We start from the raw sequence: 115,418 nt of genomic DNA, 5'->3' as shown, positions 1-115,418 counted from the left end.
CTTAAGTATGAGCAGGGACTCATACTCTATTTTGTTTGTTTTTAATCCTTACATGTTTTTTATTTTGTTTTGTGTCCATGATAGACTGCAAATTCCCCAAAGAATGTATATTTTTGTAATATCGTCACTTGTAATATAACAATTTTTTTGTGCTTCAGTTGCCTCATCTGTAAAGTGAAGATAGTAAGGGCACCTTACAGATGAGGATTAGAGGATTAAATGAATTAGTAGAGGATTAAGTGAATTAGTACTTATGTTTAGTAGAATGCCTAGCATTTAGGAAGCCTCAACAAGCAGCACATTAAGAGGCCCTGAAAGAGGTTATCAGGTTGCTTCACAGGATGTTGTGAGCAAGAAAAGAAGTGTTTAAGACATCTAGGATTGTACTGGATACAGATTTGGGTAAAGAAAAAGCTAATCAATTGTTCTTTGATGTGAACAATTTGGTTAACGTGTATTGACCTTCTACTTTTATATGTTTGTGCAGGTGGGTTTAAACTTTGCAGTGATAAGATTGATGGTAAATACTTAAACCATGTCTTTAAGAAGAACATCAAGTATGAGAAAAAAAAGAACAAAACCATCTACAGAGCATCAACATTCTACTCTCTGTAGGTTTCATCACAACAATGCCAAATGACAGGTTACCACATTTAGTTGGACAAGCTGTTTTGCAGGAGGACATCATATCTAAATGGGTGCCATAGACATTATAATTTATAAATTTGTTGTGACAATTTACTAGTACTTGGCAGTAAAGTGTCTTTTTATTGGAAAATCAGTCTACAGTTGTACCACCCTGAATGCACCCGATCTAATCTGATCTCAGAAACTAAGCATGGTCGGGCCTGGTTAGTATTTGGATGGGAGAAAATCAGCTCAACAATTTTAAGACAATAGGACAGTGATTTGCAACTGGTGTTCCACAAGAATTTTTAAAACATGCAATACCTGACTATTTAGTCAGAGGCACTGACCTCTTTTCTCTTAGATTGTCAGATTTAAAAAATGACAACAGCCCTGGCTGGTATGTCTCAGTGGATTGAGCGCTGGCTTGTGAACTGAAGGGTTACCAGTTCAATTCCCAGTCAGGGCATGTGCCTGGGTTTTGGGCCAACACCCCAGTTGGGGACATGTGAGAGGCAACTGATTGATGTAACTCTCACACGTTGATGTTTCTCTCCCTTTCTTTCTCCCTCTCTTCCCCTTTCTCTAAAAACAGATAGAAATTTTTCTTTAAAATACTCCCTCAAAGGAAGTATTTTTAAAAAATGACAATAGCCCATACAACAGTAGCTGTCTAGTGTAAATGAATCAAAATTATACCTATTTTTTCTTGTCAGATTGGCAATATATATATATTTTTTGGTGTGCTGCAGAATTTTAGTAATTAGTTTGTGTGCCATGAGATGAAAAAGGTTGAAAATTACTACAATAAGAAATAGAAGAAGGGTCACTTCTACTTTGAAGAAAGCTTTATTTATGGGCAGCAATGGTTTGCTTTTAGGGAAGAAATTGAAAAACAGAAATAGAGTGATATTAACACAACTGAAAAAAAATTAAAGAGTATCGAGAAGTGACCCAAAAACAAACAAAAAACCCCCATGAGATATACATTCTTAATATTTAAAAGCCTGTTTTCAAAAACATTCTGAAATTTTAAAACCTTGTTATTAGAGTATAACATAAAAATTCATTTTCACAAAGTGAATCTAAACAACTCCCAAATAAAAAAAAATAGGACATTACCAACCCACAAAAGCACCTCATATCCCCTTTCTAGTTATTTACCTACTCATGCCCCTGAGGGTAAAACAGTATGCTGACCTCTAACTCCATAGATTAGGCTTGCCAGGTATTATACTTTATATAAATAGAATCTTGAATCTGGCTTCTTTTGCTCAATTTTATGCTTTTGTAATTCATTTATATTGTCACAAATAGTTGTAGTTTGTTCCTTTTCATTGCTTCATATCATTTCATTATTTGAATATATCATAATTTATCCATTCTACTGATAATGAGCATTACAATTTCCACTCTAGGTCTATTTTTAATAGTACTACTGTGAATATTCTTGTACATGTCTGTAATGAATGTGTACAATTTTCTGCTGAATACATACCTAAGACTAGGATTGCTGGGTCATAGAGTTTGCATGTGTTCTGCTGTAGTTGATATTGCCAAATGCTATGTCTTTTTTTTTTTAAAGAAAAACACAGCTTTATAGAGTTATAATTCACATACTATACAATTCACTTATTTAAAGTGTACAATTCAATGTTTTTTAGTATGGTCACGGTAGGTGCAACCATCACCAGTCAATTTTTTAGAACATTTTCATCACCTCAGAAAGAAACCCTGTGCCCCTTACATGTTGCCCTCCTTCCAATTTCCCTCCCCCCACTTCCCTATTCCTAAGCAACTACTAATTTGCTTTCTGTCACTATAGATTTGCCTATTCTGGATATTCCATATAAATATGTCTGGCTTCTTTCATTTAGTATGCTTTCAATGTTCATCCATGTCGTAACATGTGTCAATATTTCATTTGTTTTTATGGCTGAATAATATTCATTGTATGAATATACCACATTTTGTTTATCCCATTCATCCACTGATAAACATTTGTGTTGTTTGCACCTTTTGGCTTTTGTGAATAGTCCTACTATTCATGTACAGTTCTTGTTTGAACACCTGTTTTCAATTGTTTGGGGTATGTATCTGGAAATGGGATTGCTGGGTCCTATGGTGATTCTATGTTTATCTTATCAAAGAAATGCCAAACTGTTTTCCACAGTGGCTGCACCATTTTACATTCCCCCTAGCAATGTATGTGGGTTCCAAGTTCTCCATACCCTTGCCAATACTTCTTCCTTAAAAATGATTTTAAAAAATTATTATAGCCAACCTATAAATAATGTAGAGTGGTATCTTATTGTGGTTTTGATCTGTTTTTCCCTGGTGACTTCTTATATTGATTGAGAATTTTGTCATAGACTTGTTGACCATTTGATATCTTCTTTGGAGATCTATCTATTCAAGTCCTTTGATGCCCATCTTTTAATTGGGTTTTTGAAATGTAAGATCTTTATGTATTCTGGGTACTAAACCCTTATCAGATAGGTGATTGCAAATATGTTCTCAGCTTGGTGGGGGTTGTCTTCTCGCTTTCTTGAGGTTCTATGATGCATAAAAGCTTTTAATTGTGATGCAGTCCAATTTATTTTTTATTTTGTTGCTTGTGCTTTTGGTCTTACAGCTAAAATAACCATTGCCAAAGTCAAGGTTGTAAAGATTTACCTGTATGTTTCTCAGAGTTTTATAGTTTTAGATCTTATATTTATATTTAGGGCTTTGATCCATTGTGAGTTACTTTTTATGATGTGAAGGGTCAAATTTCATCCCTTTGTATGTGGTCTAGCCAGTTGTGGCAACACCATTTGTTGAAGAGACTCTTCTTTCTCCATTGAATAATCTTGGCACCCTTGTCAAAAATCAATTAACCATAGACATATGGGTTTATTTCTGGACTCTCAATTCTATTCCATTGATATGTTTATCCTTATGCCAGTACCACAGTATTTTGATTACTATAACCTTGTAGTAAATTTAGAAATCAGGAAGCTTCATCTTTTAACCAAGATTTGAAGAAAATACCAAAATATCCAATTTAAAAAGCAAGGTGTTATATCTTGGAGCTAATTTGAAGCCAGAGAGAGTATCACCATAAAAACTGTTTAAATTTCCAAGCATCTCTTCTATTCATAGTCAGCAAAAATTCAGTTCTCAATATGAGGTGAATTTTATATTTTTTTAATGGTAGCTCGAGATAGTGCAGTCTAACTAAAGTAAAACTGATTAAGAATATAAAGTCTAGGAGAGCAACACCTTCTCTGTCTTGTTTACCGGTATTCCCTTTGTCTAAAATGACATTCTCACATCTCACATCTAATTTTTTTCTTTCAATCTTACTCACCCTCATCACTTCCTTGGGGAGGCCTTTTCTGGTCCCACCCCACCCCTGACTTAGATGAACTCTGCTGTTATACATTTTCATAGCATCCCTCATAGAGCTTTCTGTGATGGCAATTACTCTAATTATCTGTGTCCTATTTCTTTAGTGTTTCATTCCCCCTATAGATTGCAAACCCATAAAAAAATTCTTGTTCAGTGCTGAATCTCCAGTGCCTAACAAAGTGCCTGGAATACAATGGATGGATATATGCATGCACAAATCCCATAATGTATAAAAACTACTTACCCGATGTATACTGTATACAATATACTTCATAACAAATAGTTTACCTAGTAGATGTGCAAATGGTTAAAGGCACAAATTAAGAGTTGAACATCTTGAGACTGAATCCCAGTTTTTCCATTTAATGTATGAGGAACCTTAGACAAGTCCCTTAACCTCTTTTTTACTAGCTTCCTATCTGTAAAAATGGGCAAAATATTAGTACCTACCTCATGAAGTTCGTAATAAAGATGAAATAAAATTATCCACATAAAGTATTTAGCATAGAGCCTGGCACACATTAAGTGTTCAACAGATGCTATCTATAACTATGATAATTATTAACTTTATAACACAAGTCTTAGATAGATGGCAGATATTACTGTGACCCCCACAAAATTAACTCCAATTTCCCCTGAAGTCAGGGCTACTGGGACAAGGTAAACCCAGGTCTCATCTGCACCCCACTCACAACACGGCCAAACATAAATCAAGCCAGAGCCATGGTTAAGCAATATTCTTTCTTTAATTCCCCTTTGCAAATGGAAGCCCCTGAGCTTGTCCCCACCCCTACCACTATTCCACACCCTGGGCCCCAGATGCAATGCCCCAGCCTCAACCTGGTAGGAGGAAGAGAGGAACACCCCCTTCCCCAGGATGGTCCATTAAAAAAATCCTAGTCATTTAAGAAATGAGGCTGAGGACAGGAGGAGGGAGCTGGAAGACAAGGCCCAGGGAAGGCCAGACTGGAGATGTTGGGGTTGTGAGGACCCTTGAGAAGGGTTTGCAAGCACATCCCTAAGCTCAGGGCCAGCATGGCTGAGGGAAAGGAGACAGACAGATAGTCTGACCCTTCAAGGTCCTGTCTGCCTGGTTATGAACACTGACACCACCACCACCACCACAGGCCTCCGGGTGGAGCATTTTCCAGTTACTCTGGGAAAGGGTTTGCTAAGCATCCCCTCTGGCCCCTGATCTGGGGCATCCCTGGGGTCCCCCTGAGACCAAACCTGGGAGAAGGAGGGACTCTAGGAACATGCAAAGGGGGGGAACAGAGACCCCCACCCCACCCCGCTGCTCTACACAATGGTGGCTCCAGCTGCATCTGGGCTCCGAGGGTCCTTCACACCGATGATGAAGTTGTTGGTTCTCCGGCTGCCATGAACCCAGGATAAGACATCTACCTTCTCCACGTGGTGACCCCTGGCTTCCAGGAACTCAATCTCTTCTTCTGTGAACTCACCTGAAAACCGTCCCCCAACATATACACATTCAGAGTGTTTAGAGCACTAGCTCAGGAGTACCTTGTTCAGAACTGAGTCCTGGTCCTGGATGCTCCACTGAGGAGCTGTATGACCTTGGGCAAATTGCTTTACTTCTCTGAGCCTCAGTCTCTTCATACATAAAATGGGGGATTATACGAGAACCTACTACATGAAGTTGTTGCAGCGATTAAAGGAGAAAATAAACAGAAAGCACAGAGCTCAGAGCCTTGCATACGGTAAATGAGCAATAATATGCATTCACTCTTAATATTGGAAAAGGGGTTATAGGGTCTCATCTCCACCTGTCTAGGCCAAGCTGCCATCCTAAGTTGCTAGGATAACTGCAGGCCCACTAACTGGTCTTTCTGTTTTCAGTCCTGCCTTCCTTACAGCCTGTTTACCCAGCAGTCAAAGAGTCTTTTTAAACCATTAGACCACATCACTTCCCACCACTCAGAGCTCTCTAAAAGCTCTGGTGACTCTAAAATAAAATCCAAAGTCCTTACCAAGACCTGTAAGGCCCAGCATCTTCTGGGACCTCACTACCTCTTTGAACTCCTCACTTCCTTCTACTCTCTCCCGTAACTCTGCTCTGACCTCCTTGCTGTCCCTCAAGGAGGCCAAACTCCTACCTCAGGACTTTGCACTTGCTTTCTCTCTGCCTGGAATGCTCTCCTCCTAGAGAGTCACAAAACTGCCTCCCTCCTGTCATTCTAATCTTCAAGAACTTCCCCATCACTGTCTGCAACATCAGCCCCTGTTATCTTTACCTTGTTTTGTTTCCTTTCAAAATACTTACTGCTAATGTATCTGTTTGTTTATTTATTGTGTCTTCCTCCACTAGATTATAAACTTTTTAAAGGTAGGAATGTTGTGTTGTGCACTATTGATCCTCAATGCCTAGAACAGGGTGAGGACACAGTAAATGTTAAACAAGTATTTACTGGGTTAATGAACAAATCCCCATCCTCCTGCATAAATTCAGGCCTACATCTCCTGCTGGGCCATTATCCCAGGTGCTTTCTGTATTTCCCCAACCTAAATTCTCCTTCCTTCCAACCACCTTTCCCATATGAAACAAACCAGGTCCTATCCCTCCCCTACTCAACTGGATCAAGTTCATGCTTCTTTAACGTGGGCCTCCATGATAAGCCCTGTGATCTCACCTCCCAATGCTCCTCAACAAAAATATGGTCTTGGGGATAAATGGTGATGGAAAAAAGAAAATAAATTTTAAAAATACATGGTCTTATTTCCCCAACTGGCGTGATTCACAATATTGAATAGCACTAAATCACTGAGCCCTGTGGTTCACTGTCAGTCTGTCTGATGATAGCAAGGACTGTGTTTCAGTCAGTCTCTAACATTTCTGATCTTCCTCAACAGATCAAGCAGCCCTCAGAGCCTTCTGAGGGCAACAATATCTAACTAATAAAACCTAAAAAGACTGGACTTTTTATAGTATTTATTGTCTGTGGCAAATGATGCCATTTTTTCCATTTGGGATTATGATACAAGATTTGCTTTTAAAGATACATTTAGGTTAAATATATTTATAGACACGTTATGTAAATAATGGGTTAGATGATGTATAAATGTGGCAAAAGTCATGAAGGTGATGGATAAATTCTGAAATTTGGGAAACAGTGTCTCTAGTCCAGCTAGCCTCTTTGGCTGCTCTCTGAGCCATACTTTCTGGCTTTTGCCCAGGCTGTTCTCCTGTCCAGAATGTTCTTTACCTCCACATGCCAACCTCCTGCTCATACTTAAGGCCCAGCCAGTTGTCACCTCTTCTACAAAGCCTCCCAAAGTCGTGAGGTGGATGAACATTCCCTCCACCAAGTCTCTGCTCCTCATGTCCTGTCTTACACTGTAAGGCCCTCAAGGGAGGGCTAGGATGAGCCTCCTCACCCACAAGTAACGTAACATAAAGCCTCACATTTCATAGAGAGTAGAAGATATTGGTTGAGCAGAATTCATTCTTAAGGACTTAGCGTCATCATCCATCAGTTGGGATCCAACGTGTCACCAGCCAACCTCAGGGTGTGACTGCTGGGGATCTAGCTGGTGAGGCTGCTAACATGCTTCAGTCCAGGAGATCTCTAGAGCCACGCAGTAAAGAGCTGAGTCTTTGGTATCAGCTCTTTGGTACCAGCTGTATGAGTATGTTCTCCCCTCAATTCTGCCACTTACTCGTTGATCTTTGACTAGTTTATAACCTCTGTGGGCACTAGTTTCTTTCCCTGTAAAACTGGGATAATAACTCTGAGCAGGCAAGAACCAGGTCTCATTCAATGTGTATCTCCTTTGGACTTGGATAATACACGGTCTGTTGTAATGAAAACTCCTCGGAGGTGCACGTAATTTTCCATTTACAAAGTTAAGCTGTGTCCAAAATTAAGCACCTCTCCTCCTTAGAGGAAAGCCTGTCTCCTTACCATAATCTGTAAGGTCCATGATCTGACCCCTGCCTACCTCTCTGATCTCATCTCATCCTCACTCACCTTTATTTCCTTTCTACTCCTAAAACACACCAAGCCCATTCCTGCCCTGAATTCTTTGTATTTGTTCCCTTGGCCTACAAAGCTTGCTCCAGTTCTTTGCCTCATGGGCTCTTTCTCACTCTTCAGATCACAGCTTAAATGTTACCAAAGAGAAGCCTTCCTCAATCATTGAGCCAGTCCTATACATACATTATCTTGATTTAATGCTCTACAGAGCATCTATTTTGCTTTCTCATATTGTTTATTATTTATTTTCCTGCCTGCCTGTAAATGCAGTGTTTCCAGTACCTGGGATAATGCCTGGCACACAGGAGATATTCACTACAAACTGATAAATGAATGGTTTGCAGAATGAATAACTGATAAAACTAAGGCTCAGAGTGGAGCTATAAATTCCCCAAGGCCACACAGCCAGGAAATGGCAGGACAGTTCTAACCCCCCAGATCTTTTATTATTAGGAGTTAGTTGGAGGAAACCAAACTTTCAATGGCAGGGAGTTGGTGCTGGTTGAGGCAGGGGCACCCTTAGGAGGAGCCTCTTTCTTCACCAGGGCCTGTGCCCACCCCATGGGAACACTCACTGTCCACCTGCAGGAGGTTGGACTGCAGGTCCGGGTGCAGGCGGCCTCGGGCTAGGCTGTCACTCAGGTTCCGGTTCAAAGTCAGGACATTCAGCAGAACCTGTGGGAAGCCGAAGGACACAAGTCAGGGCTACCCCAGAGACGGGCGTTCAGGACTCCACAGTCCTTACCCTTGATACAGACTCTTTAGTCTTTAGATTCCTTGCACCAGAAGTATCATCCGAGCTTCTCAACAGCCCCAGAAGACAGGTAGGCCTTTGAATACTGGCCCCATTTCACAGAGGACAAACCGAGGGCTGGAGAATAAAAGTGATTCACTCCCAAGTTTAGAGAACCAGGGAAGAGGCATCACTGCCACCCAGTCTCCTTTAATCTAGCCCAGGGCTGACCTCTCTTCTCCCCGGCCAGGGCAGGGTTAATGGCCTGGGATGGTGTAGGTTACAATGTGGGTACTTTTAGCTTATTGGTTTGCAGTATGGATACGTTCTGGAACCAACTGCCTGCCCCTTCTTACTAAACTGGACATAACTCCTTACCCTCTCTGGGCCTCAGTTTCTTCATATATGAAATAGAAGTCAGGAAGGTTAAAAGGGTCAACATGCGTAATGCCATGCCCAGCACTGTAAGAACACTGTACATGTTAGCTATTGTTATCTCCTTTTTACAGATAAGGAGGGGGGTTCAGAGAGGTTAAGTGAATTCTCTGACATCACACAGTTGGAAATTAGTAGTCCTTGGGTTAGGACTCATGGGCATCTGATTCCAAAGCTCATGTTAGTTAACGCACCACCTGCCAAATTAGTGCCTGGCACATATATCTGGTGCTCAAGACATTTATGGAATCGTTGCAAGGAATTTTGGAGAGTAGCAGACCCTTCCTCTCAAAATCAGACCCTAAAGAAGGGTGCTTGTCTATTCAGATGCTGAGTGGAACATGATGAGACTCGAGATGGACATAACCCAAGCAGCCCAGATGCTGTATCACCTTTCAGTTCTACTGGCCCTGCAATTTCTGCAACCTGGGAAGAAAGGGGACTTCAGGGCTGCATTTTCACTAAGAAACTCAGCACAGTCCATGTCCCTAGTGTCCAGGAGGAGCCTGGCACAAGGAAGCCCAGCCATGTGTACTGTGAGTAAAGGGTGAAAATAAGCAACACCCAAGGGCATCTGCAGCCCAGGCCACAGCTTGGCTCCTGGCCACAAAAGTCCCGTCATGGAGAAAACCTCACCTGGGTCAGGCTGCTGAGGCCCCGGGCAGCTCCATTGGCCCCCAGGGCGAGGTAGGTTCCACAGAGACCCTCTGCTGGCCGGACCACAGTGGGCAGCAGAAAAGACAGTGGCCGCTTCCCTGGCTGTACCGAATTCTCCTGTTGTCAGAAGGCAGAGACCACAAAGGGGATGAGAGGTGGGGCGAGACAGGATAAAGACTACTCCACCACTCTTCCAACCTCTCTCCTTCTCCTGCATCTTCCACAGGCCCAGTTTTCATGGGAGATTGGTCTGTCCTCAGGTCACAGTTTGCTATATGTGAAATGGGCAGGGTCCTCAGATAACTGGGGTGGACAGTGAACACACTAAGTTCTGGGGCTACCCTGGGTGGCAGGGGAGGGGCCAAGCCAAAAAAGATGGCTATGGGAAAGAACAGGATAACCTCCAGCCTGGTCATCTCTGTCTTTGCCCTGCCAGGGGCCCAGCCAGCAGGGTGTTAGAGTGCTGGCCTCCAACTACACAGTAATTCCTATCTCCTTCCTCCTTTGGGGCCCAGCAGTAGGGCAGAGCCCCGTCAGCTTAGTATCACAGTCATAGACCATTAGTGCTAAAAAGTGCGCAAAGCATAAAATCAGAGGCCAATATCCTCATTGTACAGGTGAAGAAACTGAAGCCCAGAAAAGGGACAAGATTTTCCCCAGGTCACACAGCGAGATAGTGACAGAATGGGGCAAGATTTCTTCGCACCCACCAGGCTCCAGGCCCCAGACTTGGGCTACTTTTCTTTATAATAGAAGTTCCTAGAGGTAGTAGGGAGGGACTGTAGTATATCCTCCCCAGCCTTGGGGTCCCCAGGGTGGGAGGGAAGCAAGACCCTACCAGGCTGGGCGCAGAGTGGTTAGCAGTTCTGTTGGGCCAGGAGAAGTCCAGCATCTGGCTGTTGAGCAGGATCCCAGAGGGGGTGATGAGGCCACTGCCAAAGGGCCGGTTCAGGGAGCTGGGGGCCAAGATTGGGGCCAGGTGAACCCTGAGTCCACCCTCACTCCTGCCCAGCCCCCACCTCCTTCCTGGTCTAGATGATCTCTTGTGCTAGGTTCTGAGTCTGAGCGGGCATACCTGACCATGGCCACAATGAAGTCGTCAGGGCCCATGATCAGCACCTGGGCCGCTGTGGGAGCCCCATCCAGCTCATAAACAGGCAGCAGTGGGGCAGGGGCTGCCTGGGAGTCATTGATGTGGCCCCGGAGGTAGGCAGCCTCTACCTTGCTGAAAAGATATGGAGTAGGAGATGAACACACAGCAAGTTCTCATTACATTCCACCTACCACTTTTTCTGATGTCTGTGCAATTATTTGACTAATATCTGCCTCCCTTATTGGACTATTAGGTCCATGAGAACAGATTATTTATTCTTAGCACATAGGTAACATTCAGGAACGGGTTGTTAAACTGAATGAATTTATGTAGGTGTTATTCAGATTCTCTTCTAGAGCTAACTTTTAATTTATTTAGTGCTTAAATCAAGAGTCTTTTAGTTACCTGACTTTACTCATTTAATGCTTTCTATGAAAGTACCTGGGCCACAGTGGATGCTCAGAAAATATTTGTTTTGACATGAACTGAATTCACTTAACCTAACATTTGTAGTCCAGAAATTAAGTTTCATTAAGGGTTTATTACGTGTGTGTGTGTGTGTGTGTGTGTGTGTGTGTGGTAGGGGGTGGTTGTATACAGGAATCTTTACTTGCTATTAGAATTTTTTTTGAAGACAGAAAGACTCAACACATAGTAAGCCCTTAATAAATATTTATTAGATGAGTTAGTTGAATGGATTTAATATAAGGTATGTGTGTTTGTTTTAGAGCTGAATTTGCATTCATCCTGAAATCAAATTATGAAATTATGAAAATACAAATTTTTATTAACTATATTTTTAATTTCTGATTTTTTCCTTAGCTAGCCTTTAAGTCAGTTATAGTAGAAGTAAAATAGTACCCTGGCTGGCATAGCTCAGTGGATTGAGCGCGGGCTGCGAACCAAAGTATCACAGGTTTGATTCCCAGTCAGGGCACATGCCTGGGTTGCAGGCCATGGCCCCCAGCAACCGCACATTGATGTTTCTCTCTCTTTCTTTCTCCCTCCCTTCCCTCTCTAAAAATAAATAAATAAAATCTTTAAAAAAAAGTAAAATAGTAACTATTCCTACCCCTATTGCCAATTAATAATAATGATGATATTTTAAAAATATTCATGATATGACTTCTGGCCAAGATGGAGGCGTAGGTAGACACACTGTGCCTCCTCATACAACCAAAAGAAGGACAACAACAATTTAAAAACAAAAAACAACCAGAACTGACAGAAAATCAAACCATAGGGAAGTCCGACAACCAAGGAGTTAAAGAAGACACACTCATCCAGACTGGTAGGAGGGGAGGAGTTGGCAGCCGAGGCTGAGTGTACCCAGCCAGGTGGTGGATTGTGGAGCGGGGCGCTGCATGCAAGGCAGCTGGCAGACCTGGCGGTCCCACATTCACGCGCAGATAAACCAGGTGAAACTGGGGAGCGAGACAGACCATGCAACCGAGGGTCCCAGCGAGGGGAAATAAAGCCTCAAACCACTGATTGAAAACACCTGTGGGAGTTGAGGTGCTGGGAGAAACTCCCAGCCTCACAGGAGAGTTCGCTGGAGAGACCCGCATGGTCCTAGAATGTACACAAACCTACCCGTCTGGGACCAGAAGGGCTCAGTTTGCTTGTGGGAAGTGGGGGAAGTGACTGAAATCTGGCAGAGTGGAGCAAGCGCCATTGTTCCCTCTCGGACCCCTCCCCCACATATAACGTCACTATGCAGCAACGTGGGTGGCCCTGCCCTGGTGAATACCGAAGGTTCCGCCCCTCACTATGTAACAGGCATGTCAAGACAAAAAAAAAATGCCTAAACAAAAGAGCAGATCAAAGCTCCAGAAAAAACACAACTAAGTGACAAAGAGGTAGCCAACCTATCAGATGCATAGTTCAAAACACTGGTAATTAAGATGCTCAGAAAATTGGTTGAATTTGGTCACAAATTAGATGAAAAAATGAAGGCTACACTAAGTGAAATAAAGGAAAATGTATAGGGAACCAATAGTGATGGGAAGGAAACTGGGACTCAAATCAATGGTGTGGACCAGAAGGAAGAAAGAAACATCCAATCAGAAAAGAATGAAGAAACAAGAATTCGAAAAAATGAGGAGAGGCTTAGGAACCTCGAGGACATCTTTAAATGTTCCAACATCTGAGTTATAGGGGTACCAGAAGGAGAAGAGGAAGAGCAACAAGTGGGAAAGTTATTTGAACAAATAATAAAGGAGAACTTCCCCAATCTGGCAAAGGAAATAGACTTCCAGGAAGTCCAAGAAGCTCAGAGAGTCCCAAAGAAGTTTGACCCAAGGAGGAACACACCAAGACACATCATAATTACATTAGCCAAGATGAAAGATAAGGAGAGAATCTTAAAAGCAGCAAGACAAAAGGAGAGAGTTACTTACAAAGGAGTTCCCATAAGACTGTCAGCTGACTTCTCAAAAGAGACCTTACAGGCAAGAAGGGGTTGGAAAGAAGTATTCCATGTCATGAAAGGCAAGGACCTACATCCAAGATTGCTCTATCCAGCAAAGCTTTCATTTAGAATGGAGGGACAGATAAAGTACTTCTCAGATAATGTCAAGTTAAAGGAGTTCATCATCACAAAGCCCTTATCTTATGAAATGTTAAAGGGACTTATCTAAGAAAAAGAAGATAAAAAACATGTATAGTAAAATGACAGCAAACTCACAATTATTAACAACCACACCTAAAGCAACAACAAAAACAAACTAAGCAAACAACTAGAACAGTAACAAAAACACAGAAATGGAGATCACATGGAGGGCTATGAACAGGGGAGGGGGAGAAGGGGAAAAAAGGTACAGAGAATAAGTAGCATAGATGGTAGGTAGAAAATAGATGGGGAAGGTAAGAATAGTAAGGGAAATGTAGAAGCTAAAGAACTTATGACACATGGACATGAACTAAAGGGGGGGAATGTGGGTGGGAGGGGGTGTGGAGGGTAGAGGGGAGTGAAGGGGGGAAATGGAACAACGGTAATAGCATAATCAATAAAATATATTTAAAAAAATATTTATGATGTGTCAGACAACATGTTCAGTGCTTTGCATGTATGATCTTGCTTGGTCCTCACCACGACTTCATGATGTTGGCACCATTATTGTCGGGCCTCCTTGTAGAAGCTGAGATTTAGAGGGTTTAAGACTACATAGCTAGTGGATGGAGAATTTGGGATTTGAACTGAATCAGTCTGACAAGAGTCCACAATCTTACTACTATGTTAAGCTGCTAATGTAGATATATTATAATCAAAACCACTACCACCTCCAATATTTTCTTGGAGACTCTGTTCAATGTCATTAGGTTTCCTTTTTCCACTCAAAAGGGGAAACAGATGAGTCTATATATATATAGATATATATATCCTTCTATGGTCAAGAAATTTTGAGAGCCATGTAAAATGGAGCAACTCATTATACAGATGGGAAAACTGAGGTATAAGGAGAGGCACCCATAATCACATTGTGAATTGGAGTTAAGCTGAAGTTGACTTGGGACTTCCAGCCTATTGTTCCACTGGCTGCTTTTCACCTAATCCTTTCCCCATACCCTCCACCACATCACCAGTCCCCAGGGTCCTGCCACGGGACCCACCTTAGCATGTCATCCATGCTCTCAGTGATGGTAGAATCATAGATGGGGTCTCCCAGTCTGCTGGCCAGGGCTAATGCAATCTTCAGGGTCTGAAAACAGAGCAGAGGTACAGCAGAGGCTTCCAGGCCCCTCATAGAACCCACACCCAGAATCCTTATGCATGAAAAAATGTAGAGAAGATTTAGTTCTACCCCATGGCAGCACCCCATCCCCCCACTCCCAGTGTCCCCACCCCCGGTGTCCCTACTGCAGGGTAGCAGGGAGGGGTTGGCCTTACCTCTGCCACCCAGTGAAGAGCCTGTTCCCGGGATACATGGCTGGTGAGATTGAAGCCCTCGAGGATGTTGAGAGCACTGATGAGGGCAGGGCCTGTGTGTGGGGGTGGGGGACTGAGAACCAGGTGGCCTGAAAGGACAGGAAATGACCAGATGGCAGGGGACGGGTTAAGGCATCTCACATCCCACCATCTCACAGACTGAAACCACTGCACTGAACTCCCGCATCATATAGGGGAAAAGCTTGACAGACAAAGGGACCCACCCAAGTTCACATGGCAAGTCAAGGACAGGGCCAGGACTCCAACCCAGAACACTGTTCTTCAGTTTCCTCTTCCATATGAGGAAACTAGGGCTCAAGAGGACTGCCCAGGGCCACAATGCAGGCCATTGGCAGAGCATGTTCAGATGTTTGGATTCCTGGTCTACCATGCATCTCCTTTCAGCTCCTCCCACAGGCCAGGATACTATTCAGGGCCCCTGATGGTCCTACCCCTGAAACTCCTTGGCAGCAGTAACCTCTCAAGGTCCTTTGATTTGGACATCAAAGGAATAATAATACCTGACATAACTAATTAACTCATTTAGCCTTCAGAATGAGTACTGCTATCACCCCCATTTTGCAGGTGAGAAAACTGAGGCACAGAGAGGCAGCTGGTCCAATGTTATAGGAGACAAGTAGAACCCAGAGTACTCATGGTGCTGGCATTGCCAAGAGAACCCAGGCTGGGGAGGGGAAATAGAAAATCAAATTCAGTGCCCATTCTGATCAGAGCAACTTCCAACATCATCTCATCAAATCTGCATGGCCATCCTGAAAGGTAGGCACTATTATCTCCATTTTAAGGAGAGAACCAAGGCTTGGAGTGGGAAGTGACTAGTTCGAGGTGAATGGCATTGCTGGTACTTAGACCAAGGTCTTCCTGGCTCTCTAGCTATGCTCTTCCTCTGCTCCATATACCACTGCTTCTGGTAGGAACCAGGCTGGAGATTAAGGCTGGGAAACCTGAACTCAGAGGCGGCCTCTGATGGGGCTTGAGGTAATCTTGGCCTCCTAGAGGAAAGAGAACCTGCAAACCTCCTTAGGGACCTAGGAACCCACTACTTTGGGTTCAGCAAACATGAACTTCACCCATGTCATAAACTTGGCTTTCCAGTTCTGTCATTGGTTTTGAGTTTGACAGGTTTAGTTCTATTCCTTCCCTGGGTCCTCAGTTTCCTTTTGGCACAATTAGGGGACAGGTATATGACTGTCTTGAAAAGTTTGTTATAACCAGAAGCTTAGATGAACCTTGGTCTTATGACTTCTTACGAATTGGGTCAAGGCAACACAAAGCCCAAATCAAGAAAACCTGTGCCAGGACCCCAACTTCTAGGCCGGAACCTTTGGCCATATCCTGAATACTTGGGGTAACTGACTCCATGACTGCTTCAGAAGGTAGGCTGGCTCTGATCTGCTTCATTAGTTAGCTGCCTGGGAGCTCAATGCCTCAGTTTCTCTCCTGTGAAATGGGGAGGAGTTGTTTGGCCAAAAGCATATAGTTATGGACTGGGAGGCTTCTCCTGATGGGGGCCCTGGGAGCTGGGGGAGAGGTCACCTCTGTACACGCCACACACAGGCTTCTCCACGAGGGCACTGTAGTTGCTGAAGTCCTCCTCAGTTATAACACCCCCTGCGTGCTGAGCCTGGAAGGGAGAAAACGGCCCCACCACCACGGTAAGCCACATATCACAGAGTGAGCATGTGGATTTGGCCTACGATGAAAGTTTGGATCAGAGACGGATCAGATGTTTATAATTTTTGTGCCTTCTGCAACTCCCATCATGGCCTTTAGGAACCACACCAGCCCTAAGTATCCCAGAAAAAGGGGAAAAAGCACTAACATTGAACAACTAATACGTGCAAGAAATTGTGCTGGGGACATTCTATGAATGACCTTCTTAGTTCAGTACTCAAGGCCCCTAGTGATCTGGCGCCTGCCTACATCTCTGCTTCATGTTCTGCTGTTCCCCAGTGACCTGCAGCTCCTGAACTCATGATTCCATGTCTCTGCACATACTGCCCTCTTTGCCTAAGAAAAACGAAGCTTTTCTACTTACAGCAGCACTTGCCTGAGAGATATCAAAACTGAATTCTGCATTTCACTACAACCAACTAGAGCCACCATGAAACCATGGATGACCCTGGTAGGAATGATGTAACTGAGCACTCTGTGGCCCAGTGAACCAGTCTCGTACAAACCGGTGGGCTCATTTCCTATTGTCCAGCATGCGAATTTTCAACCCTAAATTCGCATAACACTAGGAATCCTCTCCTTTTTTGGTACTTGAAACCTCTGACTTCTAATCCACCCTAAGTGAACTATACATTGAATTTCTTGGCTGGTGTGTGTTCCTTTGTCTGACAAGTAACACACTCAACTTTGGATTTTTTTTCTTTTAAAGCTCTCATGGTCTTTGTTAGTCTCCTTCATCCCCCTCTCAGCCTCCAGGAAAGGATACACAACCCAGGTCTGGCTAATAGCATTTCTTTTCATGGCACAGTGATTGGTTTGGGAATAGTCATGAGACCTTGACAAGCCAATGAGACATAACCTTGAGGCTTTTGCTGGAACTACTGGAATGAGAAATGCTCTTTCTGTAGAATGGCTTGCTGGAAAGGTGGCTGATGGGGAGCAGGTGTGGAAAGGATCCAACAGAGAATGAACTGGAACAGGGAAAAGTAGAGTCATGAGACAGAATGAGAGACAGACCAAGTCTCGACAATGTGGATGGAGCCCCAGGATCCAGCAGACCTAAGGCCAGTACTCTGCTGGACTTCCTAGTTAAGTCCATTTGAGATGGGCTTCTATCACTACATCCATACCTCCAGTGCCCAGCACAGGGCCTGGCACAGAGTGGGCACTTCATAAATGTAGAATGAATGATGGACCTATTCAATTCCCACAACTGTATTCAGAGATAGGTATAATCACCCCCATTGCACAATTGAGAGAACCACTGAGTTGGTCTGTGCATCCTTACCTTGAATGTAATTTTCCATTGGGAATTTTCAAATCTTGACAACACTTCTCAGAATCCATTACTGCCTCAGACTGAGACTCTTTTGGGTTGGTTGGTAGGCCCCTATGTTAATCCCCCCAGTCCCAATGGAGGAGGCACTTCCCTCAGTCCCCAGAAAACCCAAGGGCAGGGTGGGATTGTGGGCCCAGGGAAGCGGAAGCTGATCCTGGGTCTCTGTCAGGCCAGGGAGGGACAGGCCAGGCCCCTGAACAGGTTGGCGCCAGCCCTGGGGAGCCCAAAGTTATGACTCCCAATCAAGACAGAGTGTTTCCATCCCTAGCAGGTTCTTCCTGATGCATCCCAATCAAGCCTCCCACTCCAACAACCAGTGATCTGGTTCCTAGTATCAGAGGTTAGTTTTGCCTATTCTAGAATTTCAAGTAAAAAGAATCCCAGTAAATATATTTAGAGAGAAAGGGAAGGAAGGAAGGAAGGAAGGAAGGAAGGGAGGAAGGGAGGAAGGGAGGGAGGGAGGGAGGGAGGGAGGGAGGGGATATTCTTACAGTAAGGTCCTCTAGGGTAGAGGGGATCCCCACATGCTCACCTCAGCCACCATCTCCAGCGTGAGGTTACCACCAGCATAGAAGGCGGCAGGGCCATAGGTGCCAAGTACATCCAGTACCATGGCCAGGTCAGGCCGATGCATCAGCGAACCAGGTAGGGGTGGGCGGCCAGATGGCAGGAACATCGAGTGGAAGCGCTCGGACGCATCAGGTGGCAGCTGTTCTGCCAGGGCGTGTGCTGTGGGCAGGGACAGGAGGCTGGGCAGGGGGTACTAGGGCTGAACCCAATGGCTGAGATGTGTAATAGGTGGGGTAGATGAAGACTGAGTGGTCCTAAGAGCTTTGGTCCCCCAGGAGCCTGTTATGGGGGAGTTAGGGACATATATGGGCCCTTTACAGATTTCTTCATTTCAGTCTGCCTCCTGATGAGGGCTGGGGGTAATTCTGGGGAGCAAACTAGAAGAGAAGTGCTTTCTGGTTTGGGCTCCAACTTTCCTCTCCCCTCTCCATCAACCTCATGCCTTCCCCCCCACCCCCAGGCCCCACTGACCTAGATCATGGGTCACGTTGAAGCCATCTTGGGCCACAGCTGCTGCGAAGGCCAGGACTTGGTACCATGGCAGCCTGGGGGGGCCGGAGAGCAGGGGGTGGAGGAGGTCCTGGGGGGAGGAGGAGGGGTCCTGGGGGAAGGGGGGTTCCTGGGAAGGAGAGTCCTGGCAAGGGAAGGGGATATTAGGAGGGGGAATTTGGAGGGGAAGAATCCAGGAAGGTAGGAAGCCACCAAAGGAGGGGTATAGGCAGGGGGCCCCTGGTCCCCAGGGGGAAGGTCTTTACCTGCCATAGAGCTGGTGAGCTTCATGTAACCCCTTCACCATTCCGGGAACCCCCACCAAGAGCCCAGGCTGGGCGAGGCGGGCAGGCGAGGGAGAGAGGAGACCAGGTCACTGGAAGGGGGGGGCTGGGCTGAACTCTGCAGAGCCCCAAGCCAGGGATGGGGGCTGGCACAGGGGAGAGACACAGGCCAAGTATCCCAGAGGAGGGAGAAGCTGTCCCAGCAGGCATCTTCCCTCCCATCTCCCTGACTTCCTATCAGCAAATGCAGAAAGGCCTCCTTTATCTATCATAGTTGAGGGACTTATAAATTAAGCAAACCCTTTTAAGAGCCAGGACATAACCAATTTAGATGGAAACCTGTCTACAGTGGATTATGTCTATTCCTGCTTTTTAAAATAGTGGGCAAGGGACCTTCATATTACCTTTTCTTATCACACCACCATTATGGTGAGCTGTGATAATTCAGGAGTGTGTTGGGCTTTTACCTCTGCACTAAGTATCTATTTTTCCAAGTTATCCCATTTCTGCCTTTGCTCTCAGTGGAGAGTGGGTTTTCCTCCAGCAGTTCCTCTCTAATCTTCCAATATGTCATGGGCTGGGACAGTTACAGCCAACAGGCTCAGAGTTGGATGTGTGAATGCGAGTGAGGCAACTTTGACATCACAGGCTGCTGAGCTGTCTTTTTTCTCCTTTCTATGTGCCAGCTAGGGAAGGCTGCCAGGGAAGTTAAGATGTTACTATAGTGCCTATCATCCACCACTCAGATTTTTTTTGTTCATTATTTTATTTGAGGGGTTGCCTGTCTCCCTCACGGCCTAAGAGCATCCCACTCAACTCATTCTCTCACCTCTGTAGCAAATACTCAGCAAAGTAATGCTTGGGTTAGCGGAAGGGCAGTAAAGGGAGACTCCCCCCATACTCTTTTCTCCTCAGGGTCCCCACCTTGGTTTCCCAGGATCTCTGCAAGGCCTCTTCCCTGAGAGCTCCTGGTGCAGACTCCCGGAAATCAATCAGGTGGCTCTCGTTTCGTCGGATGTCATGTACCAGCATCACGCCCCCACTGGAACAAACACAAAAAGGGCAAGGTGATGAAAAGATGTCACCCCGTTGAACAATTAACCTGCCACCCCTCGACCCCCAATGGTGATGGGTGTAGGCTGTTTGTCATCAGGAGTCAGGTGTTTGAGCCCCCACCCCAACAGGGACTCAGAGGCTTAGCCACACCACAAGGGTAAGGAGTGAAATCAAGGCAGAGATCCAGAGTTCATGGACCTCTTTCAGCTTGTCATTGGAGACTTTAATCCCAGATTAGGAAAAACCCAGAGAGTGGGAGAGCAGGATGTTCTGCCCCACCCCCACCCCAGACCACAGCTGGACCCCTGCCAGCTTCCTGCACCTGCCTCCTTGGTATGCCTCCACTCCCTCTTCCAGGACTGAATTATGTAAGAGCAGATTGTGCAAAACCAAAAGGGGCATTTCTTTAAAAGGGTCTAGAGGATTGGTTTTATAGGAACCAAGACATGGACTTTGTCAGCTTCTCCCTTTTCTGTGGCTTGCTTCCATCTGAGATGGTGGTTGCATCTGAGAAGGCTGGCCTATAGCCAAGTACCATAATAAAGAAAGCAGGACAGACAAACAATAGGGAGTGGTAACAACTGTGGCAAAGTATACAGGCACAGAATGGGATGCTGCTTCTATTCAGGTCCAGATAATTGCAGCCATGTGGAACTGTGGGCCTAGTGTACCAGGTCTCCTCAGGTTCAAGAGATGTTGGAAATTCTCAACTTTTTAATAAAAGGAAAATGTGTTTTTAAAAATCTAACTCTGCAAACCAAACCAGTCTGTGTTCTGGGTGTGGCCCATGGTTGGCTGTTTTGTCATCTCTGTTTTAAGAATTTGTAGCCTGGGGTGTATTTTTGGAGGATGGAGGGTCCATAGCTTTCGTCATGCTCACAGGGATTTGTGCACCTAAAATTTTAAGTATCAACTGCCTTAATTAATGAAAGTATACCCCCACCTGTGCACCTTACCTTATAATTTACAAAATCCTTTTCCAAGTTAACAAAAAAAAAGCTTTTGAAAACACCTCCTCTCACTCCATGTAAGGAGGAGATGAACTTGGGTGTAGAAAGGGCAAATGCAAGGAGTTGGGGCCCATCGGTCTCTCTGCTGAAACTTGGAGGCCCCTCTATATGAGGTCTACAGACCAGGACACGGAATTAGGCCCGGGGGCCCCCAACCTCCACAGCAGGGAGTTCCTTACCCGCCCAGGCCAGAACTGTGCGGAGCCACGATCCCCAAACACAGGGCTGCTGCCACCGCTGCATCCACAGAAGATCCCTGTTTACTGAGCACCTCGATGCCCAGTGATGTGCAACGGGCGGCATCGGTCACCACGGCACCCTGGTGGAAGATCTGGGAGAGGAAAGGGGACTAGGTGGGGACAGTAGGAGCCCCCTGCTTCCCTAGGGTACCTCCATTAAACCAAGAACTTCCACGGGGTGGGGGGTGCTGGTAGCAGCCCTGTCCTCTTGTCTCCTTAATTCTCCCCTATTTCCCATCTCTTCCCTTACTACCTCAAGTGCCTCTTACCTGCTCAGGTCCCATCCTTGCTCTGCCCCTTCATGCCCACAGCCCCTTCCTGTAGGACCTTCCTCTCCCAAGTCACCACCCTCCCCCTTTTCCAATTCCTGGCCCACTTCCACCACTCACCCATTCCCTAATTCCTATGGTCTCCTCAAGCAATTTCTCACCTGAGGATCCCCGAAATAGATCTGCATGATGAGCGCCACAGTGACACCCGTGGCAAAGGTGAGGCAGGCTGTGACTATGACCGTGAGCCCGTCCTGACGGCAGGAGCACTCCGCCGCTGCTGCTGAGAACGGATCTTTGCGCGTCTCCCGCAAAGGCGACCCGTCCTGGCTGCCCATCTCCGAGGATGAGGACGGCAGCCTCTGCAGTCGCGCTGACTTCAGGAAGGAGTCTGGGTCTGCGGGTGGCCATGGGTCGGTCTGGACGCTTCTTACCCCGCCCTGCCCGCCCTCCAGGCGGGGCTATTTCCCCCGTGCCTCCTCTCCCCATTCCCATCAAAACCCCACTAGACAGCACCGCCTTTCAGCGTGTCCCCTACCCAGGGCTGGCGGGGGTGTCAGTCACGGCTGGGAAGAGAAAGGGACCATCAGCTGGGAAGCAAGGGTGCTGGTTTAGTTGTAAACCAGCACCCTTGCTGGTTTACAAGCCAAAGTTTCCTTGACCCAGAGCTGAGAACACTTCCTGGAGAGGCGGGAGTTGGACCCTCCCTTGGAAACCAGATACCTTCTGCCTTCTCTGCAAGGAGGCTGCTACCTAAACTGAGTGTAGGGACCCTGGCTCCCAACCCTGCTTCTATCATTCATTCATTCATTCAACAAATATGGAAGGTATTCTATGTTTTGGCCCCATGCTGCATGCTAGGGGACAGGTACAGACAGTTCCTGACCTCTGAGGTTCACAGACTAGTGGGGGGGAAAGGCAATAATCAGGTAAACAAAGGAGTATATAATACAAGTTGTGACAGGTGCTATGAAGAGAAAGGATGAAACAAAACAATAGTAGTGTGTTGGGGGCTGCTTAGCTGGGAAAATCAGCCATGGCTCCAAAGCAGAAGTGATTTTAAGCTGAGAACTAAGGGATGAGAAGGAGCTAACCATATGTACAGCAAGCGGTGAGTAGGTAGTGTTCCAGAAACAAAGAACATTAGGTGTGAAGGCCCTAAGGTAGGAATGAAATGGCTCATTAGAAAAAAATAACCAAGCCCTGGGTGGTTCCAGTGTATTGGGCAGTGGGGTGGAAGCTAGGCCAGATCACTTGGGACTTCTTGGCTTAGTGAGAAGCTTGGATTTACCCTAAGAGCAATGGGAGGCCACTGAAGAGTTTTAAGTGAAGACGTGAAACCATCTGTTTTATGTTTTAAAAAGATTCCTCTGGCTGCTACCTGGAGAATGGATCTGAGGATGTAGGAGTGGAGGCAGGGAGACCTGCAAGCCACTTACTTGCTGAGTGTCTTCAAGTTACTTGAAGTTAAGTCACTTCAAGTTAAGAGCCTCACTTTCCTCATTAGGGAATTAACCCCTAATTGGCTGGACGGGTATAAAGATTCCGTGAAGTGATGTCTACCCGATGCCCTGTAGCTGCTCACTCAAAGTTATTTCCATTCTTTTTCAACCTTGGTCATAGCTGGGAGACCCTCTTCGGTCCCATAGCTCCCTCCTCTGGGTGCTATCAGCCTTGAACCTAGGCCTCTAAATGGCCTAAAGGTCCTGGGTATTTGCAAACAGCAAAGAAATAGCTTGGTACCTTGACCTTAGTACCTTGCTATACTTACAATGTGTTTTTAAAAGTTCATTCATTTATGCCCTGGCTGTTGTGGCTCAGCAGATTGCGCACCAGCCTGTGAACCAAAAGGTCGCCAGTTCAATTCCCAGTCAGGGTACATGCCTGGGTTGTGGGCCAGGTCCCTGGTTGGGGGCATGTGAGAGGCTACTGTTCCTCTCTCACATGACGATGTTTCTCTCCCTTTCCGTCTCCTTACCTTCCTCTCTCTCTAAAAGTAAATAAGTAAAATCTTTTTTTAAAAAAGTTCATTCATTCAATAAGCATTTTTTGATCACCTGCTACTGTGCACTAATAATATACTCTCTTTAAAAGTCTGTGGGACAATATTAAATATTGACTACTATATTTTCCTATTTAAAATTGGTTTACCACTACCAACAACATAAAAATCTAAGCTCCTTGACCTGGTATTCAAGGCCGAGCATAATCTACATTCTCTTATGTAAATTAGAAACCACATACATATACTGATAATTTTTAGAAATTATTTATCGTGGTTACTTTTGGGAAAAGGTCCTGAAGGTGGGAATGAGATGGGGTGGGAGAATATTTTGTTTGAAATTTTTACTATTTATACATATATTTCTTTCATTTTTAAAAAATCAATATGTAGTTTTTAAATAAAAAGGAAAAATTTCAAGGTGATAGCAATGGAAAAGGAAATTTTAAATTTTCCTCACTATTCCTTGTTTATTCATTCATATATTTATTTTTACCTTGAACATGTAATTTGTTTTTTGTTTTTTTAAAAATATTTTCTTTTTATTTATTTAATTTTAGAGAAAGGGGGAGGGAGAAAGAGAGGGAAGAGAAACATCAGTGTGTGATTGCCTCTCCTGTGATCCACACTGGGGACCTGGCCTGCAACACAGGCATGTGCCCTGACTGGGAATCAAACCAGCGACCCTTTGGTTCGCAGCCTACGCTCAATCCACTGAGGTACACTAGCCAGGGCATTGAACATATAATTTGTTTTTAAATTTTTATTTAAAAAGAAGATTGTCTTCCAGAAGCGTCCTTCAGTTCATCAAGTTTGTGTCTAATGCTCAGCACCAGCACCACCAAGTCTGTAAACAAAACTGGAATTCATTCACCAAACAGGTGTTAAACACCCACTGTGGGCACAGAACTCTCTTTGGCCCTTAGAGGTTTCAAAAGAATTGCAGGAAAGGGTTTTGAACTTATATTTACTGACACTGACTATGTACCAGGCACTTCACACACATTTCCTTATTTTAGTGTTCCCATAATGTTATGAGACAGGCCCACTCTCCATTGTAAAGAGGAGGAAACCTCTGGGGCTGAGAAAGGTGTTACTGCCAGATTAAGATATTAAGTAAATAAATGGCAGGACCAAGAGTCTGTGTAACTCAAAAACCTCCTTCCCATTCCTCCTTATGTTATCAAGAACCATTTCCCACCCTCAAAAACCAACCTTCCAAGCTAATTCTAGTAGATATTTCCAGTACTTGTTCTTAAATCTGTTTTCTCCAGTCAGATAGATATGAGAAGCCAGGAGAGGAAGGTATTATCAGAGCTGGATCCATTCAAGAATTTTTGTCCCACCAATTATTAAGTTATTCATTTATTCAACAAAATATGTATTGAGTACCCTACTGTGTAAGTACTGGAGCAATAACACCGCTGATTTTACTAATATGTCAGAGCAACAGCAGGACACTGGGAAAAGGTAAGTTTGGGATGAGAATAAATAACTCTTTTGGGAGCAAGGTGAGTTTAATTTTAGCTATTCTGAATTTGTGAAACACCAGCAGGAGTTGTCTGGAGGCAGCTGACCTAGTAGGCATCTAATTTGTGTTCACTTAGATACCATTCCCCATTCAGTTTTCCTTAGAGAATACTATCCTTCCCTCTCATACCTCATTCCCTCATTCCTGACTAGAGTAAGTATAAGACCTAGCCCTAGCCAATCAGAACAGGCACCTCTATACAGTGATTGGTTCAGGGACAGCCATATGACCAACACCAGGCCAATTAGATTCAACCTTTGTTCTTTTGCTGGAACTACTGGGAAAGAGTTTGCTGGAACTACAGGCTTTCTTTCTATCTAGGCTACTGAGATAAAATGTAAGCCTGTTGCTGCTGGGGGCAACTTGCTCCCACAAAATGAGGATGGGAGGCTTTCTGAAGATGAAGCCCATATATGGGAAAGCCAAATAAAAGATGGAGAAAAAAGCCCATTCCTTTTTAGGAACCTCAATGCAGCTATGCCTGAAGCCCCATAACCCTAAACTTTTCAGTTATGCTACCCAATAAAATTCTCTTTTCAGATATAGCTCAGTTTTAACTGAGTTTATGCCAAAAGAACCCTGAATAGAGTCTACTTGGTAAGTCTGGAGCTCAGGAGAGAGATCTTGGCTGGAGACTGAGGTCCTCTCTGGCTTGCTTGGAAAATCACTAAAGATAGTTAAACCAGGGAGTGACATGAGAAGTGCAGGGTAGTAGATGGATTGAGATTGGCTGGGAGGCAGGGAGAGGCAGGAGGCAGGAGGAATAGTTAGAAGCCTATGGGTAACACAGGTAAGAGAGAATGGCAGGTTAGTCTACAGTGGTGATGACAGGGATGGTATGATGGAATTTGAAAGATACTTAGGAGGGGGACAGAGAACATCTGATCACCATTTGGAAGTGAGAGAAAGGGACTGGATGATAGGTAGCTCCTGGGAGATTGGATGGACGGCAGTATCATTGAGAATGACACTGGAAGAAGAGCAGGTGTACAGAAAAGAGATGAGTTCAGCATAGAACATGCTGAAGGTGAGGCAGGTGCCTGGGAGAGAGAAGAACACTTGGGCCTGGAGCTCAGAAAAGAGGGAAGAAAGTAATACTCCAGACTTGGGGTGGTTATCACCTAGCTCTGTTTTCCACAGGGTCTGCTCTGGGGTACCTGGCACTCGGTTCTAGGACATGACAGGCTGGAGGGTCCTAGAGAAGAGGACAAGGCAGTGCCACTAGGTGGCACCACCAGGTTGAGAACATAGGAGGCCATGTTAGCCAGCAGGCTGGTCCAGCTGGGCCAAAGGAGGCTTTGAGCTAGGAAGAAGTGCTGGGAGACATGGCATTGAAATGCCTAACAGACATGATGGCAAGGTCCTTGGAACCTTAGTGCACAACCCTGGCCTAAAATGCAGGTTCCCAGAAATTTAGGTGACTGGGATCTCCGCTGGATTTTTGTACAGATTAGGGCAGAGTCTGTTTTAACTCCCCACAGTACTCCCTGAGGTTTTAGAACTCCTTCTGCTGCCTTCTTTTATCCTGAGATCTTCTTTCTCATTCATTTATTCATTCAACAATTTTTATTGGTGCTTAGTACTGTGCTGAATAGTGGAGAAAGGATGGTGAACAAAATAGTCATGATTCCGTCTTCAGGGTTTACAGGCATTGAGTAATTACATGATCACACAAATAAATAATACAGTTTCTGATAAGTACAATTATATGGGGCCAGGAGAAAACATATCATGGGTTTCTAATCCCCAGGCTGGGAGAGATAGGCATTCCCAGTTAAACTGGAAGAGGAAGCTAAGGAAGCTAAGGGTAGGTGTACCCATTTTTTCACAGTGAGTCAGGGCAATCTGGGACCAGAACCGGCACTCCTGCTCCTGAATAAAGGACCTGGTTCAGGATGGTATCTACCAGAATACATCTTCCCACTCTCCTTCCTGCTGCCTCCTGGTTCCAGGGTTACTCCCTTTGAAAAAAAAAGTTTTGACCTGCAGCTTGACTTCTCATGCCCACAAGGCTCCCTCGCTATTGTCATCACATACCCTCCAGACAGGATATAGTCTATCAGGTTGGCAGGGGCTGGTGGTCAAGGCCAGATAATCAGCAAGTTATAGAGGGGGAAAATCTGGGGGACTGTAAGACTGGGAGTAGCTACAGAAGGACCAAGCTATAGAGGGCTGAGCCATAGAAGCAGGTTCTGACGGGCTGGTAAGGGCTAGGACTCAAGTGCAGGCACTGGGAGGAAGAGAGAGTGAAGCAGAAGGATGCTCTAATGCCAGGAAGTGACGTTGAGGGAAAGAGGGATGGGGGATGGAGGATGAAGAAGGGATGGAGAGGACAGAGCTGGGCCACATGGATAGCAGAGAGAGCACTAGGGAAGAAATGCTCTGAAAGCCTTTGGCCCTCAGGGTCTCCCTACTCCTAACCCTTGCAGTCCCTGCAGAGGCTAAGAAGAACACAGTAAAATTCTGAAGCCTGCTTCCAGGGTACCTTACTAACATCCCAGCCCGATCCATGGCTCTGGTACTGGTGAGGTAATCCACAGGGCAGCAAAGGCACTCTAGTCCCCAAGGACTTTGAGAGGTCATTCAGTTCATCCCCCTGTCTCCCAATACCCAGCAAATACAGAAGGAATCATATTCTCTTTACCCCTCTCTGGACATGGAGAGATTCTCAGCTTCTTCCCATGGTCTCTCCTTCCCACAGCCCCTAACTGTGGGGAAGTTCTTCTCAAGACCTAGCCTCTATTAATCCTGCTGCAACCTCTGACTTGATTTCTCCTATCCTGTTCTCTGTGACTAGAGAAAAGCCTCTTGTGGGTGATCACAGCTATTCCTCAGGATCTCCCCTCCAACACTCCTTATTAGTTGGTTCTTTCCAAAAGGTAACCCCCATCCCTCCTACTGCAGTCTCTGGCATCATTCTTCCTTGTCGCATCCTAGGACTCCAAGGCAGGAATGCATTCCCAACCCCTGCATTCTCAGATAATCAACAGAGAAAGGGGAAAAGAGAAAGGTTCAGGAGGAAGGAAATGAATTAAGGAGATGGAGGCTAGAGGTAATGCTCCGCGTAGATGGAGGACCAGGGACGTCCCAGGGGGCAGGAACGGGGTCAGCAGGACTCACCTGTATCGGGGTCTCCCAGGAAGGCGTCCTCGTCCTTGCGGCCCCTCAAAGGGACCGCGGGCGCGGGTTCGTCCTCTGGCAGCCGGGGGAAGCTGGTGATGCTCATGTAGTCCACGGGCGAGTAGGCGCCCAGGGAGCTCTCCTGACTGGCCTGGTTCTCCGCCGCCATCCTCGCCCGCGCCCCCCCAGCAGCGCAGCGCCTGCCGGAAGTGGTGCGGCGGGGGCCCGGGTAGGGCGGGGCCTGATCTCCGGGCCGCCGGGAGGGGGCGCCTCACCCCCACCCTAACGTCTGTCAGGGTCGGACTCGCTTCCTCCTGCTTAGTGCTGTCAGCCTGCAGTGGGTGCGCAGGTGGGGATGGGGTTATAGATGCAGAGGCAGGAGGGCAAGACCGGGTTGCGAAGTCTGGGAATGGGGGGGGGGGCGGGGGGGGAAGAGCACACTACTAGCGTCACCTTAGTAGTTCGGGACACCTTATGCAGCCCAGGGGCCAAATTCCTTCTTCCAGTGTCAGCTAGAATCCTCCTCAGACCTCAGATTCCTCCCTCCGCCCACAGACTCTTCTACAGACTGCAAACCTCTTCGTGACTCCAGATACCCCTCAGATCCCAAACTCCCGCTCAGGCCCCAGACGTCTTCTTGAATTCCAAGATCCTCCTATCTCAGACTCCTGCGACCCCAGATTCCTCTTTCAACCTCAGACTCTGCCTTCACCCCTCAACCCCCAACTCCTCCCCACTCCTGCTTCATCATCAGACTGCTTCTTCACCTGGAGATCCCTCCTTGGACATCTCAGAAGTCAGATCCCTCAGTGGACCCCTGTTCGTCTCCTCACTTCTGAGAAGTTTGTCACTTCTCAGACTCCTCTTTCAAGCCCAACTCCTGTGACTCTTGACCTAAACTTGAGTGTGTGTTAGGATCCTTAAGAGCAGATCCCTAGATCCCACTCTAGAGATCATGATTTAGTATGCTGGGGTGCGGTCTCTGGAACCTGAATATTTACCATCATTTTAAGAGTTTTTTATGTGGTTCTAGAAAGGATGCTTTAAGAAAGAAAAAATGGGCAGGGTGGTATGGCAGGAATGGGGTGGGGTGGGAAGAGTGGGGAGTGGGTTCCTGCAGTTTAGGTGTCTGTGTTCTATTTCCTGTGTACCACTTACAAACCGTGTGATCTTGGGCATGACACTCAATCTCCTTGAGTATATCAGTTTCCTCATCTGAAAACTGGAGAGAATAATAGTATCCATCTCAGGAGGTTGTTGTGAGGATTAAATAACATGTAGAAAACTCTTAATATAGGTCTCAGCCCTACTTAATAAGTGCCATTATTATCATTATTTGCATATCCTTAATCTCGTGGATTCTCATTTCATCCAACCCTATCCATCTTCCCATTCTTGGGAATTCCAACTATGCTATAGACTGTACTACTTCCCCATCTCCAAAGGTGATGGATTCAGTCTTTTTGTTTTTAAGATTATGTATGCATGCATTTTTAGAGAGAGGGGAAGTGTGAGAGAAAGAGAGGGAGAAAAGCATCTGTCAGTTGTCTCTCACGCACCCCAACCAGGGACCTGGCCCGAAACCCAGGCACGTCCTGGGCGTGTACCCTGATCAACAGGCAACCTTTTGGTTTGCGGGATGACGCCCAATCCATTGAGCTACACCAGTGAGAGCAACGAGTTCAGTCTTTATAAAGCCTCTTGTCCAAACTTTCTTTGTACACTTCACAGGCAGAGGGAGAGGGCTGGTCAAGCCCCTGGTACATCCCCTCTTCCAACCCCAGGAGAGTTTGAAAATCTGCTACGGGGTCCAGATCATGCAGTGCCACCTGTTGACAGGAGGGGGCAGCAGTGTGTTGGAAACAGCTCAAGCATTTGGGAGAAGAGAGTTGCGGAAAAGAGAGAGGAAGAGGACTGCCCAGAGCTGTGTGTCTAGGATGGGTAGATGACTACCGATACCTGGGACTGTGTGCCCATTGCTTGTGCCTTCCTCCCTACAGAGAGGCTAGCATTTTCTCAGTGAGATCCGCTGGGTTTATTATGCTTCAGTGAAATATGATCCCCCCAAAAGGGCCTATCCCTACTAAATGAGGTCTTATCTCTTTCATTGGTGTCCCTTCTCCTCAGTGGGGTTTGAGTCTTCTCAGTGGTGTCAATATCTCTTTAGTAAAGTCTATATCTTCTGTACTTCCTAGAGGGAAGTCCATTTCCCCTCAGTAGGGTCAGTGACCTTCAATGCCATTCATGTCCTATTATGAGGGTCCACAGAACTTCAGTGACATATGAGACCCCTCAGTAAGGACTGTGCTCCCTTAGTGGAGTCCATGTTCCTTCAGTGAAGTGTGTGCCCATTTGGTGTAGTTAATGTCTCCTCATTGAAGTTTCTGTCTCCTCTCTGGGGTCCATGTTCACTCCATGAGGTCTGAGACCCTACCCTCAGAATTGAGTAGGCTCTGATCATAGATTCCACCATGGAAATTTTTTTTTTTTTCAGTTTAGGGTGTGCTGGGCTTGTGGTTAGCTGTGCAAAGAGGAAAGGTGCAGGTGAGAAGGGAGGCTGGGCTTGATGTGGTCACAAGCCCTGTGCAGGCTTCAGGAGATAGGGCGTATCTGCTCTGGGCCTCAGAATCACTCCTGGAGTTAAATAATTAAGGTTTCTTCTTGCATTGACAGCCATTCTTTGAACTGACGGGTAGGGTTGGCCTTTCTTGGTGGTGAGTGCAGGTGGGGGATGGAAGGTCCTGCCTGGCCCCTCCTTTCTGGATTGGAAGGACAGAGGAAAGTCAGAAGTAACTGAACCCAAGCGTGGCAGATGGGAGTGGTTTCTTTGTAAAGTAAAGAGACTGGGAAGGAAGGAAGGGTATGAGTGCTTCCTCCTAGTTGCACAGATATTGGTACAGTGTTTCATAAGCCTTAGCTTCAGCCTGATGAGGGGGGTAAAAAGACTTGGAGTTGGGAGACTTAGGCTTGGCCTTGACTTGGTCGTTGTTTGCTTAGTGACCTTGCACAATTTTCCTCTTTTCCCTGTGCAATAGGAGGCAGCTTTATTAGCAAAGGCTTGAATACACCTCCTACTCTTCAATGAATCTTTTAGAGCTGGATGGAAATTTGAGGAGGCAGGGAGAGTGAAGACATATCCTCAGGGGTGGGAGAAAATCTGAGCTGGCACAAACAAGCACTAAATCTCGTGGGAGGAATTCCTGCCCCCCCACCCCAGGACAGAGGGGAGGAGTTCACTCGGAATGGAGGGATAGTTCTTTGAGGGAAAGGGTCACCAGAAGGCACCCAGAAAGAACTCTACTCTACCTGGCTTTCCAACTCCGTGGGGTGACAGGCTTGTGCAATAAGACCAAGGAGTGGCTCCACGATAGACTTGACTCAACCCTTCTTGTTAGCTAAGTGCTTTCCCGCTCCAACCCGGCCTTAACCCAACCTCTTATTAGTCATTCCAAGACCCCACCCCCACTCCGCTCTCTCGGTGAGTCCGCCTCCTCTCCTGTCACACCCGGCCCTGCCACTTCTACTTTTATTCCAGGGCCCTTCCGCGAATCAGCTCCTCCCCTACCCCCCAAGAAGTACTCGCCTTTTCCCAGTCTGGTCTGACCCTCGGACGGTATGGCTCCGCCCCACCCTCCAGGCCCCACCCCCTCCCTAAGGCCCCACCCACGGCGGCCTGTTTTTTTTTTCTCCCCCAGAACTCCCCAGGCGACCGCAAAGGCGGTTGCAGTGCTCAGACTTGACGTTATGGGGCTTCCAGAGGAGCGGGGCCGGAGCGGCAGTAGCAGTGGGGGCCGGGAGGAGCCTGGGTCGCGGACCGGGGTGCGGAGTTGGTCTCCGCCGCCCGAGATCAGCCGTTCCGCGCACGTCCCCTCGCTGCAGCGCTACCGCGAGCTGCACCGACGCTCTGTGGAGGAGCCGCGAGGTGAGGCCGGGCCCGGGCGTGCCTGCGGACGTCAGTGAGCAGAGGAGTGGGGGCCCCCCAAGGAAGTGAGGAATGGGGGGACATTCCGTGGGGAAAATGGGAGTTCCGTGAGGAGATAGAAGTTTCCTGGGGGTGTTGAGGGTTCCCTTGGGAAGTTGCGGGGTCCCTGAGGAGACAGATGCAGGTTGTGTGAGAGAAGAGTTGCGGAGGAGATGGACGAGGGTGGGGTTCAGGAGGAGATGGAGGTTCTATGCGGAGGGTTCTGGGAGGAGATGAGGGTTCCCTAGGAGATGGGCAGTTCCCGGGCGGCTTCGGGGTTCCGTGAGACGTGGTTTCTGTAAGGGAGTTGGGGGTTCCTGGGAGGAGAGTGAAAGTTTCATGAGAAGAGAAGGAGGATTCCCAGGGTGAAAAGAGGGGTTCCTAGGGGCGAGGGGGCACCCGGAGGACGGGAGGACCCCGAGGGGAACACGCCTTGCCCCCTTCCACACCAACTCAGCCCATGCCCCTGGACACCTTTAACGAGTGAGTGAGTCTCCGTGGTTGAGGGGCAGGCACTTGTCTGGCTCCCACCCTGCGGTTCCCACAATGAGTAATTAAGTCCCAGATCTACTTTTCATATTTTGGACAGATGACAATTACCCAATAGATGACTAAACAAGTCACATTTCAGTTGAGGTTGTTGTCTTCTTAATGCGCTGGAATAGTAATCACTCCGGAATCCTGCTAGGCGGTTCCTTGTCCTTAAGAACGTGTGAGGAACCCTGACTGGTGTGGCTCAGGGGGGTTGTCGTCGGTTCCGCAGACGAACGGTCTCCGCTGCGATCCGCGGTTAGGCCGGGCCGTGTGCCTGGGTTGCAGCCAGGTCCTGGCTGGGGCGCGTGGCAGAGGTGACTGATCAATGTTTCTCTTGCACATCGAGGTTCCTCTCTCTGCCTCTCTTTCTCCCTCCCTTCCCCTCCCTCTAAAAACAAACAAACAAACAAACAAACAAACACCCAAAAGACCCCAAAACCTTCGGGAAAAAGTGTGAAGAAAATTCCCTGCCCTTACCCTTCAGCCTGGGTAAGAGGTCAGAACTGTTGGAAGGCAGCGTGATGTTTGGCAGTGGGACAAGCATGGGCCAGGAATCCAACCCAGAAAAATCTAGATTTAGATTCTGGCTCTACCACTTATTTACTGGGTGGCCTTAGCAGATTTTTAAACTTGTCTGAGATTCCTTTTCCTTATCTGTAAGGTAGGGATAATAATACTTGTCTCGTGGTTTTGTATGATGACAAAAATGGGTAATAAATAAAGTGTGCATTGCAGAGTGTCTGGTGCACAGTGGACATTCAACAGATGATGGTTAGTTTGATAACAATAATGACATGGATGAAATTACTGAGTAACGCAAGACGGGACTGAGTCAAGTGTGAAGCCGTTGACTGCAGCAGGCAGTGACCACGTTTGAGTCCTCAGACTTTTCACTTCTCTTCCTCTCTGTATGTCTCCCATCGGAACTCATCATTTTTCCAGGGGTGGTCTATAACTGTCGCAATAGTAACTCCTACTCTATACATTTAGTTCTGTACCAGGATCTCACTTACGCTCTGGCTCCAAATTTCATAGGTCTGTAGACCATTTTATTCACACACTTTTGTTATACCACATTTAACAGGACTGTGACTGGGATTTACCAATTTTCCCTGCCAAATCCAATCTCCTACCTAATTTTCTAATATCTGTCAATGGCTCTATCCCAAACCGTAAATCTCTCATCATCCTCTCCTCTAATAAGGTTCATCTATATGCTATATTTATTTATAGGTTGCCTACTGCTCACTAACCACAAATCCTGTTTGATTTGATGTAGAAACTATTATCATCCACTTTTACAGAGAAGGAAAATGAAGCTTAGAGAGCTTAACTAACTTGGATAAGGTGAAAAATCTACTTCGCGGTAGAGCTGGGATTTGAACCAAGGTAGTCTTCTATTTTTTTAATTTATTGGGGTAACATTGGTTAATAAAATTATATAGGTTTCAGGTGTAGAACTCTATAATATATCACCTGTATATTGTATTGTGTGTTCACTACCCCAGGTCAAGTCTTCTTTCATCACCATTTATCCTTCCTTTACCCTCATCTCCCTCATCTACCGCCTGCCAACCTCCTTTTCCTCTGGTAATCACCATACTGTTGTCTGTCAATGAGTTTTTTTTTCTTAATCCTTTTACCTTTTTTCACTCAACCCTCCAACTCCCTCCCCTGTGACAGCTGTTAGTCTGTTCTCTGTATGTATGAAACTGTTCTATTTTGTTTGACTGTATATTTTGTTCATTAGATTCCATATATAAGTGAAATCATATGGTACTTGTCTTTCTCTGGCTGGCTAATTTCATTTAGCATAATACTTTCCAGGTCCATCCATGCTGTTACAAAAAAGAAGATTTTCCTTCTTTTTTTATGGCTGAGTAGTATTCTATTGCGTAAATGTACTACAGCTTTTTTATCTACTCATCTACTGATGGGCACTTGGGCTGCTTCCACCTATTGGCTGTCGTAAATAACACTGCAATGAACATAAGGTTACATATATTCTTTCTTTTAAAAATTGTTTCTTTATCTATTGATTTTAAAGAAAGAGAGGAAGTGGGGAGGGGGGAGAGAGAGAAACATCGATTTGTTGTTCCATTTATTTATGCATTCATTGTTTGGTTGTATGTACCCTGACTGGGGATCAAACCCACAACCTTGGTATATCAGGAGGATTCTCTAACCAACTGAGTTACTTGGCCAGGGCTTATATTCTTTCTAATTAGTGTTTCATGTTTCTTCAGCTATATTCCCAGAAGTGGAATTACTGGGTCATAAGGCAGTTCCATTTTTAATGTTCTTGAGATAGTTTCATACTGTTTCCACAGTGGCTGCACCGATCAGCATTCGCATCACTAGTGCACAAGGGGTCTCTTTTCTTCACATTCTTGCCAACACTTGTTGTTTGTGGATTTATTGATGATAGACATTCTGACAAGTATGAGGTAGTAATCTCATTGTGGTTTAACTTGCATTTCTCTGATGATTAGCGACATTCAGCATCTTTCCATATGTCTATTGGCCATCTGTATGTCCTCTTTGGAGAAGTGTCTATTCAGATCCTTTGCCATTTTTTAATTGGATTGTTTGTATTTTTGGTGTTGAGTTGTATAAGTTCTTTATTAACTTTGGATATTAACCCCTTATCACATGTATTATTGGTGAATATGTTCTCCTATGCAAGGGTTGTCTCTTCATTTTGTTGATGGTTCCCTTTGCTGTACAAAAACTTTTCAGTTTGATGTAGTTCCATTTGTTTATTTTTTCTTTTGTTTCTCTTGCCCAAGGAGATAAATCAGAAAAAAATATTGCCCTGAGAACTGTCCAAGATGTTACTGCCTATGTTTTCTTCTAGGATTTTTATTATTTCAAGCCTAACATTTAAGTCTTTAATCCATTTTGAGTTTATTCTTGTGTATGGTGTAAGAAGATGATCTAGTTTCATTTTTTTTTGCATGTATCTGTCCAGTTTTCCCAACACCATCTATTGAATAGACTATCTTCATCCCATTGTATATTCTTGCCTCCTTTGTCAAATATTAACCATAAAGGCATAGATTGATTTCTGGGCTCTCTATTTTGTTCCATTGAGCTATATGTCTGTTTTTATGCCAGTAGCATGCTGTTTTAATTGTTATAGCCTTGTAGTATAGTTTGAAAACAGGTAGCATGATTCCTCCAACTTTATTCTTCTTTCTCAAGATTTCTGTGGTTATTCAGGGTCTTTGCAGTTCTATATAAATTTTTAGAATGTTTGTTCTAGTTCTGTGAAATATGCCATTGGTATCTTGATAGGAATTGTGTTGAATCTAGAGATTGCTTTGGGTAGTATAGACATTTTAATGATGTTAATTCTTCTTATCCATGAACACAGTATATGCTTTCACTTATTTGTGTCTTCTTCAATTTCTTTCTTCAGTGTCTTATAATTTTCTGAGTACAGGTCTTTTACATCCTTGTAAACCAAGGTAGTCTTTATCGAAGAACTTATGCTCCTTAGTAGCAATGCTATTCCTCTTCCCTGACTCCACAGTCGGTCTTTCACCAGATTCTGTTAAATACTATTTCCAAATGTCTCTCAAATTACCTTTATTTTCATTCCCACAAACCCTTTTAGCTCAAGGAAGCAGTGTCCTAACAGGTTCTCTTCCCTAGTCTCACCCACTTTAAATATCTGATATATTTATGTAAACACTATTAGATCAATATTCTGAAAACACTGCTTTCTTATGACACTTGGAAAACTTTCAACAGTTTCCTATTTCCTACAGTTTCAAATTAAAATTCTGCTTTTTTTTTGTAAACACGAGGAATTTTATTTCATTTTTTTGCTGACATACTATGAGGCAAAACAAAATTGACACCATACAAAATAACTTTATAAAATATCATTCACATCACATTTTATCTAAAATTCTGCCTTTTGTTCAAGGTCTCTGGATGTCTAGCCCAACTCCACCTCCTGAACTATATCTCCCACTATCCGCTACCACACCTCTCATTCTAGACAGGTCATTCTCACTGATACACTGAATACACCGAAGTTCCTGTCCCCTCTCCTTGCTTTTGCCCATTTCCTTCTGTTCCTCTAGTCAAAACTCCACCGATTCTACAAAGCATTCCTTGATCATCTGAGTCCATGTTCATCTTTTCCTCTCCTGAACTTCTTCAGTACTCAGAATGTATACCAATGAAACATCCAGACTTCCAGCCTCCCTCAAGAAAAACCCCAAAACAACTGAAAAACAAAACTAAGTGATTGTAAAACTCAGTTTTCTTCACTTCTTGTTGATGGACACAAATATGGCTCATAAAAATAGTTTTACATACTCTATGTATACTATTATCACTGAAAATATTTTTGAGTATATACACATACTCAATGTAGTTGTAACAAATGAACTTCAGAATCAGATCTGGTTTTGCATTCTGGTTTCTAGCTGTTTAGTTCTTGGGAGAGTTTCCTATGTTTCCTGAGATTAAGTTTTCTCATGTATAAAATTGGGATAATTAGTGATTATTTCATAGGGTCATATAAAGATTAAGTGAGATTAGCCTAGTCCCTGGTACATGAATGGCATTTACTAAAATGCTAGTTCTCACTTACTTTCTTGTTAAAGGCCACTTAGTATTGTATTACTATTGTATTACTGATAGTATTAACTAGTTTTCACCAGGTGTTTTTTTTTTTCATTGTTGGCTTTTGGGTTGTTTCCAGTTTCACTAGTATATATAGTTGTCTAAACATCTCTTTGGTAATCACTTTCTTTTCCTTTGGGATTATTTTCTTGGCGTGTGTTCCCCTAAGTTGAGTTAGCAGATGAAAGGGTGTACAAATTTGTATGGCTTTTCTCAGCCATTGCCCTGATATCCACTAAGATAGTGCAAATTTCTTACAGTAACATTATCATAAAATTATCTGTTTTTTAAGGGCATTCAGACATTTGGTTTATTTTTTTAAATCTTTGCTAGTTTTTTTTTTAAGATTTTATTTATTTTTAGAAGGGGGAAGGGAGAGAGAGAGGAAAAGAAACATCAATGTGTGGTTGCTTCTTGTATGCCCCCTACTGGGGACCTGGCCCGCAACCCAGGCATGTACCCTAAATTGGGAATCAAACGCATGACCCTTTGGTTTGCAGGCAGACACTCAATATACTGAGCCACACCAGCCAGGGCTAATCTTTGTTAGTTTTTATAGGTATATAATGGCATTTTGGAATGATTTAATTTGGATTTTTTTAATTGATTGCAAAGGGTACACCATGTGATTTAGCTTTCAATTATATTGGCTTGTATGTTCAAAAGTATTTATGTTTTAGTGTTATCTCTCCAACTACGTTGTATAAGCTAAACCATATAAGGTTGAGCAAGTCACTTTGCCTCTATGAATTTAGTTTGTTATCACTAAAATGAAGGGTGATTATCTCTACAGTTCCTTCCATTGTTATGGTTCTAAGTGTCTTTCTCTCCTCACTCCTGAACCGGTACTGAGAATATCCTAAGTGCTCTGCAATTGCATATTTTACCTGTTGATTACATTTTCTCCAGAGGTTCAGGAAAATATTTTAAGGTTGTGAATCTTATCATGTCTCTCTCCTGCTTAAAGTCCTACAGTGGCTTTCCTTTGCTCTTAGGATGAATACCAAGTTCCTTATTGTGCCCAGAAGTTGCATGATCTGCTCAGTTTATGCATCAATTCTTGCTATTCTTTCTCTTATTTTCAGTGTTTCAGCCTTAAAGAGTTCATTTTAATGTACACCTTTGGTTACTTCCTATTCCGTAGTACTTTCTTTTCTGTTGAGGGAGTAAAGAAAAACTCATATTCATCTTTCAGATTTTAGCAAAAATATCTTCCTCAGGGAAGTTTAAATGTTGGCTTAGTAACTGTATAAACTTTGGCAAGTTATTTAACTTCTGAGCCTTGATTTTCAAATTAATAAAATGAGAATGAAAATAAAGCCTACCTCCTAGGATTGTGGTAAGGACTAAATGAAAAAATACCTGTAAAGGGCTTAAAGCAACATCTGGCACAGAGGAGGTAACACTTGGGCAGGTAGTAGTAGAAGAAAGAGCTGCTCACTAAATAATTGTTGAGAGTGAATGAACAAATTAAGAAAAAGACATGGTCATGGGAGGCTTTATGGGTAAAGGATTTCTACTTTCACTAATTAATTCATTTAAAAATTGCCTATCCTGGCCTTGACTGATGTGGCTCAGTGGGTTGAGCATTGTCCCACAAACTGAAAGGTTGAAGGTTCGATTCCCGATCAGGCACCTGCTTCTGTGTGAGCCAGGCCCCTGGTTGGGGGTGTGCAAGGTCCCTGGTTGGTGGAGTGTGAGAGGTAACCAATTGAAGTTTCTCTCCTTTTCTTTCTCCCTCCCTTCTCTTCTCTATGAAAATAAATAAAATATTTTAAAAGTGCCTACCCTGTACTGGGCATTGTGATAGGCTCTGGGTAACTGCAATTTGAATAGAGGGTAAAAAATGGAGTGGGAAGTTTGAGGAGAGAAGGAAGATATTTGAGCCAAGATTCAGCTCATGAGAACAGGATGTGGACTAGGAGAATGGTGGATGATAAGATTAGACAGGCAGAGGAGAAAACCCAGGTAAGTAGGTCCTAGAGTACAAGGCAGGGAAGTTGTGACTTAATTCTGTGCATAGACTGGTCAGCCATCTGAGGATAAATATGTCTGAGAAGGTTAATGATGTTGGGCTTCCCTTTCTGTTGCAGAGTTCTGGGGAGACATTGCCAAGGAATTTTACTGGAAGACTCCATGTCCTGGCCCATTCCTCAAGTACAACTTTGATGTGACTAAAGGGAAAATATTCACTGAGTGGATGAAAGGGGCAACTACCAACATCTGCTACAACGTATTGGATCGAATTGTCCATGAGAAGAAACTTGGTGATAAAATTGCTTTTTACTGGTAAAAAAATTTATCTTATAGTCTGTGGTAGATAAAAAGTCATCCTTCACATTATATAGTGTTTTGTAGTTCCAAAATGCCATAAAATCCATGAATTCATTACAACAACCTGGTAGAGTAGGCCAAATATAGTTAGTTTAACATCTCAGGTGAGAAAAAAATACCTCAAGGAAGTTAAATGACTTCTATAAAATCCCGTAAATAGCATGTGACAGAACTGATATTCAAAACCAAGTGTTCTTACTTCTAGTCTAGTTTTCTTGGCTTATAGTTGGAGAGGAAAGAGGGGAAAGGGTAAATGGAAGAGAACAGGACTGAGTAGCTTTCTTTCTCATTCTTGCTTTGGGAGAAAAATTGGTACTGGATTTTTCACTACCATCACAACTGTTATTATCATTACCTTTTACTGAACCATATGCCAGACACTTTGCTTACGTTCTTAACAAATATTATCTCATTTGATGCTCCCAACAACCAAGAATGTACTATTTATTTTCCTTATTTTACATATGTAGAAACTTAAATTTTGTGATATTAAGTGACTTATCCAAAGTCATACAGCTAGCAAGAAGTAGGACTAAGATTCAAACCCATGTAGTATAATTCCAGAGCTTACATTCTTTTTTAAAAAAATTTAAAGATTTGATTTACTTATTTTCAGAGAGAGGAAAAGGGAAGGAGAGAGAGAAGGAGAGAAACATCAATGTACAAGAGAAATATCAGTCGGTTGCCTCTTCCACACCCCTAACCTGGGACCTGGCCTGCAACACAGGCATGTGCCCTGATAGGGAATTGAACCCATGATCTTTCAGTTTGCAGGCTGGCACCCAATCCACTGAGCCACATTAGCTGGGGCCAGAGCTTACACTTTTGACTGCGATACTGCTATTCTTCTAATTCTTTACATCAGCCTCTCAACAGCCTTGCAAAATAGGTATTCTTAGCTCCATTTTATAGGTGATGAAATGAATCATAGAATGGTTACACAGTGAATAAGGTCATAAAGTAAGTGATAGAGCCAGGATTGAAAACCAAGTCTGTCTCACTCCTTGCTTGTAAAACTAGGCCATGGTGCCTCCCCAGCAGGAATTTTCTAAGACCCCCTCTTCCTGACAACATAGCTGTACGAGAGGTATTAATATACTGAACCCAAATAGGACCTTGAAGTTTCAGTAACTGGGGTGTTACTTCTGCCACCACCTGTGAGCACTCTGAGAATGATCTATTTTTAAGTGAGCCATTTGGATGAGCAGATTGGATGTTTCATTGAAGAATTAAATGGGTACTTAGTAAAAATTTGACCAGGTTATGTGATATATTGAGAAAAGCCCTAACCTGAGAGATAGGAAATTTAGATTCTTATTCTAACTCTGTCATTCACTTGCTGTGTAACTACAGGCAACTCTCTGAGAGTCAGTTTCCTCTTCCATAAAATAGGGATAATAATTCCACCCTTGTATTTCTCCTTAGATTGTTAATGAGAACCAAATAAGATAATGTGAAAACACTTATTTATTTATTGGAAAACTCTGTACAAATGTGAGTGGGTGTATATTACATTGCCATTGCTCAATTTGGGGTCACTATGCCACTGAAACTCATGGTCTGTATGCCTGTTTAGATATTCTTTAGCTCCTGCCAACATTTGGGCCCACCTCTTAGGTTCCTTAAACATCAGAAAATCTCTAATTATCTGCACAGGACATACTTGTGTGTGAATTTTTCCTCCTGGTTTGAAATAATTCAGGTGCATGGTGAAAGACTGAGAAAACACAGACCAGAGCTGGAGATTGCTCCAAAATCATGAGGCCTTTCTTCCTAGTTTCCCACCATCCATACCTGAACAGGCTCCAGAGAGCCTCTGTTCCCCATTTATAAAATGAGGAGAGTAAACTAGATCTGTGTTTTCCAAAGAATGTTTCAGAAACTACTGACTACTGGAGATATTAGTATAATGTCTTAATTCTTACTTCATGAAACAAATGAGTCTGAGAAACACACATACTAAATTGCCTTTCGTGGGATTCCCAATCTATATTAACATAGTAAACTCTCCAAGAAGTCCTACAGTAAACACATCTGATTGATTTTGCTTAACATGGGACTTCCAAATTTATTTGAATGCCAAACAGATTTTTTGCAGCATGCTATTAACATCATAAGAAGAAATATTCCACCCTGGCTGATGTGGCTCAGTGGACTGAGTGCTGACCTGTGAAGTAAAAGGCTGCCAGTTTGATTTCCAGTTAGGGACATGCTTGGGTTGGGGGCCAGCTCCCCTGTTGGGGGCCTGCAAGAGGCAACTGATTGATGTTTCTCTCATACATCAATGTTTCTCTCCCTGTCTTTCTCCCTTCCTTCCCCTCTCTTTAAAAATAAATAAATAAAATCTTTTTTAAAAAGAAGAAGAAATATTCCATGAAAAACCAATTTGGGAAGTACTAGATTAGGTAATCTCTAAATTTACTTCCAGTGCAAAATTCTGCAACTCCATAATAGGACATCTTCACTCCATTTTTACATTGGTCATTCAACCAACAGGAACTGTTAAAGTCATTGGGTACTTAGACCTATTTTGGTGGATACAGGGTTAGAGGAGTGGGAGACAAGTCCCATATGGGCCATAATCACTCAATACTTCTATGTTTACAGTAAAGCAAAAGCAAACTACAAATAAATCACATTTGTTATAAGAAAGTAAAATACAAATACGCAAGATATGTGGTTATTTCCCCTTGTTACCGCCACATTTTATATAATATGCTTATACTGCTATTTCTTCATCTTATTTTTAGAAAGTATTGACTTCCCATTATGATAGATGAAAATTTAATTCTTGTATACCCTTCCAACTTTTTTCATCTTCCCAATATAACTATAGCTCTGTTTTTAAGTTAATTTAAAATCAGTGTTTACATAAGAGTAACATTATGATTGGATTACCTTTTAATACATATTTTTGTTTTTTTCTGAAGTTAAAAATTGCCTGCCATTTTTCTTGTACAATTTGTTTTTATCATATCTTCAATAGTTTTCAAACTCTCCATCATATCCTTTATATTCTGTGAATTCTTCCTTTTTCCCCAAAGTCCTTTGCCATAGAGCCCACCTTCTTCCTGCTCTAGTTTTTATTAATGTTTTTTAAGCTAGTTACTATGGCTACTTTATTTTATTTTTAATTATATTTTATTAATTATACTATTACAGTTGTCCCAATTTTTCCCCCTTAGCCCTCCCTCCACCCAGCACCCCCATTACTTCAGGCAATCCCCATACCATTGTTCATGTCCATGGGTCATGGGTATAAGTTCTTTGTATACTCCATTTCCTATACTGTATTTTACATCTACATGTCTATTCTGTAACTACCTATTTGTACTTCTTAATCTCCTCCCCTCTTCACAGATTCTGCCATACATCCCTCCCATCTTGCAACCATCAAAACGCTCTCCATGTCTGTGATTCTGTCTCTGTTCTTGTTTGCTTAGTTTGTCTTTTAAATTAAATTGTTGATAGATACATATTTGTTGCCATTAGTTGTTCATAGTTTTGATCTTTTTTTTTCTTAAAGGAGTCCTTTTAACATTTCACATAATAATGGTGAGGTGATGGTGAATTCCTTTAGTGTTTTCTTGTCTGTGAAGCTCTTTATCCACTTTCGATTCTAAATGATATCTTTGCTGAGTAGAGCAATCGTGGCTGTAAGTCCCTATTTTTCATGACATTGAATATTTCTTGCCAATCCCTTCTAGCCTGCAAAGTTTCTTTTGATAAATTAGCTGACAGTCGTATGGGAATTCCTCTGTAGGTGACTAGCTTCCTTTCTTTTGCTGCTTTTAAGATTTTCTCTTCTTTAATCTTTTGCATTTTAATTATGTCGTGTCTTGGAGTGGGTCTCTTTGCATCCATCTTGATTGGGACTCTCTGTGCTTCCTGGGCTTGCATGTCTATTTCCTTCACAAAATTAGGAAAGTTTTCTTTTATTCTTTTTTTCAAATAGATTTCCAATTTCTTGCTTTTTCTCTTCTCCTTCTGGCATCCCTATGATGTGAATGTTGGAACGTTTGAAGTTATCCCAGAGACTGCTTATACTATCCTCAATTTTTTTATTCTTTTTTCTTGTTGTTCTGATTGGTTGATTTTGCTTCCTTATGTTCCAAATCATTGATTTTATTCTGGGCTTCATCCACTCTACTGTTGTCTCCCTGTAAATTGTTATTTATTTTAATTAGTGTACCCTTTGTTTCTGACTGGATCTTTTTTATGCTATTGAAGTCCTCACTAAGTTCCTTGTAGCATCCTTATAACCAGTGTTTTGAACTCTGCATCTGATACATTGCTTCACTCCATTTTGTTTAGTTCTTTTTCTGGAGTTTTGATTTGTTATTTCATTTGGGCCATGCTTCTTTATCTCCTTGTTTTGGCTGCTTCCCTGTGTTTGTTTCTATGTATTGGGTAGAACTGCTATGACTCTTTGTCTTGGTAGCATAGTAGTAGATGTGTCCTGTAGATTCCAGTGGCACAGCTGCCCCTATCAGCTTGCTGTGTATTTGAGGGTGTACCCTTTGTGTGGGCTGAGTATACCCTTCTCTTGCAGTTGAGCCTTGATTACTGTTGGCAGGTCGATGGGAGGGATTTACCCTGGCCATTCAGCTGTACTGACTGACTGTGACCATTGACACCTACCTCCGCTCTCCATGGAGGATCAGCTGTGCAGGGTGGTGGTGCTCCAATATGGTCTGTAGCTGTCCTCTGGGTGCCTAGTCTCTGGGGTTTCCTGGGTGGTGCATGCCAAGGTCAGCCCCCACATGGGTTTTGCCCAGAGCCACCCTACCTGAGCTGTAAAGCTATCTGAGATGGCTGCTACTTGTGTTGCACTTGGAGATTCCGAGGTAAAGCCAAGTTGTGAACCTAGGCTGGCTACTGCTAGTATGGGACCTGGGGCCACTTAGCAAGAGGTACAGGGGCTGGAGGCTCAGTGAGGCTGGCTGTTGCTTTTTTGAGAAGATTTAGGAAGTTGTGAAGCATGAGCAAAAAACAGCCATTCATATGGAAAAACAGCTTGGTTGTACCCCTAAGTTGGGTGGGATGGAGTCTCTGGGGATCTCCAGGGCAGGGCAAACAGTGTTAGCCAGGTTGATGAAATCTCAGGTATGGTAGAACCTCCTGGCTCTGTGGCTCTGTTGGGGGAGGGTTCAGAAAAGGGAAAATGGTCTGCCTTTTTGTCTGGGAGAAGGCTTTCCCCCAGCCCTTGCTTGATGACAGATACTTCTGTTTCTCCCTATATGCCACTAGTGCTTTTCAAGCTGCTACCCTGGTGCTGGAGCTTAGAAGGAGTGAGTCTGATTAAGTCCATGTGGGGGTTCTGTAGCAGGAGCTGCTTGGGACTTTAGAAATTTCTTGCACCAACTCATTCCCTGCTAATTTTTTTAGCCAGAAGTCATGGGGACTTATCTTCCTGGCACTGGAACCCTGGGCTAGGGGGCCTGGTGTGTGGCTGGGACTCCTCACTTCCAAGATAACCCTCACAAATTTTTATCCACTACATGGGGATATGGGACCAGTCTGTTCCACATCTTTGCCCCTCCTACCATTCTGGATGGATGTGATTTCTTTAATTCCGTAGTTGTCAGACTTCCATTCAACTCAATTTCTGATGGTTCTGAGTGATGGTTGTTCTATATTTTAATTGTAATGTTGATGTGGTTGTATGAGGAGGCAAAACATGTTTACCTATGCCACCATCTTGACCAGAGTTGATGTTTTTTAAAATGACATCTCTTCAACAGTTTGCTCCTGTTGATATACTTCTTATGGAGCCACAGTGTGACTTTCTTTTCAATCTAAACTATGTCATTTAGATAGCTGTAGTGCCATTAGCAAACCACATTTGTAGCTCATTCCTTGTTTGGGGCCATGTCTTATACATATACTGAAATAATCCATAAAGGAAATAGTGTTCTTAGGAAAGTACTCAGCCAAAATAGCCAAAATAGAACCATATTAAGGAAGAATTTGGCATTTTTTTTGGCTTGACACATTGTAAATATTAACAGAATAATAGTATTTTTAGAACTTGAAGCAATGATTTAGAGTCCATCTAGGCCAACTCTCTTTACAGATGGATAGATTAAGGCCAGAAAAGATAAGTGATTTGCTTAAGGGTCATATACTGCTTAGAGACAGAGCTGAGACTAATATGCAGATGTTCTCACTCCTAGTTAACTACTCTTTTCACAGTACGATAATATTTCCTTATTCTAGTTGTCTAACACTTGGCTTTGACAATGAAAACAGAAGTTAGTCATATTAGACATTAATTTAAATTAATTTTTAAAAAAATATCAGATAAAATGTGTTATTAGGTTTAAATTGCCCAGACCTTGGTCTCATGGAATTTACTTCTACTTGAGAAGAATAGGCCTATATAAAAGAGCCTGAGAGCAATTGTATGGGCCAAATTGCAAAAATCCATATATACAAATAGTTGACATACGGGAGAAAGCATGTAGGGAGGCAATATAACAAAACTTAGAAGGGTGGACTTGGGTGTCAAACTAACTTAATTTGAGTCTTTTTTCTGCCATTAACTGTATGATTGTGTCCAAGTTACTTAACCTAGGCCAGCCTCAGTTTTCTCAGCTGTAAATGTGGATAAAAATAGTTTTCATTTCATGGAGTTGTCAATTGAATAGGATAAAAAATAAAAAACCATGTGTCCAACTCCTGGTACATTGAAAGTACTCTGTAAGATTTTCATCTTAATTTCATCTCAAATTAATTTGAGACAGTGATAAGTCTCTCTAGAGTAAAGGGTTTATGCAGAGAATAATTTATTCATTTAATAAATACTTAATGAGAACTTTCTGTGTACCAGGCACTATTCTGAGCAAACAAACAGAATCCCAGCCTTCATGAAGGTTGTACTCCAGTTTGAGGATACAGACAATGAAAAACAAACCAATAAATATATGACAAGTAGTGATAAGTGCTATAGAAAAATACAGAGCAGCATAAGAGAAAAGAGATTGGCAGTGAATAGTGGGGATTGATAAGGGAAGAACTTTGATAAAGGTGACATATGAGCAGAGGTCTGAAGGAAATGGAGTATGGCATGCATATAGTTAGATTGGGAAGGGGAAATATTCCAAATATGTGGAAGAGCAAGTGTAAAGGCTCAGAGGTGGGAGTATGCTTTTGCTTGGTGTGTTTGAAGGGTAGCTTGGAAGTTTGCGTAGCTGAAGCAGTGTGAGCTAGAGAAAAAGAGAGTAGTAGGGGATGAGGTCAGCAGGACACTAGATCGTGTGGAATCTTTAAAGTCAATATAGACTTTTGGGTTTTATTCATAGTGAAATGGGGACCACTGTAGGATCTTGAGCATAGGTGAGACAGTGATTTGACTTATATTTAGAATCTGTCTTTTATGTTGAGAATAAACTGTCTTGAGGCTAGAAGAGCAAGAATAGATTTTTTTTTGTATTGATAATACAAGGGGAAGAGTAGAAGCAGGAGACCAATTAGGAGGCTACTATAGAAATTCAAGTCACTGTCTCCAAGCTGGTATTAGGGTTGGGAGAAAGGGATTAAGAGAGGTTCCGGCCAAGATGGAGGCATAGGAAGAAACACTTCACTTCTGTGCATAACCAAAAGAAGGATAACAGAATCAGCATGTGAAAGGGCACAATCCACTTATGGGAAGCAAGGGAAGTGACAGAAAGTGGGGCGAGAGCTGAGCAAGGCACTGTTCCCTCTCTGATCCCTCCCCCGCAACACAGTACCACAAGGCAGAGACTTGGGTTACCCTGCCCTAATACCTTAGTCTCTGTCCCTTACAACATAACAGGTACAGTGAGACAAAGAAATATGGCCCAAATGAAAGAACAGATCAAAACTCCAGGAAAACAACTAAGCAACAAGGAGATAACTTATTAGATGCAGAGTTCCAAACATTGGTAATCTGGATGCTCATAGAAATGATTGAGTTTGATCGCAAAATGAAGAGAGAAATGAAGGCTATGCAAAGTAAAATAAAGGAAAATATACAGGGAACCAATAGTGAAGGGAAGGAAACTGGGACTCAAATCAACAATTTGGAACAAAAGGAAGAAATGAACATCCAATTGGAACAGAATGAAGAAATAAGAATTTTAAAAAATGAAGAGAGGCTAAGGAACCTCTGGGACAACTTTAAATGTTCCAATACCCAAATCATAGGAGTGCCAGAAGGAGAAGAAGAAGAGAAAGAAATTGAAAACTTATTTGAACAAACACTGCAGGAGAACTTACCCAATCTGGCAAAGGAACTAGACATGCAAGTCCAGGAAGTTCAGAGAGTCCCAAAGAAGTTGGATCCAAGAAGAAACACACCAAGACACATCATAATTAAGTTACCCAAGATGAAAGATAAGGAGAGACTCTTAAAAGCAGCAAGAGGAAAGGAGAGAGTTACCTACAAAGGAGTTCCCATAAGACAATCAGCTGATTTCTTGAAAGAAATCTTAGAGGCAAGAAGGGGCTAGAAAGAAGTATTCAAAGTGATGAAAGGCAAGGACCTCCATCCAAGATTATCCAGCAAAGTTGTCATTTAGCATGGAAGGGCAGATAAAGTGCTTCCCAGATAAGGTCAAGTTAAAGGAGTTCACCATCACCAAGCCCTTATTATATGAAATGTTAAAGGGACTTATCTAAGAAAAAGAAGAAGACCAAAAATATGAACAGTAAAATGACAACAAACTCACAATTATCAACAACTGAACCTAAGAACAAAACAAAAACTAAGCAAAGAAGTAGAACAGGAACAGAATCACAGAAATGGAAATCACATGGAAGGTTATCAGTGAGGAGGGAGAGGGGGAAAATGCGGGGGCGGGGGAAGATACAGGGAATAAGAAGCATCATTGGCAGGCACAAAATAGACGGGGAGGTTAAGAACAGTATAGGAAATGGAGAAGCCAAAGAACTTATATGTACAACTCATGGACATAAACTAAGGGTGGGAGGAATGCTGGTGGGTGGGGAGGTGCAAGGTGGAGGGGGATAAAGGGGAGAAAAAACTAGGACAACTGTAATAGCATAATCAATAAAATATACTTAGAAAAAAAGAAATCCAGGTGGGCAATGATGGTAATTTAGACTGTCATAGTAGTAGCTTGAAGGTTATTAATCTAAATCTGTATCTATTTTGGATGAAGAACCCATGGAAGTTTCTAACTTGGATTGTATGTGGCGAAGAGTGATAGAAAGAGGAATCAAAGTTGTTTTCAACAGTAGATGAAGTCCAGGAATGGGAGATCTTGATTATTTTTTGGAGACCTCAGAAAAGATTTTATGCAGAGAATGGTGTGGTTATAGCTGGGCTTAAGAAGATCAGTCTGCATACATATGGAAGTGGGAGTGTGAAGTCAAAAACCTGGGAGTTTGTTATTCAGGGTAGATTTGCCTGAACTGGGATACTGCTGGTGGGAATGGAATAGAAAGATGAAATCTTAGAGTAATTTACAGGAATGAAACCAACAAACTGGATATGTAGATGGTGGGGTGACAGGGAGAAAATGAGAGAGGAGAGTCAAGGGTCCCTTGAGTCTATATAATGCTTTGCCTCTTTCAAAGGCACAGTCATCTGATCCAAGGGCTAAATTTGCCCTCCAAATAAGACTTTGGTTTTAGCCTCTCTCTTGCACTTTCTTCCCCCAGTATGGCAGGTAGAAGTGTTAGTGGGGATTTGTGTGTATATGTGTGAGAAGGTGGTCAGTGAAAAAGTTATTGGAATAGTTATCCAGGGAGAGATAATTAGTGAAGGATATTGGGGTAGCTTAAGGAGTGGGGACTGGCTAGTTGAAGACACACCAGTGGGGGTCTGAGGGATTAATTAAAGGATTTATGGGGAGAGGGTGGAAAGAGCAGTTAATGGCTGTTAATAGCTGTTCAATATCTATATTTTTCCAGGAGATGATTCCAATCTCCAAAGCCCAAGAAATTTAGTACATAGTTCATTCCTTTTTTCTGTTTGCTTCTGGTTGCCTGTGGCTGTCATCATTGTCAAGTGAAATTATTGCTGTCTGTCCACAGCTTTGAATATTAAGCAATCCTCCCTTAGAAACTGAAACTTAAGTAAAGCAGTTGACTTTAGGAGTGACTTTATGATAGAGGCTCTGCTGTCAGGATCTCTGTATGCTCCTGACTATGAATTACAGAGTGTGATATTTAGAGCTCTCCAGATCCCTGTGGTGTATGTGTGAGTGTGTGTATTTAAGAAGGTGGGGATAGTTGGGAAGGTAAGGCAAACCCACGTTCTGACAAGGATTAGATTGTCAGGGTAACATGGAAATCCAGAGTCCTTGAGTATATTGTCCTAGCATTCATGTACAAGGACTCTTTAATTATCTAGGTTCATCCTAAAGTTTATTTCAGTGATACGGGAATGGAGGGACATTTTTGTTCTCCATCTTTATCTTTGCTGATTTTACAACAGTGTACATACTGATTAAAATATACTTTATAAGGAAATACCCTCAAATCAAACCATTCTCTTCCCACCTCTGAGCCTTCCTTTTTGTGAGAGTGGTAGGAGATGAACTATAGATTCTCTGTGAAGTTTCTTCTGGCTCTAATACTTCAGGATTCTGTAATTGTTTCTGAAGAGGAAGTGGTTTTAGAGTTCTGTTGCAACCAGTAGTGACTGTGGTGATTCGGTAGGTAGGCTTGGCTTCTGCTGAGATGGTGAAAGAAAGGGAGGTGTTTAGAAGGTTTGCAGTGAAGGAGCTGAGTAGGAAAGTCTGGTCCCCTTTTCTGGGGAAATGCTGTTGCTGGTAGCATAAGCACCTGAAGCTAATGGGAGATATGTAGGGAAATAACTCTTCCTGGGAACAGTCTTTCTTCACTTGAATCAGATATGCAGATTGTGGAGGAGGGCTGACGGATTTCATGTTTAAGTTGGATCTCTAAGCTGCTTCTCTCACTTCTCCTTGAGTTTCATGACCCTTGATGCCTTAAAGAACCTCTCCCTAAAGTATTGAAAATGAGATAAGCAGGCTGTGCTATCCAAATTAATACTTGTTTTTCAGGAGTACGTGGGATATAAATAGTAAATGTGTAGTAGTAATAACAATAATGTTACATATTAATATTATTATATATACTAACATTTGTAATAATAAATGTGTAATAAATGGAGACTGACTTGGAACTTGATTCAGTGTCCTGAGCTTCATGTCAGATACCTGAGTTTGTGTCTAGGCTGACTTTTCATACCAGTGTGTTCAGTAAATATTTAATGAGGAGAATGGCTTCAGATAATGCCCTTTGCTGAACTTTCTTTTTCCCACCTGTAAACTGTGTGTGGGTGGGGACTGGTGAACAGGATACTTGCTCAAGTTGTTTCTCACACTGACTTTCAGAATTTCTGTCACAAATGTAGGGAACTTGCAGTAACAAGGCAGCTACCGAGATGTTGGAGGAAGGGGAGGAACTCAGTACTGGCTTCCTGTCCTTTGAAGAGAGCAGGTAGTTGGGTGGGAGCAAGGGCTCTTGCCTTAGGGCGAACTCACAAGAACTCACATTTACAGCAGTAAATAGAGAAGGCATGGAGCTGGGGATGGGCCTTCCCCATTTTCCTGGATTTGGTATGTGAGAGACTGGGCACTGGTAATGATCCCCAGTGTTTGATACCTTGAACCACTGAGTATTTGAGATTCTCAATTCCTGTCTTTTGAGGTCATTTAGTCCACTTCCTGTACAAAGCAGGAATCATGGTCCCAATTATCTCTATTTCCCAACAATCCCCAAAATGGATCATTCTGGTTCTGGACAACTATCAAGACTACCGAGTTTACTCACTACCTGTCCCATTGTTGGGTAGCTCTGTTATAAAGTTCTTAGATATATTCCCTCTCCATAACTTTCTCCCCACTCTGTCATCTCTTTGCTTGGTCTTAGTTCTATGTTCTGGAGCAGAGTAATCCTATTTTTTTCCATAGACATTCCTTCAGGTATTTTAGGACAGTTATTATATCCCTTTGCCAGGCTGACAGTAGAATTATAGAAATTTAAATATATAAGATGCCTTGAAGATCATCTAGTAACTTTTTAAAAAGCATTATAATCCTTTTATTTAAATACAATATTATATGTATAGTGATTAAGAGAGTAGACTTGGACTCTGCTTGGGTTTTAATCCTTACCCTTATCAGTTGGGCAAGTTGACTCATCTCTTTAAACCTTACTTTTTCCATCTGTAAAATGAATGTAATAACAGTTCTTATGACGTAGACCATTGTGAAGAATAATTGGAATAATCTGTATAAAGGGATATAAATACAGATTTAAATCTGTATTAGTGCTTGGCAAATAGTGCGTTAGCTCTTTTTATCATTATGCCAAAGCCCCACCCCTAAACCAGGTAAGAGCAGAGCCAGTCTGGTTGAAGCATGGATGGGAGAACCAGAGCCACATTCTGTTGGCTTCTTCACTGTGGTCGCCTTGATGTATGTGTGTGGAACCTCTAGGGATTTGCAAAACTCAGTTTGAAACCTACTGATCTAGTTCAGTGATCTTGTTTTATGAATGAGGTAATACTGAATCAACATTCCAGGTTCCTTGTATGATGTAGTCTCCAGAACAACTCATTCATCCATGTCAGCTTCCTCTAGACATACTATAGTTGGCCAATATCTCTCATTAAGTATTAGAGATGTGGTCTGCCTTGCACAGGGAACTATTAACATTTTTTGCTCCGACTTTACATATTTAGATTACATTAGCCCCATTGACAGCCACACTCTACCACTCAATTTACATTCTCCCATAATACCTAAAACTTTATATTCTAATAATAAAATCTGGTGTGTCTCTCTGTGTTGTACTTGTATATTAGTTACCTTGTTTTTTTGAACCTGGTTCACAACAGCACTTAATAGATGAGGAACTTGATGCTTAGAGAGTGGAAGTGACTTGCCTAGAGTCAAATAGCAGATGTAACTTGTTCTGGACAGAAGAACACCTACATTTCTTGTTGTAGATGCTGCGTTTTCTACTTATACAGCCTTAGCTTCTTTGACAGCTTTTCACTTGTTTAGCCAACAGTTAATTTAGAGCAAACCTCAAAGAAATATTATTCTTTCCTTAGCTGAGATATGCTGGTTCATGCATTCATTAAACTCTTTTTTAAACTGAATATCTACTATATATAGTCTGAATACTACCTTGAAAATAGTGGTGGGAGCACAGGACAATAGCAAGAGAACCAGTAAGGAGGCACTCCCAGTAGTTTAGGCAAGATATGAAAATGAAGATAATGTAGAGGTCATGAAAAGTCCTCAGCTTTTGGAATATTTTGAAAGCAGAACCAATAGGATTTTCTAATGAACTTGATATGGGGTATAGAGAATGGAGTCAAGAATATCTCAAAAGGTATTTTTTTTGTGCAACTGGAAAAATGGAATTTTCATTAGTACAGTTGGAGGAAAACCCAGGGGGAAAACTTTAGGGAAGGACCAGGAATTTGTGTTTCATACACAGAGATGTAAAATTGCAGCTATAACAAGTGCTAGGGAGCCAATAAAGAATTTCAAGTAGAGGTTTGACATATCAGGCTTAGCTTTTTAATAAATCATGTACATACATAGAAGCTTAGCCTGAGTCTCTGCAGGCAGAGTTCCTAACCACTGCTTTGTGACCTTCAGCATCTGATAATATCCTTCTGAGCCTCAGTTTCCCAACCTTTCAAATGGGTATAACAAATCTTGTCCTGCCAATCTTAAAAGATTGCTTCAAGGACTAGCTGAGATGAAAGATGAGAACACACACTGAAAAGAGTTACTACTGAGGTGGTTCTAATACATGTATCACATATGTCCAAGGGCATCGTTAGGCAGAGGGATTCAAGACTGGCAGCCACATATGACTTTCCTGTCCTTTCCAAAATGCCCTTCTTTCCTCTGATGAACTCTTGGCCTCTTTTCTCAAACTGGGCTCAAAATTCATCCTTTCTAGGAAGTAGCTTATCATTGACCACATTGACATTATGTTTTTTTTGCATTCCTTTGGTGATTTCCTACTCCTGCATTTTCTTGTTCCTGATCACTTTCTCCCAAGATTGCCTTTAGGTGGTAAGTGGCTTAGATACCACTAATTAAAGATTTCGAGCTTATGGCAGTAAGGATTAGCCTTTCATTCCCTTCCTTTTGTGATTTAGCGAGCAGTTGGCATTGATTATTGGGTGGCTGCTCTGGCAAAGATTATCCATTTCAGTTCCTCCATAGCTTGGGATTTTAATAGGTAAAAAGTTTTGAGATGGAGAAAGGGCCTTGAGTCTAGGCGCCTGTCTGGATTTTTAACCTACAAAAGAAAACTTAAACTAAGTATTTAGGACACTTTATATGAGCCCTCCCTAATATATTTATCAATCTTTAATGTTTTGAAACATTTCTTAAATTTATGGAAAAGTTACAAGTACAGCTCTTTCTCAGTTACTGGAGCCTGTGATTAGGTGCAGATGGGAGAGTGGTGTCAACACACAAGTGGCCTAGAGCTGGGTTTGTGGCAAAACCTAAGTGACTCCCACCCCCACCCCACCCAGAGACCCTGCAAATCCCGCCTGGACCCCAAGAGCTGAAGCTGATTGTCAAATTTTGAACAAATGTGAGGTGTGGAGGATCAACATTACTCTGGCCAATATCATAAGGCTGCCCAGGAGCTGCTGGTGCATGCCTTCATTTGAAGGCAACACACTGCTGCAGTGACTCATCTGCATCTGGGTACTGGTCAAGGGCAAGATGAGCTGGATTACATCCTGGTCCAATAGATAAGGACTTTTTGGAGAGGTCTTCTAACTTCACTTGCCCAAGTTTATTCATCATGCCTGAGTGCTGATCTGCAAGCTCAATATCAGTGCCTGCAAACAGGGAGTCATTATCCAGTTCTCCATTGTCCTCCTGGATTCCCAGAAGCACATTTATGATGCTCTCCACCTCCACTTTCCTTACAAGGAGGCCTCGTGAAGAAGAATAATGTCAGGAAGTGCCCTGGCTCATGTGGCTCAGTGGACTGAGCGCCAGCCTGCAAACTAAAAGGTTCGATTCCCAGTCAGGTCACATGTCTGGGTTGCAGGCCAGGTCCCCAGCTGGGGGTATGCGAGAGGCAACCACACATTGATGTTTCTCTGGATCAACACACACACAAAAAATGAAGAAGAAGACAAGTTGCAAGTACCATAGAAATAACTTTTTCCTTAGAGTAAGATGTAGACCCCTGAATACTTTAGTGTGTGTTTCCAGCAGACTTTCTTATGTGGCCATAATACAACTATTAAAATCAGGAAATCAATATTGAGACACCCAACCTTATAATCCTCATACTCTATTGAAGTTTTTGCCAGTTGTCCCAATAATGTCTGCTATATCAAAAGGATCCTGTCAAATCACACATGACATGTATTTATCATACCTTTTTAGTCTTCCTCAATCTAGAACAGTCCTTTAGTCTTTTTTATTGTATTTTTTCCATTATCATTTATCCCCCTTACACTCCCCCCCCCCACACACACACACAATCACTGCACTGTTGTCCGTGTCCATGAGTCCTTTTTCTTTTTCGTTCAATCCCTTCCCCCCAGTCCTCCCCCCATAGTGGTCATCCTGCTCTCATCTGTGAGTCTGTCTCTGTTTTGCTTGATAGTTCGGTTTGTTCATTAGGTTCCACATATGAATGAAATCATGTAGTATTTGTCTTTCTCAGTCTCTTAGTCTTGACTTGACTTTTATGGCCTTAACATTCTATCTTTTCAATCTTATAGCCAACAAAATACAGCATAAGTTCTAAACTGAATTGGTTACTGTTTTGTTTTATATCAATGATTGAGATTTTAAAAAATTTAATCTTTATTGTATTTCTTTCCATTACCATTTAGTCTCCTAATACTCCCCTCCCCCCATCAATCACCATACTGTTGTCTATGTCCATGAGATTTTTAAAAATTTTTCATGAATATTATATCTGGGACCCCCAAAGAGTTGCCAATGTAAATTTTTATGAAGAAAGAGTATTTTGAAACTGTAAGTATCAACTGATATCACTACTGCAGGCCAGGACCCTGATGGGGGCATGCAAGAGGCAGCTGATCAATGATGCATCTTTTGCGTGTTGATGTTTCTCTCCTCGTCTTTCTCTCTCCCTTCCCCTTTCTCTAAACATAAATAAATAAAATCTTTAAAAAATAGGAAATCCCGCAAAATAAAAGAAGAACATCCAGCATGTAACAATACAAAGTATAGTCCTTTATGTCAAATAAACTAGCTTTATAAAAATACCCTCACTGCTAGATGAAAATATTATTTAGGATTGGTGTTGGCTTGTAGACTGGCTTATGCTTTTCCACTTCTGAATCTAAACTAACGTTGTTCCCCTCCTCCTGAATTGGTTTGTGCCTTATCTGGGCCAGTCTAAATCCTGCTTATTCTTTTTTTTTAAGATGTTATTTATTTCACTTTTAAAGTAATAAGTTGGGACGTGTGCAAGAGGCAACTGTTCAATGTTTCTCTCTCACATAGATGTTTCTCTCTTCTCTTTCTCTCTAAAATTAATAAGCATGTCCTCGGGTGAGGACTATAAATAAATAAATAAATAAATAAATAAATAAATAAATATATCCTGAAGTTATTCACCCTGAAACACATAACATAGAATTATTTTTGCAGGAAACTTTTCTATAACATATTAACACCATATTGTTTCTGAGTATGATTTTTGACTGAGGCTTGTTTTTGAAACCAGTGTTTGTTTCTTTTTGACTACGATATTTTAATACATGCAAATTTATCCAAATGGGCAGTAACACAGACCTCTTGTTGAACTTAGTTTCAGCTTCTGTTAAGGATTCCTGTCTTATCTATTTTAAGTCAGATAACCCAAACTGACAGAGCCTAATTTTGTTTGGCTAGGCATGCTCAATAGACAATCCAGTAGCTCCTAGCAGCAGGTTTTTGTTGTTAGATTTTTCTTCTTTTTTGCATTAAAATACAAATAACATAAAATTTACCATCCTAACCATTTTTTAAAAGATTTTATTTACTTATTTTTAGACAGCAGAAGGGAGAGAGAAAGAGAGGGAGAGAAGTGTCAATGTGTGGTTGCCTCTAGTATGCCCTCCCCTGGGGACCTGGCCAGCAACCTAGGCATGTGCTCTGACTGGGAATCAAACTGGTGACCCTTTGGTTTGCAGGCTGGTGCTCAATCCACTGAGCCACACCAGCCAGGGCCATCCTAACCATTTTTAAGGGTACAGTTCAGTGGTATTAAGTGCATTCACATTGTTGTGCAGCTATCACCACCATCTATCTCCAGAATTCTTTTCATCTTGTAAATCTGAAACACAATACCTATTAAAGAATAACTCCTTATTCTCCTCTCCCACCCCAGCTCCAGGCAACTGCCACTCTTCTTGTCTCTATGACTTTGATTGCTCTAAGTACCTTAAATAATTGGAACTGTACAGTATTTGTCTTTTTTGTGACTGGCTTATTTTGCTTAGCCTGTATCCTCAAGGTTCATCTATATTGTAGAATGTGTCAGAATTTCTTTCTGTTTTAAGGCTGAGTAATATTTCATTGTATATTTATACCATATTTTCCCTACCCATTCATTAGTTGATAGACACTTGGGTTGCTTATATGTTTTAGCTATTGTGAATAATGTTGCTATGAACATGAGTGTACAAATATCTCTTTGAGACCCTACTTTCAGTTCTTTTGGGTATGTACCCAGAAGTGAGATTACTGGATCATGTGGTAATTCTATTTTTAATTTTTTCAGGAATATTGTTTTCCACAGCAGCTGTACTACTTTTACAGTCCAACCAACAGTGCACGAGAATTCAGATTTCTTTTTTCTTTATTTTATTTTAATTGTTGTTGCAGTATAATTTTCTATCTTTTAGTCCCATCCCAACCCACCCATCCAGCCCTCCCCTCCTCCCTCCTATTTCCACCCCCCTCCATTTACAGGAACGAGTATAAAGGACACATCGATTTCTTTACATTCTCATCAACACTTGCTGTTTTCTGTTGTTGTTTTTTTTATAATAATCATCCTAATGTAGGTGAGGTGGTATCGCTTGACTTGAAATTCCCCAATGAGTAGTAGTGCTGAACATCTTCTCATATTTTCTTTGGGGAAGTGTCTATTCAAGTCCTTTGCCCATTTTGATTTGGGTTGTTTTGGGTTTTGTTGTTGTTGTTGAATTCTAGAAATTCTCCATATATTCTATATATTAATCCCTATGAGATAATATAATTTTTAAATATCTTGTCCCATTCTGTGGGTTGCATTTTTTGTGTGGGTTGTTTCTTTTGATGTACAAAATTTTTAAATTTTCATTACTTCCAATTTGTCTATTTTTTTCTTTTGTCATCTATGTTTGACACTATATGCAAGAAAGCATTGCAAAATCCAATATTGTGAAGCTTTTGCCCTATGTTTCCCTTTAAGAGTTTTATTATTTTAGGTTTTACATTTAGGTCCTTGTCCACTTGGAGTTAATTTTTGTATATGATGTTAGGTAAGGATCCAGCTTACAAATAGCCATGCCCTGTGGAGAATCTACTAGCTTTCAGCAGCAAGTTTAAAAAAATAATTTTATAGATATGTGCCAGGCACTGTACTAAGTGCTTAGGATATAGCAATCTACAAGGGAAGTCTGGTCTTTATCCTCATGGTGCTCACAGTCTGGTGGGGCAAGATTTTTGCCTATCAGTTGAAATTTTATTTAGGAAAGAAATGTTGGGGTAATGTTTTTCCTTATTTCGGGGAGTGCGGTCATGTCTCTAGGAGCAAATGCATGAATAAGTGCTCCTAGCACTGTTGATGACTGTGAAAGTAGACATTTGTGGGATTTCTTGCCTTAGCTTTTGGGCCTTTCAGGAAGTTCTTAGGATATTGAAGAGATCGTGGTAGTTATGATCATGACCACAAGCTAAAGCTCAAAGTGGATGTCAGTCTCCTCTGCTTTTCACAGTACTCCTAGAGATTCTTAGGAGACAGGCTTCCCCCTGTTCATTCAAGTACACTCTAAATTGGCAGAGTGGAACAAACGTAACATGAAAGTCAGACACTTGGGACCTAGTTACAAATTTGTCCATAACCATCCTGTGTGGCCTTGGAAAGCTACTCCCTCTGATTTTTTACATCTTTAAATTGGGGATAATTATACCTGCATTACCTGCTGTGAAGTAGCTGTGAGGATCATATGAGGGAGTATCATCTAAAGCAGTTTTATACTGTTCTCATGTAAGGAATTAGCAGGATTTTTATTTGACCTACACAAACCCACATGAGGCAGGCACATCAGGTTTCATTACTTTTATTTGGTCTCTGCTTCAGCTAAATTTGTTCTTTTTCTTTTTTTTAACCCACATAAGTAAAACTTCTTTTCTCTGAAACTGGCTTTTAGGGTCCATTTTCCTGCCTATGAAAGGCAGAAATGAGAATCAAGGAGTCTAAGATACATTAGAGATTACCTGGTCTAACACCACCCACCTTCCTCCTCCTCTTGACTCCCTCTTTTCACCTTATACTTTACAAAGAAGGAAACTGAGGGTCAGAGAGAGGTGGAAATTTGTGCAAATTCACACATTGAATTAGGGATCAAAAATAAGTCTAGGTCTGGCGACTCTAGATAATTACCTGAGGATCTTCTTAATAATCCAGATCCTTGGACTTCACCCAACCTATTGAATCAGAATCTCCAAAGGATAAAACTTCGGTCTTGTATTTTTGTAACCTCCTCACATGCTTCTGATGTGGTAGGCAATGATGTGGTGACAGGGTGGCTTTGAAAATTATTTAGAACAGTGGTCTTAAACTTTAAAAAATTGTATACCTAAAAGAGTTTTGAAAAATTATGTAACTCTTCACACATTTTGAAGTTTATACTTAAACATTGTATTATAAGATTAAATAATTGCAATGTGCAATGGGTTTTATATTCTGTATATGTACATATTTTGCATATATTTTTCAAAACCTTGGAATTGACCCTGGTTGGTGTGGCTCAGTTGGTTGGGTATCACCTGCAAACCAAAAGGTCACCAGTTCGATCACTAGTCAGGGCACATGCCTGGGTTGCTGGTTTGGTCCCTGGTTGGGGCTCATGCAAGAGGCTACCAATCTATGTTTCTCTCACATCAATGATTCTCTCTCTGTCTTTCTTTCTCCCTTCCCCTCTCTCTAGAATCAGTAAAAGAGAAAAACCTTGGAACTGCAAGTCTAGCTCATATAATTTATAGAAAATGTCCACCATATAACCTACTGTATTTTTCGGACAATAAGATGCACCTTTTCTTTTTCTCCACACCCCCTCTCCCAAATTTGGGAGGAATAATGGTTGTTAATGCTGCTTTTGAGTTCTGTTTACATTTACATTGGTGAAATATTATGTTATTTATGTTATTAAATATTTTACCACATTTTTTGCTTCACAAATTTTTTCCCTATTTTCCTCTTCTAAAACCTAGGTATATCTTATGGTCCGAAAATATGGTAATTTGCACAGCCAGTTCTTACTGTCAATGTAATCAACCAATCAAATTTACTTCTGTTAGAAAATACCTGACTTCTTTTTCTTTTTTTAGGTTTTATTTATTTATTCTCAGGGAGAGGGGAAGGGAGAGAGAAAGAGAGGGAGAGAAACATCGATGTACAAGAGATATATTAATCAGTTGCCTCTTGTACAGCCCCAGCTGGGGACCTGGCCGCCAAGCCAGGCATGTGCCCTGACTGGGAATCAAACTGGCAACTTTTAGGTTCACAGGTCAGTGCTCAATCCACTGTGCCACACCAGCCAGGGCTTCTTTTTCAATTAAAATAAATATGTTAATATATGACCCTGCAAATACTATTATATTTATCTTCTGAATTATAATTCTAATAAGGCAAATAGTGTTGCCATGAGTTTGTCATCTGAATGGAGATGTTACTCCTTTAAATACTTATTTCTTACAGAAGCTCTATGATTTACTTTCTTGGGGATCTCCTTGTGAAGTTATACATTCTCAAATTGTCCCTTTGTTTGGCACTCTGCATAAGAGAGAGATGGCATTTTTTTAATAAAGTGGGGGAAAGGTATTTGTAAAAGAGGAGTGGGAAAGGAGACCCAACTCAGACATATCAATGTTAGGGGAGATTACATATGGAAATTCAGAATCTGGACATTAATTCTCTTAAAACGTTTTCTGTTCATGTACCCACAGGAATAGAATACCCTAGCTTGAAAACATAATGATTTAAACTATACCATCTACCTAAATACAAAGAGACATTGCAATGAGTATTTTTGAGTGTGTCCGTTATACTTGAGAGACCTGATGTTCATGGAAAATGGTGCCCCTGGTTGTTGTTCCCTCTTTCCTTTTCTGCTCCAGGCATATATATTCCTGCTTTAGGCAGCATTCCAAATGCTATGATAGAGGATCTGAGAGGGCTGCCTTCATTCACTCATTTTGGGTATGGCTAACAAGGGGCACATGATAGTAGGAACGAATGTGTTGATTTCCTTTCTGTAACAGACATGAATGCAGTGGGAGAGGGGTTAGCTTCTGTACTGGCCCAGGTCTGCCTTCTCAACAGGGTATAGGTGCAGAATCCAACTGGCACTAAAGCTACCTTGGCTGAGGGTCACAGGCACAAAGTCCCTGGATCAAGGCCTGAAAATAGCTGGCAGGAGGACAGGGTACAATAATAGCCCACATTGCAAAGCAGGAGTCCCATAGCCCGGGCCGAATATCCTAGGGCTTCTTCTAGTCTCTCCCATGGCATAGAGTCCAGAACTAAGCCCATTGTTGGGGATCAAGAAACACTTTTTTATATATCCTCAAATCCCATTCCACAAGTTTTACATTCTTTTCTTCTCTGTGTCTACCATTTCCTCCCACTGGTCTTGCATCTATTTGTTTGTATGTTCAATAATCTCTCCTTTCCTTGTTATGTTTTTTTAAGATTTTATTTATTTATTATTTTCAGAAAGAGGGGAAGGAAGGGAGAAAGAGAGGGAGAGAAACATCAATGTGTGAGAGAAACACTGATCATTTGCCTTCTGCATGCTCCCAACTGGGTACCTGGCCAGCAACCCAGGCATGTGGCCTGATCAGGAGTCAAACTGGCAACCTTTCATTTTTAGAGACAATGCCAAACCCACTGAGTCACTTCAGTCAAGGCCCTCCTTTTCTTCTATGTTTCCTCACTCTGATTAGCCTGGATCTGGCTGATCATATGAGCAGAGAAATTTGTTAATTTATTCATCTTTTATCCATTAATTTCATTAAGTACTGGGTATGTGTCAAACTTTATGCTAGGCACTGAAAAGGAAACACATAGAAAAGCTATCTTGTCTACATTTAAGGAACTCACAATCCAGTAAGGGAAACAGATGCATACATATGACTGTAATGCTAAAAATAAAATAGGTAGGTGCCAAGTATTTAGGCAAATAAGGAGAGACGGTATGAATGAATGAATGAACAGTATGAATGACTGAATAAATGAATAAATAGGTAGTGCTAAGAGACAGTCTTTCTGGAAAGGAAGATTTGTAAAGATGTCTATTTTATTCCCAAATTAATCTGTATGTTTATTGCAAGTCCAATAAAAAATTGTATGTCTTTAACCTTGAGCTATAATTCATCCATTACAATTACCCATTTAAAGGGCACAATTCAGCCCTTTAAATGGGTACTGAGTGGACTGAGTGCTGGCCTGTGAACCAAAGGGTCACTGGTTTGATTCCCAGTCGGGGCACATGCCTGGGTTGCAGGCCAATTGATATCTCTCTCACATATCGATGTTTTCTCTCTCTTTCTTTCTCCTTCCTTTCCCTCTCTCTATGAATAAATAAGTAAATAAAGTCTTTAAAAAATAATAAAGTGCACATTTCAATGATTATTTGGTATATTAAGAGTTGTACAACCAATCAATTTTAGAACAATTTCACCACCCCAAAAAGAAACCTCACAGTCATTAGCAGTCACTCTTCCTTTTTCTCCAACTTTCAGCACCTCAGCCCTAGGCAACCACTGATCTACTTTCTCTTTCTATAACTTTGACTATTTTGGATATTTCATGTAGGTGGAATCATATAATATGTGGTCTTTTGTGACTAGTTTCTTCTACTTAGCATAATCTTTACAAGGTTTATCTATGTTGTATCATGTATAGTACTTCATTCCTTCTTATGTTGAATGTTAATCTATTGTATGAATATACTACATTTTATTTATCTATTCTTCAATTGATGGACAATTTGGGTGCTTTCACTTTTTCATATCATGAGTTAGAATAATTCTGATGTGAACATTTGTGTACAAATTTTTGTATGGATGTATGTTTTCAATTTTGTTGAGTGACTACAGCTACACTAAAATCCATCCTTGCTGGACTTCAGCCTCAAAGTTCTCAGGACTCCTACATTTGTATTTTCTTCCTTATGCTAATTCTGGCTTTGGAAACAACACCCCCCTTTTGGGGGCCATGTAATTTAGGAGGAGAGTGCCATGAATTGGAGACATATAGATTCTAGAACTAGTTACCTTTAATATTTAAAATAATTATCCCTGGCTGGTGTGGCTCATTTGTTTGGAGTGTCATCCCATAGACTGAAAGGTTGCAGGTTCAATTCTCTGTCAGGGCACACACCTAGGTTGCAGATTCAATCTCCAGTTGGGGTGCATTACAAGAAGGCAACCAATCAATACTTCTCTCACTTTGATGTTTCTCCCTCTCTTTCTCCCCCCTCCTCTCTCTCTAAGATAAAATAAATGAAAATTAAAATAATTTTTTAGAAGATTAAATAATTAATTAATTAAAAATAAAGCAACAACAAAATGTCCTTGGGTGAGAAGTAAAAAAATGTTAGATAATTAAAGTTAAATAAAATTTAAAATGGAGTTCCTCTGCTACATTTTACATTTCAAGTGTTCAATAGCTACATGTGGCTTTAGAATAATGCTGCTATTAATGTGCTAAGTAACCTCCAGTTCATCACTTTTCTTCTGTGTATATAGGTTTCTCATCTGTAAATAAGGATGGTGGACATCAAAAGCTCCATCTTCCTCTGGCACTCTAAGTATTTGTGATTCAGCCTTTGGGGTGTGCCTCCTCCTACCTCTTCTCCCTCTCCCTCCTCTCTTGGCGAGGGCAGGAGTACCCAGAGGGAATGTTAGGCAGTTAATTGGTCAGCTTATGTTGTTCCCACTCCCTGCACCCTTGGTGAAAGGGAAAGTGACTTGAGGGTGTACTTATATTTGAGTGCCTCACATTTGTGCAGTGCTTTATGGATCATAGAATACATTATTTCACATTATTTCCTGATTTTACAGAATCAAAGAATCTCTTAGTTGGAAGGGCCTAAAGATCATCTTGAACTTCAGTGAACATGAATTACATGGGTTGCTTATAAAACTGAAATTCCAAGGGCTCCATTCCTGGAAAATAATCTAGTAGCTGTCAGCGTTTCCCAGGCCCATCCTGCACAATCCTGTGCTGCAACTGTGTGGGGCTGGGCCTTCAAACTTGTGTTAGTAACACTGTCTGATCACAATTTGATATGCACTCATTTTGCTTGTCCAAACCATGTCGTGAAGTCTGCTCTTTAATATCCCTGCAAATCCCAAATTCTGCATGATATCTCTAGAGTTAGGGAGCTCCTGAAGGACTATCTTCCACCATTAGACAGCTCTGACAGAAAGGCTTTTCTTATTTGACTTACCTCTTACATATATAGTTATATAACACAAGTTTTTTTTTCTCCCATAATAATCCTCAGGCTCTTTCATTTAGGAAATATTTATTAGGCACCCACTATATACAAGGTCTCAAGGCTCTAGGTATTATTCAGCAGTAAACAAGACCAACTTGGTCTCTGCCTTCAGAAAACTTACCATCTAGTATGGGAGATAGATAGCCAAAAAAAAAAAAAAGTAAAAATTATGGCTTGAGAAAAATGCTATGAAAAAATCAACAGAATGTTGTGATGAAGAATAAGAGTATGGTGATGAAGGACTGATGCTACTTAGGGTGGCTGGGGGAAGCTTCCCTAGGGGAGTGACATTTAAACTGATAGCTGAAACATGAGCTAGAACAAACTGCTCAAAGAGTTGGGGAAAGCTGGTAAAAAGCACATGGCATGCTTTATCAGTCAGAAGGCTAATGTGTTTAGAGCTCATTAAGCAAAATGAAACGACAGAGGTGAGTTAGAGAGGATACAAGGATAGTAAAAGTTTGGGGTTTTTTGACATGCAATGGAAGCTGCTAAAGGGTTTTAAGCAGGAGATGATATAGTTTGGTTTAATTTTTAGTAGATAATTCTGGATGATGTATATGTATTAGAAGGGGGTAAGAGTAAAGTGGGAGACCAATTTGGGGCCATTGTTGTTATCCAGGCAATAGATGACAGCGGCTTGAACTAGGGTGAGGCAACAGACATACAGATATTTGAGACTTACCATGTCTCTCAGTATCCTCTCTTCTTCATGCTGCACAGCTCAGTCCAGTGTTCCTCTCATAACAAGTTTGACTTCTCTTCTTATCTGGGTGTTTCTCCTCTGCAAGGCCTATCTCACCAGGTTAGATCCTGCCCTCTGAAGTTTCTGTCAAGAACCCAGTTTTCCCTGCACATTTTTCCCTTGGCTCTTTCCTCCTATCTCGTGCCTTACTTTTCTGTTAGTCTAGGGAACTATAATCTCTACTCCAATAACAGTCTATTATGTAGAGAGGGGGACCCCCAGTCTTCCCTGTCATTAATCAGTGATCACTTTTTCAGTGATTTCACTATGAACCTTAAGTACTTATTGTGCCAACTGTGCTCAGAGGGGACAGAGGATAAGAAGACATGATGATCCCTGCCCTGGAAGAGGATATAGTGGGAAAGATAAAGTCCCAGTAAATGTAATGCAAGGTGGAACTGATGGATCACAGGGAAAGTGAGATAAAGGGCCTTGGGAGGAAGAAAGAACTTTCAGCTTTGTGGGGAGTGAGGAAAAAGAGGGAGTAGGGACTTCATGAAACATGTTCATTTGGATTACCTAAAACTTGAGGGAAGTAGGGACAAGGAGTGACTTTTATATGGAGTGTTCAAGGATGGCCTCACTGAGAAGCCAACATTTGAGCCATAACTCAAAGATAGGGAATAAGCCATACAGCTATCTGGTGGAAGAATGCTCCAAATAGAGGGCAAAAGCTCTGAGGTTAAGCGTGCTTGGTGTTTGTGCCAAACAGGAGGCCATGTGGCTGGAGCAGATTGAAGAGGAGAGGAAGAGAGAATAGGAGTATATGAGGACAGAGAGGTAATGAGGGTCTAGGTTATACAGGAACTAGTAGGCAATTGGGAGGACTACTCAAAATGGTGTGGGAAGATATTTGAGTAGAAGAGTGACATGGTCGGACTTATCTAATGGTGATTTTGGACTAGGATGGTAGAAGTATTTATGAAGAGATGTAGTCTATCTAATTCTAAATATATTTTGAGTCAATAATAGATTACAGTAAATTTGGAGACTGTGAGGGTAAGATAAGCAGAGAAGGCCCTGGAGGAAGATGAGAAGACTGTATACCTTGGGCTATCTCATACCATATAGCTTCCAGATAAAAGGGAAGTTACCGTATTTTTGGACCATAAGACACACCTAGGTTTTAAAGGAGGAAAATAGGGAAAAAATTTGAGGCAAAAAATGTGCTAAAATATTTAGTAACATAAATAACATAATATTTCACCAATGTAAATGTAAACAGAACTCAACAGCAGCATTAACAACCATTATTCCTCCCAAATTTGGGGGGGGGGCAGTGCATCTTATAGTCCAAAAAATATGGTAGTTTGGTCTACAGCAAGGGCTCCCAATTGGTAGCCTGCCAGCCAAATCTCTTATTAATAGCTTTTAAAAAGATTTTATTTATTTTTAGAGAGAAGAGAAGGGAGGGAGAGAGAGGGAGAGATACATCGATGTGCTAGAGAAATATTGATCGGTTGCTTCTCACACACTCCCAACCAGGAACCTGGCCTGCAACCCAGGCATGTACCCTGACTAGAAATCTAACCAGCAACCTTTCAATTTGTTGTATAATGCCTATCCCCCTGAGCCACACCAGTCAGGGCTCTTATTAATACTTTTGTTTGATCACAGTGTTTAAACTTTTAAAAAATTAGTTGTTAACACTTAAAAATTCAGAACTGGATTCCAGGCATCTCTTAAAAACTCGGGGGCGGGGGTGGTGGTGGGGAGGCAACACTGAGCCTTATTCCCAGAGGGAAAAAGTTGACAGGCACTAAGTGTAAGTACTAGATGCCTCCTTCTTCAGTTTTCCAGTCCCTGCCTCTCTTCCTCCCCCCCGCCCGCCCCCTCCCCAAGTTTAACTGTCATCGTGCATGCACTGCTGTTTTCTTACAGAAAAGCTAGGAGGAAAGTGAACTATTTCTTGCTGCTATCAAAATTTTTCTTTTATATGGTCCACTTCACATATTTACGTTACCTGCCCAGACCTTGTTGATTTTTGAGTTTGCAACTCCCAGTGTAGAGGAAAGAGGCCCAGACCCTCAGTCCTAGTGCCTGTTCTGCCTTAGTCTACCATGTGACCTCGAACACAAAAAAATGGCCTCTTTGGATCTCCTTAGAGTTAGGAGACTAAATTGAATGTTATTTGAAAAATTCTAACACCCTGGAGGGCTTGTGAAGTTTCAGTAGGCCAGTACCCTCCCAAACAGCAAGGGAGCCCAGCCTAGTATATATGTCAGAGAAAGAAGACACTGGAAGGAACTGGTGCCTATATTAATAATGTATAACTTGAGCCCAGAGCCAGGGAGAGGAATGTACACTGTGGTGTGCGTGTAACTAGAAGTGCGCTCAAATAAGCTGTTCTTGTATAGGTTGGTGCTTATCTGTTCCTGTGTACTCTATGTACCAGGCTCTATTTTAGGTGCAAGGGATGTAGCAATGAACAAGACAGACAAGGTCTCTGTTATCATGGAGCTTATATTCCAGTGAAGGACACAGAGCTTATATTCCAGTGAAAGATCAGATAATATATAAGTAAATAAAATACATACGATAATTTCAAATAATGAAGAAAGTGAAACAGAAAGATTTAATAGTTTCTGGAGGGGCAAGCTGTGCACAGAGGCGGGTACATAAATGTGGTGCACGTACTTGCACAGGGGCCCATGTTTGAATCCTGGGTCCACATATTTATGCTTATTTGTGCCTATATGTGTATTGGGTTGGCCAAAACGTTTGTTTTTTTCCCCATAAAATGGCTCTAGTAGTGCTTATTTGTCTTTAACTTCATTCCAAACAATTTTGTTAGATTGTATTGTGACAGCTGTCATATCAGTGTGCATTAAAAAAAACATCAAATTGGTGAATTTTTGTGTAGCCATTTTAATAGTAAAGATAGAAGAAAATGTGCAACATATTTGACATATTATGCTTTATCATTTCAAGAAAGATAAAAACACAACTGACATGCAAAAAATGATTTGTGCAGTGATGAAGAAGGTGCTGTGACTTATTGAATGTGTCAAAAGTGTTTTGTGAAGTTTTGTGCTGGAGATTTCTTGTTGGACAATGCTTCATGGCTGTGTAGACCCGTTGAAGTTGATAAGGAGCAAATCGAGGCATTAACTGAGAACAATCAATGTTATACCACACAGGAGCTAGCTGACATACTCAAAATATCCAAATCAATAAAATTATTTGCAAAAATGAAAAATGTGTCTTTTATTTTACAGAAAAAACTAATTGGATTTTTTGGCCAACTCAATACACAGGCAGTATTTATTTATTTATTTATTTATTTATTTATTTATTTATTTATAGATTGTATTTCTTTATTTTTGGACAGAGGGGAAGGAGGGAAAAAGAGGGAGAGAAACATCCATATGTGAGAGAAACATCAGTTGGTTGCCTCTTGTATGCCCCAATGGGGAACCTGGCCTGCAACCCAGTCATGTGCCCTGACAGGGAATCAAACCAGTGACCTCTTGGTTCACAAGCCTACGCTCAATCCACTGAGCCACACCAGCCAGGGCCATGGGCAGCTTTTATACCTGGGGTATTTTTATATTATATGTGATATTACGCATGTCGGTTTACACAGGTGAGCTGGTATGTGGTATGCATGTGGAAATGTGTGCATGGGTATGTGGTATATGTCTACATTTAGCCATAACTGGAGATGTTCTGAAGTTCCTATGGCACTCATCAGTGGGTCAGTTAAGGAAATGGCTTTTTTGCCTCTGGCATTCAGGGCCATTTGCCAGCTTCCTCTCTCCCTGTTCCTTCCCACTTTAGAAAGCTCTCTCTGTTTGGCTCTTCTCCACCCTAGAGGAGCTAAGCCAGGGAGAGGATAGTAACTGACTCATCAAGCCAGGAGGTGGGAAGAGGCTGATAATCCAAAGGCCTGGCTTCTCTGCTAGCCTCTGTCCTTGACAGTATGAGGGGAAGAGCCTGGACTTGAAATCAGAAGACCTGAGAATCTATTCTTGGCTCTACCAGTTAATTATTGTGTGACCTTGGCCAAGCTATTACATCTCTCTAGGTTTCAGTTACCTCCTTCATAAGTACTCTGGGTAATGTAGTGTTTAGGAAGAGCTATGTGGTGCTGTTGCATTCTGAGCAGGGGCAATGGCGTGAGCAGAAGTATGGAGGTGGGCCTTTGTGTGTAAAGGAAGCCAGGAGAAACCCGCTTAGAATAAAATTCAAACTTCTTACCATTACCTGGAAGGCCCTATGTGATCTGGCTGCTTTCTGCCTCTTATTCTTACCCTCCTTCTTGTTCACTATGCTTCAGCTAAACTGCCTTCCTTTCTGTTCTTTGTATATAGTCCAAGCTCTTTACCACCTCAGTACCTTTCCAAATTTCATTGTTCTCTCTGCCAGGATACTCTTCCCAAGAATGCATATAGCTGCTTACTTCTCATTACTCAGGTCTTAGCTCAAATATCACCTCCCTGGAGAGAGGCTTTCTCTGCCTATCTTAGTATCATCCTCTATTGTTTATCAATATTTAAAATGCACATATCCTTTGATCCAATAATTTTACTTCTAGTTAATCATCCTACAGATGTATTTAAAAGTGAGTACAATGACAAATTAATAAAGATATTCATCGAGCATTTATTAGTTAGATAAATTATGGTACATACAAATGGTAGAACATTATAAGGATGACAAAAAAATGAAACAGCACAGTAAATCTTGATGGAGAATGATATCAATGTATATTGTTAAGTTATTTATTTATTTAGATTTTATTTATTTATTTTTAGAGAGGGAAGGGAGGGAGAAAGAGAGAGAGAGAGAAACATCAATGTGTGGCTGCTGGGGACCATGGCCTGCAACCCAGGCATGTGCCCTGACTGGGAATCGAACCTGCGATGCTTTGGTTTGCAGCCCACACTCAATCCACTGAGCTACGCCAGCCAGGGCTATATTGTTAAGCTTTTTAAAAAGCAAGGCGATTGAGCTCTATACTTAAGACTTGTGCAGTTTATTGGATGTATATTGTACTCAATAAAAGATAAGATATAGAATAGTGTGTACTATATGCCATCATTGTATAGAAAACAGTGAGAATTACACATAAATATATGCATGTTTATGCTTGTAAAAAGCATAATTTATACTTGTCTGATATGTTTGTCCTTTAGTTATACAGCTTTCCCACATCTACCCGCCCTGTGCTTGGTTGGCATCTGTGAGGTGCTTATTTTTCTTTTGAACATCATTAAAATTCAATTTTTTTAAATTCAACTTTTAGATTTCCATCTTTAGTGATATCCCAAGGACCTTATGAAAGTTGCTGAAATTGTAGCCTTCTTCCAAAGTAATCATCTTGGTCACATCATGCTAATTAAATTTCCCTATCTATCCCTTCCTTCCTACAAGGAATGGCCTTATCTCCATATTGACTATTTCTGGAAAGTTATACAACATAGGGTAACAGTGGTTGCCAGTAGGCAGAATGACTGGGGTATGGGAAGGGAACTTCTCATCACATATCTTTTTATGAAGTACCATTTATATTTCTTATTCAAAAAATAAAATTGAAAAATTAAAACCACTGAGGGGGAATATTTTTGTAGTTAAATCTTCACATATAATCATGAAAGTTCCTTAAGATATCTTTTTAAAATGTATTTCTCAAGTAATATTTAGCATAATCTGAATTGTCTTGGTTGTATTTGTTACTTGGATATTTCTTGCACAATCATAGGAATATAAGCTTCATGTTGTCAGGAATCTTGCTTATCTTATCCATCAGTGCCTTATTTCTACATGTGTATATAGTACATAATAGTCATTGAATAAGCAAACGAACAGATGTAAGAATGATCAAAGAAAACCAGCAGAGGCCCAGGGAGGAGTGGGAGGCAAGGCTGAGCAGGACAGAAATCAGCTGACAGAGGCTGGTCATTCTCAAACTTTAAATTGATGTCAGAATCATGTGTGATTCTTTTTACCAGCTTATAATAAAGAAGTAGATTCTTGGACCCTGTGATTCTGATTCAGTAGATCTGAGTAGGGGCTCAGGAATCTACATTTTAACAAATTCCCTAGGTGACTTGTGTGCGAGTGTTCTGGAGACCCCACTTTATATCTGTGATATAATTTCTCCTTAATACATCCCTAGGATGGAAGATAAGGGACCATCATCCCATTTATCAACCTAAATGAGGCTCAGAGATTAACAATACATTTTTCAATGACACACAGCTTGTGTATAAAGTATACTTTGAAAGGCCAAAGTATCTGACCAGTCAGTTCAAGCTGTAGTGGTAGATGGCTCAGCCTCACAGGACATTCCCAGGCCTTGGTGTTGCTGAATGGGTTTTATGACTGTTCCTATTTTTTATTTGGAAAAGAGATTATATTTCCTAATGACTTTTTTTCTGATGTATTTCAGGGAAGGCAATGAGCCAGAGGAGACCTCCCAGATCACATACCATGAACTTCTGGTCCAAGTGTGTCAGTTCAGCAATGTTCTCCGAAAACAGGGTGAGTGAAGAGGTGGGGGGAGGGGACTGAAGGGCCTGACCTTGGGGCATCTGAGGACTTGGGAGAAGCAGACAAGGGATGGACAGAATCTGGTACTGGGACTAGAAGAGGTCAGCTGGAGGGGTGGTGGTGGCGATAGCTGGATGAGAGGGAGGGAGTAGCAGCACAGAAGATCCATGGTCTATGTCCTTTATGTGCAGGCATTCGGAAGGGCGACCGAGTGGCCATCTACATGCCCATGATACCGAAGCTTGTGGTAGCAATGCTGGCATGTGCTCGTCTTGGGGCTCTGCATTCCATTGTGGTAGGAATTTGGGCTGGGAAAGGGGCCTGTTGGGGAATGGGGCTCTGAAGAAGTAGATTGGGTCTGGGTAAGAGGATCTTAAGAACCAGACTAAGGAGTTAAAATGTTGTTTTCTTTTTTTAAATCCTCACCCAAGGACATGCTTAGAGAGGGGAAGGGAGTGAGAGAGGAAGAGAAACATCCATGTGGAGAACAACATCTATTGGTTGCCTCTTGCACGCTTCCCGACCAGGAACCAAACCTACAACCTAGGCATGTCCCCTCTCTGGGAATTGAACCCGAGAACTTTCAGTCTATAGAATGATGCTCCAACCAACTGAGCCACACCAACCAGGGCTAAAATGTTTTTGTTATAGGTTATCAGTTATCCAGTTTCTTCTAGCACCCTAACTTATAGACCCTAAAGGTTTTATTAGTGACTCCTTTCTTTGTTCACTTAATCCCTGGGCCCTCACTCCCTTGGTCTTTTTTTTTTTTTTAATTGATTGGTTTAAGGCAGGGGGTGGGGGAGCAAAGGGACACACACACACACACACACAGAGGAAAACAGACAGATACTGATTTGTTGTCCCATATTTATATGCTTTCATTGGTTGCTTCTTGTATGTGCCCTGACTGGGGATCAAACCTGTAACCTTGGTGTATAGGGATGATGTTCTAACCAACTGAGCTATCCAGCCAGTGCTCCCTCAGTCTTTCTTTCCTTCCCTAGTTTGCAGGCTTCTCTGCAGAGTCTCTATGTGAGCGGATCCTAGATTCCAATTGCAGCCTTCTCATCACTGCAGGTGACTAATTTTCTCACTGCTTCTCCAGAACCCCTACACTCCCAAGTCTTTGTTTCAACTAGCTAGTTGGAGTTTGGGACTGCTCAGTGTGGAGGGTAGGGGCTGCTCAGTTTGGAGGGTAGGGACTGCCTACTGTGTAGCTCCTGGTTCTACCTCAGCCAACCCTCTGTCTGCTCAGATCAGATGGAAGAGTTAAGAGGCCCACTCAGGAAGGACTTTATGGATATTGTGCTCACTAGGGATAAGGGGCAAGGAGTGTGGTGCCTTCCTAAGGCCTGGAATGTCTGTTGCTCCCCAAAGATGCCTTCTACAGGGGGGAAAAGCTTGTGAACCTGAAGGAACTGGCTGATGAGGCCCTGGAGAAGTGTCGGGAGAAGTAAGTATGTTTGGCTGGTTGGCTACTACTCTGAGTCAACGAGGCCTTTTCCCAGTGCCGTTTTCCCTTTGTCCCACCTACCCTAGATGGACAAAAGTTATCTTTTGAGCCAAACATTCTACCACTTCAGGCTTTTCTTTCCTCCAGGGGTTTCTCAGTGAGATGCTGCATTGTGGTCAAGCACCTGAGAAGGTCAGAGCTGGGCACAGGTGACTCTGTCAGCCAGTCCCCACCGATTAAGAGGCCATGTCCAGATGTGCAGGTGAGTCTGCTACTGCTATGCTCTCCTCTGGGCTCAAATGGGTTTCCTCTTCCTGCCCAGGAAGTTCCTGATGTCCTTTTCTTCTTCATTATAATTCTGAGGATCTGAGAGCCATCGTAGGAATGCCTCCCCTGGTAGGACTGGCTGGGAGCTGGGGGACTTTGAACTTGAAAGTAGTTAGGGAGCGCTTTGCAACTTGGGACCTTCAAGTGAGACACTGTAAGGGAGACTGGTTGGGGTATCCTGATGGGCACAAGGGACCCTCAGGGCTTGGACTTAGGTTAGAAATGGGCAGACTGGGGTGACTAAATACAGTTATCTTGATTACTGGGCTGTGGCTTGGGGTGGGCTACCTGTGGAATCCCACCATGTAAAGACTAAGATCTAGCCCTCAAGATATCATCCTTATTAGAAAAGGAGCCAGCCAGAAAAGGAGGAGTTTGGGGCACACTGACCCTTCCCTCCCACTTTCCTATACTTGGACCTTGCTCACCATACTTTCTGTGGGCTCTTAGCAGGGTAAGCCGAAAGAGAAACCCAAGCACATCTGGCCCCAGGTGTCCACCTCTGCGCTGCCTTGGGCACTGTCTTCCTGCGTGCTTGTCTGTGTGTCCATTTGCTCTTTGCTTGTTTGCCCCATTGAGGTGACTGCCAGACCTAACCCCTTTATCTCTGCCCCAGGGTCCTTTGCCATTTAAGTCACTTCCAAGGGTTGTGAAGCCGATCACCAGTTGCTACCTCTCTGAACTGGCATACAGCATGCTCTCAGGGCAGTAGCACCAGACAACCCATTTTTCTCCTGCTGCTCAGGACCTTTGTGGGACAGAGGACCAAGCAACCTATCAGAAAGTCTTTACTATGCACTTAATTGGGTCAGAGCCAGGAGAGACAGGAGGAAGGCAAGTAGAATAGACCTTAACATTGGGAATTCACCATCAAGTTGGGGAGGTAGATATGTATTACAAATGAAAACCTAAGTTCTATATAGGACAGCAGAGAAGAAGATTCTTAAATACATTTTTATACTATTTTGGGATTTACAAACTGCACATAAAGTCCGATAAAGTTAAGTGCTAAATTGGCCCTAGCTGGTGTGGCTCAGTGGATCGAGTGCCACCCTGCAAACCAAAGAGTCGCTGGTTCAATTCCCAGTCAGGGCACATCCCTGGGTTGCAAGCCAGGTCCGCAGTAGGGGGCATGTGAGAGGCAACCACTCATTGATGTTTCTCACCCTCTCTTTCTCCTTCCCTTCCCCTCTCTCCAAAAAGAAAGAAATAAAATCTTTTAAAAAATCAAGTGCTAAATTGAACAAAAGTTACACTGTAGGTGGTTCTAAGAAGGGAAATCCCTAAGTGGGGACTCAAAGCAGATTAGTGTAGAGGAGAGACTGGGTTTGGAGTCCAGAGACCAATTTGTAGCTGTATGACCTTGAGTAAGTTGCTTTTGCTCTCTGGGCTTCAGTTCTCTTATCAGTAATGAAGAGATGATGATGCATGCTTAAAAGGAAACCACTTTCCTTATTAACAAAGTAGAAAACTCACAATTCCTCTGAGTTTTACCATCCTCAGAGGGTGTCTTACCTAAATCTGCTATGATTATAACATCTTAGGCTAATGGTAAATATAATCTTCCTTTTCTCTATTCTCATTAGTATGGTAGAGACAGGTCTGATTCCTAGGGGACACTGTTTCCTTTTTAAAAAAAAGTTGTTGACACTATTACAGATGTCCCCTTTGCCCACCTCTACCCAGCCCCAGCCCCTTCCTCCCCTGGCCTTCACCACACTATTGTCTGTGTCCATGGGCTATTGCATATATATTCTTTGTCTTAGGAAAGAAGAACAAAGTTGTAGGGATCACAATACTGGATGTCAAACTATACTACAAAGCCATTGTAATCAAAACAGCCTGGTACTGGCAGAAGAACAGGCAATAGGTCAATGGAACAGAATAGAGAGCCCAGAAATCAACCCATGCTTTTACGGTCAATTAATATTTGGCAAAGGAGGCAAGAGCATACAATGGAGTAAAAACAATCTCTTTAATAAATGGTGTTGGGAAAATTGGACAGGTACATGAAAAATAAAAGAAACTAAACCAGCAATTTATACCATACACAAGAATAAACTCAGAACAAGTGGGACTATATCAAACTAAAAATCTTACACACAGTAAAAGGTGCCATCATCAAAATGAAAAGGGAACGCACTATATGGGAGAACATATTTGCCAATGATACTTCTGGTAACTTCCAAAACATATAAAGAACTTATATACCTCAACATCAGGAAGACAAACCATCCAGTTAAAAAGTAGGCAAAGGACCTGAAGAGACACTTCTCCAAACAGGACATAGAGATGGCCAATAGACATATGAAAAGTTGCTCAATGACACTGTTTCCTTTTAAAACTCAGGTGGGAACCTAAGATTTTTTCTCTTGAAGGAGGTAACAAACTCAGTGATTAAAGCATAGGCCAGACTACTTGGGTTTAAATCCTGGCTCTTTCTCCTGATACTATGGGAGGTTGGTCAAGTTATGTAAGCCCTCTTGCCTTAGTTTCCCCATCTGTAAAATAAGGATAATAGTTGTACCTAATGGATGGGGTTTTGTCAATATATGCAAGGTGTTCAGCACATAGTAACTACTCCATAAATATTAGCTTTTATTGCTTTTAAAATAGGCTGCATTTCTAAGAGGGAAAACAGAAAAAAAATAATAAATTCTTGTAATTCTTTGATACCAGAGATCTCCAGGCCACAAGCTCCTGGATTTATGTTTCTTGGAGGTGAAAACAGTTACCAAAAAACCAAAGACCATAAAAACGGGCTTACAAAGTCCAGGTTTCTTGGCCTAAGCATTGCAGTCCAAGATGCAGAATTCTTGGCAGAGGTCCAAACCCCCTCATCCTTAAGCAATCACTAAGGACGGGCCTACACAATTTGTGTGTGCCCTCCTCAACTATGTCATCTTTGAGCTTCCTCATGTTTCTCCAACACCTGGCATCTGCCCTCCCTGAGGCTACCCTGGTCCAAGGACAAAGGCCAACTCACCTCCTCAATGTGTATTTCAGAAAATTCAAACCCTTTCCTAGTTCAAAGCTCTGGGCTCTCATAGGCACACAGCTAATTCACAATGTTTGTGGCACTAATTGAACTCTCACCCTACTTCCTGGTACAGGTTATCAGCTCCACACATGAAGCATGCCCCTTCCCCGCCTCCCCTTCTTAATCACATATCCACAAAGTAAACAGAGGGAGAAGAGGGAGAGAAACATTGATGTGTGACAGACACATCGATCGGTTGCCTCTTGCATACCCCCAACTGGGGACCTGGCCTGAAGCCCAGGTATGTGCCCTGACTGGGAATTGAACTGGAGACCTTTTGGTTCACAGGCCAGCACTCAATCCACTGAATCACACCAGCCAGGGCAGGTAACAGTTTTATAAGATTATAAGAGTCCTCTCATTGCCACAATGTAACTTGCCTTTACATGTACCTATTGCCTTTTCTGACAATTCACATCACTGTCGTAGACTGGCAGTATTTGCCCAAAGCCATATTGGCACACTTCTGCTTAAATACATTAATGATGGTCTGGCTGGTGTAGCTCCATGGATTGAGTGCAGGCCTGTAAACCAAAGGGTTGCTGGTTCGATTTCCAGTTAGGGCACATGCCTGGGTTGAGGGCCAGGTCTCCTGTAGGGGACATGCAAGAGGCATCCACACATTGATGGTTTCTCTGCCCTCTCCCTCTCTTTCTCCTTCCCTTCTCATCTCCCTAAAAATAAATGAATAAAATCTTTAAAAAAATAATTTAATAAATGTATAAATGACTTCATCTAAAGTAGATCATTTGGCAAGAAAAAAAGTGTTCATGTGACAAGGTATGTGTAGACCTATATGGCTATTCCACTAAAAAATACGGTGTGTTTTTTAGCTCACTGGCAGCTGTCTCCCTTCTTTTTCTTCTTAAATTTTTAATGGTGCCTCACTTGGCCTAGACTTGTCATTCTTATGATGCTTATATGCCAAAAACTTCAAATTCTCTAGACTAAGGGGCAGATAGTAGAGAAAGAGGAGAGTGGTGAGAGAGTTATTTTATAATTTATCAAGGTATGTGTCTAGTATTTTGGGGTTTTTTTTTAAACCAAATATATAACAGTAGGTTAACATATAGACATACAGCAGGAGTAGGGTGTTTCTCTTACACTATCATGTCTACCTGCCAGTCAGGGCCATCAAACATGCAAGAGGTTAATGAATATGACAGGGCTTTGGGACAATTAAAGCAAACCTCAAACAGTTCCTATCATCATACCCTTACATTTATCTCCCAGAGGAGTTCAGGGGAACTGAACTAACTTCCATCTTTCTGACATTCATTGGTGCCCCCCACCCCCCACCCCCGCCGCCAGGGTAACCCAAGTCCTGATATTTACTGTGGATAATACCTTTCTCTTTTGATACTCCCCAAATCCTGTGAGACCATTGGGACAAACGACTATCCTCATTTTAAAAAGGGGTAACAAGGTAAAGGGACTTGCCCAAGTGACTTGCTTAGAAGTGGCACAGAACTGGGATTGAAATCTAGTGCAAATTTTGGACAAATTTAGGGAATTTTGCTTCAGCAAAACTGTCTGTTCAAAAGGTGATATAACCAGGAAAGTAAAACAGTTTCAAGCAGAGTTTAGAAAAATTTGGGGATGACAGATCCAAAAATAGCTATCAAAGGCACTCCGCTATAGGGAGACATCCCTCCAGGAGAAGTCCATTTTGGTCCTTCTCCACCAACTTAAAACAAGTCCTCCTGACACATGGAATCTCAAGTAAATGTATTTCGGGAAAACTCATTGGTACCAATTATGTAAAGGCAGAGGGAGGTCAAGGTAGGACCCTCCAGACAGAGAATGAGGTCTGGACTTTCATGAAAAGGCGCTTGGAGCAAGATCTGTTGACTTCTTTCACTACTAACTGACAGGGCCAGATGCCTGCCTTATCTGCAGGCTCTGACTAATTTTGCATTTCTGAATTGTGTGGTGTTCACATCCGTGCCAATGAGCCACTAGTCCCACAAGTATATATGTGTGTATGCAGGTCTGTGTGTGCATATTCATTCATCCAACAAAAATTTATTGAGCACCTTTTGAGTGCCAGGCATTTCACTAGGTACTGGGGATATAGGTGGGGAAAAAAGACAGACATACCACTGCACTTACAGAGGTCACTATCTAGTTGGGGGGACAGTAATCAAGCAAACAACTAAAATAACTAGAAATATGTGCCGAGCGAGAAAGGAATATGGTGCAGTGATCAAGAATAATAGCAGGGGTGATGCTGGGAGTGGGAATCTACCAGATACTCTCCAAGGAAAGCCTTTCCAAGGTGACATTTAAACTAAGAATTGAAGGATGAGAAGAGACCAGCCAAGGGGCCCTCCTCAGCCTGAGGGCCAGGTGAGGGGGAACTCTGGAGCAGGGTGCTGGGAGCACCCAGGAAACCTGCTATTCTGTTCCTGTTCTCTCTGCTCTCTTCCACCCTCGCAGGGCCCTTCCTCCCTTCCACAACCCCCATCTGCCAGTCCCACCCCAGCCCCTCTATGTGCCAGGTATCTCCTGCGCCCATCTTGAGCTGTTCACAGTTCTTTCCTGCCCATTTCTGCCTTTCTTCTCCTGCAGATCCCTTGGAATGAGGACGTTGACCTGTGGTGGCATGAACTCATGCAGGACGCAGGGGATGAGTGTGAGCCTGAGTGGTGTGATGCTGAGGACCCGCTCTTCATCCTGTACACCAGTGGCTCCACAGGCAAACCCAAGGCAAGTGTGTGAGCACATGTATGCACATGTGCATACAGTGTGTAAGGGTGAGAAGTGAGTTTCTGAGGGCGCATTTAATGACATCAATTTTACTCTACAACCCTGAGTTTCAGAAATGTCAATTACCTTTTCTAAATCAAATTAAGGCATTAGATTGTGAGGCTCAGGTGAGATAATTTAAGTGAAGGCTTTCATAGTGCCCAGAAAATGAGAAAAGCATGAGTCTATATGGCTTGTATTGATGGTTTTTTTTCCATGCCTACATGGTTTGGTTGAAGGAGAGCTGCCCTGTCAACTCAAGACCAAGAGTGGACACAGGGATCCCTCTTGGGCTCCTAGACTACAGCTTTTTGAGCTCAGCTCCTTCAACATGCCACACTTTAACATCTAGTCCAGGGGGGTCAAACTCATCTTCACTGGGGGCCACATCAGCCTCGTGGTTGCCTTAAAAGGGCTGAATATAATTTTAGGACTCTATAAATGTAACTACTCCTTAATAACTAGGGTCAAGGAGTTCGGCGCTGCCGCCGGGTAGAAACAAGGTGCCCGGCTGAATAAAACAAGGTGCCCGGCTGCATTTGGCCCATGGGCCTTGTGTTTGCCACCTGTGATCTAGTCCCTGGGAGGGCACAGTGGGAGCCAGAAATACTTAAGAAGACTTGGACTACTTTCGGTCAAGGTGGAGGCATAGGCAGACACACTGTGCCTCCTTGCACAACCAAGAAAAGGACAACAAATTTAAAAACAAAAAACAACCAGAACTGACAGAAAATCAAACTGTATGGAAGTCTGACAACCAAGGAGTTAAAGAAGAAACATTTATCCAGACCAGTAGGAGGGACGGAGGTGGGCCGCTGGGCTGAGAGGACTCACGGCAAGGCAGCAGCGGGAGGACCAGGGTGGGCAAGGCGGTGGCTGGTGGAGGGGAGGAACAACTGGGGAGTGAGATAGACTGCGCAACTTTATTTCCAGTGAGGGGAAATAAAGCCTCAAAGCCTCTGACTGAAAACACCTGTGGGGGCAGCAGTGGTGAGAAACTCTCAGCCACATAGGAGAGTTTGTTGGAGAGACCCATAGGTTCCTAGAACCTACACAGACCCACCCACCCAGGAATCAGCACCTGAAGGGCCCAATTTGATTGTGGATAGCGGGGGAAGTGACTAAAAACCAGCAGAGAGTGCAGTAAGTGGTTTTGTTCACTCTGGAACATACAACATCACAACTCAGTGATGTGGGTTGCCCCGCCCTGGTGAACACCTAAGGCTCCACCCCTTACTACGTAACAGGCACACAGATACAAAAAAAAAAAAAAAAGACCCAAATGAAAGAACAAATCAAAGCTCCAGAAAAAATACAACTAAGCAACAGAGAGATAGCCAACCTATCAGATGCATAGTTCAAAACACTGGTAATCAGGGTGTTCACAGAATTGGTTGAGTATGGTTGCAAATTAGAGGAAAAAATGAAGGCTATGAAAAATGAAATAAAGGAAATTGTACAGGGAATCAACAGTGATGGAATGAGAACTGGGACTCAAATAAATGATTTGGACCAGAAGGAAGAAAGAAACATTCAATTAGAACAGAAGGAAGAAACAAGAATTCAAAAAAATAAGGAGAGCCTTAGGAACCTCCAGGAAATCTTTAAATGTTCCAACATCCAAATCATAGGGGTGCCAGAAGGAGAAGAAGAGCAAGAATTGAAAACTTAATTGAACAAATAATGAGGAACCTCCCCAATCTGGTAAAGGGAACAGACTTTCATAAAGTCCAGGAAGCTCAAAGAGTCCCAAAGAAGTTGGACCCAAGAAGAAACACACCAAAGCACATCATCATTATATTAGCTAAGATGAAAGATAAGGAGAGAATCTTAAAAGCAGCAAGAGAAAAGGAGAGAGTTACCTACAAAGAAGTTTTTATTAGACTATCAGCTGAATTCTCAAAAAAACCTCACAGGCAACAAGGGGTTGGAAAGAAGAATTCAAAGTCATGAAAGGCAAGGACCTCCATCCAAGATTGCTCTATCTAGCAAAGCTTTCATTTAGAATGGAAGGGCAGATAAAGTACTTCCCAGATAAGGTCAAGTTAAAGGAGTTCATCATCACCAAGCCCTTATATTATGAAATGTTAAAGGGACTTATCTAAGAAAAAGAAGACCAAAAATATGAACAGTAAAATGACAACAAACTCACAGCTATTAACAACCGAACCTAAAAACAAAAACAAACTAAGCAAACAACTAGAACAGGAACAGAATCACAGAAATGGAGATCACATGGAGGGTTACCAGCAGCAGAGTGGGAGGGTTATCAGCAGGAAAGAGCGGGAAAAGGTACAGAGAATAAGCAGCATAAATGGTAGGTACAAAATAGACAGGGGGAGGGTAAGAATAGTATAGGAATTGTAGAAGCCAAAGAAGTTATATGTATCATCCATGGACATGAACTAAAGTGGGGGAATGTGGATGGGAGGGGGTGTGCAGGGCAGAGGGGAATAAAGGGTGGGGGGGAATGGGACAACTGTAATAACATAATGAATAAAATATATTAAAAAAAAGAAAAGAAGAAAAAGAAAACTTAGACTGTTCCATCAACTTGAAAGATGTCACTCTGCCTTCTACCTACCCCATCCCTAAATTATTTTCCCTGCATGCTCTGGAATATCCCTCAATGAGTTTTTAGAAACGCAGCTTTGGTCTCTCTCTCCTAGGGATGGGATATTAATAGAATAAGAAAAGATTGTCTATTTTTCTCTACTCTCACTCTGTCGATGTGTAACTGAGTGTGTGTGCACAAACGTACAACAGAGACACCATCTGTGAGTGTACTGAGTGTTCATGTATGAGAGTAATGCGGGTGGCTCCTAAATACCATCTTAGGGTGTGGGTGTGAATGACGGACTGATGTTACGTGTGTGTGAGGTACTACATGGGCACGCGGAGAAAAGGGGGTGGAGGAGAGATGGAGGGTGTGAAAGGCGTGCCAGTGGTCAGCGGCGGTGAGCCCAAGCCCTGTCCTGAAGCCTTCTTCTTCCCGCAGGGTGTGGTGCACACAGTTGGAGGCTACATGCTCTATGTGGCCACAACCTTCAAGTACGTGTTTGACTTCCATCCAGAGGACGTGTTCTGGTGCACAGCAGACATTGGCTGGATCACTGGCCATTCCTACGTCACCTATGGGCCACTGGCCAATGGTGCCACCAGTGTTTTGGTGAGAAGGGAGCTGGGACCAATAGCTACCTGGCCCACTTAGGGGGTGGACAAGGTGATCCAGGATGACTGCCTCCCAAGGCCACTTGGTCTAGAGGCAGTAGGACTTACACATTTCTTGCACAGTTCTGGGGGGTTTGTGAATCCTGAGTGGGAAGTTCTTTTGGCTTGTCTGGTAAAGGAGTAAAGTCACGGGTTTGTCAGAAAGGGCAAATTACTGAGCCTGGGGCATGGTGGGGGAGTGGAGGAGCTACTGGGAAGGACCAGAAATGACCAGCCCTCCCTGGGTTAGTTTGAGGGTATCCCCACATACCCGGACGTGAGCCGCATGTGGAGCGTCGTGGACAAGTACAAGGTGACCAAGTTCTACACAGCACCTACAGCTATCCGCCTGCTCATGAAGTTTGGAGATAAGCCTGTCACCAAGTGAGACCCCTCCCCAGCTGCTGCCCCATTGGTGTCCCTGAGAACAACTGGCCTTTGTGCACTCGTTTTCATGCCACTGTCCCAACTCCCTAGCCCGGAATGGGGGTGGGTGGGCAGAAGAGCCTGGGTATATCTTCCTGATTCCTCTTTCCCCACTCCCCTGCCCAAGGTATAGCCGGGCATCCTTACAGGTGTTGGGCACAGTAGGTGAACCCATCAACCCTGAGGCCTGGCTATGGTACTACCAGGTAGTAGGCGACCAGCGCTGCCCCATCGTGGACACCTTCTGGCAGACGGAGACAGTGAGTAAGGGGTACAGAAGGTTGGGGCTCAGGGACAGTGTGGGAAGACTAACTCAAACCCCTGATCTCTGACTTCCACAGGGCGGCCATATGCTGACGCCCCTCCCTGGGGCAACACCCATGAAGCCTGGTTCTGCTGTGAGTGAGGCTCCCTCGGCTGGCCCTGGGCTAGGCAGGGACAGAGTCTTGGGGCATTTGGCCTAAGCAGAGGGTGGAGGACTGGACTGATATGTGTGACGAATTTGGGGCTGTCCTTCTCCATGGGAGAGGTTGAGTTGTGTCAGAATTGCCTCATTTCTCTCCTTGGGTCCTGTCTCCTGTTTGCTTCTAGACCTTCCCATTCTTTGGTGTAGCTCCCGCAATCCTGAATGAGTCTGGGGAAGAGTTGGAAGGTGAAGCTGAAGGCTATCTGGTGAGGCCCTTGGAGGGGGGTCTTGGAAGAGTGAGGGGAAAGGGTCCACTAAGTGATACTGTACTTTGCTTCAGCGTTTAGAACCTAGTCTCTCCTGGTAGCTGCTGTGATTAAAGTTCCATAGTTGAGGGTTTATCATTTGCAGAGGTCCTGCAGGGAATTGTTCTGGATTCTGCACGTGCCTGCCTCTCTGCATTTTGGCCCATGAGGCTCTTAAGAACTCTGCTCAAAGACTCCTGAAGGTGCCTTTTTGGGTCTTGAAGACTTAGTCCCAACTTTTCCTTTGACAAACATTCTAGTGTGAAAGGAAGCTTCCTAACGTAGTGGGAAGTCATATAGGCTCCAGAGTCAACTTACCTGAGTTCAAATCCTGGCTCTGCCTCTTCTGTGACCTCAGATAAGTTACCTAACCCTTCTGAACCTAAATTTCCTCAATTGTAATATCGGGTTATAATAGTACCTTTGTCTTCTGTGGTTGCTGGATTGATTAAATTAGATGATCCATGTGAAGTTTAGCACAGAACCTAACAGTACTTGATAAATGTTCGCTGTCGTTATGATTGTTGTATTAGAACTTATAACATCAGCCCCTACTCTCCACCCCACTTCACTTTTACTAAGAACAAAGCAGTAACAAGGGCAACACTTGAATCCAGCCAGGCCTTCTGCCTCTTAGCCATCATCTTCTCCATTTGCCACAGGATGTTATTGATTGGGGAAGTAATTTACTCATGAGTGGGTCCCACATTTTTATTCTGTTTTCATTTGCATCAAACTGGATCTGCTTTCCTGAGGGGATTATCCAAAAGGAGACTCAAATTTACTAAGTGTTCATCATCAACATAACATTGTGCTAGGCATCTTATACCTGCTATCAATTTAATTCTCAGATTATTTTCTCTGATTTACAGATGAGGATCCTGAAGCTCAGATAGGCAAAGTTACTTTCCTGAGGTCACAAAGAGGCACATTCGGGACTCTAAGCCTGGATTGTCTATCTCCAAAGCCTATACTTTGTAGTACTTCTCAGGAACAGCATCCAGGGCATTTATCCTCAGATTTGGCAAAGCTTGGATTGTGTTTCAGTGAGACAGAGTAACAGAAGTGACCGCTGTGCCTTCCCCACTCCCCAGGTGTTCAAGCAGCCCTGGCCAGGGATCATGCGCACAGTCTATGGGAATCATGAGCGCTTTGAGGCCACCTACTTTAAGAAGTTCCCTGGGTACTACGTGACAGGAGATGGTGAGCCTTGGCTATCCCCTTCCCCACTCTTCCTAACAAGACATGTACCTTCCCCTCCCATTTTCAGGAAGAGTTGACTAAGGGTGAAGAAGCACAAGGAGAGAAAAATGTGTCCTATGTTATCAGAGCTACAGAGACTGTAAGGGCAGGAACGAGTATTGCAGAATGGGTCTCAGTGTGGTGCCATCTGAGATTTGCTGTATGAGGAATGACGTTTTTGTTGTCATTGCTCCTGTGTTGAAAAGGATGGGGCATATGGCAGTATTATGTCACGTGTGCCCCCATACCTGGAGGCTGTGTTTGCCCATATGTCCATCCACCATTGCACTCATCCACAAATATTTACTGAGCACCTAGTATGCCCAGGCACTGATCTAACCATGGGGATAATGCCATGAATAAGGCAGGCAAGGTCTCTGCTCTCATGGGACTTACTTTCCATTAAAAGAATACAGACCATAAACTCAGCAAACAAGTAAATAAGCTTGTCTTACTGATGAGTGCTGTGAAGAAAAAAATGCTCTGAATAAAGTAATGGGATAAAGAGCGTCTGAAGGCATGGCCATATATGGAGTGATGAGAGAAGGCTTCTCTGAAGTGACATTTGACCACAGACCTGTTAGGTGAGAAGGGGCCAGTCATGGGAAAATGCGAATTAAGTGCGAGTGTTCTGTGCAGACACGTGCTTGCAACGTCTGAGGAACAGACTGAAGCCTGGGTGGCCAGTGTGTAGTGAGCAAAGGAAGAATGTTACATGGGTTGAAGAGGGAGATAATATAAGGCCTTGTGGGCCATGGTGAAGTTTGATTTTATCCAATGTACAGTAGAGGCTTTTAGGGGTTTTGAGCAGAGAACTTGATGAGGACTTATTTACTGTTTAGAAAATAACTTTGCCTGCTCTGGCCAGTGTGGCTCAGTTGGTTGAGCATGGGCCTGTGAACTGAAATGTCACCATTTCAATTCCTGGGCAGGGCACCTGCCTGGGTTGCAGGGTTTGTCCTCCATAGGGGCATGTATAAGAGGCAACCAATCAATGCTTCTCTCTCACATCAATGTTTCTCTCCTTCTCTCTCTCTCCCTCCCTTCCTCCCTCTAAAAAATAAATACATAAATATTTTTAAATGATTTTATTTATTCATTTTTAGAGAGAAGGGAAGGAGAAAGAGGAGAGAAACATCAATATGTGGTTGCCTCTCATGCGCCCCCTACTGGGGAGCTAGCCTGCAATTCAGGCATGTGCCCTGACTAGAAACTGAACTGGTGACCCTTTGGTTCGCAACCCACGCTCAATCCACTGAGCTACACAGCCAGGGTGAATACATAAATATTTTTTTTAAAGAAAATAACTTTGCCTAATTTATGGAGAATAAACTTTTGGTATGTGTATTAATTATGTATTGTTGTGGAGCAAATTACCTCCAAACTTGGCAGCTTAAAACACCAAATATTATATTATCTCATACAATTTCAGAGAATCAGCAACACAGAGTGTCTTAGCTGGTGGTTCTCATTCAGAGTCGCTTGAGGGTTGCAGTCAAGCTGTTGTTTGGGGCTGCAGTCATCTGAAGGTTTGACTGAGCCTGGAGGACCCACTTTCGAGCTCACTCATGTGGTGGTTGGCAGGAACCCTCAGTTCCTTGCCACTTGGGCCTCTCTATAGGGCCATTCATGATGTGGCAGCTGGCTTCCCCCGGAACAAATAATCTGAGATAATGCAGCCAAGATAGAAGCCACATTGTCTTCTATAATCTAATCACAGAAATGACATTCCATCACTTCTGCCAAATTATATTGCTCGCACAGACTAACTAGTCCAATGAGAAAGGGCCACAGTGGGGTATGAATACCAGGAGGTGGAGATCAGTGTGGCTATTTTGGAGCCTGGTCTCCACAGTGGGCAAGCACAGAAGCAGGAAGACTTGCTAGGAAGCTAGTGCAGTGCGTAATATGGATCATGTATCCTTCTGTGGGGTATTACATGGTGCATTTCTTCACAATTCCCAGGCTGCCGGCGGGACAAGGATGGCTATTACTGGATCACTGGCAGGATCGATGACATGCTGAATGTATCTGGTGAGCGCCAGGGACCACTTTCCCTTCTCATTAGCCCTGCTCTCCCAGCGACTCCCAGCTAAAGCCTTTTGAGAGAGCCAGGATGTCCTTTGGCCAGACCGTGTTTGGAGTGAAGCATCCAGTTCTGGGCCCAGGTTTTGGAGGAAGAGTGATAAACACTGGAATGTGCCTGAAGGAGGGGACTGGGATGGTGGGGCAACTGTGGCATGTCATATGAGGAATGAATGAAGGGCCTTTCTAATTTGACCAGACCAGGACTGCCCTGCAGGCACGGATGGAGCAGGGGCTGGGATAGAGGCCAAGATCTTTCTCATGGCACTTCCTTTCCCTTGACAAGGTCACCTGCTGAGCACTGCAGAGGTGGAGTCAGCACTTGTGGAACATCAGGCTGTTGCAGAGGCAGCTGTGGTCAGCCACCCTCATCCTGTGAAGGGCGAATGCCTCTACTGCTTTGTCACCTTGTGTGATGGCTATTCCTTCAGTCCCACTCTCACTGAGGAGCTCAAGAAGCAGAGTGAGGAGCCTCCCTGGGCAGGGAGGGACTGCAGGGTTTGTCCTGACGGCCCAGTTACCACTGCAGGTTGTTGGGGAGGGGCTGAAGCGAGCTGCTCCCCAAACCACAAACAGATCCCAGGGGGGTGATTGCCCTCTTTCCATTCTGTCTCCATCAGTCAGCCACTAGGATAATAATGACTGGCATGTATAGAATTCTTTCTCTATGCCAACACTGGGCTAAGTGCTTTAAATGCATATAATCACCCCCAAAACAAATCCTATTGTTACCATCATTATAAAGATGAAGACATTGAAGCTCAGAGAAGTTAAATCACTTGCCTGGGGCCACACTCTAGTAAAGTGGGATTTCAACTTTAGCGGGTTAATTCTAGAGTCTGAGCTCCATGAAGGTACATTAAGATAAATGAGATAGGCCCTGGCCAGGTAGTTCAGTTGGTTAGAATGTGGTCCCAACAGGCCAAGGTTGTGGGTTCAATCCCTGGTCAAGGCACACACAAGAATCAATCAATTAATGCATAAATGGAAGGTGGAAGAACAAATCAATGTTTCTCTCTCTCCCTTTCTAAAATCAGTTTTAAAAAGATAAATGAGAGAGTAAAGAGACCATGTTTTAAAAAGAAAGACAGATAGGCAGTGCCCTTGAAGAGGCGATAGGTGGGGAATAAAGTCATCTCTATTTTGGTTTTGGGGAGCCTGGCTAAAGGTTCTGAAGTAATGCTTAATGATTTGTCGGTTACAGTTAGAGAAAAGATTGGCCCCATTGCCACACCAGATTACATCCAGAATGCACCTGGCTTGCCTAAAACCCGCTCAGGTATGTTCAAAACCTCGAGGATTGGGATTGGGTTGTGGTGGAGTGTGGGTGGATGAAAGCCTTTGGCAGAGCTGGAGTTGGCTGGCGCGGTCACCAGGTAACCAGAAGCCTGTGGTCCTTTAGGGAAAATCATGAGGCGGGTGCTTCGGAAGATTGCTCAGAATGACCACGACCTGGGGGACACATCTACTGTGGCTGACCCATCTGTCATCAGCCAGCTCTTCAGCCACCGTTGCCGGACCATCCTGTGACCAAGACTGCCCTTTACCCAGGATTCCCCCCGCTTGGCTTTCCAAAGTTTTGCCCACTCTCCCTGTCCCCATCCAAGAGTGCTGAGGGCCAGGGCTGACCCACACCACCTCCCTCAACCAGGTGTCCGGGACCGAGGACCAGCTTTACCCTTGGGTGGAGGCAACTTCCTGTGACTGCCAGGCAGATGGGACAGAATCCAGGTCAGCCTTAAGTTGCTGTGCTTGCAAAGAGCCCTTGGAGCCCGGAACAGGGAACTGAAGGTCATATTCCCAACCCAAGTTGAGTGTTCAGAGGGCAAGTGAGGCCTAGACTGGAGAAGCAGGGAGGCAGCTCTGTAATCCTACGTCAACTCTCAGGAAGCACCAGCACTTGTCTTGGGCATGCACTTGCCCTTAGACACACCTGTTTGTGAGTTCTGGAACAATTATTATTATGTTTTAAATACTCTGCTTCTTTTGCTCTGGGTCTTTTGTGCCAGATGACAGTGCTTGCCTGCTCATTTGCTCCAGGGGCTGTGAAGGCAGGCTGTTTCCAGACGGTTTTTAAATCATTTGCTTCTTTGGGGCCAGAGGAACTTGTCTTCTTTGTCTTCTGTCCCCACCTTCATCTGAACACAGTTGTGCCCAGGACAGACACTCTCAGATGAAACTCTTTTCTCCCCTCAGTTGTGCCCAAGCTCTGTTGTTGGAATAAAGTCTGTGACCTCAAGAAGATGATGACTTGTTTTCTTAGGTGTCTTACAGGTTCTGTACTTGCCAGCTGCTCTGATTTGTGTGGGGACGGACAGGGGAGTGGTTTTCCCCAGGAGCACCCTAACACCCTCCTTCCACAACTTTCGGTTAGGACAAACTAGGCAGGGCTATACTCGTAGGCCCTTTGACAAGCTACTGAGCTAAGCAGGAAAGCAACTGAAGCCAGTTCACAATTGTGATGCCCCATTACAGTTGCCCTCCTTCCGGCGCCTGCTAGGGGCCCTCTCTCCTCCCTGTGATCCCTTGAGAGCATTAGTGAGTCACTAAGGATTCTTCAAGGTCCTATTCATAGGGTCTGGAGCTAGGGAGACTCTGATTAGAGCCAAACCACTTCCCCTGCTGCAATCCACCTTCAGTGGGCTGGCCCAGATTAAAGATCCTCCTTCCCCTAATTGTACAAACCAAGCAGTCACAGAATCAGAAGCGTAGTTTTATTTAAGGCAGAGGTGGGGACGGCTATGCCCTCCCACCCCACTCTTCCTATCCCTAAGTCCTACCCCAAGTCAGACAGAGACCTGCTGCAAAGGCTGACGAGGGACTGACAGGAGGGTGGCAGTGCTACGGACTGTTACCTCGGTCACCTCCCTTTCAGCTGTGCCCATGCCCTTAGGATTTAGGGGCTTCTAGCTCTCACCTAAGGGAAACGCAGCTTCTCTAGTCCTCAGACAGGAGGTACCCAGCATTCACCCTTCCATGAAGACCCTGGGGTCTCTAGAAGAGACCAGCCCTCCCAAGGTGGCGGGGGGAGAAAAGCACCTCTCAGGAGAACTAGGAGAGGAATGACAAGTACAAGGGGTAGAGGGTCTCTTGAGCGAAGTCGGGCGGGCCTGGCTGTGCCCTCATGCAGGGTATGGGTTGTCCAGGACTGCCACTCCTGCGGCCACACCTCCATCTGCATGTTCAATGGCTTTGGTTCGAAGCAGATGTCCCACGTGCTTGTTCATCACAAGTGTCTTTCCCTGCCTATGGAAATGGAAACAGGGGACACACAACTCTGTCACCTAGACTCAGTCCTTAAACCCAGGACCTCCCCTGGTCCCAGCTGACCAGTACATGGATGACTAACCGCACCGAAGAAAATGTTAGGGTTTTAGAGTAAGACTTGGGTTTGCATCCTTAGCCTGGAAATTACTAGCTCTGTGTCTTTGAGCAAGTTACTCGGCCTTTTTAAATATCAGTTTCTTCCATTTTAAATAGGGATAAGACCTCTTATTTTGCAAGATGCTAATAAGGATTAAATAAAACAGGAAAAGCACTTAGCATAACATGGCACCAAGGCTCACATTTCATGTTCTGTAGTTGTAAATTTCCTTCTCCACTTCTCTTAAGATGCCTGTGGTGGTGGGTGGGTTTGGGGTGGTGAGGAAGACGCGGGGTGCTGGAGAGGGGTTGGGAGAGGCAGGCAAAGATGCTGCAAGTGGTTAGAGGGGATTACGGAGAAGGCAGGCCCTGGTATTCCTCCCTTGCCCTGAGTATTTTGAAGGAAGTGGTATGAGGGACCAGGAACTGTTCCTTATAAATCCACAAGTCTTCCTCTCTTCCTGATTCCTTAGTGTTCAAATCCAAACCCAGGGGCCACTGAGAATTTCAAAGTCACTGAGTATCCTCTAGCTGGCCCATTCCACCTTTCCCCAGACCCCCCAGTAGCTTGGGAACTGGACCCAAACTCTCTTCTTCCCAGGGGTCTCCTTCTAGTCCAGGGATTTTCTCATCCATCTTGATACTACTTGAAATTTCCTTCATACTTGCAAAATACTTCTCATCTGGGCTTCATCTGATAGCCCTGTGAGGTGGGCAGGTCTTGGTCCTTGGCTGATTTACTAGATTAGGAAATGGAGCTAGGGATTGGCAGAGCCGCTCCCTGTCCAGTGCTTCCCTCCAGGCTTTCTTGGCTGGCCCCCCGGAAAGCAAGAGCCGCTCCTATCAGCTCACCTGACATAGACCCCGAAGATGCCCAGCTCTGAGATGCACTGGGATACTCGGACAGGGCTTCCAGGCCGTAGTAGGCAATTCCCAAAAGGCTCAGGCTCAATCTTCTCCATGAGGATGTAGGAGGCTCTCTCCTCACTGTCTTTGAGCCGCTCCAGGGCCTGCGTCATCTCTTCCCCATATAGGTTGTTACCTGCAATTCCACTGGCTAGTCACCCTGGATTCTGTGCCCAACGTCTCCACCCCGCGCTCCCACTTCTGGGGCCATGTGGACAAGTCAGCAGCCTCGTTCCTGACATCAGCTCAGAGAAGCCAGAGCAGGCCTGACTCCTGAGGAGGGAATCTCACTTTAACAGAACAGCCCTGACTCACAAACAGCCCTGAACCCACCTTCCACCACACCATCCTGCCCTGGGTCTCCTCCTACTTGTCTATGGCCATTGCTGCTCAGCCTCTCCGACTGGCTCCTGCCTCTCTTAAATGTTGGGATTCCCAAGGAATTGGTCATCCACCCTTGTTCTCTCCTCCACGCACAGTTTTTTCAGGAAGATCTCTTCCAAGTGTCTATCTATATCCTATAACTTATTAACTCCTAAATCTTTAATTCAAGCTGCCTACTCTAGACATCACATGGACATCCCATGGGTCCCCCAAAACAAACTCAACATGTCCAAACGGAATTCATTACTTCTGCCCGAACCTGCCCAGCTTAGACCTTCCTCTTCCCAATCAGGCAAAAGGCATCCCTGAGTCATATTTAACTCCTCCCTCTCCATTACCTCAGCCATTCAGACACATCTCCTCAGTCGGTACTCCACGCTGTCACAGCCCCAGCCCAGGCCTCTGCCTTGCTCTTCGGGGCAACTATGCCTGCCTCCTCTGTGGTCTCTGCTACTAATGTTCCCCCTCATTCCAAGACATGCTCTCCCATGGCTGAACCATGGGTCCCGAATCAACTGTGTGTCTCTTCCCTCATTAAAACTCTCTAATGACTGCCACTGCCCTTAGGATAAAATCATCTATTCAACATCCTTTATAATCAGGTCCCAAACCATCCTTTCCAGCCCAAGCCCTCGCCTCCTCCCACTTCCCATGATGTACTCCAGCCTCACTAGTAACCCTTTAATCTCCAAACATACCACATTTCATGGACCAGTGCTTTTGCTTAAGGTTGCTCCTTCTGTATGGTAGCTACACTACCTATTCCGTCAGACCAAGATCAAAAACCATTTCTTCTCAGTCTGTGGGGCAGAAATGATCCTTGCTCTCTGCTCTCAAGGAGTTCAGTCTAGGCAGGAGGACATCCAAAGTCCTGATGTCTTCATCTCACTCCCCCACAATCCACCCACAGGCACTGCAGACTAAACTAGTCCAAATCCTCAAATGCTGGGTACTCAGATTCCCTGCGCTCCACAGCCCTGGATCACAAAGCCTCCTGGGACACTGTCCAAGGTGAGGACCTGTGTCAGTTCTTTCATCTCTCAGAGGCTAGGACTGTGCCCATAGCAAGTGCCGGTCAGCACTGGTGACAGGCTGCTAGCCCCTTTTTCCTGAGCAGCCTTGCAAAGGGGGATCCACCTACCTCCACCTTCTCTCTGGGGCTTTAGCACAAAGCGGCTAGGAGCAGCAAGGGCCTCAGCGATGGCCTGGTCTCCTTCTCCACCCTGGCAGGAGGTAAAGAAGCAGTCATCAGCAGTTTTAGGCCAAAGAGGCAGGAGCTGAGGTCCTGCTGGTTGTGCAGAGCAGAATCAGAAGAAGAGTATCTGGGGGAAAAGCCATAAGCCCCTTTAGGCGGGGTGACACTATATGGATGTGATACCCTCCCCCTGCCCCTGCAAAGCAGGTACAGATATTCCCTAACCCTTGCTGTCTGCCTCAGTCTCTCCCTCTGGTTACTGTCTCCATCTCCGCCTCTGCCGAGTTTACAGTGGATTCCAGCCCTCCTCCCCAGGGCTCTGGGGGGGTGGTTCTCACAGAGCATCACTGACCCAAGTCCAGCCCAGTACCAGCTCCAGCCTCTCCCACACATTGGGCTCTGGGTCCCTGCCACCTAGGAGGTATGTGGTGGGGGAAACAGGCTGCCCACCTACCATGTCCAGTGAGTAGAGGCCAGCAAAAGTGGCACGGAGGCGGGCCACGGCCTCGGGCTGGCCAGGGAGCAGCGCCTCCAGCACGCCCACTCTGCTCAGCTCCTGCTGCACCTTCTTAGTTCCTGCCAACTGGGTGGCAATATCTGGGCACTTGACAGCACATGACCTCTCCAGCAGGAGGCGTGCTCCCCAGTTCTGCAGAGAGAAAACGAGGAGTTTTACTTTATATCACAGCACCTGTCCAGCAGGGGCCAGGCATTGTGCTTTCTATCCTCACATTCATTGTCTCCCACCGTCCCTGCGACATCCTGGTGCGGCAGGTACGGCCCCTCCCAGTCTGCAGGATTCTCGCCCTCAGGGAGCTCACAGTCTAGCGCACTGATACATGACTATAATCAAAAGGGAAAATGACATAAGGTCTAAAGGCACAGAAAAACTGATGAAGAAGTCTGAAAGGGATGGGACACTTGTTTCCCACTGCACTCCGAATAAATCCAAACTCTCTCCTTCTCAACCTCATTCTATGCCAGCACTCTACCCCCTCCCACATTCTGGCCACTCAGTCCTAACAACCCTCAAACGTGCAAACATCATGCCCGCCTCAGGGCCTTTGCATCTGCTGCCTTTCCCTCTGCCTGGAGCTCCCTTCCTTCTGACTCTTTCAAAGGATGGCTGGGTCCTTCTTATCCTTAAGTCTTGCCTCAGAGTCATCTTCTCAAATCACCCTATTTAATGTGGGTTTCCCCATAATTCTCTATCTTTTCACCCTGTTGTTTCATTCAGAGAGTTTCCCCAACTAGAAAACATATTTTCTATTTTGTTTCCTTCTGGATGTTCACCGGCCTGACCAGACTGTGAGCTCCATAAGGACCAGACCCTTGTTGTCTCTCTTCGTTCCTGTCGTACCCCCAGTGCCTAACACGGTGCCTGGCGCTTTGTAGGTTCTTAATACATAGTTGTTATTGTCGTTTAGTAGAGTGAAATCTGAGCGACAGGAAGAGTCAGACAGGCGAGACTCAATAGGGAAGAAGCCCAGTAAGTGTTCACTTAACACTGTCGATAGATTCTTGGAAACCAATTTTAGCATATGCTAATTGATATGAACAAGAGTTAAGTTCCTATGGCATATTTCTGGTCACAAAAACATCACCAAACTTCTGAATGAGGACCCAAACATTTCTAATATTAAACACTGAAATAAATGTGAGTTATACCTACGTTTAAGAAAGATTAATAAAAACGAGTAAGATAATGACTTTCCAACCCACTTCGTCCGGTCCAGGGTTGCAGGCAGAGGAGCCTATCCCAGCAGCTCTGGTGCCAGGCCGCAACCAGTCCTGGACGGGACAGCCTTCCATCACAAGGCACACTCACACACACCCCCACCCCTCACTCAGACTGGGACAATGTAGACATGCTGGTTCATTGTCTTGGGGATGTAGGAGGAAACGGAAGTACCAGAAGAAAACCCGTGCAGAAATGGGAGAACATGTAAACTCCAGAGACAGTGCCTCCAGCTGGGAATAAATTTTGTTTTTTCATCAACATTATGATGAAATGACATTATTCAAGCACCTGCTGTACTCTGATTAACAGAATAACATAAGCAAAGGCCTTGTTCTAACCAACTTCGCCTCCCCACCCCACCCCACCCCTTGCTCATGCTGTCCTTCCTTTGATATAATCATCCAGCCACACAGTACCGTGGCTGGTCTTCACCAATAAGCCCAGGCACCTAACTGCTAGGCAGGTATTCCAGGCAGAGTTACAGGTACCCAGAACATCAGAAATAAGCCCAGATAAGTACCCTTATGTCAGAAGCAGAAAGCAAAACTCAGAGATAAGAAGGGGGCTGCTCAGGGTCAACTTAGCAATTCATTGAGCCTTGCAGACTTATCTCCATGTTCTAAGCCTGGTCTGAGCTCCTCCGTTCCCTTAAAATATCCTCCTGATACACTAATTTCCTTCCTTATTAGCTTGACTTCTTTCTTTTTAAAGTTTTATTTGGCTCCTTCCCCCAAACCTCCTGTCCGAGAACCCAAGTCCATTTTCCAAATAGACAGTTTCTCTCTTCTCTAGTCAGTGAGTTCCCACCACTGCTAACCACTTTCTAGAAGAACAGACCTTTTGTAGAGCTGCTCCCTGTACAGCTGGGCCTTAGGGAGAATCCTACATTCAAAGAACAATAGATCTAGAAGGAGCTTCCTCAATTTTCTGGTGTAGTTCCCTCAGCTTATAGAAACTGAGCCCAGAAAGGGTCAGGGATCTACCCAGGGGCACACGGAGGCACAGCCAAAGGCGCACGGCCCCTAATGGTATTTCCTAACCTATTTCCTCCTTTACCTTCTCCGAACTGAAAGCAAGGCTTCTCAGACTCTCCAAGCTGTAGATCAGGGGCAGAGGGAATGATACACTGGGAATGCCACTGGCCTGAGAGTCAGGAAGCCTCAGAACTTCCTGTGGGACCTTCCACAAGCCCTTGCATCTCTCCAAACCTTGGTTCTTCCATTTGTGTAATGAGAATAATTATATGCCTCATAGGGTGGTTGTAGGATTAAATGAAACAATGGATGTCAAAAGTAATTTTGAAGCTACATGGTAGGGATAACAAGATAAGGTGATACAATACTGTCATTAACAAGAATGGGCAGGTGATAAAAACTTTCTGAGGCAGATAAGAGTAATAAGAGTTGGCAGGAAGGAAATAGTGGTGTCTCGAAACTTGTTTGCATCAGTGAGTGACAGTTGACTGTACCCATCTTTCCTCAAATCTGTTTTTAGAGATGCTAAATTGGGTAGCTTGAAATTGGCCATAATGGGGAGTATTAATACCAAACAAATCAGCAAATGCTACAGATTGGAACTATCCCTCTAGAAAAATGATTATTAAACATTGCCAGCCTATCCCCAGAAACAGTACAAATGGCTAAAGCACTGGGTTCCTGAGGATTCGGGTTCTAGAAGACAGTGTGTTTATAGAGAGTGAGAGGGAACAAGAAGTTTACAGGACAGGAGGCTCCAGCAGCAAGTTCTCTGAGGAAGTACTGAATCCAGAGCTCAGGAAAAAACCCAGATTGTTGTGACCCCTGAGCTGGGTCTGAGGAGCGATAGCACAGCCCAGGAGGCAAAGGATGGTAGAACAGCAGATACCAACCTGCAGATTGTACTGACTCGGCATGTAGCCATCCCGGAAGTAAACCACAGCAATCTCCTGGCCGTCCCTAGAACACGGGTTGGAGAAAGCTGCTGTGTTAAATTATAACTGATGTGTTCAGTGGTTCGGTCTATTTCAGGGAGCATCGAAATGAGTTTGGCTACTCTGGAAGTCCAAAGGGGCAGCCTGGACAGGGGTTCATTGGAACCAGTGAGAGTACAGATACTCACACACCACTGCTTCCACTAAAAACATACAGTCTTCAGTAAGGAGTGCTTTAGAATATTCCAGATCTAGAGTCATTCTAGGAAGGCCAGAGGGAAACAAGAAGGAAATTAGGTAAATTTTTACAAACTGAGCTCAAAATCACTGAGCAGCAGAATCACATTGCCAGGCTCAGAGAAATTCACTTGTGCGCTGACCGGTGTGGCCCAGTTGACTGGGTGTCGTGTGCAAAGTGAAGGGTCACCGGTTTGATTCCCACCACTCCCAAGGATATATTTATTGATTTTACAGAAAAGGGAAAGGGGAGAGAGAGAGCAAGAAACTTCAATGTGAGAGAGAAGCCTGGATTGGTTGCCTCCAATACTTAACCTGACTGGGACCAAACCCACAACCTAGGTATGTGCCCTAACACCCCTGTGAATCTGTGAATCACATCGAATCTGTGATCTTTCGATGCATGAGATGGCACTCCAACCAACTGAGCCACACCAGCCAGGGAAGACTGAAACTTTTTTATTAATGATGGGAGTGATGGTGGGCAGATGCAAAATTATGAGTCTAGTTAAGACACAGACTGTTGCCCTGACTGGTGTGACTCAGTTGGAGCAATGGCCTGTAAACCAAGGGATTTGATTCCTGGTCAGGATGTATGACTGGGCTGCAGGTTTGGATATTTCTGTCTCTTTCCTTCCCTTCCCCGCTGTCTAAAACTAATAAGCATGTCCTCAAATGAGGATGAAAATTAATTAATTAATTCATTAATTAACGAAAAAAGACACAGACTGCCTTTTGAACTGTTTCGCTTTTTAAATTTATTTAATATTTACTGGCTTATCTGGAAGGTAAATTTTGTTATGATAAATAAGTATAGTTTGAAAATAGTAAATGGTATTATAAAATCCCATGGAGGTTCTTAACTTTAAGAATCATAAAATTCCAGGTCTACATATGTGTGCTGCAAGCAGCACTATCCAAAAAATGTGGCACTAACATACTTGGCGGGGTCCCCTGGCGGGAAGTGCAGGGCCCGGCTGGGAACACCAATCCAGGCCCCTGAAGGTTCGCCTGAACTCAGAGGGCAGGTCCCAGATCAGCCACAGAGCAGCCAGCCACTCCTCTTCCCCCTGACTGCCCCGCCCAACTGCTCAGGCCTGACCTGACTAGCCACCGAGAGGGACAAGAAGCTTTTGGAAGCACAAGGACACGTGAAAACCCAGGTTAGTTTAAGAAGGCCCTTATCTAGTATGTCAGCAGCTCTGATACAGCCCTTTAGAAGCAGAACTTGGCTAGCCTTCTCCAAAATTTCCTGAAATGATGGGATATTTTAGAGTCCACCCCGACAATTCAGAGAGAAAGAAGTAAGCTATCACACCTCCCGGAAGAAAGGATCATTTGGGGCGAGTGGGTGAAAGGATGAGTTTCCAAACCCAGCCCTCTATCGGACCGCTGGGGAATGTTCCCTGAACACTCACACAAACAGCTTTCGGTCTTGATCCAAAGATCCCTTTTCAGAGACATCTTCAAACCTTCTCCGGATCACATGGATGTTCCTGGGAGAGATGGGCAGAGGTCATAGGGAGCAGATGCTCTGTTCTGAGTGGCTCTCCCTAATCCTGGGGCCACATCTGGGGGTCTCCCCTCTTTTACTTACCTGGCCAGTAGCTCATTCTCTATGGCACGCTGGTCAAATATGTTCCTTTCCTTCTCCTGAGCAATCAGTAGCACCAGAGCTCTGGGGAAAGAGCACAGGTGGCCCATGTGGCTGTAAAGCTTACACTCCCACTGGGCCACCCCTTTCAGGCGTGAGGAAGAGCACAGCTTCCCTGGGAGAGTAGATATCTCAATTCAGGACTGCCTCTGGCAGACACCTGAGGCTACAGCACATTATTTCCTGAATATAGAAACTTGAAAAAATAAAGATGTCTCTGCCCCTTCTCTAGCAGGCAGGTGAAATACTGCAATGGTGTCAACTTTCTGTGCAAACTAAAATTCAGATTTAAAACCATCTCAAGGGGGTGGGCTGGGTGGAGGAGGGCAAAAGGGGGAAATTGGGACAACTATCATAGAATAACAATTTAGAAAAATCTCAAAACCCAAAAGGACTTTTTCTTAGAACCTGGTTCTAAAATCTTTCTGGAAGAACAAACAGGTGAGAGTACTAAAGAATATTTTGCAAAGAACAATGCTGGAGGTTGGGATGAATGACCCCATTACTAGATAGTAAAGTGGATAATGAAATAGTTTTTGATTTTTGCATGAAACGCTAGAATAGAATCGAATCCTATAAAAACGCTACAGCACCAACTATAAGTAAGGAATTATCTCCTCCTGGGCCTCCCAACATTTTTTGATGTACACAGGGCCACTTTTTTAAAAAAGGTTTTATGTATTTATTTTTAGAGAGAGAAGAAGGGACGGAGAGAGAAAGAGAAACATGGACACCCATCGGTTGCCTCTTGCGCACCCCCAACTGGGGACCTGGCTAAACAGGGCCATTTTTTGATCCCAAGGCATTAACTTGGGGTTAACTTGATCTCTTACTCTGCTTATTCACACGTTTCTTAACAAAACAAGCGCTTAAGGACTCAGAGAAAAGCTAATGCCAGAGAGCTGCCCATTTGGCTACCAACCAAGCCGTTTACAGCTGTCAAAGGCAGGTCCCGCCCCCCACAGGACTCTGAGAGCCGACGCCCGGCAGCACCACACTCCGGTTTTGCCGGAGCCGTGCTCCTCTGTGGCCGTGGCTCCTCGCTGAGACTCTTGGACAGCCAGACTTTGGCCCAGAGTTCTAAGTGTGGATTCCCAACCTCCTGTACTTGGCCTCTTGTCTGTTTGTGTCTGCTTCTTCTTAACCTCTGTGTAATTCCACTTAGCGGAAATACAGGCCCTAGTACGCAGCCTCTCTTGGGCTGCCTGACATTGAGTTGAGTCTTGGCTCAGCCTAGTGTCTGAGAGGCAAGCTGGAAATGCTGCTCCCCCAAGCCAGCTCACCCTGAGAGAATCCCAAGGACCCATGGCCTTGCTTTCACTTTGCAGCCTGATCTGCCCTGCTTATAAGTGGGGAGGTGGCACCTTTGCCCAGGCTGGCCCACCCCTAAGAAGAGGCAAAGAAGAGAGGTGGGAGGCTGTAGGTGAAAGTGGAACTACATGCCCTGGTTAATGAAGTCAGCCTGCTCCCTGCTAAATAATCGGGGCCAGACTCAGAAAACATATGATCCTCCCCCTGGCTTCAGTTCTGAGCAGTCTGTCGGGATAAGGACCAGAAACATCATCAGCTAAGGAGGCGAAGGGGCAGTACCATGCTGGCCGGGAGTGAGGACTCCTGGGTCACAGTCATGGCTCCGTCAGGGACCTGTGGTATCACCCGACCTCGGGCAAGTCAGCTTCTTCCCTTGAGCCCTGATTTCCCCATGTATAAAACAGGGGTGTTAAATAGATCATAGTTCCCGACCTTTTATACCAAAGATCCCCCTTTCTTATCTCGACTCATTCCAATCACATATACTATATTTTGAAACAGTTTGAATAAATGGTCTAAATTGAAATCATAATTTTCCAACCTTCCTTTTAAAAAATCCTTGCAAAATATGAGGTAACTGATGAAAACTCATCTGCTCTACAAAGGCCTCAGCCTCAGTTTTGCAATCTGTACTATGGGAACACTCATCTTGGAGGGAGGACGTGGCCCAAGCGAACACAGGCTTCAGGGGCAGAAAAACGTGAAGTCTAGTCTAACTGGTGAATTCTAGTCACCAGCTGCGTGACTTTGGGCAAGTCATTCTACCGCTGAGAAGCCCTCATTTTGCCCCTCTATAAAATAATACTAATAGTCCTTCAAAAGTAATTTTATTAATATTAAAAGTCTCACATAAGGACCTTTTAGTTTTTTAAAGAATTTTTCAAAGCCATGATTTCATTTAACGCTCACTACCACCCTTGCACGTATTATCATTACACTCCTTTTACAAATGAAGACACTGACACAGAGAAAGAACAGACTTAGCAAAGGTCGTGAGCTGGGTCAGCAGAAGTACCTATTTGACTCTCAAGGTGAGAGAACGCTGGTGAGAGCTCATTAACACTGCAACGGCTGTCAGAACGGTGGGCCTCACTTATCCAGAAGCCACTTACCTAGCACCTTCACACATTTGGAACATGGCTGAGAAATAGGAAGGAGGCAAAAACTGCCTCTAAACAGTTAAAACAGACACTGAAATCCCTAAATGAAAGCTTATGCATTTACTTATCAAAGAAGCCCTCACACTCGTTAGACGTTTGCTTTTCCTAACGAACCACAGCAAATCGGAAAGGAGGTACAGGGATGGGAGCGGAGGATCCCAAATTCAAGTGCTCCGATAACAGTGAGGCAGAGAGAAAAACTATGAAGTAAAAGGAGGAGCACTCAGAACCTAAGAGCTGGGGCCATTAGTGCAGGCAGACAGCCTCGCAGCCTTTCCACCTCTAGGCAGCACCTCCGCATACCATCAAGATGAGACCCTGACGGTCATAATGGTGACCTGGAGCCTACATGGAAAGGTTAAATTATAGTCAGTATCTTTTATTTAAGAAGGAAGCCCAAACCTCCACTAAAATGACTTTGGCCCTTGAAAGTGTTAAGCTTCTCTATTTCTAGAACACTTCACTCACTCCCTAATGATGTCAGGCAGAGAAGTTGCTGCCCCATGAATGCTGAACCTGAAGCAGGATTCTTCTGCCGCTTTCTCCCCCTTACTTGGCTGAGCCGTAGAGCTCCCAGGCTTTGGCAATCCCCAGGGCCAGTCCCTTGCTGGGATTATTGGAGAGGATCTTGGCAGCTTCTTTGGTCTTACCCAGGACACTGAGAACATGTCTGTTGGAGGAGAAATGTCTGTTCAGTAACTGGATGGACCCGAAAGACCCCCTCTGTCTGTGACTCACAGACAGTTAAAGGAACATCACTTTGAGAATCAGCTAAGCATTAAAAAACATCTTATCATCATATTCCTGCAGGATCCAACTTAGGCTAGAATACGCTGGGCTGCCTTTAACCCTGGCCCCTGGTATATTTGCACAGAGGGGCCCTAAGACCCTGTGCTTCCACCACACCAGCCTCCCAATGAGCTGGAACCCCTTTCCTTGAGCTCCAGGTACTGCCTGGAATCCTGCTGTGGACATCTGGAATTACAGCAACCTGGAACCTAGAGCATCGCTGCTGGCTAGAAGTAGATGCTATTACAGCTCAACCCTCAGATGGGAAGCTTCTGCATCCCTCTCTGCCTTGGATTCTGACCTCCTTTCAGACCTTCAAACATATGAGCTCTGTCTCACCTCAGAACCCTCATAGATACTGTTCCCCCTGTCTGGAGTACTACCTTGTACAATAAGGGGGTAGGACTGGATGAACTGTGAGGTCCTTTCTCCACCTGAAATATCAAGACCTACTAATTACAAGTGCAAACTGTGCTACTGGGCTTGGGGGATTAGGGGGAGAACAACACGTGACCCAGGGCCCTGGAAGGCAGAGTCAGAGTTGGAGAGGTGGAGATCCCTGTCCCCACCTGACTGTAGGCTCATAGGCTGTTACCCATTGGTATGCTCAGGGCGGCCTAAGGGACCTACCGGTGCACAGCTGGGGTCCGGGAGGCCAGGCCCCCAAAGCTGGCAGAGATGGTGTTGATTTCAATCTGTTTCAGGGCAGGGGAGCCATCTGCATTGCGCTGGAACATGTAGTCTGAGCGATTCAGGCCCAGGAACACAGTCTGCGGGGAAAACTGAAAGCTGAGGACATTTGCCCAGGGTCTAACTCTGACAGCCTAGCCACGGAGCAGACAGGTACCAGGTGCTCTATGTAGCGAGAGGTTAGAGATGCTGGCTAACACTCCCAGACATTGTTACGGTCATCCCAGGATTGGCCAGTGAGGTTCAAACTCAATGAGAGGCAGGTTCCCATGAGTTCAGGACCTGGGCTTAAATTCTTCTGGTTAAAAAAAAAAAAGAGGTGGGGTGGGGGGCGGTGAGGTGGAGGGGCAGGTCCCAGACGGGAGTGGATATGGAACAGGGAACGGTTGGTTACCTGGGCAATGCCCTCTTCCAGGACTTGCTTGTGGATGTCAAAGAGACGAGCTGTAAAGGTGTCCCTTTTGATGGTGCTGGAGGAAGAAACAACATTTTCTAGGTTACATGGAACGTTAAAGGTAAAGGAGTTCTACCCCTGTCCCCTGATTCCTGAATCCCCTCTGGGTTCTACTGACCCAGCCCTGAACACCGGCTAGAGAACAGTGGTTCGGAACCCAGCGCTAGAGCCAGGTGACCTGGTTGAAGTCCCAGCTCTACCGCTTACTAGCAGGAAACCTTTGAGAATCACTTTACCTCTCTGTATCTCAGTGTGCTCAATGTGAAATGAAGAGGAAAACAATTATATTCATAGCACACAGTTGTGGTAAAGAGTAAGTAGGATGTTTCATGTACAGAATTGAGTATAGTGTCTAGTCCCAAGAAGAACTCAGAAACGGCGTGATATAACCGTTCTATAACTAAATAGCCCAAATGGCTGTAAGCTTTCTGACCGACTTATCATGAACTCTCTGTAGTTTCCCCTCTACTCTGGGACCTCCTATAACAGGCCTTCTCTTCCTCTTCCATGGCAGCCTGCAGAGATTAGAAGACAGCAGTTACACCCTGTGCCCCAACAAGAGTTTTTCGACTCAAGCTAAATATCCTACTTTTTCCCCTCACCCAGTCCTCAGGTGACGTGATTTCCTCAGGAAAGCCTTCCCTGTCTGGTCCAGCTGCTATGTGAGTTCATGGCACTGCGGACCTCTCCTATATTGTTCTGACCGTGGTGGCGATTTTCCATTTTATTTGTGTGATTATTAGCACCGTCTCCCATTTGACTATAAACCACGTGAGGGTACAGACCGTGTCTGTGCTGGCTCATCATCACGGCCCGGGGTGCTGCTGTGGCACAGGGGAGGAGCCCATCCAGGATGGTTTTCTGGATCCTCAGGAAGAGGCACCCACAGGTAACCAGTGCCACACTTGCTGTCTCTGAGCATTCAGGAGGGTCTCTGCCTACCTGCCCAAGCCTGACTCGCAGGCTCGTCCTGTTACAGGGGCCCCGCTGAGCCCAAGCAGCTCAGGCCGGCCCTGAGGTTCACCTGCTCCCCAGCCGGCTCTCTCACAGGGCTTCCCAGCCCTCCGTGAGGAGTCGAGTCCCCAGCTCGACTTCAGCCTCCAGGGAAGTTGGGACACATTTTCCCACTTCCAAAGAGGTGCTTCCCTTCATCCCCAGATTCTAGGGGGCTCTTCTCCTTCAATTCACACCAGGGCTTGTGTGTGTTTCACAGTGAGGGGAACAGGGGTTGCGGCCACAGGCTGCAGGGAACGTCTCCCACGTAATGGCTTCTTCAGGGTAAAGGTCACAGTCAGACTGCTCATGCTCCCCACAATCCAGAAGCAGAGGCTCGAAAGCCAGGCCCACCCCAGGAAAGACAGGGGTGGTCAGGATTGTGCATTCACGACTCATTGGGCTTTAGCTCCAGGTCAGTGGTTTCCAAACGTCTCACCATAGGATCCCCTGTCATGTTCACCCTCGAACCAAGGTACACATTTTAAAAAGATTCTGTCTCTAACAAAATAAACGTTTTCTTTTGAAAAATTAGTCAGACATGTAATTACATATATGTCTAGTCTTTCTCTTATACATAAATACAAATATGTATATATACATATTTATATATATTTAATTCTAAAGTAATTTCCCTTGCCCAAGGGCCTGAAGGAAAAAAGTGATCAGGGGAAAGAGGCAGAGAGGGGTGGCTGGGCTACGTCGTTCCAGGTGTTGTGTCTCCTTGTTGCCGCGTCTGCACCCCACCCCACCCAGGGATGAGGGGCCTTGAAGAACCAGAAAGGGCCACTGGCTAGGCGAAGTAGCAAATATGGCTTTAAACCCAATAACTTCACTTGCCCTGTTTTCTCTAAAACCATGACGACCTTCTCTAATCCCAAATGGAAATTTCAGTTTTCAAAGAAGGGGGTCATGGATCAGAGAATCACAGAATGTCAGTGTTGGAAGGGACTTTCGATTTAGGCCAACCTCCCCAGAAACTAAGGCCCCAGATATTAAAAAAAATGGCTTGAGGCCATATTTTTAAATAAGTGGTGGAGCCAGGATTAGAAGCCAGCTCTTCTGACTTTTCTACTACTTTTTGTTTCTCTGGGGGGAACTTGTACCCCACTCTACCAAGTTAAATGCCAGAGCCACAGCTCATGGCTCCCCAGTCTTCCAGGCCCTTGGTTCCAGCCACTCCCAGCCCCCCATGTCCCAGCACCTAGCACCTGGAGAGAGTTCGCTCCAGAAAGGCAGCATTCTGGCTGACGGCATCCACCAGCAGGTTGAAGTCCATCTGCACGGCGTAGGCCTGCTCCAGCAGGGCACCGGGGACCAGTGAGGGGAAGAGTGTGAATGGGGCATAGCTCACCACCTGATGGAGAGTGGGCAAGGGTAGAACACCTGTGAATGGGCTGTCTTCCTGTAAAAGGGACCCCCCCATGGAAAATGTTTCCCCCAGGGCTGGAGATGATGACTCAGGTTGCCAGGCCCAGAGTTCAGCTGCACTCTCAATTCTTTGAACTTTGGCAGAATCAGGAAACCCACATACCATCCAAGATTCCTAACAACAAATAAACTAGAATTTGGGTAAGAGAGAATAACACGACCTGGTGACTTATTTATGGAACATTCTTGAATGTAACCTCTAAGTTAATATCAATTTGCCATTCATTACATTGGTATGAGTTTATGGTATTAGAATTTGTCATTGAAATATTTATTTACAAAATATTATTTTGAATAGATAACACAAACACGTGACACAAAATTCAAAGAAACAGAAGGATCCACAGTGAAAAGTATGTCTCACTCCCACCTTGGCCCTAATGACCCAGTTCTCCTTCCCAGAGGCAAATGGTATACTAGGGTCTCGCATATCTTTTTAGGCTAATGTATATGTATACATATACATTTTCTCATTTTTTACACACATCAAAACATATAATACATACTTCAGAGACATTTCCATATACATCCAAATAGAGCACTTTCATTCTTTATAACGGCTGTATAGTATTCCATTTGTTGGATATACCACCATTCATTGAATCTAGCCTTTTATCATGAATATTTAGGTGGTTACCTTTTTGCCACCATTACAATCAATGCTTCAATGAATATACTGGAATATACATCCTAGGTATTTTGTGCGTGAGAAGGTCAGTTTCTGAAAGTGGAGATGTCAGGTAATGAGGGTAAATCCATTTAAAATTTTGGTAGATAATTCCCAAATTGCCCTCCTCAGCGTCTACTTTAAGACAAAACCAGGGCAGTGTGTTTGCGAGAGTCAGGCTCACTCAGCTTAAAGCTTTGACGGGTGTGGGTGACTGAAGATCACACAAGCGGTGACTTAATTCCCTGAGTGCATGTGATGATCGGTCACAGGCGTGTTCCCTTGGCTTGAAATCTCACAACTCTGCCTCTTCCAACCAATCTGATTTGGCCTGAAAAACTACCCAAAAGTTTTTCTGCTAGGACTCGTCATGCCCACTTGAGTTTGGGACCAACAGTATAAAGCTATTCTCTGCTGTCCATAGGCTAAAGGCTGAAACACAAGTTTTGTACTTTTGATAGAAAAACAGACACAGAGTAATATTCTTCCACTATAAGAATTACAGCCCATGCATGACAGCTAGCATCTGCTTCAGAGGCAGGGGAACAACGCAGAGCGACGGGAAGAACTCCCGTCCTATCTAAACGGTGCAGTCGGAACCCCGCTGTAGCCAATTGTGGGCATCAGGAGAGGCAGCCAGGGTTAGCAGCTGGTTTGATTTGTCAAGAGAAACTGGGGATCTAGATTTTTTTTAATTTAATGACTTTAAAAAATGTTGGCTCTGACTTTTTAAAAGACACTCTGATTAAAAAACAAAACAAAACGAAACAAAACTAAACAATGCCTACCTCTGGGGAGGAAAACAGTAGCTAGAGGAAGGAGACATTCTATATACTGAATACCGTTTTGGATTTTGTACCCTATTCAAGTGAATGAACTCCCTAAACACTGCAGGAGCCAACCATTCAGTCTGCACACAACTGGTCCGATCTACAGAACAGAGTTCAGGCTCTCCACTCCGTTTCCAAAGCCTCTCGGCTGTCTGCCTTCGGCCCGCCTCCTTTCCCAGTCCGTCCACCTGCGTGCCCCGCAGTCAGCTGAATTCTCTTAAACGTCTTTTGCCTTTTCCTGCTCTGGGATCTCTGCTCTGCTGTGCCTTTCCCCATTTGTCTTTTAACAAACTATAGAAATGATCCCTGAAAGTAGAGCCTTCCATTTGTCTTTTAAGATCTAGTTCAAACACCACTAATGAATTGCTCCTTCCTCCGCATGTCCTCTGTAGTATCCTGGGAGAGGCAGCAACACGTGGGAGTCCAGAGAATGGACTTAGGAGGCAAACTCCTTGAGTCTGAATTCTGGCTCTGCCGATTACACCACCATTTAAACGACCTGAAGCAGTTACTTCACCTCTCTGGGCCTCGGTTTCCTCATCTCTGTTGCAGTGGATTAAATGAGTTACTGATTCCAAAGCGAAAAAGACAAGCTTCCTGTCTTTTTTCCTCTGGATTGGAAAATTGAGGGCTATGCCTTTTCTAGGTTCCGTCAACTTCCAGAAAGACCAAGTGCTGGACCTTCACACAATACCTGTTGATTAACAGAATAAATAAAGTCTTGGAAGAGAAAATGCTACATCCTGGGTTCAGACAAGTAGCTCACGAAATCTCGGGTTCACAAACGAAGCAACGATAAAGCCAGGGGCACACCGTCCACAGTGTCACCTGGCCTTGGGTGAGAGCCGTTCTCATTGACTTGGGCCTCAGCAAACACTTCCTAAGTCTGGACTCACTACTAGGCCCCCGACTAGGTTGCAGGCACACACAGCCAAGACAGTGCCTCGGTGGGAAAAGATGGTGGCAGCTCTTTAGTTACGAATTGGGATAGTGATAAGAATAATGTTAAGTAAAAAAAAAAAGTAAAGCACAGAAGAACTCATCTAGTATTCTTCTTTGTGTAAAAACTTGGAAAAAGGAATATATACATATTTTCTCTTTATGAATAAGCAATCTGGAAAAAATAAATAAGAATAAATATTTTCCTTATGCATATAAAACGCAGGTTATCTTCAGGGCAGGAGAACTGGGTAGCTAAGGAATGTGGGAGGGAGGGTTAATGTGTAAACTCTGACACACTTTAAATTTTGAAGCAAGAGAATGTTTTACCTAGTCATAAAATAAAAAGAGGTTTTTGTTTTGTTCTGTTTTGTTTTAAAGGATGACATTTTTTAAAGACATGGTGTGGACTCAGCAGCTCCATAATAATACTTTTCCATATGAACCGCAGAGAAACACTCACATAGGCGTTCAAACAGGCACGCACAGTGACATTCCCGGCAGTGCTATTTGTGGTCATAAAACATAGGAAATCCTCTAAAGAACCATCAGTAGGAGAAAGTTAAACTGCGATTCATCCACACTTGGAATACTATACAACAGAATGCAGCTGATCCTAATGGAGGAAGTTGGAAAGAGTTCTAAGACAGACTATTAAATGAAAAACAAACAAAAAAACACATCACAGAATAATATGTGTCATGCAACTTGTTTTTTTAAAAACTATATATTTCTTTATATACACACATGTATATAAATGCATAGAGAAAGACGTGGAAGGATGCACTACAAAACAACTAGAGACGGTAGTATAATTAGGGTTTCCTAAAAAACAGTAACTCACTGGGCAAAGTGCTTCACATTACTTATCTTCTAATTCTCTTACCAACTTGATGAGGTAGGTCCCATGATTATCCTTTTTTAATATTTGGAGAAACTGTAGCTGAAAGAGCTAAGTAACTTCCCTAAGTCACACTTTAAGTCTCAGGCTTAAATGTGGTTACTCTAGCATGGTGCTTTATACTTTACATACTTCTAGAGATCAATATTAGTTATTAAAAAATAAAATCACCCTGGCTGATGTGGCTCAGTGGATTGAGTGCCGGTCTGCGAACCGAAAGGTCGCTGGTTCAATTCCCAGTCAGGGCACATGCCTGGGTTGTGGGTCAGATCCCCAGTAGGGGGTGCGCAAGAGGCAGCCACTCAATGTTTCTCTCCCTCCCTTTCCCCCTCTCTTCCCCTCTGTCTAAAAGTAAGTAAGATTTTAAAAAATACAAAAACAAATACATAAAGCAGAGTAAAGATGTGATCTCTGACTCAAAGGAGTTGCCTCCAGCCTGGCAGGGGCCAGACAATGGGCAGAAGGACCCAGAGCGGTGTGATCAGAGCAGTGGGTCTGGAGGGGCTGGGGGCTTACGTCGGAGGAGCTGGGCTCCTGCCGGGTCCTCAGCAACACTCCCTCGGCCAGGGCCCGGTCCACAGCCTGCTGTGCCAGCTCCTCCAGCTGCTGCTGCTCCTGCAAGAGGCTTCCCCAGCTGTTGGCCATCCCAGCCTGCAACAGGAGACAGGAGAGCTTGGTGACAGCCGGACGCCAGCAACCGCTGAAACTGGCAGTGTGGTACAGGGGAGACAACACTGGCTGGCAGCTCTTATGAGCTTCTGTGAGCACAAAACACAAAGCTTGGCAAAGCAATTCCACTGCCACTTTCTCTTTTGATCGCTAGAATGATGGCATTATCCTCACAATAAGGAAGCAGAGGTTCAAAGATGTGAAGTGACTTGACCAAGTTAATCGCTGGTAAAATCTGGACTTGAACCCAGGTCTCTGGACTCCCAGCTCAATGCTTTTCATTGGAAAAACAGGCGCTAATGTCCTATGTGATTGGGTTAAGTTCCTTTCCCTCCCAAGCTGCAGATTCTCTACATGTGAAACAAGGGGGATGGGGTAGACCAGTGGTTTCTAAACCTGGCTGAATATTTGGGGATGAGGGGGTGGCTTGGGAGAGAATACAAATTCCTGTGCTCCACTCAGAGACTCTGATTCAAAAAGTCTGAGAGGAAGAGGCCGAAACTGTATTTTTAACAAGTTCTCCTGGGATGGGAACCACTACAATAGATTATCATTTCCCTTCTAGCCCAACAATCCACGTCAGCAGATCTCAGATAAATTACGTGGGGGTGGGAAGGTGGGGTAGGGCCCTTTGTGAAATAGTACAAAATATAGCTAGGGTGGATTCATTCATTTTGCAGCAGGCCCTAGGGGTTTAAGATCTGGATAAAAATCTGGAAACACCCCTCATTAATTTTGTTCTGTCCACTGTCATGTGATTTTAGGAACAGAACACGGCTGTCCAGTTCAGTGATCCCCAGGAAGAGAGCTAAAACCTCTATCACATTCAGCTCCATCCCTGTCCCCATGACAGGGCTGGTGCTAGACCAGTTATGAAAGTCTGCCAGCCTCAGCGCAATGTTTGGAAAGAATAAAAGCATGTGATCTCAGGAGGGCCCTGACAACATCTCTGTTGGGTGAGATGGGTAAGGGCGGTCATAAGAAAGAACAAAGCTCTGAGGTTAGTCAGACCTGAGTTTGAGTCCGTAACATTACTTCCTTTATAAATAAGGTCACCGTGTGGCTTAAATTGAGAAAAATCTGTGTGCAATCCCTTAGCAGTGTTTGGAGCTCTAATTGCGGGAGCTTCTTTTTTTAGCTGTACCCACTCTACAGGTGGCAGACTTGTCAGAGGTCCCACAGCAGTCTGGTGGCAGAGCCAGGACTAGAACCTGTGACTTAGACATTAGAGCAATGGAACCCTCCAACTCTGACTGCTGTTGGGCTTCTGTTTAGTTGGCAAACGCTAACTGCCACCTAACTCCGAGCCCTTGAGTAGGTACTGGACACAGAGAAAGACAAGGCATAATCACTATGAAAAATGCCAATTGGGCCCTTTGTTTTTCTCCTTCTATAGTCTCAACCATTCTTGTGGCTTTATTTGTTTTGCTGAGGCCACTCAAATCTGTACCTTTACTGCAGTGCTTTACTGACTTTCAAACTAGAATATCCAACTGCTTACCGGGAGTCTTCACAGAACTAGGGTAGAATTTGTTGCCTCCCCACAAATCTGCTCTTCCTCTGACGAATCCCCCCGGGGCACCCAGGCCTTGCATATGCGTCTACACCCCATTCTCCCAAAATTCTGCGGAGTCTATCTAAATATATAGTCCTTTGAATTCCCTGATTTCTCTCCATCTCGACTGTTAGGAGCCTAGCACTAAACACCCCGGGCACTAAATAGATTCAGAGTGAGATATCTTCAGTGACGAGCATACACCAGCCTTTGTCCCGCTTCCAGGTCTTGGCACGTGCCGTAGTCTCTCTTCGGAACACCCCGCCACTCCTAACCAGGTTCCTGGCTTTGTTTTAGAAGTCATCCTTGTTCTTCTCCATCCAGGGCTTCCGCAGCCCTTTACATTTCCCTGCACCGAATCTGTCTTCATCACTTCTCTACGTCCAGCACCTACTACCGTATTCCACTGAATGTTAAATGAAAGAATGATGAATGAATGGCAGACTGGGTCCAGATCACCAAAAGCATTACAACGCCCACACGGAAACCGGTCGGACCTTACCCCGAGGGCAGGGCCAGTGCCTGTGTAAAGGCCGAGGTTAAGAACACGGTCTCTTGCCTAGGCCTGCACCAGTTCACGGGCTTGCTCGCTCCCACCCTGGACAAAGTTTGGTCCTAATAGCTCCTACTTTTAATTTGGGCTGTAGTCTACCCGGCTCCATGTTCCCGACAGCGGCCCCATCTGAAGTCAGAAGATCTGGGAAACGTGAGATCAACGCGCACCAGACCAACCCCCTCACTGGACAGCAGTTTCCCCATTCCTGCCACTGAGTTTGATCTACAAGACCTCCTGATCTTCAGGGCGCCAGTCGCTGGCCAGTCCCCTCCCCTCCCTCACATCCTTCCTCCGGAGGAAACGTGACCCTTGCCGGCCGCCGTTGCCACTCCCTCAACCTACTTGGTGTCGGTCCCACCGCGCACTGTACTCAGGCCCCTCGCGCCGTTACTCCAGGTCCAGGAGGCGGGGTCTCCATGCAATCCAATGCGCTTGCGCAGACCTCCTAGGCGGGGCCTTTAGAGAAGGTAGGGGAGGAGACCCGTGCTTTTGGCGCTGGACGGCGGCCGGGAAGGGGCAGTCAGTGTGTAGGAGCAGCTTTGGCCTTAGGGTGGAGTCAGCTGGACCCAGGCCGTTCACACTTTGGGAAAGAGGGGAGGAGTCAGGTTGTGTCGGCCGGGTGTTGCGGCTTTGCACAGCTCGTAGGGCTTTAAAGTTGGTGACGTCCTGTGTAAGATGGAGAAACACACCCAGAACGGGGCAGTGACTACCTCGGGGACACACAGCTGGTAGGAGTAGATGTGGTAATAGAGGCCCAGAGAGGGGCAGAGACCGGCGCAGGGTCCCCTAGCACGTTACGGGCTGAGCCAGTGTTGGAACCCAGGCTTGTTTTCCACCCAGCCGGGTCCCGGAAAAGCCCACCTGCTTTCTCTAACCCGTGACAGCTGCAGGAAAAGCCTTAGAGGCAAAAGGAAAACACTTTCACTTTTCTAGCAGTTTTAAAGTTAGAAACTGTTAAGGGTTACCCAGTGTTTCTCAAAAGGACAACAACCACTTGCATCAGGATCTGGGGCAGGTGTTGCTGGGTTTGTTTGTTTTTTTTGTTTTGTTTTTTTAATGCTGATTCTTGATCCCACCCACACCTCACTCCTTGGCAGGTTCCCAACGCCTTAACTGTTTTTTCTTTCTGGCTTATGATAGGATTGTTCTCAAGCTGAAGTACTTGATAAGAATCGTAGTTAAACTGGATTCAGTCCAGGTTCTGATGAATTAACCATGAATAAGAACCCCTGCTTTCACAACTAATTAAGCAGGTAGACCTGTAAAGAGTGATTTTCTGGGGAGTCAGGGGAGTCTTTGGGGGTCTTGGATAGGTAGAAACGTGTAGGCAGTGAATAGGGGTGGAGGTGAGAGGCAGGAATGGGGACAGTGATTCAAGTGCACCAACAGAAACTGTAAAGGCGAATAATTCTGGGTGTGGCTTGGATTGTTTCAGAACGGATTAGGAGTTTGGTGTGGATACTGAGAGGGGCCTGGGAGTTGAAGCAGGCTACTAGGAAGGAGCTCAGTCTTGGAGGGGGAGCTTTGGGTGCCAGAGTAAGGAGTTTGGCATTTGGCCAATGAACAGTGGGAAGCTGTCTTAAGGGTTTCAAGTAGGGTGGACCTGGCTGGATAAGTAGTTCAGTGGACTGAGCGTCAGCCTGGGAAGCTAAGGGTCAAGGGTTCGATTCCCAGTCAGGGCACATACCTGGGTTGCCAGCCAGGTCCCCAGTAGGGGGCGCACAAGAAGCAACCACACATTGATGTTTCTTTCCCTCTCTCCTCCCCTTCCCCTTTCTCTAAAAATCAATAAATAAAATCTTTGGAGAAAGGGAGAAACATGGTCTATTTTGGGTTTGGTGCTGGTTACAGTGTGGCAAATGGTTTGCAAGTGGGGAGACTAAGTACGGCCAGAGAGAGCTACCAGGACACTGTGAGATGATGAGGCCGTGACTGAGCAGATGGAGAGAAGGGGCTACTCGGACTGATTATAAGTCAGTGGTCCAACCCGTGGACCGGGGTGCTTCCAACTTCTTAAATAAAGCATTTACATTCTCTGTCTACAGGACACACTGAGCTCTTCAATCTTGCTAGGGGGGAGGGAAAGGATAAGTAGTCCAGTTATAACCACAACAGTGTCCCATGATGTCCTTCCTTGGTCTCCTTTCATACCTGAGGAAGAGTTTGAAGCAGCAGTTACTGTGATAGGCCCCAGGTGGCAGGAAAAGCCTACTGTATTAACAAGGAACAAAGAAAGCTATTTCTAGTGCAGCATGAAATAAATCATGACCCAGGGTTCATGGTTCCCCTCCTCCAAGATGGGTGTCCGACGATATAGCAGGTGTCTATTTATGAGATTTGGGGAGGATTCCAGACCTAAACAGCCTTTTGGTTGAGTTCCCTCACATTCTGGCAGGGAAGGTGTTTTTATTCCCATTCTATAGATGTACAGATGTGGCCGCTGAGCCTCAGAAGTTATGTGACTGGTTCAAGGGCACCTACTTTGGGGTGGGACTGGCAGTGAGAGTCTCTTGACCAAGGGTCTTTCCAGCAAGGCTTTGGCCCTAAATCGTGCCATGCCTGGCTCCTTCAGATGCCACCCCCACCTTATCAGTCTGTATCACATTATCCTCTGTATTTTCTTGGTAGCACCTATTAGTGTCTGAAATTAATTTTATGTATCTCATGTTTCCCTGCATTATTAGAATGTGACCTTCATGAAAACAGGACAATGTCTGTCTTGTTCACCACTCCCCACTCAACACCTGGACTGGTGCCTGCCTGCCACATAGTAGATGCTCATTACTTGCTGAATGGTAGAAATAAGCTGGGGATGGAGGAAGGGAAGGAAACCAGCATTAGGTGAAAGCTCAGCATGTTTCAGGTACTTCTAAACTACCCAGCTTAATCTCACAGCCTTTCAAGGTAGTTATAGCAGGTCCTTAAATATCTTCGTTTTGTTCAACATTGTTTTATTATAACTATAGGAGCTTCTGTTTATATCAGTTAGCCTGTAATAAAATTAGTTTCATTATTTGTCACTTCACTTAAAGCCACACAACCTATCGAAGACATTCAGTGAGGATTTACTGCACTGTATCTCCTTAGGGTGGATATGAAGACATGCTAAGTTAGGTTAAATTGGTGGTTTGTTAGTTTTGTGGCCATAGGCTCCTTTAAGAACCTCCATTAGACACAAACCTTTTGCACACCATGTAGAGGTGTCCACAGACCTCCTAGAGCCCACTCAGGGATCCCAGGTCAAGGAACCCAGGATTGGAGAACTTGCCTGAGATCTCTGGCCTCAAGACTTTGCATCGTTCCAAGCTTGGACCTCTTCACTGGGGCATCTCTGCCATCCCAGGGTCTGCATTGCACATCGTCTGCAATGGCCACGTGGCTGCTGTCTCTTTTTAGCAATGACATCACCCCACCTGGTATTGTTTATGAGGCTGTCTCCCCACTTGGCTGGGGGGCCACTGCTTGGACATTCAGGGTTGGAATTCCTCTGTCATCCAGCCCCTGTTGTGGGCCTGGCCCAGCAGTGCTGTTCCGGAAATGCCTGAGAATCAAAGCGAGGCCTCTCCCATGTGTTGAGGATTTACTGTGTGCCAGGTCTGTCCCAGACACTTTATATGTGTTATCTCATTTACACCCCGACAGTAATCCTGGGTGGGAGAAGCTACTATCCTGGTGTCACTGAGAAGAAACAGACTCAGTTGGGCTTTGCCTTCTGCCCGCTTGCAATGATGGATGTCCTGTGCTCTCATCACGCATGAACCCTGGAAGCTGTGGGCTGATAAAGGGGAGACATACCCCTCCGCCCCCAGGATCCTCAGAGACTTTCCACCAACAAGCTTCTAGTCCAGCTCTCATTTCACCCATGAGGTCACAAGCCCAGAAAGGGGAAGATTGACTGATAGCCCCTCTT

General features: G+C 44.1%; 3 protein-coding genes across 4 annotated transcripts; 1 reads left to right on the top strand and 2 right to left on the bottom strand.

Moving 5' to 3' along the window:
• Window positions 1–4,775: 4,775 nt before the first annotated feature.
• GGT7 (gamma-glutamyltransferase 7) lies at window positions 4,776–28,656 on the bottom strand. 2 transcript variants are annotated; one of them, XM_045833721.1, is made up of 15 exons: window positions 28,466–28,656; window positions 21,974–22,209; window positions 21,484–21,635; window positions 20,163–20,280; window positions 19,221–19,288; window positions 18,937–19,010; window positions 18,428–18,624; window positions 16,419–16,506; window positions 14,823–14,950; window positions 14,546–14,634; window positions 10,916–11,065; window positions 10,679–10,796; window positions 9,820–9,957; window positions 8,591–8,690; window positions 4,776–5,483 (listed from the first exon to the last, which is right to left on the bottom strand). In XM_045833721.1, the coding sequence occupies exons 1-15, from the start codon at window positions 28,632–28,634 to the stop codon at window positions 5,320–5,322; spliced, it is 1,989 nt and encodes a 662-aa protein (XP_045689677.1). In that variant the 5' UTR covers window positions 28,635–28,656; the 3' UTR covers window positions 4,776–5,319. The 2 variants fall into 2 exon arrangements, with proteins under 2 accessions (XP_045689677.1, XP_045689678.1); XM_045833722.1 differs by having other exon boundaries at window positions 8,598–8,690.
• Window positions 28,657–32,143: 3,487 nt separating this feature from the next.
• Window positions 32,144–89,416, top strand: ACSS2 (acyl-CoA synthetase short chain family member 2). The gene is made up of 18 exons (XM_045833478.1): window positions 32,144–32,387; window positions 39,695–39,890; window positions 71,829–71,920; window positions 72,121–72,224; window positions 72,937–73,009; window positions 73,310–73,385; window positions 73,533–73,647; window positions 79,324–79,461; window positions 82,499–82,669; window positions 82,961–83,094; window positions 83,264–83,396; window positions 83,478–83,534; window positions 83,728–83,808; window positions 84,942–85,050; window positions 87,055–87,123; window positions 87,461–87,637; window positions 88,379–88,453; window positions 88,577–89,416. Exons 1-18 carry the CDS (start codon window positions 32,210–32,212, stop codon window positions 88,702–88,704), a joined length of 2,106 nt encoding a protein of 701 aa, XP_045689434.1. The 5' UTR covers window positions 32,144–32,209; the 3' UTR covers window positions 88,705–89,416.
• A 455-nt stretch (window positions 89,417–89,871) lies between these two features.
• GSS (glutathione synthetase) lies at window positions 89,872–111,926 on the bottom strand. The gene is made up of 13 exons (XM_045833677.1): window positions 111,851–111,926; window positions 109,245–109,379; window positions 105,172–105,317; window positions 102,908–102,983; window positions 102,454–102,593; window positions 101,588–101,704; window positions 98,507–98,587; window positions 98,328–98,405; window positions 96,631–96,697; window positions 93,477–93,671; window positions 92,969–93,050; window positions 91,390–91,579; window positions 89,872–90,420 (listed from the first exon to the last, which is right to left on the bottom strand). The coding sequence occupies exons 2-13, from the start codon at window positions 109,371–109,373 to the stop codon at window positions 90,297–90,299; spliced, it is 1,425 nt and encodes a 474-aa protein (XP_045689633.1). The 5' UTR covers window positions 109,374–109,379; window positions 111,851–111,926; the 3' UTR covers window positions 89,872–90,296.
• Between the last annotated feature and the right edge of the window lie 3,492 nt (window positions 111,927–115,418).

This window comes from Phyllostomus hastatus, unplaced genomic scaffold, assembly GCF_019186645.2.
Source record: "Phyllostomus hastatus isolate PE091 unplaced genomic scaffold, TTU_PhHast_1.1 phas_contig_17, whole genome shotgun sequence".
NCBI classification, from domain to species: domain Eukaryota; kingdom Metazoa; phylum Chordata; class Mammalia; order Chiroptera; family Phyllostomidae; genus Phyllostomus; species Phyllostomus hastatus.
This window is presented reverse-complemented; position numbering and strand designations above follow the sequence as displayed.

Bases quoted from the DNA above. Each gene is read 5' to 3' on its own strand.
- GGT7 (XM_045833721.1), bottom strand. From the start codon at position 28,634: ATGGCGGCGGAGAACCAGGCCAGTCAGGAGAGCTCCCTGGGCGCCTAC. The intron at 16,507-18,427 runs GTGAGCATGTGG...TCTCCCTTCCAG, and splicing joins CGCTGGAGATGGTGGCTGAG to GCTCAGCACGCAGGGGGTGT. The intron at 8,691-9,819 runs GTGAGGTTTTCT...GGCTTCCCACAG, and splicing joins GCCTCAGCAGCCTGACCCAG to GTTCTGCTGAATGTCCTGAC.
- ACSS2 (XM_045833478.1), top strand. From the start codon at position 32,210: ATGGGGCTTCCAGAGGAGCGGGGCCGGAGCGGCAGTAGCAGTGGGGGC. The intron at 73,010-73,309 runs GTGACTAATTTT...TGCTCCCCAAAG, and splicing joins CAGCCTTCTCATCACTGCAG to ATGCCTTCTACAGGGGGGAA. The intron at 88,454-88,576 runs GTATGTTCAAAA...GTGGTCCTTTAG, and splicing joins CTTGCCTAAAACCCGCTCAG to GGAAAATCATGAGGCGGGTG.
- GSS (XM_045833677.1), bottom strand. From the start codon at position 109,373: ATGGCCAACAGCTGGGGAAGCCTCTTGCAGGAGCAGCAGCAGCTGGAG. The intron at 105,318-109,244 runs GTAAGCCCCCAG...ACTCTCCATCAG, and splicing joins AGGAGCCCAGCTCCTCCGAC to GTGGTGAGCTATGCCCCATT. The intron at 90,421-91,389 runs GTGAGCTGATAG...CCATTTCCATAG, and splicing joins ATCTTCGGGGTCTATGTCAG to GCAGGGAAAGACACTTGTGA.